The sequence below is a fragment of the Emydura macquarii genome, unplaced genomic scaffold, assembly GCF_026122565.2.
Source record: "Emydura macquarii macquarii isolate MOO-44397 ecotype Brisbane River unplaced genomic scaffold, CSIRO-AGI_Emac_v2 contig_295, whole genome shotgun sequence".
Lineage (NCBI taxonomy): Eukaryota > Metazoa > Chordata > Testudines > Chelidae > Emydura > Emydura macquarii.
This window is the reverse complement of record NW_027130432.1, coordinates 8,134,313-8,275,782: the sequence shown is the minus strand read 5'-3', so window position 1 is coordinate 8,275,782 and position 141,470 is coordinate 8,134,313. Positions and strand designations below refer to the sequence as shown.

Sequence of the window (141,470 nt, the reverse complement as noted above, 5' to 3'; positions counted from 1 at the left end):
CGCAAGTGTTTGAGTGGACAGAATTAAGCTGTCATTTGGTTTGTGTATACAGCAATATCTTGCTTTGAATCCTATCTCCAGATCGTTGCTTTGAGCTAGGGAACCCTAAATAACTGTGCAATCCGTTATGGGTCCCATCGAGTCCTGCATTCCTCTAGTCTCCCAAGCCCAGCATTATTTATGATCATGACATCTATTGTTGCATGTCTTCCCAACACCTAGATGCATTTCTTCTAACCAGCACTATGAGCTAAATTCAGCCTGGAGTAAGCTGGCATAACTCCTTTGACTTCAATGGGAGTTGTGCCACGTTTCTGCAGGGATCTATTTCAGGACAACAAGGGCTGGATATCTGACTCTTTTATAGAAACATAGGTCTCTTCTAACTATGTAAAAATCAAAAACCTACCCTCTACTCCAAGAACTTCAGTGGTCCTATCCTAACTTTTTCCCTTTGGTAGTAAACTTTATTTACCCAGTTCCTATTTTTATCTTTGCAGATGTTAGTAATTGAACTTCTTTTGAGTTCTCTTGGGTAATAAAGCTGCCAGGGCTGACCCACACTGCATGGGCTCCCCCCTCCCGCTCTGGTCCAGCGCGCAGCTGAGAGGCAAGCTGTAGCTCCGTCCTGGTTTCTGCTCCCATGTGGGAGGTGGGCTGCAGCCTCCTGCCTGGTCCCAGCAGGAAGCCAGGACCCTGGCGGCAGCCACCCAGCTCCCACCCAATCTGGCATGAGAGCCCCCAAAGTGCGGGGCGTGGGGTGGTTGCACTGGTTTGCCCTACCCTAGGGATGGCTCTGAAAGCTGCCACATGCCATCTTGAACTTCTCCATGCTGTGACTATGAAGAACAGCTGGAAAGCAAAGAGCATTCCTGCAGGAGATAATTATTGGGATTGGATGAAAACTGTCTTGTGAAATTGCATTTGATATTTTTGCCAGTTAATTTCATGTGGTTTCAATTTGTCAATGTTCTTTTCTTGTGAAAATTTCAATGCAGTTCAGCTTTTAAGACCCACTTCTAGCACAGAATTACCATAGCAGCCATCATTAGCTGTTTTGCCTTGTGGTTGTGCTAACGGGTTAAACTTCAGCAGAAAATTTGAAATTGCCCCAACCTGCTGGGCACCATGCAGTGTCACACCTAGGGTGACCAGATAGCAAGTGTGAAAAATTGGGACCCTTTTTTTTCCGGAGGGAGGAGAGGATAGAGTTGCGTATATACGACAAAGCCCTTAATATCAGGACATCTAATCATCCTAGTCACATTTCTTGTTACCACTGACAAACAGACAAGAGCCAGGTGCAGAGATTAAGCTAAAATACACAAGAGGTAGATTTTTCAGCAGCATCAATACTGTGATTACTTTGGAAGTTAGGTCTTGTTAAATAAATTACCAAAAATATGCCTTGGTTGTCAGTGAACACTGCAGTTATGAAAGGACCAGGAAAGGTGGGTGCCACAGACTGACTGTCAGAGATCAGGTGGGCATGGAAATGGCCAGGGACATGTCAACTCAGGTTCCACTTCCATAGGGAGCTGTATTGCATAAACTGAGCAGGGCATAGGGCAGCTGAGGTACTTGAAGTGAGCTTTGGGACTATTGCCCCTCAGCAGGATTGTGTTTTGAGGCAACATGGAGTGGGCCATGCTCAACTAAGGACCCTGGCTGCTCAGTGGGGGAGACAGACAATATATTTTCTGTTATACTAATAGAAAATAGTGTTTGCACTAAATTTTGCTGTAAATTTCCAAAACTTGGGGAAAAAAATGGAGAATTTAAAATTCAAGAAAAGTTCCTGAAACAGGCAAATTAAAAACATTACACTACACATATTTCACCCAGCTCTAACTCACAGTATTGCCAACCTCAGCATTAAAAATCAAGGGATTAGCTTACCAATCATGAAATTTTAAAATGTGGGTTCTTTTTATTTGCCTTCTGGTGTTTGAGTCTTTACGTTCAAGGTTTTCTTTTCCACAGTCATGAAGTTGGAAACTTTTTTTTTTTAAAGAGAGCAGAGATTCATACATAATCACATGACTCCAGAAGCTCAGACTTTAATAAACACCAAATTTTGCAAAATGCACAATAAAATTTGCAACACTAACTTTGTAAAGACTGCTTTGATTACCTGCAGGATCCTAGAAATCTCTTTACTACTTGCTTTTATTATGGCTTTTTTACACAGTTGCTGTATAACAATAAAATTTATTGTAGCATCAAGCAAAGGCCTATTGCTGGACTAAGAAAGATCTTTGTAAAAAAAAAATCAAAATATCTTCAACAGTAACAAGGAGAATGCTGATAATTTCTGGAATACAAACAGCAAATCAAATCTTTTCCTAAGGGGTGTCAGTCTGAAAGCTCCTTTATCGCACATCCAGGAATAGACTGCTGGAACAAGCCTAAGCTCATTATAGTGGCTCTGAAGGAAGAACACATCACCTTTAACATTCCTTAATCTAGATATAGCCCCAACCTGGTCCTGATCCACCTTCTGCCTAACACACTTCTCGTTGTTATTGTTGATATTATTATTGTAGAGCCTAGGAGCCCCAGTCATGGACCAAGACCGCTTAGGGTAGGTCAGTACAGTATTTAGGAGTGAGAATTCCAGCCCAAGTCACCAGACTTGGGCTAGCGGGCCTTGTGTTAGTACTCTAAAAATCACTGTATTGAGAGCACTTTGAAATTGCGGCTCGGGTTTTGAACCCCACCCTTTTCCCTCAACTTCAGAGCTTAACCACTATCGACTCAGGCTGGGAGGGATCCCTCCAACACGTGTAGAGACGCTCTTGACCCCTGCTCAGCATCACTCAGTGGGGCCAAGTGGGGTATGCCCGCACAGCAGCTAGACACCTGCAGCTGGCCTGTGCCAGCAGCCGTGGGCTGTGGGGCTGTTCCACTGCTGTGTAGACGTCTGGGCTCAGGCTCTAGGACCCTGTGAAGGGAGAGGGTCCCAGCATTTGGGCTCCAACTGGGGCCCATAAGTCTCCACAGCAATGAAACAGCCCTGAAGCTCAAGCCCCGTGAGCCTGACAGCTGGCATGGACCAGCTGCAGGCTTTTCTTTGTCGTGTAAACATACGCTCGGTGTCCTGACTGAAATTCTGGCTTTGATGGGGCTTCAAAGGGTGTGAATCAGCACAGAAACTGGGCCTAGAGGGGTTAAAGTGGTGAGGCCAATTAACTGCCCAGCTGCACCTGATGGAGGAGACAGGGAGCAGGCCACTAACTGGAAATGGGCTCAGCTGGGCAGGAACAGGCGGGGTCTGTATAAAGCCCAGGAATTGCAGGCAGCAAGGGGCTGCTGTAAGGAAGCAGTCTACAGTCACTCTCGCTTGGGCTGGCAAACCCAGAAAGAGGGAAGGCACATAAGTAGGAAGAAGTCCAGGAAAACAGCAGCAAGGAGTAGGACTATACAGACTGTGGCTATGATGTTCTACGTAGCTTGCATATCTTAGGTCGACTTCCTAAAATCCGTTCTGTGCGCTGTGTCCACTATGCTGCATCAACAGGAAATGCATACCCCTCGACGCAGCATTACTCTTTTTCTGGAGGTGGTTTTATTAAATCAACTTCTGGATCGATTGAGCGGGTCTTCACTTCTGCTCATTCGAATCAGATAAATTGATCTGACGGTGGCGAATTTTGCCTCCGTCAGTGTAAATGTAGCCTGAATCCTGCTCTGGTTTTTAAGCCTAATCATGTTGAGTAAGTTAGAAAATTTGAGTCATATTTTCTAAGAACTGTTTTGTCAATGTTGGCTTCCAGCATAGATTTACAACCGGAGTTAAAATAGTCCTGGTCTTCCTGATGTTACTTAGCTTGCACGATTAAATGTCTCTGAGGAGCATAATGCTGAAATCATTAAAAGAACTGAGCGGAGCAAACTCCTGTATTTTAAATCCAGCTTTGTTATTAACTCAAAGGGCCTATGGGCAAGTCACCTCGTCTCTCTGCCATTTTCTCAAAGTATAAAATTAAGTGTGACCATTTGTTTGTATAAAACTAGAGTGTAAAATGTTTAGTAGTATTCCCTCCTTTTTCTCCTCCCGACCACACAAATAATAAATCCCTCCATTTACGTGTGTGTCCAGTGATGCCTAAGTAAGACATGATTCCATTTCCATACTTCTACCACGTCTGCGGTTTACTGTCTTGCTTTAGCCACGTTATTTCGCACTTAGATGCTGATACTCTGTGCAACTGATAATTTGTACATTAGACGCAAAATATGTGGTGAAAATGTAAATAGAACACATGATTAAAAATTGTCTGGGTGGTGTAATCGTGCCGAACAAATGCAATGTTTCAGGCTGCAGAAGGCCCTGAGAGTAGTAGATTAGGCAAACTCTGCTGCACGGGGAAGGGCAGGGTTTAGAGAGAGACTGCACGGAGGGCCTCAGCATGCCCTGTGCACTAGAGCACAGCTGTAGGGGAGGATCTAAAGAAGGGCTTAGATGGGTTAGAGTAGAGGGATGTGGCTACTCAATAGGCCTAAGCCCTGTTGTAAGGCCCTGCTGCTACAGCAGTCTGCTGCTAAGGCTGTTGATTGGGGAGGATTCTGACCACCCTGAGTAAGTGGGACTTGTGCAAGGAGCAGGGCTGGCCTGAAGTCATTGGCGTGACTCCATGACAGCACTGACACTCAGAGTGAATTGTGTGGGCAAGCATAGGGGAATGTAGAATGCACATTTTTCACAAATGGGTGTAACTGGATTTATTGACACTCTCCCTTTCAAGGGAGTCGATGACTGAGTATTGAAAAGGCAGCTATAAGAATATTTTCCAGGGGATAAATGCCTTGTTCTATGAATCTGAGATCTTACTGGAAAAAGTGACCACTAGCTTGTTTTATATCAAAGATGATCCGCAGTTCACCTTTCCTTGCCACCATTATAATCTGGATTGAGGATGGTGTACTATTTAATTATAATGAACATAAAACTGGATAAAACTCTAGAATAAAAGCTGTAGGAAATAATTCTGCCTATCTGAGAGATCAGATGAGCTTAATAGGCCTTTCCCATCTCTACTTTTTATGGTTAATGTACTCAAGGCCTGTCTCCAGCATGTGGCTCCAAGTGGCAAATGATTGATAGTAGTGCTGTTAATAGTTCTTTCCCAGAGGCCTAAAGCAAAAATTATTGGTTTTTACTGAATTGCTGTCCCTGCTGCTCTGATTCAATCTGTCCCCTAGTAGTTCCTCTGGTTGTTTAAGGTTTACATTAGCACATACTTTTTCTGTAGAGTGAGCTCTTCAGTGCAGGGGCTATCCTTCAGTGTTTGGAAATTGCCTAGTGCATAGTGGATGCTCCCATAAATAAAAAAATACTATTTAGAAAGAAAGTCCTTTAAACCAAATGGAAAGTTGCTATCTGTAAATAACACTGTTTCCAGTGACTTGTTTTGAAACTTATTTAACTCTGGCCTGCTGAAATAAACATGAGCTGTATTAAGCATTTTGGCCAAGCCTGGCCTGAGTTTTGTGCCGAAAGCAGGTTTAATTTGGTACTGGTTTTGGTATGAAAGTTTCATGGCAGCTCTGATTTTAATCTTTTGAACTCACTAAGTTTTCTTATTTCACTTCTATCCTAGGAGATGACCTCTAGTGCAAAGGTTTTCAAACTGTGGCGCACACCTCCCTCGAGAGGAGTGAAGGAACATTCGGGGGGGAGACTGCCAGGCAGCTTGTGTTAGCCCCTCCTGGTGAGGCCCTGGCCAGCCCCCACGGTGGGTGGAGAGGGAGCACCACCTCCAGCCCATGACTCACCTCAGCCGGCCATACAGCCTGTGGGTCAGTGTCAACGTCTGCTGCAACCGGGCCAATTTCTGATCCCGGAAGCCTCCATGCCCAGAGCTGGCTCCACCCCCAGAGTCAGAGACCGTCACACATGCCTTTCCCTACCCTGAAAATTTGAGGGGCACAAAGGCAGGTATTGGCCCTGCCCTAGCAATGCTACAGCCTGCTGATGAGGAAGTCTTGGCTGTGCCAGTGGTAGCTGTGTATTTGAAATGTACAGATGTCAGTAATTTAATTAAAGTTGTGTTAAGGTCTCTGTTAGGTTTATGAGCAAGCTATCAAGCATACTTTTGCATGTGTCTATTTTTGGTCTGGGTTTGGTTGGGGGGGAGGGGTGTGGTGCAACCAAAAATTGTAACTCAAAGTGGGGGCTCAGCTCAAAAAGTTTGCAAACTGCTGCTATAGTGTGGGGGAAAAAAGGAGGGAGGGTGTGTGAGGTGAAATTTCTATTTCCTGAACAGTTGCTTACATTTGTTTCAACAGGCAGAGCTGGAGCATCCTCTGCTGGTCATCACTTCATGGAATTAAGTGTTCGGAGAGCTTTGTGAAATGTAACTGGAGTTTGCACACACAAGTTGACAGTTTGCTTTTTGCATCCCCTCAATTTTTTATTTACTTGCAGTCTTGACATTGGCAATGTGCAAAAAGGTGAGTTTGTGATTTTTTCAAAGCAAACCTCCTGCATGCTAGAAAATAGGCCCATAATAATTGGGCTCATGTTTTAAAAAATGCATACCATCTTGAAACTTTTGTGAGAATTGACTGATGTGCTACTGTCCTTGCGGAAGGGTTTGGTTTTTTTTATGTGGAATATACAAACCAAGACCTCCAGGGGGAAGGTAGAGATAGATGGGCCAGCCGTGAGTGCAGTGTAGCCACCCTAAGGCACCCCAAGTAGGAAAAAATTTCTCTTTTAAGTTTTCCTTACCAAATGGGAGCACAGTGGATGATTACAGCCTGCACCAATTAGTAAACACAATTGTATTTGGAATTGGCTGTGTCTGGACTCTGCTTTAAAGCATCTAGGCCTGGCACATTTCACTACAGTGAATGGAGTTAAAGAAGTGGTGCTAGACAGTCAGAAGGCAATCAAATAGGGTAATATGCCCTATCAACTGCTTTATGGAGATATGCAAACACTCCGTGGTAAAGACTGGGTTACACTGATGTCTGTGTTCGGGGAATATCGATTCCTCCTGCTACATAAACTAGTGCGTAAAGATTGAGCTGGTTTACTGATCAGCTGTCAAATACTTCAATTCAGTTTTGCAAATAAGAGCACCTCCAACCTTTTAAAAATGTGTTTCACCCAGATAGCTCATGGTGTCACATGTGTGATATCCACGCTGACAAGCTACAAACAAAATATTGATGTGACCCTGACCCTGTGGCTTCCTTTGTGTAAGTATTCTTGGTTTTCAAAGCAACTGGCTGCGGGGTCCATTGAAATAAATGCCATCCTCAGCTGCCTCATCTGAGTAACTGATCATGCCACAGATCAGTCTTAAAAGCTACAGCTACGCAGAGCTGAACTATCACATGAAGTTCAGCTAGTGTATTTTACTTCCACTCATTGGGTTGGGGAGTACAGGCTGTGACAGGAATTTCAATTTCCTGAAATGAACCTTATTGAATTAAGTTAAACCTTATTACAATTAAGTATTTTAAGAGTTCATTGTATTAAAATGCAAACGTTGACGTTTTAGTAGGGGGGTTGTGTATGATGCCTATAGGTGGAGACGTGACTAATGTCAACCCCAGGAAGTGTTATGAGCTCACAGGACTATTTGAAACAATGGGCCAGCCAAGAATAAACTTTTAAAGTGAAATGGGTTTCCCACGAAATTTTTAGGGGGAGGTGTATGCAAAAGTACTTTCCTTCTAACTATGTGAGATATTTGATCAAAGTTTTAAAGTTGTGTTTTGCATGTCACAGAAGACACTGCAAGCCAGTGATGTGATAGTCTGTCTTTTCAGGAGGCATGGGTCGGCTGCTGCTGTTCTTGGCGTATTTTCCCTGTATGACTCAGATCTATTAAAATATTAGTGAAAAAGGACAAGCCCTGTTTGCTACAGTGAAGAAACAAATAAATACCTGAATGCTTGTTTTTTAAAAAGTGTAGTCCCCCGGGGTAGATCTGTATGTTGATTGAAACCCCACCATCTACTGCTGAGTTACTGGCTAGAGGGTTTGAGTCTGTTCCCATTAAAGTTAATAACAAAACTTCCCTTGACTTGAGAGCAGTGTCAGACCCTTAATTTTGTGATGATCATTGTTAAACAGTCAAGGATGGCAACAGAGGCGATGTACCACTTTCCTTAGTCAAATCCAGTTACATAGCCTAAAGCTCAAACAACTAATTTTGAGGTGCTGGAAATTAGCGTCCCTGTAGCGTGCCTGAACTTACGATAGGTGGCACTGAAAACACTTCCTTTAAAAATCATGAGGACAGCAAATGAAGTCATACAGGGATAGTCAATTATTTTTTGTCAAGGTCCAAATTTCTTGGTCAAGGTATAGTCAAGGTCCAGACTCCAGAGAAAATATAAATAACCCAAATCCAATTATGGTAATAATAAGAAAATAAAAATATTTTGGAGTCTATTCAAAAGCGTCTGGCGGTCTGGATTTGGCCTGCAATCCTCTGATATAGGAAGTGGTGGATTTTGTTTATGTGTCTCCTAGTTTAAAATTGTACTTACTCTTCCATAAGGAAGATAATATATTGAAACTTGGCACTTAACCACTTAGCTATAGTGTAGTTGATTTTTTTTAAGTTAAATGGAGTGCAAGCTCCTAAAAAGACAGTTTTTCAAAGCCATTCTAATAAAATAGTATTTATAAAATACTAATAACTTAACCTTGTAAAAGACACATTGAAAATAGTTTCCACCCTCAGTAGCATTCAGTTTTAGGGGCCTCATCCTGCAAGCCCTTTGTCACCTGTATAATGTTACCTACATGAGTACTGTAGTTTCACAAATCATATATACATGCTTAACTTTACTTACATGTGTTTGCTGGGTCAGAATCAAACTGAGATTACTAACTTGTATTCCTTAAGGCATGAAAATCAACACCTTACTTCTTTTACTGCCTTAAAGTGAATAAAAAACTGACAGGTGTGTTTTTGTAATGGTAGTCTTATGCGTCTGTCATGCAGCATGGGTGTTTAGAGTGCTATGTACAGAAATAATATGTACCCTATATACAGATACAGTACTTGGAATTAATTTTACCATCTGAGTGCAGACACTTTGTTCCTGCTACAGACATGGATCATTGGTATTTGTTTACTTACAATTGTATTGGTTCAAAAACTATTAAATGTGCTTGATGATAACCAATGTACTCACTGAATTACTTGTTATAGCCTAGGTTCAGCTAAATGTAAAAAACCCATTCAGCTCTGGGTAGCCTAGTGTTTATTTTGGTACATTCTTAATTAAATTAATCTTGAAACTATTAATTCAGAGCAGAGGACTGCAGCTGCAGGTCCTGTGAATTATTGTTTCCACCTGATTTTAGGTTGGTCTATGCTGCAAGCTATGGAATGTCGTGAGTGGCTCAGAACAATAGAATGGAAACACTCATTAAAATCCCAAATGAAAGGGATTTGGGACAGTAGGAGATGGGAAGAGAAAGAAGAAAGCAGTAACCCATCTAAGTCAATAGGGAAAAATGGACAAAAAGTAAGACTGCAGCTGCTCTCTCTCTGATCCTGCTCCCCAGTACTTCAGGAGAAGGCCAAATCAATTACTTAATATACTATGGAAAATTCCCAAATAATGAAGAGCAATTGCTTAAGGATCTTTCATTTACTCTGTGAAAGCTACACAGGCACCTTCAAAGGATAAGGTTTAATGCTGCTACAGAAGAGGAAGTCACCAGCTTTTCTTAAAAGCCTCAGGTGGCTTTGCAAGTTGCAGATTGCCAGCCTCTGCACAGAAACAATTCTGCAACTAGGTGAGAAATGAGTAAGAGGGCTGTGGCTAATGTTGTTATGGGTTTAGACCTTTGTAATGAAATACAGCCTCATACGGTACTTGGAGGGGAAAAAAAAAAAAAAAAAAAGCAATGACTTTTGCTGCAGCAATGTACAGGTGTCTGCACACCTACCTGTTAGAACAATTTGTATCAAGTCAAATGAATGACTAAATACAGACAAATGAATAACTGAAAACACACAGATGTTTCGCACTTTTAAATCTGACCTAATATTGTCCATAATACACTGTACAGAGATTATTGCTGCAAAAAGTGGCAGAAAAATATTACACACACTACAATGCTGTATGGAATCCTATATTTGGTATAGCCATGAAAATGAAGTATACAGTGCCATGGCCTTAAAAGGCTAATGGTGCAATTTTCAAAAATGCCTAAGTCCCATTTTTTAAAAGTGATTTCACCTCCTAAAGTCCTAAGTCACTTTTGAAAATGAGACTTATGCATCTAAGTCACTTGCAAGTTACAGCCCATGAAACCTTATGCCTGCAGAAATTAAATGTGTTAGTCTTTAAAGTGCTATAGAACTCTCGTTGCTTTTGCTGTATACAGACTAACACGGCTACCCCTCTGGAACTAAGTCACTTGGTTATTTTAAAAACATTTGCCATTTGGCCTGATTTATGCAGACCATAAATTTGCGAAAAACCTTCTAAATTTTTCATCTACCTGGAGTGTATATTTCTTTTCTGCTGCCCTTGGTTATAAATTGATGATGCAGGACATCACAGAAATCATTATAGTATCACATCTGCCAGAGATTTTCCATAACAGCAAGCTGAGGATTGGTGTTGTGTTTTACAGACTATGACAAAGTCGAGCCTGACAACTAGAACAGGGTGGTCCTATTGGGTTCTGGGATGTGGGTGGGCACGAGCCTGCCCACAGCTGAAGGCTCCTCCCTCAGCCTAAGGGGAAGAGCTATTGAGCTCGGGACTCAATTAATTATGAGGGGACAACAAATGAAAAAAAAAAACCAGGAACATGCATGAAGGTGGGCAGGTATATCAGCCCTAGAATGGTGAATGCTCCTCCCCCACAGTTGAAATGAGGTTACTTAATTAGGGACACAGAGTCCAATTAAAGGTTGCCTGTGACTTTAAAAATCCCTCTTTTGGAGGGAGAGAGAGAGAGAAAGAGAGAGAGAGAGAGAGAGAGAGGAGGGATGAGAAACAAGCTGCAGCAGGGAGAAAAGGCTTTGCCTGGGTGGAAGGCTGCTGCCCTTCCTGTAAAAGAAACAGCCTAGTTAACTGTCCTTTGGGAAAGGACTGGCAACTAGAAGCCAGTGTAATAAGACAAAATCCTGGCAAAGGGGCTGGGAAAAGACTTTTTTGTGTTATAAGTTGGTTTGTTTTGTGCTCTCTCTCTCACACGTCTGGCATCTGCAGATCAACATTCTACAGATGCGGTTGTAGGTCCATAAGCCATTTCAAGGCCTCCTCTGTGCCATTGTGGATACCATCCAATTCACCTCTGAATCCATATTTGGGGCACTGCGCTATGATGTATTTGATGGTTTGGATGTTCTCACAGTTGCATGAAGGGTGGTGGGATGGTCTGTGATTATCCACTTATGCATGAAGTAGCTGCATCTTCCATGGTTTGTTTGGATACGGTTCAGTGTGGTCCAAAGTCTGCGTGGCAGATCGAAACCAGAAGGGTGGCTTGTTGGGTCAATAATAATGTGCTTGTTTGGAATGATAGATGAGGGCCAGACACTTTGCCATTCACTGGCCAGATCCAGAGACACGATCTGGTCACGTGTGGACGTGATCCATCATTTTCATAATTTCAGGCAGTGTGGAGGTATGTATCCATATCCTGCTGGATGGGAAGTTCTGGGTATTTTTTTGGCACATTTAAGTTCTTGCACTGTGGCTTTATCTCGATGGGTAGCTGGACGTTCAGTGTTGCTCATACAGAATGCCATGGTAGAGGTGTTGATTTTAAAGTTCCCATGATGATTTGCCTGGTCTGATTCAGCTGCCTAGCCACAAGTTGGGTATGGCAGCTTCTTGTCCACACCGATGTATAGTACTCTGCAACTGAGTACACAGGGCCAAGGCCACAATGTTCACAGCACTGAGCCAGTTGTTCCCCAGCTTTTTGCCACTAAATTTTGAATAGTGTTGATATAAATCTTTGATTTAGAGGCTACTTTCTTCAGGTGGTTATGAAAACTCAGTGTGCAGTCAAGAATGATAATGGGATATGTTGGCTTGGGGTCGTAATGTGCAGTTTCACCACAAAACTCTACAGTTAGAGTGTTTTGGGCAATTTTGTCGTCACAGTGGAAAGCAGAAAATATGGATTTGCTCAGATTTAGTCTCAGCTGCTACTTTTGGAAGCATTCCTCCATGAACTTAAGGTCAGATGTAAGGGTCACTTCAAGTTCTTTAAAGCTACAGGCCTGAGTTGTGACTGCCAAATCATCAGCATATGCAAAATTCTGTGCTCTTTTTTCAGGCATACCACTAGTGTAGTCTCTGGAGAGTGTTGGAGCAAGTGCAGACCCTTGTGGTAGCCCATGTAGTCAAAACCTGCGGGTTGCTGGTTCGACATCTGAGGTATAGGCTCATCCATTGGCTGCTAAGCATGGTGCTCAGCAGCCTGAGTATTCGCACATGGGGGATCACTTTGGCCAGTTTCACTAGAAGACCATCCTTCCAGACTGTGTCATATGCCGCTGACAGGTCGATGAAAGCAGAGCCGGCCTTGAGTTTTCATTGAAATCCAGCCTCAATATTTGTAGTAAGGGCCAGGACCTGGCCACAGCAATTTCTGTGCAATTGAAAACCAGCTTGCTGCTTGGGTAGACTGGCATCCAGAGTGGGTCTGATTTGGTTCAGAATCATATGCTCCATCATCTTGTTGTTGGAGCTCAAGAGGGAGATTGGCCTATAATGAGAAGGGAGATCTGCAGACTTTCCAGGCTTTAGGAGTTCAATGACCTTGGCTTCTCCCCACACATGCAGGCGGGGGGTGGGGGGGGAGGTTGCTCCAGTCTCCAAGATGTTGGTAAAAAGCTGCATCATTATTCCTGGGCCAGTGGACCCAGGTAATATAGGAACTCAGGATAGATACCATCTTTTCCTGCTGCTTTTCCCAATTTAGTGGCTGCAATGGCTTCATCGAACTCTTTACTTGTGAATGGCTCTAGAGTAATGGGATGATGGAGCTCATGTAGCTATCACCTGCCGGAGCTGCTGCTGGACTTGTCTGTGATACTGTTTGTCCATTGGCTGTTTTGAAGTCTGCAAAAGTTTAGTCAAGAGAGTGTGAAGTTTAGCCTTCCTTTTTTGCTTAAGAACGCTACTTGGGCCAACTTTGAGGCCCACTTTGTAAATATTGAAAAATAAATTAGAGTAAAGAATTAAAAAACCTCTGGATTAGGACTGAGGGAGAAATGCTGAGACCAATGAGGCGAAGGAGGTGGCTTGCCATAAAGCAAAAAGATTAGATGGAAGTCTTAAGCCTGCAATTTATTTTAATGGATGCACACGTTGTGATTATTATCCAAGGCATTTGCAATATATGTATCCCATGCAATTTAGGGCTTTGTATTTTGCATAAACACAGCCATGGAGGTCATCTTTCAATATCCTTGACCAATACTTTCAGTAGACATGCCATCAACCACACTAAATGTATTTTGCCTTAACCAGATCCCCAGGGACACAGATAGTACTGCTGACTATCTGTGGTTGCGGGCTGTATAAGTGCTGCAGTTTCGTACAGTAGTATCTTTGTATATTTCAAATCAATCAGTGGAAAACTCATTTAAATATTGTACAAAGTTTTTTATATTAATCAACATCTCATTTTATTTTTATTAAACAGCAACCCAACCAGAATGTCAAAGCTAACTCAGTTTCATAAGTGTGCACTCTGTGAATCTTAATTCATTTTCCATAATCTGAGCTTTCAGTAAAATTTCTCTTCTGCTTCTAAGCATAATCTTTGATGCACCCTCATTTAGTTGTCTGAGCTAGAAAAACTGAAACGTGTATCTACAGCTTGTGATTTTCTCTGTTAAATTCTGTGGGGATGTAAAATTAAAAAGCTATGGCCTAATCTAATCTCAGATACTGGGTGTGCATAACTCCAAACCTACTGTAATAACTTTTTATTTCAAGGAAAATAGGACCCAAGGTGCTGCCTGTTGTTCAACTGAGATTAACATCAGAAGATAAGTTTTGGAATGAACCCACAACATTTAAATAAGTAAAGCCACCAAAAAATGCTAAACTGACATTCACTCAAAATATACAGACAAGCGTAATTTAGGAGATGGGGAAACATCCTGCCTAGGCCTTACTGTGCAGTTCTACTCTGAAAGTGATCTCTAACAGTGGCATCATATAGTTTCGTGTCCATCTGTTCTGTCTCAGGTGCCTGGCAAGGATGCTGATATTAACATCTTAGAAATACCTATAAATTAATGATTGTCTTTCAATAACTGGATATAATTCGATGAATGTGTAAGTAAAAATGTGTTTTATAACTGCCAGCAGGCTCTGTGTCACCAACTCATGGTGGTCTTTAAAAGTCATGCTGGCTTCGTTTGCATATTATTACCTGTAACAAAGATTGTGCAGGATAAACTTTGTCAGTGATTACACCTGTTTGCCTAAGTTTTACATGGGGCTCATCAGCAGGATATATGAACATCTTACAGCATTCATTTACTGAGCTTTCCAAGAGGCTCTGTGGTGTTTGTGTAACCCATTGCTTTGAAGTGAATTGCATAGGTGAAATTGAGATATTGGCTCTGTCATTGGAAGTTTGGGCCCAAGCTACTGCTCACTGAAGGAAAGTTGGATCCATGCCCTTACTTACTTAGTTTATAGATGACGCAGAATTCAGCTCCTTCTGACTGTGAATTCACAGAAGAAGCAGATCTGTAAAGGAGGAAGTGGGCACCTTTACAGTGACTTTTCTGACCATATTTGCTCTTTAACTTTGTTCGATACGGGAATGTAGCACAGGGTCTGACCTGGCCCCGCGATTGTGGCCCTTCTTCGGGCCCTGGCTCGGAGGAAGGCCACTGCACGTTCCTACCAAGGGGAACGTTAGCATCTGCGAGGTGTCTGGTGCCCCGGCCCTGCGACAGGGCGGGTGAGCAAGCAGTGGATCGCCCCGGCCCTCAGGCAGGGCGGGTGAGCAAGCAGTGTCCTCTAGTCAGGAGAGCAGGGGACGGTACTCACTCTCTGGGTGGCAAGGATAAGGGGGAGGGCAGAGGAGGGGAACGTAGGCCCACCCAACTCCACTGTGTCCTAGCCCAGGGCCCTAGCAGTGGCAAAGACATTGCCACTGATTTGGCGAGGCTCCCGCTACAACACGCCGACGGGGTCTCGCCCCTGTCCCTGGGCCACTTCCTCCCCATACCCCCAGGTACCTGTACCGGTGGGATCCTTGGTGTCACTGGGGTACACAGCCCATGGCAGGCTCGCCAGTCCCTCTGCGTCCATAGGCGGCAAGGCGGGGAGCTCCTCTGCGAGGGGCAGCTCCTCCAGGTCAAAGGGCTTGGGGGATGGCTTGGCCTCAGGCAGCTCCTCCAGGTCAGGTCCAGTCTTGGGGGTGGGGGGAATCTCCCAGCCCTCAGGCTCAGGGGACTCGGTCCAGTTACTGGGGCCCAGGGGCCTGGCCCAGTCCTTGGGGCTGGTAGGCCTTGGCCAGTCTAGGGGGCCCGGAGGCCCTATCCAACCCTTGGGGCTTGGTCGCTTGGACCATCCCCGGGTCCTAGGCTTTGGGAGGCGCTCGCTTGGGATAGCTGCCCAGCTGGGTTCAGGCCTTGGCTGCAGCTGGTGAGATGGCACATCGGCCTCCGGCGGCAGCTTCCTCCCTTCTGAGCTGTGGGGCCTGCTATTTATACTCTCAGTCCTGGCAGAGGCTCCGCCCCTCTGGTGCTGGATTGGGTGGCCGGCAGGACCTATCGCTAGCCGGCCTCCCGGTTGCTGGGTAGACTGGGCTGCCGGCCCTTTTACTGTCCCACCCTGTGGTTGTGGCACTTCTTCGGGCCCCGGCTCAGCAGAAGGCCACAGCACCTTCCTACACCCCCCCCCTCAAGTCCAGCCCCCGGTCTCTGGGGATGGCCTGCTCCAGTGGGTCCATCCAGGATAGGGCATCCGCGTTGGCATAGTGCCGCCGGCGCGGTGTTCAATGGTGAAGGCGAATGGCTGCAGTGCAAGGTACCACCGCATCACCCAGGCATTGGTATCCTTCATCCGCTGGAGCCAGTGGAGGGGGGCATGATCCGTGACCATGGTGAAGTGGCTCCCCAGTAGATAGTACCTCAGAGCTTCCTGGGCCCACTTCACGGCCAGGGCCTCCTTCTCCCCTGTCACATATCGCTCCTCACGGGGAAATAGTCTGTGGCTTAAGTAAAGGACGGGGTGCTCTTCCCTGCCGAATACCTGAGTCAACACCGCCCCTAGTCCCACGGCCAAGGCGTCAGTTTGTACAATGAATGGGCGGGCAAAGTCTGGGCTATGGAGGACGGGTTCATGGCACAGGGCCTCTTTGAGTGCTGTGAAGGCACAGTCTCGCTCCAGGGTCCACTGGACAAGGGTCGGTTGGTCTTTTCGCAGGGCGTCTGTAAGGGGCACAGCAAGGGTGGCGAAGTTCGGTAGGAACCGTCGGTAGTACCCAGCCAACCCTAGGAACTGCCTGACCTGTTTCTTGGTGGTCAGTCGTGTGTATTCTTGTAGGGCCTGCACCTTATCAACCAGGGGTTGCAGGACACCTCGGCCCAGTGGATAGCCTAAGTACATAGTCTCTTGCCACCCTATGCGGCATTTCCGGGAATTAGCGGTCAGGCCCGCGTCCCGGAAGGTCTGTAGCATTGCGGCCACTTGATTGAGGTGGTCGCTCCAGTCCTGACTATAGATGACCACGTCATCTAAGTAGGCGGCGGTGTAGCTTACGTAGGGTGCCAGAAGCTGATCCATCAGTTGCTGGAAGGTCGCAGGGACCCCATAAAGCCTGAAGGGCATTCGGACAAAGTGGAACAGGCTGCTAGGTGTCGAAAAGGCTGTTTTCTCTTGCGAGCGTGCTTCCAGGGAGATCTGCCGATACCCTTTTGTCAGGTCGAGAGTGGAGAAATACTGGGTCTCCCCGAGCCAGTCTAATAACTTGTCAATGCAAGGCATGGGGTAGGGGTCAAACTTTGACAACTCATTGACCCGCCGAAAGTTGATACAGAAGCGGCAGGATCCGTCGGGCTTGGTCACTAGCACCACCGGCCTCCGCCACTCACTTGTTGAGGGCTCGATGACACTGAGGCGTAGCATGGCCTGGACCTCCTCCTCTACCGCTGCCTGGAGGTGGCGGGTGGGGCGGGGGGAGTGCATGCCCGTCCGCATCACCTCCCCGGGTCAAGTCTCTATGGTGTGATACACCTGGTCAGTCTTTCCAGGGGTTGCCGTGAAAGTGGAGGCGAAGGTCTCAATTAGGTGTCGGGTCTGTTGTAATTGGTATTTGGTCAAGGTGTGTCCAAGTTGGGGTCCTCCCGGCTCCTCTTGTTCGGGGAGTAGGGGGCCCAGCTTGGGGTCTGGGGGGTGCGGGTTGATCAACAGCCTCTCTCGCTCCTGCCAGGGCTTTAGCAGGTTAAGGTGGTACACCTGCTTTCTTTTTCACCGTCGGGCTGGTAAACCTCGTAGTTGACGGGGCCGACTGCCTGGAGGACCTCATAGGGTCCCTGCCATCCAGCGAGCAGCAGGACCAGGACCCGGTCCCTGGGTTCGAAGGATCGGGTTCGAGCTCCCTGGTTGTATGACTGGGCCTGGCTCTGCTGGGCTTTAGTTGGTGAGTAGCTCCCGGGGAAGTTCTACTCGGGCGAACACCTTAACAAGTTCGCTGGCCATCGTCCGAGCGGTGGCATTCCTCAGGGGGATGGCCTCTGGGAAGCGGGTCGAGGACCAGGAAGTAGCGGAACCCAGCTACACTCCTTTCCAGGAGTCTCACCAGGTCTACGCCCACCCGTTCGAAGGGCGCCCCAACCATGGGGATGGGAACAAGGGGTGCTCGCGGGATTCCTGCCAGCGCCACTCGTTGGCATTCGGGGCAGGAGGCGCAGTAGTCCCGGACCTCCTGGTGTACACCCGGCCAATAAAATCGGGAGAGGACCTGGGCAAGGGTCTTGTCCACCCCTAAGTGTACTGCTGCCGGGACATCATGGGCCAACCGTAAGATGGCCTTATGGTGGGGTCGGGGCACCACCAGCTGGGTGTGGGGTTCTTGAGTCTGTGGGCTTCTCTTCAGGTGGTACAGCCGCTCCCGCCGCAGCTCGAAGTGAGGCCACTGCTCAGCTCGTCGAGGGTCGGTTGAGACACCATCTACTGCTGTCAGTTCCTCGTACGCCCGGCTAAGGGTGGGGGCCTCCCTCTGGTCCCGGCAGAAGTTGGCCATGGGATTGCCTGAGGGCAGCGGGTCCCCATCAGTCGGGGCGGTTTCGCCTCCCAGCTCCTCCACCTCTGGAGCCGGTTCGATGTTGCGGTCCGGCTTGTCCTCGCCCTCCGGGGGGTTGGGTGTTTCCCCTTTGGGGGCCCTGGCATCAGGGTCCTCAGCATTACCCCCCCATTGGAGGACCCCCACAAAGTCGGGCCAGTCCCATCCGAAGATCACTGGATATGGTAGACGGGGAGCCAGCCCCACGGACAAGACTTGGGTCCGTGGTCCTATAGTTAGCGGGACCTGCATGGTTGGGTAGAACCGTAGGTCCATGTGGATGCAGCGTAGACCCACTTTGCCCAGTGGCCTCCCATCCTCGGGGACCAGGCCCCGTAGGATGAGGGTCTACCCACAACCTGAGTCGACAAGGGCCTCGACCTGCCTCCCGGCCAGGCCCACCATGATTGTGGTCTTTGGGCCCGAGGGTTCCCGGGCCCGCCATTCTCCAGCGTACACCATGCTGTAAGTGCAGCTCAAGGTTGGGTACTGTCGGCGGAGATGGCCCCATTGGCCGCAGGCAAAACAGGGACCTGGGTCCCTGGGTCTCTGTGCCGGTCGGTTCGGGGATTGGCTGTGGCTGGGCTCAGGTGCGGTTTTTCTGGCCCCGGCTAGTCCGGCCCGGCTGGGGCCCAGGGCTGTGGGCCTGATGGGTCTCTCCGCAGCGAGAAAGTCCTCCATCAGCCGGACCGCCCCTGCCAAGGTGGTGGGGTGATGTCTGAGCACCCAGGTCCTCCCCTGGGCAGGTAGGATGTGAAGGAATTGTTCCAGGACCACCTGTTTGGCTACGGTGAGGCCCATTTGCTGCTCCGGTTGTAGCCAGTGCCAGCCGGCGTCCCGGAGCTCCTGAGCCACGGCCTGCGGTCGGGCCCCAGGTGGGGGAAGGTCTTTTCCCTGAAATGTTGTCTTTACGTCTCAGGGCTAATGTCCAGATTGTCAATTATTGTGGCCTTCACCGTCACATAGTCCTGGGCTTCTTCATTACCCAGGGCCCGATAGGCAGCCTGGGGGCCCCCGTCAAGTAGGGAGCCAGGAGGGTAACCCACTGGGCCGGGTCCCAACCTGCGGCCGTGGCCACCCACTCAAAAGTCACCAAGAAGCCTTCAGGGTCGTCCGCGGGTCCCATCTTGGTGAGGCGCGGCTGGAGCCAGGCGATGGGTGGGCCTCGTTATGAGGTCTCTTCCAGCCCAGGGCTTGCCATCCCTGCACAGCCCCCCCGCTGTTGCATGAGCTATCGCTGAAGCTCCTATTGCTGGGCCACCAGGTCCCGCAGGAGTTGTTGCTTCTGCGTGCTGAGTGTCTGCAGGAGCTGCTGTTGCTGCTGCAATTGGGTTGTTTGCTGCTACTGCTGAGTTTCTATCCGCCATTTAATAAGCCTGTTGGCTTCCATGGTCGATTCGGGCAGTGCCTGAACCCCTAGGGAACGTCAATACCGGCAGCCCCCCTTCAGCGTCAGGGGGGTTATGCCTGCATTCTCCACCACATGTAGCATGGGGTCCAATCCGGCCCCACGGTTGTAGCCCTTCTTCGGGCTCCGGCTCAGAGGAAGGCCACCGCACCGTCCTACAAGGGGAACGTTAGCGTCTGCGATGCGTCTGATACCACAGCCCTGTGACAGGGCGGGCGAGCAAGCAAGCAGTCTATTGCCCCGGCCCTCAGGCAGGGCGGGCGAGCAAGCAGTGTCCTCTAGTCAGAAGAGCAGGGGACAGTACTCACTCTCTGGGTGGCAAGGATAAGGGGGAGGGGAAGGGAACGCAGGCCCACCCAACTCCACTGCATCCCAGCCCAGGGCCCTAGCAGTGGCAAAGACGTTGCCACTGAGTCGGCAGGGCTCCCGCCACAACACGCCGACGGGGTCTCGCCCGTCTCAGCCACGGCTATGGCTGTCCCTGGGCCACTTCCTCCCCGTATCCCCAGGTACCTGTACCGGTGGGATCCTCAGTGTCACTGGGGTACACAGCTCGCGGCAGGCTCACCAGTCCCTCTGCGTCCACAGGCAGCAAGGCAGGGAGCTCCTCTGTGACGGGCAGCTCCTCCAGGTCAGGTCCAGTCTTGGGGTTGGGGGGAATCTCCCAGCCCTCAGGCTCAGGGGACTCGGTCCAGTTACTGGGGCCCAGGGGCCTGGCCCAGTCCTTGGGGCTGGTAGGCCTAGGCCAGTCTAGGGGGCCCAAGGGCCCTATCCAACCCTTGGGGCTTGGTCACTTGGGCCGTCCCCGGGTCCTAGGCTTCGGGAGGCGCTCGCTTGGGGTAGTGGCCCGGCTGGGTTCAGGCCTTGGCTGCAGCTGGCAAAGCTGCACATCTGCCTCCGGTGGCAGCTTCCTCCCTTCTGAGTTATGAGGCCTGCTTTTTATACTCTCAGCCCTGGCGGAGGCTCCACCCCTCTGGTGCTGGATTGGGCGGCCAGCAGGAACTATCACTAGCCAGCCTCTCCGTTATCGGGCTGACTGGGCTGCTGGCCCTTTTACTGTCCTACCTAGTGGTTGTGGCCCTTCTTCGGGCCCTGGCTTGGAGGAAGGCCACCGCACCTTCCTACAGGGAATGAGCAAAATTTCAGGCAAATTATTTTGTCCCAATCAATTTTCTCATCCCTATCCTGCATATTTGTCAGATATTTGCTGACTTTGGGCTCATTGACTTCATTAGGATTTTCTAACAGGTAACATCTGCAAGATCAGATTGTTCACCATTAACTAAGAGTTCATTCTGTTAATCTGACCTGTGTGTGACTCCCATTGTAATCAATGAGTATCCTCTGTTTGAGAATTGCAGACTTTTTCTCAGCCTTTGAAAGACAGGAACACAAAGGTGTTGTAGGCCCTGTCCTCTGTCATCATTTCTGCTTTCACTGTCCCATCAGGCATTTACAGATTAACATAAAGATCCAGACCCCTTCTCACTGCCCGTAATGGGTCTTAAAATGAGCAGGCAGGTAATCTACAATTTTCTTGTTCATCCCTTTGATGTGATGAGAGACAATGAGTGATCTTATCTCAGGTAAATGGAAGACACCAGTACAGACAAACTGAGCATCTGGTCCCACAGATAGCTCCTGCCCATCCCAGACAATTGTTTTAACTAGGTATGTAATTGCCATTTTTATCATTCAGAAGTGAGGATTAGTATTTTCAGTGAAGAAAAAAAAATTAAGATGAACAATAAACTGAATTAGTCATTATACCTAATAGCAGTAAGTCCAATTCCCTTCCTCTATGCATAGTATCTGGAGAATCTGCTCAGTCTGTTATTAGATTCCCTAATACCCAGGTTGAAATTCCAGTTCCCTTTCACCCTAGATACTGTAAAACAAAATTGTTATGGACAAGTAAGCTCTTATCTTTTTTCTTAAGGACCAGCCTCTAACCAGTAAACAAAGCCATTGACTTTAGACAAAAGGAATGCATTGTTTCCCAGGGCAAAATTCTCTCTTCAGAGTTGCAGGTGCAATTCCCCTTCAACAAGAAAATGAGAGTTGTGGGCATAAGTGTGAAAGCAAAATCTTTTTCTCAGCTGAAAGAATTTCAGTGCAACCACTTTAATGAATGGAAATCATGCAGTCTTGTTCTTCAAAGCCATGCATTTTCTAAGGCAGCCCAGATGCCTCTGTTTGGTATCTGAAGAAGGGCAAATAATTTCCAGCCAATAACTTCTTAATGCCAATTGGCAAGAGGGTGCAGAAGGGTTATAGAGATACTTTGGGTCTCATATGTGCATTCTAATTTAACGAAGAATGCCACGTGAGATCTTAAATGAAAGTTGGCGTCACACTGCTCATCAGGATCAGTATCATTATGAAATGTATGTACAGATACTATCTGAGGAGTTATCTATATATATATTGAAAATATGTTCTTAAAGTTTATGTGTGGTGGGGAGGGCATGATTATCAGCAAAGGTGAAAAACAGGTTTTCTGTCAAATGAGATGTTTATCCCTCTATCGGTTTACATGCAAATTGAGTATTGGCTCATTCACAATGGGTTTCTTATCACCAGTCTGAACTGAATACCAATGAAGGATCAAGAAATTCAGAAAGGTATTAAGAGGAATCAAAGATATGCTTGACTGTATTTGGGGGGAGAAAAGACACCCAGGGGACCTTTCCCTGAGAAAGTAAACAGATAGCAACTTTGCTTTATGAAAAAGGGGTCTCAACCACAGTTTGTTGAAAATGCTGAGGGAACTTTGGCTGAGAGAAACTTTAGATAGCCTGTTAGTTAAGTTTACTCTTGAGAAAGCATTTCATGGTTTTGTTTTTATATGTAACCATTTCTTTTCAATATTCTTACCACTATCACTTGAATCTCTATTCTTTGACAATAAACATATTCTTTTTTTCACTCCAAATGTATGTAAGTGCTGTGGGGTTTAGCTCAGGAGCATCACTTTGTTTAAGCTTACACATTGGGGTGAGCACTGTTTCTGTGGGAACAGCGGGCCAGGTAATTCGGAGTGTTCTGTGGATAAAGGGCTGGACACTGTCCGGAACACTTTGAGGACATGGGGGTGGATGGGTGGTGTGTGCCTATTGCTACCTGTACAGAGAGAGTGAGGTGGCCTTGCAGAGCTACCAGAGGCTGTTGGTTTCAGCGACCTGTTCACAGCAGGCATAGACAAAACTACCTCACACTAAGGGCAGGTGGTGCTGAGGTACTCCTGGGGGGCATCACATAGACCCAATTCCGCTTCAGAAGAAAGGTGAGAAGAGAAGGAAACTTCTTCTCTGCCTCTCTCTTCTGGCTATATGGGATGTCACAAATATTAATAGGTCTTGTCCTGGAGCACCCCTCACTTTGTCATCAAGAGTTGAGTTGCTACAGTCCCTGTTGCTTTTTCTAGGACAGCACTCTTGTACTTAACACGTCAAGCCTAATGATATTAAATGGAAACCATTCAATAGAAAAATGAGTAAATGCAAACTTGAAGAAAACAGTCATTTCTGATCATCTTCTCCTTTCCCATAATATTCTGCATCAGTGCCCTAGAAATTACTCTGTCTACATCCTTTTAAACTTCTGGGGCTAATCCAGCATCCTACGAAAAATTATAGTTCAAATAACTACATCAATTTCTTGTGAGTGTGTGTGATATAGAGGACAGACATAATTCAACCTCAAATGAAAGGGCTAGGGAAGAAAATTATCCTTTAGTTCAGGTGTCAACTTTGGGATTCTTGCATTTTTGTGTGAAGCAGCTAACGCCTGCCACTGTCCTAGACAGGCTACGGGTTAGATGAAGTATTGGTCTCATCTGATGTGATAATATCTGTGTTTCTGAAATGTACAGTAAAGGCAGATTTTTCAGAAGTGCTCAGACTAACTCTACTTTCATTGAAGAGGCTGGTAAAACTCCAATTGACTTCAACAGGCCCAGTAAATATTCCCCCTTAATATTCTAGATATTCTAAAATTAGAGAACAAAATACACTTATCTGGCCAGAAATAGGGAAGTGAGAAGATGCTTCACAGAAAAACAAAGAAAATGCCCCAAACCAAACACAGCCACATTGTGAAAACATTTATTAACATTGTGAAAAAATGTAAAAATATTTGGATGATAGAAAACTGTTTCCTTTCTTAGAAGTCTTTCCACCTGCCTGATCACTATTAGAGGGTGTAATTGTTCTGGCTTTCCCCAGAGGTAGCCCATCAGTAAATCTGTGTTAAGTGAACTAAGAAACCTGCATCCCTCTTGGCAGCAATTGCTCCACAGCATGGATCCTTTTTATTTACTTCAAAACCCAACTAATTAAAAGTGGAATTATTAATCAGCTCTTGTGAACAAAGAGTTCTCCCTCTTATTTGTCTCCCATTTCTGCTCAATGCCAGTCTCTTCATCTTTTGACAAGTTGGACATTGCTCTGTTTATAACATCAAATCCTGGTCCAGAAGGCAGGATGAGGTGAAAACAAAAAAAAGAACCAGAAATAACCCAAAAATCTATCAAACAAACAAATAAAAAAAACCCATTAAGGGTTGGGTTCTTGTAAGATCAGGAAATCTCTAAAATAGACCTTCTTCCTGCCCGGAGATTAGTGAAAAGTTCCAGAGGGGTAGCCGTGTTACTCTGTATACAGCAAAATCACCGAGAGTCCTGTAGCATTTTAAAGACCAACACATTTAATTTCTGCAGGCATAAGCTTTCGTGGGCTGCAACCCACTTTGTCAAATGTAAGAAACAGAAACCAGAGAGGGGGTATATATATATACATCCAAGGGTAAGGAACAACAATGGGGAGGGTAGGTGTTAGCAAAGTCCATTCAGTTAGAGTAGATGAGGCCTATTCACAACCATTGATTAGAAGATGAGAATGTGTGAACAGTGACAATTACTTCTTCAGTAACTTCTGAACTACTTGTTCTTCTGTAGTTCTTCTGAACTACTTGTTCAGATTCAGCCATATTTACCAGTTCAGCTTTAAAACTATTCATAATAGATATTTTTGAGGAAAGAATATTGAGCAGCTCCAAAGCTATCCAGCAACATCATCCCCAACTATTGCCAATAACCCTCTTGAATTAAGGATCCCCCTTCTCCCTCCAACTAAAGTTACGAGAAATAGGTACAGTAGACACTCATTAGTAGCAACATATCGGTGCCCTTTTGCTATGTTGCTTCCAAGTGGCTGTTGCTGTTATGGGGAGTGTTGCCCATTCACAGTAAGGAAAGTGTTCTCAGGGGAAATGTTGCTCCTAAGTGATGGTTGCTCTTACAAGGTGTTGCTACAAACAAGCTTCACTGTACTGCCAAATGACTATGAGATGCTCTCATTGGCTGTATTAGCACTAGTACCCTCTGCCTGCCTCCCTGCTGGAGCTCAGCTGGGATCCTTGAGCTTCTGCCTCCTTCTGATAGGTTTTATTTGTGGAGGGTTGGGCCGGAGAGAGACAAAGCTCTAAGCCAGGGGACTAGGCCTACACAACCGTAGTGAGAGTCTGATCTTCACAGCAAGAAGAGTTTGTCTGTTCCCTGCTCAGACAGGGAAGCTGTGAGAAGTGCAAACAAATTGGCTCAACTTGCCTGCCTCCTGCTTTCCCCAAACCAGCCCCTTTAAGTTCTAGGGCAATTACTCTACTAATTACTGCTCTGAAAAATGAGCTAAACAGAAAGGTTCATCGTGTTCTCTCTGTCCCAGGAGTCTATTTAGCAGAGGAGACTAATTCGCTCTCTATGACTGTCTCTGGTCTAGATGCCGAAAAGGAAAAATGCTAGGTTTCTAAGGCATCTGATCCTGCCGTAGGGCTGCCCCTTTTCCCCCACTGGGCTACCAGAAGAGGCTTCCCCTAGCTAGAACAATTCCCCTGGCTGCCTTTCCTGCAAGTAACCCAGAGTCTCTAATGCAACAGGGCAAAGGCAGTGAGAGCAGGGTGCTCTTTGACCCTGTAAGTGGGTATCAGGATGGAGGGAGGCTTCTGGCAGAGCAGAGGGCAAGCAGTTGCTTCTAAGTGTTCCCCTGCTTTAAGTGCTCAGTCTCTGGCTTCACTGTGCTTTGCTGTGGCAAGGGGCTTTGCTCTCTCCTGGGGCAGGCAGTGGGGATGGAGAAGGGAAAAGGCCCCATCTTCATCAGTCCTGGCTTAGCTGAGTCCCTTCCCCTGCTACCCTATGGCATTGATGACTTCTCCCTAGGCCTGGTCTCCCCACCTCTGCCCTGACCACCCCTCTTACTGCCCCTTCTCTTGTGCCAAAACCCTGCTTGTATCCCGTAGACTCTCCTCTTTCCACCTCCCTCCCGCTGTAGCACTGCCGAAGGGGGTCCCCGCTCCCAGCCTGGTATGGCTGAACAGGCTCCCCCAGGTCCCCTGCCCCCCCCTCGCTGAGTGGAGTCCCCCCCAGATCCCCTCTCCCCTCCCCCGTCGCTGAGTGGAGTCCCCCCCAGGTCCCCTGTCCCCTCCCCCGTCGCAGGTCCCCCCAGTGCAGAGAAGTGCATCCCCCCCGCGCGCTGCTGGGGGCCGGGCGGGGTGGGGTGGAGGCGCTCGGCTCGGCTCGGCTCCGGCAGCCAGTCCCGCCGAGAGGAAGTGAGCGCACGCGGCTGGAATGCGCAGCTGGCCGGGGAGCGCGTCTCGCCCGGCTGGCAGGAACCCGGGGGGAGCCGCGCAGGGCCAGCCGCAGCAGCGGGCCCCCGCCGAGATGCCGCACTTCACCGTGGTGCCGGTGGAGGACAAGCCGCGCGGCGACTATGACAGCCTGGAAGGGCTGAGCTGGGTGGACTACAGCGAGCCGGGCGGGGCGCGGGGCCCCGCCGACCCCTACGACACGGCCAGCTCGGAGGGTGAGTCGGGCAAAGTTCCCACAACTTCTCCTCCCGCTGCTGGGGTGAGAACCGCGGTTCGGCTGCCGGGGCAGCCGCGACCTGTCTGTGGCGTTGGGCCAAGGACTTACAGCAGCCTCCGCTCGGGCTGGGGGGCCGGAGCTGGGGCTGTGCAGCGGGGCTCGGGGTGCGGCCTCCAGCCCGGCCTGTGCGTCTCTCCTTCCCTTTCTCCCTGTCTGCAAAGGGGGCCGAGGGCTCTGCCCCCCCCCCCCCCGTGCAGCTCAGCGCAGCTCAGCGGTTATGAATGGAGGGGACTGTTGTCAGAATGAATACAACGAAAGCGGGGCGGGCGATGCCTTTCCCAGGCAGACAGAGGGTGGTGCAGCCTGAGGAGAGACCGTGCAAGCAAAGCCCCGTTACTGCTGGCCAGGAAACGTGGCCAGTTACCTCAGCTGATGATGACGCGCTGTATGTTCGAAGTTCTCCTTTAACTATGCGGCGAAAGTGAAATTTACACACAGTTAAAAACACAGCCAACCCAAACAACTCACTCCCACTAGCCCGTGTGGGCGAGTAGGTGGCCTGTGAGCAATTCATTAGGAATCTCTTGTTCAGTTACTTTGAAAGAAAAGTTAACGGAGCTGTGAGTAAAGTTATTTCTTGTCTGAGCGTTGGCAGAGTCATTGTCTCTTTCGGTGGCCGTGCTGTGCCCCGTATAATAGGACCCTGATGATGATTTGGGCCTCTTAATACAAAACATTTTCAAGAAGCTAAGATAACAGTAAAAGATCCATCCTATTATGGAAATGGTTCACAAACTTGTGCATGCTTATTTATTGTTGGTAACTAAAGAGTTATTTGGATGGAATATTTGAATCTGGATTGTCAAACCTTCCCTTGCAATTGTTGGAAAATCCACATGTAATCGTGGGGATTGTGGTGTTACACTACATTGTAAAGATTTACTGTATCACTGTTCTTAGGCAAGTTTTTTCGCAATCTATTTGAGCCTTTTGTAGCCTGAGGATGCAATGTTAGTATGTGAAGATCAATTTAGATGTTGCATTTTTGTGTTTAAAATAGCTGGTTATAGATTATTTTTATTCTGTTTTCTTAGACATGATATGCAATTGTATAATGGGCTATTATCTAGAATGGTTTTTAAAATTAAATAATATGCTGTGGTTAGCCACCAAATAGTAGTTATGGCTAACCTGTCTGTGTTGCACTGACGTGTAGTGGGAGACAAGAAACAATTTTAGTTACATGTTTTTTTTCTGACGCAAAAAGACGTCTGTGCAATTAAACAACTAACTCATCCTTCTGTGCCCACCTCCATCCCCCTCCAACTCAGAACAACTTTTGCTCTCAATCACTTGTTGATGCTTTGTCTTGAAATTTAAGTTTCTTAGTGAGGAAGAGTGTAGAATTTAGGGCCTAATCCTGCACGTGGAAGGATTTTTCACGATTTATGATGGGAGTATTAAAGGCTGACATGAGTAAATATTTAAATGCTCTCAATTAAATAAATTCACAATAGAAACTATAGTTAAACAATCTAATCTCAGGTTGCTGTTTGCTTTTCCTTCTGTGGTTATGTGCTGTCATTCCTTTGGTCTGCAGGTCTGCCAGCTATTTTTAATGTAAAAGCAGTGCTTAAATAATGTGGCAAATACCCTGTGCATTGTCTCTGGGCTGCTTTTACAGCTGCTTCTGTTAGGCATAACTGCATCTCATTAGCAGTTAATTTATTTAAAGAAGGTGATCCCCTAAGAGGGCAGGACCTGGCCTGGGGGCTGATGGTGGGGAAATAGAATTGTAATTAGGCCACTGTTCAGTTGGTTGCTCATGTTACTGTTTAGCCTTTCTGGATGTTTCACTGTGACTTTTAAAACGAAATGGAATTTAAAAGACCCCAGGTGGGTGACCAGCCTGGCTACAACAACACTGTAAACAACAATGGATTTTTAAACAGACACAACAAATAATAATCTAGCTCTATAAGGGCTTGTGTACACTTACCTCGGAGATTAGGCGGCAGTCGACCAGAGTTACGCAAGCTACGCAAAAAACTTGTGTAACTCCTGTCGACTTCTCTGCTTCTGTTCTGCACGCCGTGTTCACTGCACTGCGCCGATGGGAACACAGCACTATGCCACTTGAGAAGGTGGTCTTAATAAGTTGATTTCTGGATCGACTGAACGGGTCTTCACTGACCGCTCAGTCAATCCAGAGAAGTTGATCTGACGGTGGCGACTTTGCCGCCGTCAGTGTAGACATAGTCTAAGTGATCAAAACAGGGAGTCTCTAGCTGCAAGTGACCTTTGCATTCTAATGTGCCAGGGTGTGTTGTAATACCTATGGGCGCCTCTGAGATGCTTAATTAGAAGGCATTTTACAATGGCACACAGGAGTAAAAATCCTTTCACAAGCATAGTAGGGGGATCTCCATTAAAAAACTTCCCATGGTATAGGAAGATGAAGCATGATTCTATTATTTTGTAGTTTTTTAGTTCTTTATAAAATGAACTATAAAGTACACATGCTGATGGGGTTCAAGCTTTTTCCTTTGAGGGGCAATTTCCAAATATTGATCTTGGACCATTGAAAGAACACTCCTGATCCTACTATTGTCAGTGCAAGACCCAAGCCCTAAAGGAAAAGAGAGTCTTTATTTTGTCTTACATATTTATTTTTTAAGACCAGCTCATATTTAGAAGACTTCAAATGCAATGTCCAACTGAACTATTCAAATGAAAGCAGCTGTGGTATAGTAATGTGTGCTTATATTCACATACCCACTGATATCATCCCATTCCTCATGCTAGAAGAGAATTTCTCAGCTTCAAAGAAATGCTTTTATTCATACACATCCTTCTTATCTGCAATATAATCTACATTTCTCTTGTGAACACACTACATTTTCTGCTTCTGCCTCTGGAATTCCAAACCCAAATTCATCTTCCATGGCCATGATGATCTCCACTTGGGCCAAACTGTCCAAGCCCAGGTCTTTCATGAAGTGGGCAGTTACCATGAGCTTTTCTGGATCTATTTTATCATACTGCTTCAGCATATATAGAACAGATTCCTTGATATTCTCAAAAATAAGAGGTGATGACACAACTGTAACATACCAGAGATCTGTGGAACCGGCAAGGCCAGCGCTTCCCTACCTGCTATCCAGCTGCTACAGAGGGCACTAAGTGCAATAGGGCTGGACTTCTGGGCCCCAGGTGGGGGGAGCTGGGCAGGAGGTGATGGACGTGGGCGGAGAGGATACAGGCCACCATGATGTCTTAATAGTCTTGTGGTTAAGGTATTGGTCTGGAATTTGAGGGGTCGTGGTTCAGTTCCAGGCTCAGCTAGAGGCGTACTGTTCAGTCTTGGGCAAGTTACTTTGTGCCTCAGATACCCATCTGTAAAACTTCTTTTCCCTCCTTGATTCCAGTCCATCTTGTCTATTCAGGCTGTTTGCTTCTTTCCTGGCCTTTGGATTTCAGTTTCTCTTGTTGAGCAGCTTGCTAGACAGGTGGGTCGGTGCCTGCTAGACTAGTTCTTAATCCTGAAAATCTTCACTCCTGAAGGCCCTACATGCTTTTTATGGATTATGCCTCACCTGCAAAAATAAGTTTAAGGAACTAGCCTGTAAAGGTTATTAGTCCTTTAGGCCTCGTCTTCAATGGGCAAAAAAGTGTGTTTTTACCTCATGTTAATGAATGTGTGGTAAACATGGGGTAAAATCCAAGTGAGGACAAGGTTGTTGGTAGTTTTAACATGAATGAGTCTTTACCTCAACCAGCTATGCGGGGACAGAGCCTAGCTTGTGTCTTCGCCACATGATGGAGCAATTGATCAGTTGTTGCTCCCCCCCAGGTCGGGGGTGAATAGTGCTGACCTTTGGGACTGCTAGGAGTTGCTGCTGTCTGACCCTTTTGGGTAGAGAGGCTTTTGGCTGAGTCAATCTTGCTCCACTTAGCTACCAGTGAAGTCCTGAAAGCAACTTCATTTCCTATAAAAATACCCAATGGTCTGTCCTTCACTATTGGCAGGCTGACACATTATGGCCCTGTGTGTGTTGCTTTAGATGGTTACAGAAAAATGTGCATAAAGGGCTACAGCTGACTTACATATACTTTGAAGCTGACAAATGTCTGGTAAAAGATAATATATGTTATGCTTCAGCTATATATTTTTTGGTTTTTAGCTGTATCATTTTCCATTTCTGTATTCCCTTTATTGTGTTTTTATCAATTGGTCACATCAGCAGGATATGGGCATAAAGTTGACGAATAGCCTTGTTATCTCTACTGAGATGCTAGATCCTCTTCTCAGGCCCCACAGCATCTTGGAGGCTTGAAGAAGGGGGAAAGTCTTCACTCCCCATCTCTCCGTGATCTGCAGCCTTGTAGTTAAGGCCTGGGAAGTAAAGACCCACTTACTACTACTGTATTCTGGGCCCAGTAAAGGGAAACTCCAGGTCTGGGGAGAAGTCACCTGGCTGTTTTTTCTCCTGCTGGATTTCAACCTTCTGTGATTGCACGGAGGAGACTACAACTCTCTTTGCCTCTTCTCTGCTTCCAAGTGCTTCCCTCCAGCTTAATGTAGAGGTCCAGGGCAGCCTCCAGTGCATAAAGCACATGCTAAGTGAGGGAAACTCCCATGAAAGGTCAGCAGTTCCAGTTGGAAACCTGTGAAAGTGAGCTGAGTGGAATGGAGGATGGGTGTAAGGGAGGGGAGGAAAGGGCCTCCAGTGAGAGTTCCAGGGTGTTCCATGGCAGTTGTGAGTATGGAGTGTGAGTACGATGCTGACAGTTGGTGGGAGCCATGACACCAGATAGGATGTTACACTTCTTTGTAACTGGGATGTGTAACTTGACAATTTTAGTTTGTGATTCTACCCAAAGGGCATGTGTGGTTATATGGGCAGTCCATGAATATGTGCAGGGGTTGCCTGGCAATAAGTGTTCTGGCATGTTGTCCACGTCCTCCGTGTGGTCTGGTGACATGACGCCTGCCATCATGGCTAGTGTGGTGAACTAAGTGCAGTTATTTTTGTGAACCTCTTTGCAGCTTGCTAGTAAGAGCCATATTTAAACGCTGCTCTGTTTTATTGATCGTGTGGATGGCCTAAAATGACAGTTATGGTATGATCCCTCAGATATAGATTTTTATCATGGTAATGTTGACTCCCAACTATAGCAATGTTGGAATAATGGGGAAGAACCACTGGTTTGTTTTTCAGAATGTTTCTCACTCTGTCTTTTTAAACACCTGTCTCATGCTATAACACAGCTGTGTCCTTTTCCTCTCTGGTTCTGGGAAAACTTAATTTGACTCCTCCCCTCTCTGAGCCCCTACCTATTTGCTTCATGGGAGTTTTTGGTTTTGAATGTTTTATTTTGTTTCATACGAGATATCAAGTGATGCATTGCCATCTTACAATGGCATAACATTTGAGCATTGCAATATCTTGTCAACACGAGTTATGAGGAAGTAAACCAAATGCAGCATGGCACATTTTAACAAAAATATTTAACATGTAATTGTTTAATCTTATCAATTGGCTGAAGTACTCACTTGTAAATAAAACAAATCCCTTCTTGATGAGCAGGTGCTTCTTACTTTCACTGTTTATGACTTAACACGTTCCTTCATTTGGAGGAGGGATGCAAATACATGAGCTCTGCTTTGTGTATCAGCAGCAGTAAGAATTCACACCTTACATCCCTCCCCCTTGAGATAAAACTGGTGACATGAGAGGGTGTGCATTTAAAAAGGGGCAAAGAAATGGTTTGAAAGAGAAAACTTGCTTTATCTTAAAACTCATCTTTCATAAAGATTATTACTCTTCTCGATCCTCAGAAGGGTAGGCTGTTCACCTTTGTGATGTGCTTGACCTCTGCCAACACAAATATGATAATCTCAGATATGTGCCCTGTGGGAAGTTGTTTATCTTCCAGTGATGTTTGTGGAATTGAGACTAAGAAGCATGGTGTCACTGACCTAGTTTTGGCAATGGCCACCCCTGGTTTTGCCAATGCACTTCCACGCTTATTTGCCAGTTGTATTACAGCTTTTGTTGAATCCATGGAACTCACTGAAACAGTGCTCTAACCAGCCTCAAGCCCTCTTCTCCAGAGATGGCAGGTGGGCATATATTTACAAGCTGTATTGATGTGTGGGGTTTCTTTTTGGTAGTAATAGTTTATGGTATTCTATACAATACAAATAGCTTTGTTGCAAGCTGTTTTGTTTTTAATGGTTGAGGGAACAAGAGAGGGAAATCATGATACCAAGATCATATTTTTTTTCATTTTAATCTTCTCCCCAAAATAGGTGTTTTTTAAATAGCTGATGACAATATTTGCTGATAAATTATTAAATTTACAGTTCTTAAAACTTGGAACACAGCTCATGTAAAATGTGTATGAAAAAAAATTCTTTTAGGTTATGTAACATCTTTTTCATTCCAAAAGATTCCAGAGCACTTGAGATTTTGGCAAAGTTCAGTGACAGGAGAAAAAGTTGGCCTTTTTAATGAAATTAGACAGCTTAACCAGTGAGTAGCCACAGAGTCTTTCTTATATGCACACATAAAAGCACCTTGCTGAAATTCAGGTATTTCTGGAGTTGAGGGTAGCAGCCATGTGGATAAACAGTGCCCAACCCGCTACACGAAAATGAGGGTCAGCAATTTTTGGCTAGATGAAGAGACAAACCTATACTCATACATTACCCTTGGCATTCTTCATGTTACTTGAAAAATGTAGAATGAAGCCAAGCAAGAGGGCGTTGGGGAAGTTTCTAGGAAGCAGCTCTACAGGGAAGCAGAGTGTTACTGTGGAATGTGGTGCACAATGTTCTCCCTAAAGTTACTTTCAATAATGGAGGAACTGACTCCTATGTGATTTCTTTCCCGTTGTCCTGTGATAAATGCCATGGGGCCTTTGTCTTAATTTATTTACTTTTCAAAGATAAAGGGCTGAGTAGCTCTGCCAAGGAAGTCACTTCAGCCCACTTTCTCGGTGTTTCCATTTGTGAAGTGGATAGTGATGCCATGTGAGGGGCTTTAAAAGCCTTAGATGAAAAATACAATGTGAGTTCTATGTAATGTTTATTATGTAAATCCTTGGATCAAGGAAGCTGAGATATTTCCAGCCTGATGCTTTGATCTGACTCATCCTCTTAAAGTACCACATGAATGTGATGCAGAGCCACGTTGTGGTTAGGTACCGGAGTGAGAAATACTGTTGAAACACCTTGTGAACATCCATCCAGGATATAAAATAACCTGTAATGGAAATTGGAGAGTCTGAAACTAGGTTGTATCAGGTTGAGCTAAAAATCTCTCCCATCTTTATGAAGTCAAATGTGTGGTCCAGTTTATATGCAGATGGCAGTTACTGTAGCAGTGGCAAACTTCAGGACGCAGTCTTCAGGATCCAGGTGCATAGATGCGCAGACTTACTCTGCTGATAAAGATAGGATTGTGGTATGTGGAAAATGGAAAGAGTGGAGAAGGACGTTAGGACTTACCCAAAAATTAAACATGACTGAATACGGTGCAGGAAAAGGTGTATTCGTACTTCCCGGGGTTCAGACAATCTCAAAGCAAAGGTACTGCTCTGAGAGTCTCATGAGCATCTTATTTAGTGTTGCCCAAGGAGATTCATCAGGTTTCTGAAACTTTTCAGTAGTCTGCATTTTGTCATGCTTACTCTATTCGTATAGCTGCTTACTTTAAAAAGCCGTGGTCTTGTATAGCCTTTTTATACGCCTCTTTCGTATGGCTTCTGATTTCAGAGGCACAATAGCTGAGGTAGCTGCAGCTGTTGTGCACTGAAGGACTCCCATTGCCGGCTGCTAGCAGACTCCTTAGCTAAATTTAGACGAAGCTGTGCCTTTTTCTGGATTCTCTGGAACTGAAATAATTTGGAAGAGTCTGGGAGAGGTTTCTCTGATGTGTCAGTAATAGTTAAAAACAACCCTCTGAAATATCCATTGGGATGTGTATGGTGTAAAACAAAAATCCCACTGCTCAGTTTTTATAACTGAGAGCGCTTGTGTTTAGAAATCTTAGCAATGAAATGCAGAGAAATGGATTTTCTAGATTATTTTTATCCACAAATCATGATTTTCAGTGATTTGCTGACTAATGAATGTTTCAAATCAGAAAGGTCAGAAGCAGTGGGAAATTTACATCGAATAGAATTCTTTTTCAGGGAACCCAACTCAGCTACCAGTATCCCCATCTTGTCTTTTCCCATTTAATCTCTGCTTCACAGAAAACTTTATTCTGTGTTTTCTCCCCCCACCTCCCCTCCCATCCCTGGCTTGCTTACCAGTGTTTGGCTTCATTAAAGCAAATAGTAGCATCCTTTCTCCTTTTCCCCACCCCAACAACAAAGTTTTATTGATCTTTTTAAACTTGGCTTTTGTGGTGAAGCCCCATGCTAAGAGGAGATTAAGACACTTCGCAGCCCTATTGGCCAGCAAATGCAGCCAGGCATAAACACCATTCACTCAAGTTTAAAAAAAAAAAAAACCCCTAGTGCTCATTATTTCATTTTATGTGTGTGTAACGGAATGGGGGACTCTCAGTGCCACAGAGAGATAAAAGCACTTTGTGGTAAGTTCTTTTTATGCAGAAAACTCCAGGAACAAGCTAAAAACTTAAATTTCTCTTGACAAAGCCATTCAAGATAGCTTTTCCAAATTTAATAAGCAGAATTTTTTTGTAATGAAGTAAAACAGTTATCAGCACTTCTGTCAGTGCAACAGATTTATTTGATCAATGGCTTTGTTTCTGTATTTCTGTGATTTTGTGATTTGGCAGGCAAAACCTTTATTTCTTAATTGTTCCTTTGAAGGTGAATAGTCCCTTTGATTATGGATGAAATTAGTTTGTTTTCCTTATGACAGACTAGAGAAAGTTATCAGTGCTATTGTTGTATTATAGCTTTTCCCCTCTGGATATTTTTCAGGAAATATGTATTTTGCCATGTAAGTAGAGAACTTTGTACAGTTAGTTCTGCCAGCTGTGGTAGATATTATTTGAATGTTTATGGCACATTAAGAGCAACAAGATGGATGAGATAATATCTTTTATCGTACCAACTTCTGTTGGTGACAGAGACAAGCTTTTGAGCTAACAGCGCTCTTCTTTAGGTCTGCTTATGGCACATGCGATCAAGTAAGTTCTTACAGAGCTAATGCTTTTGAGGCAGGCAGCAAAAGAGAATGTTGTATTTGAGTATTGTAAGTCTCTTAACTAAATCAGGTTCTTAATTTATGAATGTCTTTTCTCTCTCCTATTTTTAATGTGTTGGAGTTTTCTAATATTCACTTACATTCTTGTCTGACACTGAGCCATAATAATGTATTTTAACCTTGTAGCTTGCAATGTCAAGTTTTCTCTGTAAAATAATTTGCCTTTGCAAATATTTACAGTATAGAAGTCTTGATGTGTGAGCCTTTTCTTTAGCTATCAAAATAATGGTAATAAACAAAAAAATCCTCTTAATTGGTATCTTATAATTTGTATATTTGTATATTCTACATACCTGTGCACTTGTCCTCACTATAAAAAACAATTGGGGAAGTTTTCTAAAGATGTTGTTCCTATGACTGTTACATCACCTATAAATGACCTATCAATCACACTCTTACCTGTATATGTTTTCTGGTTATATATAATTTTCATTATAATGCAAGTACTGCTGGCAGCTGTTGAGGATGAGATTCAGCTTCCTTGTTGAAGAGAATAAGGAAGCTTCATAGTAGCCCAAACAGACATATATATTTATTTATTCTGTAAATGCTTTATTGGCTATATTGAGCAGTCCTCAAGTGCTTTTTGTATGCAAAATAGCAGCAACACTACAAAAGCCTGCGTGCTATCGGGAGAGATTTGTTATACAGAATATCATGAATAAGGGAATCTCTCACCAGGTGTGTGAAACTGCTTCCAATAACTAACCTATGTATACAAATCTATCCAACTATCCTTTATAAATATGTGTAAAATACAGTGTTCAGTTGGGCGTAAGACTTTTTTTTAGTTTTTATCTTGCATATTTTAGAAACTTTTTTTATACATCTTGTTAATCTTTCTACCTCGCAATTAATCCCAGTTGTTATGGAATTAAACCACTAAAAGAGCAACAACAGGAAGAACAAAAGCTTCAGTTTCTTAGAGATAGGCAGCTATTTAACATCCAACCAACAAACTTTGCACTTTGCAGTAGTCTCTCAGATGGACTATGGTTTTGATGCCTTTCAAGCCAAAAATGAAGTCTACAGTATTTAGAGCTCTCTGCTGCAATGTTGTTGCTAATGGTAGGTGTACCTTGGAAAAAAATGTTGTAATGTTTCTCCTCCCCCACAGATGAAAAGATTATTCGGTTGATCCTACATTCTTCCAGGGTAAATATTGTATTACTTTAAGTATTTTGTCCCAAGCTCCTCACAGATATTGTTCTTTATCAGGTTTGTCACATATAAGTGGAGTTGGTGGATAGTACTGTCACAGTTCAGGACAACTGCACTTGTATTTCCCCTCAGTGGCTCAGCAAGGGCACTCACACTCAGGCTTCCAGCTCCCCAGCTGTTGGCTTTCTTAGGTGGAGAGTTTCGTCTTACCTCCTTCTGACCAGGCTACTTCCAAGCTGCACAGTTCCCTGTCTTCACTGTGTTATTCCCAGCAGAGAGTGGCTATTCAATCACACCTGCTTATTTTCTCTTCAGAGATGGTTGACAGGTGTAATTGCTCCAGTTATGAGTTACCACACAGCTCTTTCTATGCAAGCCTCTTCTATTCTTCCGGTAAAACCACTACAGAGAAAACATGTTAAAAACAATAAAAGAATCTACCTGCATGCTCATAAGCTTACTAGACACCATCTCAACATTCGCTCTGAAAGGAGCAGTCCTTCAACACCCCAACCACACGGTTTTCTTTGTAGTCACAAGTTCATCACAACTTCAACTCAGAACAAGCACCCAGTCTTTGGGGCCTCAGTAGGCCCAGTCTTTTCAACCCTACTCTAAGGATTGGGATGCTCCATAGACCAGGGATACTGTCCATTGCTGGGTCAGGAAGAAGGCACTGAACCAGTTTAAAACTAGGCTATTTATCCAAAAATCCTTTTATTCTCTTGGTCTCTTGAGAATCCAATTTGAACTGCCTACCTCTCCAGGGGGTGGCTTCAAAGCACTGATAATAAAGGAAGTATATTAGCATCCCTTTCTTTCTAGAGAAGGGACATATAATTCCACAATAACACATGCACAGTTTTAATACAATGGATCCCCTAATTCAGTAAGGTTTAACATTGTTGAATTAAGTTTATACAGGATATTGCAGGAAATCATGTGTCTGTCACACTGTTGCTTCTGGATGTAAATCTGTAAGAGGCAGAATGATAATCTACTCCTGTCTCGTGAACTTCAAGTCATGTACCCTGATCTCCATATTGGAAGTTTATCTATATTTTATGGATATTCATATTGGCTTATTTTGTAGGGTTTTTTACTAACAGCCACCAAATTCAGTGGATTCTGGCCCCTGCTGTGTGGTAAGGGTTTAACTTTAATAATCATGACCAGTCTTGGGCTTTGAAATGCCAATCAACCTCTTCCCTGCACTTCTGTGCGTCCCACCCTTATCACACTATACACCTTCCTTGAAGGACAGATGCCTAGAACAGTATGAGGAATCCATTTCTGTTGAAATATTTGCCATTACAAAATGTCATGCTGAGTTTTCTGATGATCTTTTAATCATTGTTCTGCTCTGTACGCCTACAGGCATACATTTGCTTGGCAGGCACAGTGGAAAATTAAATGGTAACAGCCTTAAGAGTTAAAGGCTAAATTATTAGTTTTTGCATGGATGTATGGTAAAGGATTTTCTTTTTGGTACCACTTGCAGGATTCTGATGTCTTTGCTTTATTTAAAAGCTATTGCTACAGTTGCATTTGTCTCCAGACAGTTCCAAAGTTGTTTTGACAGATATCCGTGCTAACTTGTACACGTATCTCAAGGAGCTCAATGTGTTCATTACTACATGATGTCTGAACTAGTGGTCAGCATTTTTCACCACTGCCACACTTATGTACTATTATAGGAATGAGGAGAAATACTGTTGTAGCCATTTGACAAATGCTGAATTTTTACCATTAATGGCTGTACTAAGACGGATGTGACAAGGATGGTCTGGTGATTAGGGCATTAATTTGGGACTCCAGAGACCCTGCTCTACCACAGACTTCCTGTGTATCCTTGAGCAAGTCACTTAATCTGCTTGGCCATGTCCACACTAATTAAAAAGAGGTTCAACATGCTAACACATGGTAGGACTAAAGTTGCCTTGATCTACACGAAGGTCTGTTCTACGCTACAAAGTTAAGTCACTGTATGTCGACTTGCATCAAAATAGTTGTGCATGTGTCTACACCAACATTAGTTTCCTGCTGATTTAAGCATCTTGTTACAGTGGCACAATAACACCACTTCCCCGAGTAATGCAGAGCCACTGTTGACCTACTTCTGTTGATGCCATGCAAATGAAGACTCTGCATTGCGTGTGTCAATTCTAACAGCCCTCCAGCTGTTGTTCCACAATGCCCCTGTCCCTGTGACAGTGCCTGCTCCATCACAATTTTGACCTCCATTGCCCAGAAGTAACACACCAGAAGCCCTTTAGAGCTCCCTGTGGGGTTTTTTAAATACCTTTTCCTCATTGCCCGCCTTGGCAAGCACACCTACCAGCTCACCTTTGTTGTGTTTATTCAACCATGCGAGCTCCACGTTCCGAGAGCTATTGGATGTGATCCTGCCTGGAACAGACAAGAAGTCTTGGAACTGCTTAGTCTCTGTGGCAAAGGGGTCCTGCAAGCACAGTTATGGACCAGCTGTAGAAATGTCAACATCTGTGTGCAAATTGCACAGAGGAGACTGAAACGAGGCCACAATGGGGATGAGCAGCGGTGCTGCATGAAAGTGAAGGAACTTTGCCAGGGATACCTGAAGGTGAGGGAGGGCAACAAAAAATCTGGTACTGCCCCACAAACTTTCTGCTTTTACAGGAAACTTCATGTCATACTTGTAAGTGACCCCACTAGCAACTTGTTCACTCTCTGCAAGTACTGGAGAATCAGACATCCTATATTAGCAATGCTCATGTGAATTGTGCTGAGCTGTGCAGGGACTATGCTTCTGTCAAAAGAGATGGTGGAGACCAAAAAGTGGTACCTGGAACTGAGAGAATTTTAAAAACATGCGGAAATTATGGGATGTGGAAAGCATTATGGGATGGGGAAAGTGGTGTGGTCAGGACTTGAATCATAGCTCCCAGAAATCCTCAGGCGAACCACTGGTATCCCACAAAGCACTGCGAAAATGTCCCAAAAGGCATTGAGCTGGACAGCAGTGTGGGTCACACTGGAATGCTTACCTGTGATGTCTTGCATTTTACATAAATCCAAGCACTCATGGTGAGCAAGTGTGATGCCAGTGCAAGCACCTAAGTATGCACATGCACCAGTAGTATACAAAGGTCAGCGGCTGAACACTGACGTAACTTGTGTTGATAGAACTTTGTACTGTTGCCATGGCCTAAGACGTTAACACAGCTTAGCAAGATGTGTTTTAAATACAACTATTTTCCTAATGAAGACAAGGCCCTTAGGCCTCAGTTCCTCATTTCTGAAATGGGGTAATAAAGCTTTTCTAACATTTAGAGGTATTGAAGATAAATTCTTTAACAAAAGATAGAATCCAGAAGTCTCAGTTTTATGGTTTTGTACTGCTGCCCATCACCACAGTATCAGAGCACCTTCAGTGTAAATTCAGTAGTATTAGTGAAGTGGATTTTATGTCATCTCCAGCACTTGTCCTATTTTAAGGGGAAAAATCTCTGCTTGGGGGTAGAGTTTGTGTTTTTGATCTTATTCCTTTTTTTCTGTTGGTAGCAGTTTTCCAGGGCTTAAAAGGGAGTATCAGTGTTGAGTGCTATTCTTATGGCAGACTCTGTATTTGCAGCGTTTTGTAAACATGGTCTGACTCTGGATTTGCCTGATCTGCTCTAGAAATTTGTTCTGTAGCTGGGTTCCCATCCACTGAGAGTGCTTTATTCCCAGCTCTCTTGTACTTTGTCCTGGGCTTGGTTATTTGCATTTTCCCAGACCCAGAGGAATGTATTGTATTGTATTGGTTCACAGATCAAAATTTGGTCTTCAATATAACTGGGGCTTGATTAATTAATTGCTTTGAAAACTAGGACTGAAGTTGACAGTGAGAAATACTGTGGTAGTGGGGGCCATTAAAATACATGTGATACATAGATGAAGCAGATATATGTTTAAATAATACAGCATATTCATTCTGATAGCTTTAGCTTCCTTGTAATCACGTTTGAAAGAGATTGCACTTCCCCCCCTACAAACTAGTTGCCATTCTCCATCATTTTGAGGCCCCTGTTTATAGCTCAGTGCTTTGTCTTATTCATTTTTTATTGAGCAGGTCCTGTATATGAGAAGTTACCTACTTAGGTCATCAGACACTGTCTGAGAAAGTATATCTTTAAGGGAGTTGGAGCACTGCTATTTTGCCTTTCATTTCCATTTCAAAGGCAAAAAGATTCTTATTGCATGCCATTTGAAGTTTGTTTTGCTGAGTTAGGTCTGAGAAGGCAGACTTGTTGAGGCATGCTATTGCATACTTTAGATAGCTGATTGCCACAGTAAGGAACAAATTTTGTACCTAGGAGCACACACTTTCATAAAACCATTTATAGCAGCACCACCTTGTGCTGAGATCTTGTCTGTGCTCCCAAGCTGAATAGCCTTGAGCTTGGTCCGTGTATGGAAAGACCATCTCCATGGAAACGCAAGGTGCTGCTCAGGTAATCAGTGGATCCTCACTCAGCCAGGCCTCAGAATAGTGTGCTCTGTTGCTGTTGGTACCATCTTTCAGAGAGACACAATGCCTATGTGCGTTAATGATGCCACTGTACTTTTTGTCTTTTATGAGGCACACCATCATCCTCATCAAATTCCAAATCTGGTAATTGCCTTTCTGTCTTTCAAATCCCTCCTTCAGCTTCTGTTCGATTAACTTTCTGGCCTAAATTGTCACTTCATGTTGATGTGTGCTAAATAGCTGCTGTTCAAGTCCAGCTTGGCCTTCATTTAACATGGTATGTGAAATAATCTCTGTATAGCTTGTATATGAGTTTAAATTTGAAAAGAGCTTTGGGATGAATACTGATCCATTAATAAAAAGCCCCACCCCAAACATAAAGTTATGCCACCCTAGCCATAAGAATGCATTGCCAAAGGGGTGCAGCTTCTTCTTGAGAGCCAGGAGCTCCTCTGAAGTTAGAAGAGCTGTGAGGGCCTGAAATGACCAGCCTTGTGGTAGAAACCTCAGTGTTTAAAGTGATACTTGCCATATGCACAGACAGAAAGCTAATAGTAATAGATCATGAGTGTGCATACAGTTGGAACAGTATCCATTCCACTTGTCGTCTGTAGGGCTCATATATATTGAGCAGTCAATCTGGTAGCTTAATTAAAAAAACAACAAAAAGAAACCTTCCCTCAATGGTCCCGCCTGGATGCAGCTTATTCAAAACAAGCTGTTGTTTATCCTACAGTGGGGTGCTTCACTGGTTGTTTTTGTGAAATGATTTGGGATTAGAGCCACAACATAAATGTGAAATGATGTTTGAGTGCTGTGTGTGCGCTTAAGACTGTACAGAACAGAGAGGAAGATATGATCCCTGCCCCAAAGAATTTACCATCTGAATTTGCTTTCTGTGGCACATACGAAGTATGGTGTTCTTCCCTCTGAACCTCTTTGCTAATTATGGAGCACACCCTGCAGTTTCTCTTTAGCTTGGCTGGCTACAGTGAACAATCTCTTCTAGATGTTAATTGGCACAAAATGTAACAAGGATTAGCTAAAACAATTTTTTCCCCTTTGGAGGAATAGTGGTGAGCAGCTACTCCATTGTCCAGTTTATATAGCTGGATTGCAAATCTCAGGTTATTTGTGAATTTTTTTGCGGGGTCATATAAAAGGGAAAAAATAGAAAGCTTGGAGAAAGAGTGAAACAATTTTATTTAAAACTTTCCAACATCTGACACCACTATGATGGAGAATACAGTTTTCTGATTGGAAATCTTCCTTTATTCCTCTCACTGTTAAACATTTCTATCTTCAACGTCTAGGCATAGGATGTTATAAATTATCCTGCTGAACCATCCCTGAAAAATAAGGAAATACATTGGAGTACAACTGATGGTGCTACTGGCTTCATGGCAGTCCATATTACAAGGTGTGAGACTGATGGCTGGAGTGGAGAATCTGTGAATCAAGTATGAGGAGGGATTTATGTGATGAAACAGAGGTGGTACTAAAATGTACCACTTTCCTATGCATACTGACTAGAGCTTGAATTATTCATATGTGTATTGCTTAAGGCTTGACTTTTGTCTTGTCTTTAATGGTTCTCTATTAGGATTTCCCAGGAAAAGAGACTTCTCCAGTATTTGTAAGGTCATCATGGACTCCGGGGTGCTTTTTTGCCAGGAGATGAAATAAAAATGTTAAGGGTATTTATCAGAAAGTGCTTCTTAATCAGTGCAAATACAGTGTGGTACTGTGCCATGAGGGTTTCAAGGCCCCCCAAAATACAGTTCCTTCACAATAGTAATTTGCATCAAAGTTACCTAACCCAAGTAAATGTGACTAAATGGCGCATTGTCAGGTGGCACCTGGTAGAAGCTATTCCGTGTATTGGAGGGTAGGAGGGGAGCTACCTGAGTCCCTTTGGTATGGCTTTATGCTCCAGTAAAAGTAGCTTCACTGTCATGCTTTCTGGAAGAGTGAGCCAGCTGGGGGATATAGAGTTTAGCTTATACTTGTTATATGTGCCCAGTGCCATGTAGTCTGATAGGTGGGGTTATTCAGCCAACATTGTTGAGGCTGCTGTAATATTCACAGTTCACATTCCAGGAGCATTAAAGCTATGATTCAAGACAGCACATGCAAAGAAATTTTATGTTGATGCTTTTCCGTTAGACACATCCTCCCTCCCACACTTGCTATCTGGTCACCCTAGGTGTGACACCACATAGTGCCCAGCAGGTTGGGGCAATTTCACATTTTCTGCTGAAGTTTAATGCTTTAGCACAACCACAAGACAAAACAGCTAATGATGGCTGGTATGGTAATTCTGTCCTAAAAGTGGGTCTTAAAAGCTGAACTGGCAAAAATATCAAATGCAATTTCACAAGACATTTTTCATCCAACCCTAATAATCATTTCCTGCAGGAATGCTCTTTGCTTTCCAGCTGTTCTTCGTAGTCCCAGCATGGAGAAGTTCAAGATGGCATGTGGCAACTTTCAGAGCTGTCCGTAGGGTAGGGTGAATCGGGGCCTACAGAGATTATGCTGGAATAACTCCACAGTATAGACACAGCCTACACCAATGGAAGGGGTTTTTCCATTGATGAAGGCACACCGCCTCCCTGAATGAAGTTAGCTATGTTGGTGGAAACATTCTTCTGTTGACATAGCTGCATCTACATTGGGGGTTAGGTCAGCATAACTGTGTTAGTAACAGGTGCTTCACCTCCCCGCCACCCCACTGACCTACTTAGCTATGGCAACCTAACTTTTCAGTGTCAACAAAGCCTCAGACTCTCTGCTCCAGTACTGGTTGATGGGATTGCTAATATTCTCAAGCCCATGGGTCATCTGAGTGAGCAGGCAGTAAGTGGCTGGTGGGCAAAAGTTTAGGGCTCTGCTAGAGTAAAATAGACAACACACCAAGATAATTTGTTTCAGGCGATGTCGTCACTAGAAACGCTGCAGCATTTCAGTGTAGATACTCACTACAGCAATAGGAGGGTTCTCCTGTCAGTGTAGTTAATCTACCTTGCTGTCACCTAGCACTGTCTACACTGGGGGTGAGGTCGTCTTAACTACATCACTTGGGAGTGGATGTTTCATATCCCTGAGTGACGTAGCTGAGTTGACCTAACTTTTTAGTGTGACTTCAGATAACTTTCAACCAAAGTCTCACACACAACTCTACCCAACTGTAAATAGAATCTTCTGAGTTTGAGAAGTCTCTCAATTTCATAGTGTGGGCCATATCCTCTTCCAGTAATGATTATACAGATTGCTGCGTCTCCCATTCATGACCACATAACGTCCTTGTGATAACTTCAGCAATTGCTTACATTTGAAGGCAGGGTATTTTCTTTAGTTTTTCTGGTGCTGGAAATAAGGAACCAAGACAATCTGCTTGGCCAGCTCTCTGCAGACAATGAGGACACAACTGGAGAACCTCTGCTATGGATGATACTGGTGAACAAAGATATTGAGACATAAACAGACAATGTGTAATCTCAAGTGATTAAGTAAAAGGCCCATTTCAAATTCAGCTCTCCACCACTCTACATACAGTTTTCTCAGTTGTAAATAATGATGGGGTGAGTTGAGGAAAGACCACTAAGCCATCCTCCTAGATATTAAAAAATAAGCTTTGGGTTTGAAATAGCTAGACTCCCTGGAACCACATGTTCAAATGCAGCAGAAGTAAGTAGATTAAGTTGCATGCACTATACTGTGCTGGTCTCGTATAGGACATGAACACAAATTTAGTGTCTGCTCTGAATGGGTATTAGAAAGTCTGTGGCACTTCCCATAAGAGAAAATGCTTGCTAAGTGCTTCCTGCTTCCCTCTGGTAGAGGGGGCTGTGCACTAGATAGCTGTGCAGCTCTTTCCCTGAGGTGGCTCAGTTTCACTGAGATGAGTAGAGGGTGTGGTAAGGTCCACACTACAGAGATCGATTTGTAAAGTGTAGTCCTTCAGGATGAAACTCTGAAAATGGAAAGTGTTGTTACAGTGGAGTCTGAAGACTGCTTTTATAGGATCCCTGTTAGCTGACAATAGATATAATTTTCAAAAATGCATAAGAGCCCAAGTCCCACTTTTCAAAACAGACTTGGGCATTTAGGAGCCTACGGGTACATCTGCACTCCAATGAAACACCTGCGGCTGGCCTGTGTCAGCTGTCTCAGGCTTGCAGGGCTTATAAAATTGGAGCATAGATGTTTGGGAGGGTCCCAGAGTCCAGACTGTGGACTGGAACATCTACACTGCAATTTTGTAGCCCTGCAGCCCGAGTCAGTTGATGCCGGTCAGCTGTGGGTGTTTTATTGCAGTGTAGATGTACCCTAAGTCCCTCAGGCTGTTTTATTTAATCTATATTGCAGGATTTCTAGAGGCAGTGCTTGACTTACTGTTTGCCACAAAACGAGCCTGGGTAGAATGGGGATAGCATCAATTCAATTCTGAACTCTTTAAATTCACGTTTGTATGTTTTCTATAAACCTTGTTTCTTTCTCACACTGACACTTTTCTGTAATCTTCGCTTTCATATGTCTCATCCATTCATTGGTAACTTCAGTAAAACATATCGAAGATGGAAAAATGCATCACTGTGATCACCCTGAAGCTGAAACGCCTGGAGGGTGAATGTCACAGAGCTATGCTTCTGATGGCATTAGTGAGTTTGATGCACTGTAGGCTTCTAAAACAAGTAGCAGATTTTTGGCATGCATGCCTCTGGAGAGGGGTGCAGACAGTAGGCAGCGTGTCGTCTGAGTATAACTAGCTATGGATTTTAGCAATAGCTTTTTGAGGAAGTTACTGACATTTATATAGTTTGTCTCTGTTGAAAGGATTATAGTTTCAGGACTGTATCAATGTCTGCTTGGTCTTCCTGTGAGAAACCATATTGCTTTATGAGCCAAATCAATTCTGTGCAGTACAATAGCCAGTGTGTCAGAGGCAGTAGCGAAGAGTTCCTTTGGAAGTGCATTATTACTTGTTTGAGTTGTTCTGGTCCTTCAGGGCTGCACAAAAAAGCATGTGCTAAATGTTGTCTGCAGAGTAGAGAAGAATGGTAAGCCAAATTACAGAAAATGGCAAAGAATTGCTGCTAAGGGGTAAGTATTTCATGTTGATTAATACCTATACAGGGGTGCAGTGCTCCGAAGGTATCAGTGTGGATAATTTATGAATAGGAAAATAGGGGGACTTGTTGAATCTCTAACCAGAAACACTTAAATTGCTAAATCATTTGAGCTGTGCATTGCTAATTGTCAGTGCTATGGCTGTGACGGGATTATCATAGTCTGCAAAGTACTGGGAAACTAGATTCTGTGATTTAATATATCTGGTCTTGCACCTGCATACTAACTAAACCATAAAAAATAAAATCTTAAAGATATTGAATTGGAAATTGCGCTTTATATATTTCAAAGCACATTAGTGACTTGTATTTAAACAATATGTCATTTGTAAATCTCTGGTTTACTTGTACTAAATCCTTTTCAGATGCAAAAGCTGTTGTTTCTGGCCATACATTATTTTTGCATGTTTCATCTGCTGTGTCATGTGCAAACTACTTAATCAACCTTTATTTTGCCAGGTAAAATCCATTAAACACAAAATCTTGGTTATAGTAGTGACCCAGGATTGGGATAGATAATATTATATTGTAGGCTAAAAGTTGGTGGTGAACAATTTTGTCTTTTTAAAATATTTATAAATGTTAATAGCTTGGTTTTCCTACTTGGTTTTAAGCTGTCGTGGCTGATGGAGTCACATCTGTGGTAATGATGTACAAGAGTAAATGCTGTGTATAACCTCTGGAATTCGATTCTGTGTTTAAAGTACAATGTGATTTTTGCATGCTTAAAAGCAGCCCAGGTAGAGCTCAGAGATCCCAGGCCGAAGTCTACCCTATTTTATGCCCTGTACAGCCCCCTTGTCGCAGAGGGTGTAATCCAGGGCCGATTTGGCATCTCCCTGTGATCATGTCTTAAAATAGAGGATAAATCTGGAGTAGCAATCAGCATTTCTTCAACCTCTCCTCCCTCAACCATCTCATTCTGTGAAAGGGTTTTAAAGTCCAAGATAGTGAGTGAGCCATTGCTGAACTCAGAGTGGCTGCTTTTCCCCCCTGCAGTCACTTCACTGTCAGTACTTACCTCAGCGTGTATATAAAATAAAGTTGTATTCTGTCAGATGAAATGTCGGTTTTTTTCTTTGATGTTCACAATTTGAGATGTGTTTAATGTAGTGCTTTTTTTTTTTTTTTTTAACTTGTTAAACCCTTCATTCTTTTTAGTATGTTAGACTTCAGTTAGACTTTGATCTGTGGAGCCTATAGAGATGCATCGCCAAAAGGTTGACTGCTTTAAGTTGTAACTTGTTTCACATTTTTTCAATTCTGAAAAAATATAAAGAGGTTAAAAATCTGATCTCACAGCCATGGTAACTGTATTTACATGTTTAAAGAAAAAATACCTCTGACAATTTAATTATTGATTAAAATGCAGTTGAAGCAAAAATAAATCAATATTCCTCATTAGATTCATGACTTAAGCTGCTTATGGAGATGGTATAAATGTGTTACAGACAGAAACTTGCATTCTGTAAAAACATTTTGATGGAAACACTATTAGACTGTTGTCTAGAGTGAACTAATCATATTTTTCTAATAGGTTCTAAATTCTATTGTTTTATAGGTTAATCACTTTGGAATCTTATTTAAATAATTGGATTATGATTTCTCTTGCCTTCTTAAGCAGCTTAAAGCCAATAAACTCAAAAATAAACAGAACATTATTTTCAGTTTTGTAGTTTTACATTTGGAAATCTCTGAAGAAAATAGAACAATTGCTAATTGAATAGTTTGCTGTGGAACTTTACCAAGGCTTTGGGAAATATGTTTATTCAATAGAAGCTTTGTAGTAATGGAACTAGAAGAAGTTTTGTAAACAAGAGCAAGCAATTAAAGGACAGTTCCATTTCCAGTTATACCTCATAGTACCATGACGTGTGACTAGTGTAAGTATATTCCTCAAATAGAATATGTCATCACATTTAGTGTGTGTGAAGTACTGTATCTTTCTAAATAGGCGTGAGGTTATCATAACATTGTGGTGAACTGGTATTTTTAAAAAATAGGCTTGAATGGTTTTGTAGCGTCAAAATATTCCATAGTATGAAGACCAAGACTTTTGACATACATATTGGCAAAGATTCAGGGTCAGATTCTGCCATCTTAATAGTATTGACCAGTCAGTGAAGCTGTTAATTGAGCACATACTACTTCCTGTGAGTATGAGAGCAAAATCTGGTCTTCAGATAAAGATTTTTAGGACAGTGACTCTATCTTCCTTCATGTTCGCAAAGTACCTGATACAGGGCTGGGGCTAAAATAATCATAAATACCAACATCCTTTCGTAACTAGAAGGGGACAAAGAAGACAGAGATAATCTGTTTTATGCCTTTATCCTTTCACTTTAAACAAAACTTGGAAAAAAATCAAGAAACGATCAGCAATCTAGTTTGAGATGGGTGGAAAGAAACCATAACTATATGTCAAAGCTAAATTACTGAACTCTGCTTATGACTCTCAACACTGCTGTAATTTTTGCATTTGAATAATATCTAACTGGATTGCATTCATTTGCTCCCATACTCTTTTATAAACATGAATATGAGGGTACAAGGCAGAGTTCTATAGCTTTTTCCATATTTCCCAGACAAAAGAGATTTTAAAAAATTCAGTTACACATTATCACTTCAAACAAAGTTTTTGGAGAATTTTGTAGTTTTCTCAAAAGCAAATAACATGTTGGGAGTTTGCTTCTAAGTTTCCACTTTGTATCAAAAAACACAGAATCCTGGCTGTTAGATCACCCAACCAAAATTAACTCTCTCTAAAGGTTTGACATTCTAATCTTAAATTTGCAATGTACTTGTACTCTCTGCAGGTGTAGTATTGAAACCACAAAGCTTTAGTTTTATAACTGCTTTCACATACACATATGTTTGAGACTAATGTTCCTGTCTAGAAAAAACAAGGAGAGTCCTGTAGCACTTTAAAGACTAGCAAATTTAATTTCTGCAGGCATAAGCTTTTGTGAGCTGCATCTGATGAAGTGGGTTACAGCCCACGAAAGCTTATGCCTGCAGAAATTAAATTTGTTAGTCTTTAAAGTGCTACAGGACTCTCCTTGTTTTTGCTGTATACAGACTAACATGGCTACCCCTCTGGATCTTTGCTTCTGTCTAGGTTTGTATATGTAGATAGTCCAGCTCTGTGTCTAAAGGCTCAGGTATAACTGATATAACTCTGACCAGTAGGGCATGCTGGTCCCTGATACTCAGTCTGTCTTATGAATATGTCTTTCAGCAGACAGTGTGCAGACATCAGTAAGGGGATCTGCACAAGCAAAATATAATCACAAATAAGGCATTTAGTTTTGTATTTCTAGAGAGGTGAATTTGGATTGGATTTGGATGGATAGGCTACCACTGATTTTCTGACTGTCTAGTCAGTTGTCTCCTTTACAGTCACCAAGATCTAAATAAAAATATTGGTAAAACTTTATACAAGATTGCCACTTGTGTTGTAAAAACATAATTATCTCCAAAAGTCTTCAGTTTACCCCCAAATTTTAAAATACATTCTATTGTGAACTAAGACAGGGCATGTGAAATTTGAGGTGGAACTGTTTTATGTTCCTCATGTTGGGCAGGAGAAGGCTAAAATGAGGCCTAAAATTAGTGGAAGCTAGCTTCTCTATTGTCTCTCCTTTTTGAAGCTATTGCTGCTGGCTATGTCAAGCTTTGTTGAGCGTGTGTATCTGAGCTTGTCTACACTACAGAGCCTTTGCTGCTATATCTATGCGAGCAGAGGCCCATAATGGAGATGCTGTAGAAGCTGACAGGAGGAGGTCTGCCAGCATAGCTACACCACCTCCACAATGACAGAAGCACTCTGCTGTCAGCATACTTGTATCTCCACCAGGAATATAGCTATGTCAGCTAGGGTACACTGGTATAGCTGTCAGCTAGGAGTCTGTGGCATCTAGAGACCTCTTGCTGCCAACTGGCAGAGGTCACAGGAAGTGTATAGAGTTTTACAGGGATCCCCTGGGTCAGATAGATGCATTGTAGTTCACCCAAGGGTGGTATGTGAGGTCTGTACTGAGAGCCAGTAGCCCACTGTTGTCATAATTGTGACATGTCTGTAAGGCTAATATTTAAGAATCTATGTACATTAGAACCTCAGAGTTATGAACACCAGAGTTATGAACTGACCAGTCAACCACACACCTCATTTGGAACCAGAAGTACACAATCAGGCAGCTGCAGAGGAAGAAAAAAAAAAAAAAGCAAATACAGTACAGTACTGTGCTAAACTTAAACTACTAAAAAATAAAGGGAGAGCAGCATTTTTCTTCTGCATAGTAGTGTTTCAAAGCTGTATTAAGTTAATGTTCAGTTGTAAAACTTTTGAAAGAACAACCATAAAGTTTTGTTCAGAGTTACGAACATTTCAGAGTTACGTGCAGCCTCCATTCCTGAGGTGTTCATATCTCTGAGGTTCTACTGCATATATACTGAAAACTGTGTTCTTAAAGAAAGGCAGATTATCACCAGGTGACATGCTTTGGACTGGTTTCTTTCAGGCAGTGGATAACAGATGCTTATTTCCCTGTGTGGCCATCGTTATTGTCTCCTTCACAGTGGTGATCTATTTGCATATTGAGTCTGATGCTAATCAAAAGATTGTGAAATTGACAAAAGAAGGGGGCCCCAGGGAAAAAAACAAAACAATCAGCAGTGTGTCCCGTTTATGAAAATGTACAAAGGACTGTGTTGATGTATCTGAGGATACCAACAGACATGCTGCATCTTCCAGTGACAGGGCAAGCTGACAGCATGACTTGTTTACTGAACAGAAGATCACAGCCAAGCCTGGCTGTAAAATGCTAGAAGGACTTTGGATGAGCATTACTCTGTAAGACAGGGAAGCATCTAGGTATGTAAATCTAGGTTCTAGAATGCGTGTAATGATTTTATTTTACATGCATCCATTTGTTTCCATCATTTTTAATTGCTATTACTTGAATCCCTATACTTTGTTAAATAAGCTTTTACTCATCTTCACTATGAATATATCTAACCATTATGTGTTAAGCGGAGCGGTGAGCTGAGGTGTATCAAGTAAGCTGGCATGTACTGCTCCTTTGGGAGAAGAAAATCTGTAAATACTGTGACTGTCCAGTAGATCAGGACCTCCAGGGAGATGCTCAGAGACTGGAGTGTGCCTGTCACTAACCTGTAGAAAGAGAGTGGGGCCCATGTAGGTTGTGTTGTCTGTGCCCAGTGGAGTTGGGGAGCTGATCCCCTGGCAGGCGCAGACAAGGTTTCCTCATGCTAAGGGCAGTGAGGTGCCTCACAATCCTGGCATTGAGGTGCCTCACAATCCTGGGTGCCTCGGGAAGTGTCACAGTGTGATTCTCCCTACTCCCCCCTACTCCTAGCTGACATAGCTATGCTAGCAAAACTTTGTAGTTTAGAATAAGCCTGAGGGTATCTGTTCCTTTTGATGGGAATTGAGTGAGTGTCTGGGTCAGATGTTCACATTCAAATCATAAGATTTTTCAGGGACTTACGCAGGCAGAAATTGGCAAACAGAGTCTGGTGTAACAAACTCTTACCGCACAATATATCTTCCCAAGACTGAACACTTGCTCATGCCCTTTTAAAAAAAAAAAAAAAAAAAAAAAAATTCCATGTGTGGTGATGCCTGCCTTAATTTTCATTCTTCAGAATGTGAAATGATCACATGCGGAGCTGAGGAAGTTGTTTCTCTGAACTGCTTTCCTATCCTATAGGTACAGTGTTGTTTTTTTTGAAGTATCAGGTATAACCCATTAACCGAGGTAAGGTAATGGACTCGGGGAATGTCTTTACTGCTGACTCCACGGTGATCAATGCAGCAGGATCGATTGAGCGAGACCCGCTCAGTTGAACCCAGATGGGCTCTCTGGTCAACGCCGGTAATCCACCTCCCTGAGAGGCCGTGGTACAGCGATGTAAGTATGTCGATGGCAGATACGCAAGCTGCGTTATGTAGCTTGCGTGTCTCCCATCGACCGCCAGCGGCAGTGTAGACCAGGCCTAATGCTCTATCCTGGTATGGCAAATCCTGTGAAAATTACTTTGCGTTGTACATTAGAAAATTAATCTAAAAATTGATTTGATTCTTGTTTCATTGAGGAAATGGAGTCACTTTATATGGTCTTACTCATGACATTGGAAGCAAACACAAACCAGATAAAATGAGATCATCTTGGTGCTGTGGGTTAGAACACATCTGAAATGTGCAGATTGCTCAGGAAGAGTTGTTTTACTGAAGGTGATTTTGGTCAACTGATGTATCTAACAGAGCAATGCAGTACTCCCAGTGAGAGTATTACAAATACATCAAACTGTCTCTCTGCAGCAGCCAAATCTAAATATTGATGGAGGCTAAAATCGGATGTCCTTGCAGTGAACTTGACTATAAATCTCTAAGCTTTTGGTTATTGTGGGGAAGTGTGCAGTATTTGAAAGGGCGCTGAAGTGGGACCAAAAATGTGGCTCATTGGACGAGTGGAAGCATATAGTTCAGAGGCCCATTTATAACTTGTATGATAAGTAATTTGTGACTTCTGCATGATCTTTCAAGTTGATATAGCAAATGCTATATACATGAAGAAGATCCAGGTGTGATCCAGTGTGTTTTTGTTATACCCTTCAAATTTTGAGGAGGCAGGCATCATGTGCTGTTTATGATATTTATGATATTTTTGATGACATCGGAAGTGTAGCCACCCCAAACGCTAATATTATGATGAAACTTAAACTTTCAGCCCAACTTTCAGGTTCAAGGAGAAAGGGAGAATGATTTTTCCACTTTATGTTGGAGAAACTCAGGTTGGGGTAAGAGCGTTGGAAAAGAGTGATAGAAGTGATGAGGGGCCCGAGGGGCTGAAGAGAGCAAAAGGGTTCATCACTTGTTGAGTTCAAACTTAACTTAATTTACATAAAATCACATGACTTTTATAGATTAAAAAGTGCCCAGGCATTTCTACAAAAAGCATTACAAATATTCCCAGAGGTACTAAAAATGAACCCATATCACATTAAATAGATATTTCTGACAGTAGCATGGTGTAGCTACAAGGTTTCAAGCAGCAAAGGTACATTAATAAATGACCTAGTAACTTGTTTTTAAAACTTTCAATCTACCCAGAGAAACTCTAGAAGATAAGTAACAAAACTATTTAAGTACTGCCTGAGACAAAGCTATAACAAATGCCTGAGTGAACAATAACCTCTTACAGTGTGCTCCAAAATCTTGAGGAACTAGGTGGGGCAATATTTTTATTACAATTATCATTCACCACTGCAGACTGTCTGAAAACGGGAGTAAATAACATGTGGTGAGTGGGTGGTTCTCTGAGTCTAGTCTCCAGTAGACACTTGACTATATTTAAAAAGTCAGAGAACATCTGGTTTCAGCTTGACACATTGTTGCTAACCCGGTGATTTTACAAATCTTGTGATGTTTTGTCTTCTCTTAAAGCCCAGCACCTGGAGATTATGTGAGAACCTTTCATTGTTTTTTAAAAAAATGAACATTTCTAGCCCTCACAGTGGTGGTAGAAGTCTTTTTTAATTGTAGACCTTTCAAGGGGGATTTAAAAGCTGAAACCCAGAAGGCAAATAAAACTGATTCTGAAGCCAGAGATTTAAAAAAAATAATCTCATACAATTTTTTTTCAGGCATGACCTATAAGATTTGAATGGTAGGGGTTTGCAATAATGTAGTCTTCTGAGGAGAGCCCAGCTGAGGGAGTCCAAAAGCTATTGCTGGTTAAGATTTTAGTATATTGGCAGAACCATAAAAAGGAAGATGCAAAGCTCCCTTGCTTGCTTCAAAATCACTATAATTAAACTAGCCCATTTAAAAGATGATTTGGGGAAAGCTGTATGCTAACAAATTACAGAAAACCTACCTGGCATTACTATCTACTTTTAGGAGAACTCTAAAATGACTTATTCAACCATTCTGACTTAAATTATTAAACTCCACCAACTCCCCCAGCTGGTGGTTTACTTGTGGTTTTGGTTGTGTACATCATAGACTATGTCTACACTTGCCGCGAAATTTGGCGGCAGTCGACAAGAGGTACGCATACTATGTAGAGTAGCTTGCGTATCTCCCATCGACTTCTAACTTCTACTTACCATGGTGTCTTCAGTTCACTGCGCTGACTTGAAATGCCCTCCTGGTGGAGGTGGATTAGTAGTGTCGATTTCCGAGTCGATTGAGCGGGTCTCCACTTCTGCTCAATCGATCTGGATAAATCAATCTGATGGCAGCGAATTTGCTGCTGTCAGTGTAGACATAGCCTTAGAAATTAGGAGGCCCTGTTAAATGGGCTAGCTCCATTGACTACACCAGCTTCTCGGGTTCTGAGAATCCTGGGGTCTTGAAGCACAGTTCCAATTTAATGAACCCCTGACAACTAATAGTTAAAGTACAGCTTTTAAAGTATGCATTTGGAGAACTGGCTACACTTCAGCTACAACAGAACTAAATTATTTTACCTCCAAAAACTGGGGGCTTCAATGACCCTAGTCCTTGATGGTTTTTATCCAAGGCTTATTTAAATTCATGCAGGCTCAATAGTCTGAATCTTTTGCATTTTCAGTGGTAGCAAGCAGAGTGCTGCTCCTTCATGGATACCTACCAGTTAAAATGTTGCCATTCAAACCGTTCTAAACAGATAATGCAGTAGAACTTTCAGCCAAAACAGTTGAGCTGTTTGTGAGAATGAGGTGAGTGACAAAATGTTTTGCCCATATTAAAAAATTCAGATGACATTTTCTTTGAAAAGTCTCTAGTGCCCTAAAGCTTTGGAGCAGGGATTTGAAATTGACAGGGTGGCTTTTGTGGCAGGAATGTGACTTGTGCCATGTCCATGAAAATCTACCCAAATTTGCTTAAACTTTTGGAAAATCTGACTGCACCGTAGAGACTTCTTAGATTTTTAGCAGCTGAATTATCTGAAGAGTCTGTCTCCATTGTGCATACCTTGAGCTAAGCAGTTGTTGCTCTGTGTTGTTGGAGACTGTACTGGGTCTGGGCATCTGAACAGACAGCAGAGAGGCTCTCTCCTGTGCTCTCAATGGAGGAGGAAACGGCCTGATTTGAATGCAAAACAAACAAATTAGATCTAGGTGGATGGGAGTAGATTGGAGTGGAAACTATCACTGTAGGGTGGTGGGTTAAGAGAGGGAAATTGGATGGAGAGTGGGTTTGTGGGGAGAAGGACTGAGAGCCAATGAGGTGGGAGGGAAGATAGCTCTGTCGAGAAATTGAATTAGAAGGGGAAAGCTGGGAGTGGCTGGGCACAGAGAGTGGGATAAGGACTAGGGATAATGGGAGATTAGGGCTAGGAGCCAGGGCACACCCGTTTATGTGTGGTGACTGGAGACGAGTTGTGGGGAGAGATGGATAGTGTGAGGAGTTAGATGGATAGTGTGAAGAGCTGGGAATGGTGGTGGTGGGGAAACTCGGAATAGCTGGGCAAGGGGACTGGGATGAGAAGCCAAGGGTTGGGAAGAGACAGGACTGGCACAGGTTGAAGGGCATGAGGTAGAAAGAGGTCATGGGGGGTGTGGAATGGGCAGGAGAGTTTGTGTCTACTAGTTCCAGAGGGGTAGCCGTGTTAGTCTGTATACGGCAAAAACAACGAGAGTCCTGTAGCACTTTAAAGACTAACACATTTAATTTTTGTAGGCATAAGCTTTCGTGGGCTGTAACCCACTTCTTCAGATGCAAGAAATAGGAATCAAAAGGCAGGTATATATATACATCCAAGTTTAAAGAACAACAATGGGGAAGTAGTTGAGGCCTATTCACAGCCATTGATTAGGAGGTGAGAATTACTTCTTGTAATGAGAGAGCCATTCCAAATCCCTGTTTAAATCCAGTCTACTAGAGTGCATCCCCCCCCCCCCTCTCAAGATTCCAGACAGCAAATTTGTGAAACCAACTGGAAAAGTCTCCCATCAACTTTTAGTGCTGATTCACATAGAGGATGACAACTACTGCTACTAGTTACTCCATTAGCTCAAGAGGCAAAGATCTCTGTGCTGGATCTGGAGGTTCCAGTCTTCCTGATTAACCATGTGGGTATTGATGTCACCAGTTGACGTCTAGACTTAATTCCAGCACAGAAGGGTTTTTCAGAGGATAAAACAAACTGCTTTGCCTAGATGTGAATATCTTTTTGCTAGCTGCTTTTACTAAACCAAAACAAGAGGATGCGAAATGTTTCTAATTTCCAGCAAACAGCTGTGCTTTTTTTACACACCCTTCTCCTGATGAGAATAGTGCTGAAATAACAAGACATAAACTGAGTCTTTTAGCTATAACAATTATCCAACTAAACATGTTTAAACTCCCTTGAAAGCATTTGATGCTGCACACAAATAGAAGCCTTCTATTTAGCTTGTCAACCACGTATCCAATTGGGTTTATTTTTGTAATTTTGTGAAACTGGTCCAGGTTTCATAATATCAAAACAGATACCTCCACTTATGTAGTGCTAATAATTCAACAGAGCTTAACCCAGTTGATTTAAATTCTTTAACCACTGTTGAATTAGTTGTCAGATTTAATTTTGAAAAAACGTTTTCAACTTCTCAATCTTCTGTCTTTTCTTACCAATTCAACATACAATTCCCTCTTTTATCTTATAGTATGTGTTCCTGTTAAGATGGTCAATGATATTATTTCACTCTCTTTAGTAGTTTAGTTTTTTTAAATTAATGACTAGAATTTCTTTTAGTTTATATTTGTTTTCCTTTATGGAGATGATCCTGTAAACAACTGTGCCTGGTGTATTGGACGTGGGAAACACAAGAATGCAGTTTGGAGTTCTAAAGAAAAGATGTGAATTTAAACCTCTCTCTCCACTGGGAGCTGCAGATGCTGAGAATTTCTGAAAACTTGAACCATGGCTCTTTTGTGCAGAATATCGGATCATTTTATGCTGCAGTGCCCTTAAAAAGTTGTGATATTGAAACTATTATAAAACTTTCTATAGGTCTTCTGTTGTGTGCTAAATTTCCTTTCACATTGAACGGTACACAAAAGCTTTGAATTGTTGTTTGTACAGCACCCAAATGTGCTAGACACTCTAGTTTAGACTTATAAGAAAATTATTTATCCTCAAAAGCTCGTAATTTTAAATGAACAAAAAATATATGAGAGAAAATGGATTAGTGTACTGAGAAAGTGCATATTGGCTGACAGAATTTAGCGTTTGCCATAAAATAGAAGAAAAATACTCTTCATTTGACTTGGTATTATCTTAACTAGCCTGCAGCAATACTTACCAAATATTTTTTGAATCAGTCTAATTAGATCTAGCTAATTTGTTTGTGTACTTATTGCTTAAACAGAAAATTGTGTTACAAATCAGCAATATTCTCCACCTATGAGTGTTCTCAGGAACTGTCTTTTCTGATTTGTCATAGTACTCTACTAAAAGAACTTAAAAAGGAAACTGTCAAGGTTATTAGGCCCAAGACATCATCTTGGCAGTGGTTCCATCTGTAAACTTCTCCTTGAGGCAGTTTTGTGTTACTCCTTTTTTTTTTCCCCCCAGAAGATTACTTTCAACACTGAAAGCAATATCAATGGCTGTTTCAATTTCTCTGTGTCATGGTAAATCAAATATAACTAACATAGTTGTGCTGTTTTAAAAGCATATGCTGAACAAAAACTGGGCTTTTAAAAACTGAATAAAATAGCTTATTCCTGTCTTCCTTGGAGAATGGAGAGGCTCCTCAGATTCTACCTCCATTCCACACATACCAAAAACTGCTTCTTTATTCTCTCTGCAGGTCATGGCAACCATAAAGAAAACAGTCCTTTTCTCAACAGTTCTGAAGCTGGCAAGGGAAGCGATTATTATGACAGAAACTTGGCCTTGTTTGAGGTAAACTTTAACTTTGCTTTCCAGACCACTGGGTGTGAGCATCCTTGATCTTGAGTAATGGAGAATAAGATATGAGGTTTTTGTCTCTTTCACCTGTGTAAGGAAGGGATGGAGATTTTCAAAGCTACAACTGGCAGCTAGGTGCCTAACTCCCAAGTCAAGGAGTCAGACACCTAAATGCCATTTGTGCCATTTTAAAATCTCCCCTATCTGAACTGTATTGGGTGGCCTTTGGGTGGGTCACACCTGTTAACAGCCACTTAGCCACTTAATGACACTCTCCCAGGCAGTGTCTGTGGGTGGTTGCCCTGCCAGCGATGAGTGGAGTAGTGAACAAGAGGAACAGGTGGCATCTCAGATTATTGCCGTGCATTCATGTGTAACTGTCATGCGTCAGCCTCTCTCTGCTGTCAGGACCAAGTGTCAGAAGGCTAACGATTGGGAATGTGGGTTCCAGAGATTGGGACAAGGAGGGACATGAGCTACTGATTAGGAAAGGGTGGGGAAAACAGCATGTGTGGGCTCTAAAGCCTCCTGGGCATCAAAGAGCCTCAGAAGATCAGGTTCAATACAGCAGCATCACACTGACCCAATCTACCAGCATCTGACATTATTAGCTTTTGTCAGCTATTTGGGTGGTGGCATCTCCCATGCTCATCTCCTTTTCTCGGCCTGAGGTTAGTTTTTACATCGTACTATGTATAACGAAACCAGCTAGTGAGCTACAGCATCAGAAATGGGCAATACTGATAAATAGGCCCGGGCAAAACCTCAGGCACACTGTGAAACCCTTTCCTGACCAGCCACTGCTTGTATCATGTGTCTGGTTGAGGAATGGGCCTCTTCACCCTTTAGCAAGTTTGACATGTATGTTTTGAGGTTCACACTGAATGACAGAGGGGTAACATCATACCAGTACCGCTGTTTTTTGTCTGCAGATTGGTTGTTCAAGATTGGTTTTGTTTTGTTTTGCAAGGCTGGGTTAGCAGGGCATCAACTTACATGGGGAAGGCCATATTTTTGTAATGGAAAGATCTTTAAATGGAGGCCAGTATTTGTAGATTTAAGTGCTTAAATTTGGTTACATAGGAGTCTTACTTTTCACTGGTCCTGAGCACCTGCAATTCCTATCAACTCCAATTATAAGTATGGATATTCAGTGCCTCTGAATCAGGCTACACAGGTGGCTAACTTTAGGTAGTAATCTTTGCACACATGGTGTGTGGGTGTATGTATTTTGTTTAAAGAAAAAGGTAGTAATTCCAGGGATCTGATATAATTGTAACTAAAGAATCCCTCAATCTTCCCATTTGCTTCCAGTTTTCTCCTGTCACAGTATGTTTGTGCCACTCCCATAAAATCCAAAGAAACAAGAATCCTCAACTTTTTCCCAAAGGGAGATTTATCAGCCTCTATTCATATGCTTCAGTTCATGGCAAAGCATATTTTCATCTTTCTTAAGCACTCCCTTTCCCAACAGGCCATTTAGATTAGCTGCTGCTGAGCAGCTGCTCCACAGGTCACAAAAGCTCTGTGTTAGCACAAGCGGTTTCCACGGTTATGACCAGTCACATTGAGGCTTGTGCTGAGGAAGTCTAGTGCCTGTAAGATAGAACCGCTCCTAATGCACACCTCCAATTCTTGCCACTCTCCCTCCAAGCAAAACCTTAACTCAGACGGCATGCTAGTTCATGGACAGAGAACAGATGGTAGCCTATTACAAATGTATATCTGCCAGAAAAGATATCGTAGTCTGGTTGAGGCTGGAGTTTTGTTTTTGAGCGGGATTGGGCACGTTGTGCATGGCTGTGTTAGAACGAAGGGCATTTGTATATTTGCAGGGCCTGTGAGTCTGTGGGGCTGATAAATTATGATTGCTGAGGTTGGTGTCGGTGAGAATGTTGGCTTAACTGGTGACTTCCCTGATTTTTAGGTATTGCAGTAGTAGGATATGCATTTGAGGAAATTTAAGCCTGACAGGTGTGCTCTGTGTGGTGGGGCTCAAGAGGAGGTGCAGGACAACAGAACTATCTCAAGGATCTTTAAGGAGACAATGCAGAACAGAATAGAGACAGAAGGCAGAGAGGAGAGGCTGTAAGAGTGAGAGTAATCAAAGTACTCTATAAATGCTTCGCAAAAGAGCCCAGCTGGTATCAAAATGAGGCAAGCAGCTCCCTTCTGCCATACTCCCCCAGAAGGGAGGATGAAGCTGCAATGTGGGAATGTGCCTGCTTGCCTCTCACCAAGCGCATCTGTGGAAAGTACCAACACACTGGCTCTCCCCACTTTCAGAGACAACCACAAGGTAAGAGGGATCCTGCTGGATGTGGGGAATTGAGAGAGCGGATTGTCAGACATCAATTAATTCAAACGAACATACAGATTTTGGAAGACTTATCTAACCTCAAATCTCTCTGAGGCCCTGAATTAGGATATTGATACTAAATCTACTAGAATGTACACACAACACTGCGGTGGCTGGGACTCTCTGGCTTACTTGAAGAATTGTCCCTGAAAATGTTTTTTTAATGTTAACCCAAGATATGCACATTATCCAGCTTGCAAATGGTTCACTTTCCTGCAGTCCTGGAGTTCAAGGTTCTTTTTTCCTTGCACTTCATTGCCAATGCCTGAGAAGTGGAAGTTGAGTCCCTGTTGCCTTTGACTCCAAGTGACTGTAAACCTTTCCTAGGACAGCTTCCAAAACCCAAACATCCTCTAGTCAAATCAGACAAAATTAGTATTTCGTTTCTCTCCTGCAGCCTCTTTCCGTGAGTTTTCTAGTAGCTCTAGCCCTGCTGAGGAGCTATATGACCCACGCTGTTTTTTCTGAGCGTTTTGGCTTACATAAATTGTTTTCCTCCACAGGAGGAATTGGATATACGACCAAAGGTATCTTCCCTGCTTGGTAAGTTGGTCAACTACACAAATCTCACTCAGGGAGCCAAGGAACATGAGGAGGCGGAAAGTGCTGAAGGTTCAAGGAGGAAAATATCAAAAGTAAGAACTTCTCTCACTGGCCCGCTTGTAAATGAGATAGCTTTTACGTGCAATTGGAGGGTTTGTAAATTCCTTGTGCGTCGTCATTTTTGAATAAGGATCTAATCCAACCCCTACTGAAGCCATGATATGACATGACTTCAGGGGGGAGCAGGACTGGGTCCGAAATGAACACAATGAGTTGCTTGTAATTTCTTGCTTCTAGACTGTGATTGTTGCCCTCAGAAAATCAGAGGTGAAGTAATGCTTATGCACTATAGTCATTCCAGTGCACTTTGATCATCTTAGTAGGTATTATTCTCAGGAGCTTTGATTAAATAGGTCCGTCTTCCCACAGTGTCCTAAAATTCATGCATTTAAATCTTACAACCTGTTTCTGCCACCCTTATTCAGCTTAAATAGAAATTTAATCTGTGAGTCATCACATTGATTTCAAAGCCATTGTTAGAAGTGGAAATGTGTATGTTTAGGCTTCCTGTTTGAGGCCCATCTCTAAACACGACTGTAGCTGATGAGGTTTAGTGGCCTGATCTGAGAGTGCTGTGCACCAGCAGCTCCCTTTATCCTCTGTAGAGGCTGCAGTTGTCCTGTTTCTCTGAAAATCAGGCCATATGCTTTAACAGGTACTAAAAATCAGCACATCAAGGCTAAACTTACTCCTATGGCACTTAAAGGTCTTGCAGCTTTGCTTGCAGGTTTTCAAGCAAAGGTTCAGGAAAAGATTTTCAAGTAAACTGCTGTGAAACTTAAACACTACAGATTTATTGTTATCCTGTATTGTCATACATACAGAAATCAGTAACACTCTCTCTCTCTCTCTCTCTCTGTATATATACACTTAACTGTTAAAGTAGTTATAACAGTTTGTTTGTCTGGGAATAACTACTGAAATCAAGCAAGAACTGTTGTCTTGTCCCGTTAATTTAAGGCATTGCCTAAACTCAGTTGATTAGTCAGTCAGTTCTTCCTAAAAAATTGGGAGAGATTACCTTAATAAAGAATGTAGGGAAACAGGGTAGATAAAAATCCTTAACTCTTTGAAATGACACCTTTCTTGGCCATTGTTAGTGTTATTTAATTACTATTAACGTTTAAATGACACCTCACTGTGGTCTTTTAGACTGGCCACCTGGAAGCTAGCCATTTCATTTCCCTTTGGAAAAGAATGCAGGGAATTTGGTAGCTGGTTCCAGCCTCACTCAGGAAGAATTATCAGTCCTTAGCGGAGTAATTCGTGGCATTGTAACATATTCTGTATTTAGATACTGCATATGTATTGTAACCCACTTAGGCTTGGTCTACACTACCAATTTATGTCAGTATAACTATGACACTTGGGATGTGGAAAAATCCCCATAGCTATGCAGCTGTACTGACCTAATCCCTGGTGTAGACAGCGCTATGATGGGAGGGCATCTTCTGTCACCATAGCTACCGCCTCTCAGAGAGGTAAAGTACCTATGTTGATGGGAGGAGCTCTCCCATTGGCGTAGGTAGCATCTTTGCTAAGTGCTACAGCGGCACAGCTGCTGTGCAGTAAGTGTAGACAAGCCCTTAAAATGAACTTATATATAGTGAAATTCCATCTGTGCTATAACAATAAGTCTCAATTGTCCCATTTTAAGCTATACTGTTGTGGTTTGTGGTCCTGCCACAGTAGAACTTGACATGGTTAAAGCATATTTTGTTCTCAATGTATGGGTAGGACTTAACTTTTTTTTTTTTGAAAAGCTGTTCCTGCATTAGCATTCAGCACATCTGTCTGCACTGAGAGAGATGTGTGTTAACCACGTTGGTTACTACCATGTTGTAGATCCTGCAGTGTTAACTCTTTGTAGTGCAGTCTCTGGGTAACATGGTCAGAGCTTTTGAAAACATTACCCTGTACTAGTGTTCCAGTACACTGTGTACGCTGAAACTCCAGTTAATGAATTTCTGTCTTTTGTGAAGGATGCTACAGTAAAGGTCCCACTGTGTGTAATCTAAATTAATTGTAGTTGGCATGGGGAGGAGGAATTCAAATAGCACTAAAGCTGTGAGAATGTCAGACATCACTTGGAATATAAAACTAGGAAGTTGAATACAGACTGCAGTGAAATACCAATTCAAGTGACAAAAACAGAATGCAAAGTCATGTGCAGAGACAGTGCAAGTCCCCTGCAATGAGAGAGCCTCCAGAAGGTCAGGGAATGAGATTTTAGTACAGGCTTCTGATTTTTATTTTAGAAAGTTTCTAGTTCTCCTTTTGAAGTGTAAGCACTGACATAGGAAAACACTGCAAAACACTGCACTGAGGCATGAAATCCCCCCTTGATGGGGAGTTAAACTTTGACACTCTGCTATTAAGTGTTAGCATTGTTACCTGATTCGTTGCTGGTTGATACACCAGCCACAGCCAGCAAATGTACTTACCTATTGAAAGTAAATTGTGTGTCCTGACATGTCAATCATTTGAATTATGCGGTGTTGTTGTAGCTGCGTTAGTCCTAGGATCTTAGAGAAACAACTTATTGGTCCAATAAAAGATATTATCTCACCCATCTTGTCTTGTCAGTCATTTGAATCAACATTCCATAGGGAAATGCTGGAACAGGAATATGAGTTTTCCTTGATTTGGACTCTGTGAATCTCTGTTGCCCTACTCCTTAAAATCATGCATGTATATATGCATGTTACTGGACTGAATTTTTAATGGTCTGGCTTTTCCACCACCTCATATAATATGCCCAAATTGATCATTGCATGTGGTATGCTTACCTACATGAATAATGCAAACTTTTCCATAAATAAAAATTATATCTTCACAAATTGCCAATGGAAGACAAATCTCTCAGTGATTTCTGCTTCCTGCCATGTTTGTCAGTATCAGCCTATTTCACCAGAGTCATATTAACACAGGCAGATTCTCCTTTCCAAAATCGCTGTCACTTAAAATCAGAAAACCCATTTATATGCAAGTGCAAAGTATTAAGGCCCGTGAGTGGCAGACATGGAAAGGCAATCATATGCTTAATCTGCTAGATCGTATGATGCTTTAGATTTGGAGACAATTTTTGCATCCTGTTAGTCTTACTAAAATCACATGATTCAAGGAGATTAGAAAATTTTTCACAAAATCTGAAATGTGGAAAATACGTTATGGAATTTCTGCCAAAAAATCCAAAAAGCTACCCTTTAGAAAACTTGCTTGGTTTGTAAAAGCCTCAAGAACAGACAGACTTAAATGGAATGTGGCTCAATTTAACTATTTCACCTTGCTTCAATATTATGATACATTTTAGTATGCAGTTTTATGTTGTTTTGTGTCAAGATAGATTACCAGTTATCCTTTCTCTGTTTAAGAGAGCAGCAGAGGTTTTGGTTTGCTTTTTAGGTTAGTGAATCCTCTCTGTAGTAAAGCACTGTTACAGTTATGGTGCTTCATTAATAATAAAAATCCCACTTCCTACGCTGGAAATCAGATTAACTACTTCAGCTCCTACAATTTACGTGGACAGTTCAGCTGTATGCAGATGTCTGTTGTTATGCCTTTTAGGGCATCATTAGTTACATAGATTGGGCAGCTGGTAATGGCAGTTGTCAATTTCCTTGCACCCTGCAGCCAGTTGTTTTGAAAACCAATCATGCTGGCACAAGGGAAGGGATGTCCTTCAAACTCAGATCAATAGCTTGCATCAGTTACATGACTGAAGCTGATCAGAGTGGATACCACACATGTGGAAGCATGGGCTGCTGGGCTGAAACAGATAATTTTCAAAGAAGATTTAGGTTGTTTACCACTTGTCAGTATATCTGCTTGAAATATTTTACTAGCTCAGTGCAATCTTTAGAGGAATATTTAAATTTTTCCACTTGGTACTGACAAGAATGTTTGGTATAATACTGCCTTTGTTGTTTCTGATTGCCTTCTATTGACTAATTTCATATAACCATTTACTGTGGTGGCATCTGCTGATATAAGATGCTCTAAAGAAGGGCCCAGTCATAGAAAATCACTGATAGAAATGTTTTTGCTGGTGCAAACTGTTCTCATGCTTCATTTCTTTGTTTGCAGTATTTTTATCTATTGGGTTTAAAAAAAAAAAAAAAAGCAAAACAAAAGAAACAACCCAGTGACTTCTTATGCCTGAGGTGCACAGAGTAATGCTGTGATTTGGGCTTTGTCTACTAGTAGACTTGGCAGCATCTCCTAAACTGTACTGCTTTGCAATTCTCAAAGCATAGAATGAATGCACAATATTTTCCCCCTGTGATTGAACTTGTAACTTGGTGCAGAAGAAGTTGCAGAGGGAGAGGGACCAGAGCAAGAGAGTTGAGATGCCAGTCAGAGAAGAGGAAGTGGAAGAGCTGAGTTGTTAGTCAGAGGGAAAGAGATGGCCCAAGCTGATGTCAAGCTCACAAATGATGCTTTGTGTGAAGGGGCTGGAACCATGGAGAAGTGCAGTACTGAGCCTCAATTTGATTGTATTAGTGCTATGAGTGACAGGGAAGGGAGAGAGAGTCAAGTAATCCAAAGGCAATTTTGCTCACTATTCTGTCATTTATAATTTTAATTTTCCAGACAAAGGAGGGTAGACCGTGTAGCAGCTTTAGAGCTTTGCAAATTTAATTGCAACCCCATGCATTCAAAAACTGAGATTCAGGCACTCCAGAAGTGAGATTTTCTAAAATAATAAATTTTTGGTCTTTATTTGCTGGGGCTGCAAGAAAAACATCCCACATGCCGGAAGGTAACAGCACTGCTGCTGCTGCAGTGCAGGCATGATTTGACTGTAGGACTGAAAATTTCAATGTTCTCTGTTAAAAACCTTACATAAACTTAGCTCCTGCTGCCATGGCCGGGCAGTCTAGTATGCAAAACAATCCTTGAGTTATACACTACAATTCAAACACATTCAAATGCAAACTATATGCACGCAGATTTGATTGAATTTTTAAATAACTTGAAAAATGTCAAGCATCTCAAACCATCCTGTCTTTTGGAGGGAAAGGGGACTAAGTATTTAAAACAAAAGCCAGAATAATCAGAGATAATGGTGAAGGCCTTGGGGCAAGTAAACAAAAGTAGTATGCTAGGGAATTAATAATGTGCAAATTCCCAGAACGTTAGATCTCTGGGTTTCATGTCAAAGACTAAATGTTTTGTGTAATTTGCACACAGCATAAGAAACTTCCTAGACATCCTAATTAGATGCTTTCTAATACATTCCTCTTGTTAGTGGGTGTAAGACTTTTAAAATAAAGTATCTAATAGACATAAAAAACTTTATCCAGATTGACAGCCTGAGTGGGGATACTAAAATGAGAGTGTAATGTACTAGATTATGCATCAGAACATACAAGGGCCGTTCATTTTAAATCAGAGATATTAGTATGACAACTGGAAGTCTTTCGGGCTTTGCAAATTCTGCCCAATGAATAGAGACAACCTTACATAGCATCCTCCTAGATTTAATATCTACACAATTTAAGATAAAACTGTGCATCAGCCAGAGATGTTTGTATTGGAGGAGTACGTAATCTTCTCATCACTGTGAAGTAAGGGAGTTTCTAAGAATATTCTCACAATTTTCCCCCCTGATTGCCTTGTAATAAATAATTGAAACAGTTCTTCCAATGAGTGTTGAGCTTTTTTGAAATTTGAAGTAGGGCACAAGCACAGCTTCCATTAACATCATGGGATAATGATCTCGTGCTGCTTCATATATGCCAAGGAAAAGCCAAAACATTTATTTTGAAAACGGGCCACGCTGATTCCATTATGGGTGCAATGCAATAACTATTTGCTACCCAGATAATAGCTTTTTTGTATGATGGACCTTGGTGCAGCACAGTAACAATTATTGACTGTATCATTAATCAGCCACATTCTGGCAGGCTAATAGAACAAAACTATTGTCTACTCTGCACAAGTGGCTACCCCTCCTCCCCACGCTGCTCCAAATAGTCCACACACGTTGCAATGGCTAAAAAATTACTTGAATTGGCTCGAGTTATAGAAAGAACTCAGAATAAAGATCACCAGTCCAGTCTGGGATTCAGTGGACTTGGTCCCCTCTCTGCCTCCGAGTGCCTCCCTGAATACTGCTTACTCATGCTCTAAGGCCTTGTCTTCACTAGGAAAAGAGGTGTGGTGCTAGGGTTGCCAACTTTCTAATAGCTGAAAACTGATCACCTCTGCCCCACCCTTTCCCCTGAGGTCCCACCTCCTCCCCCCTGTCACTCGCTGTCCACCCCGTCCCCATCACTTTCTCCTCCATCCCCCAAGACTCACCTGCCACCTACAGAACTGGGTTGGGAGGAGGTGATGTGGAATCTGCCTGCCTGCCCACTCAATTGGGACATAGCAAGGATCAGTCCCTGGAGGGGGGAAATCGGGGCACAGTGGCGTTGGAGGGGTGGTCCCTGGATGAAGGGGCTGGGGTGGGGGGTTGGTCCACCTAGCAAGGGGCTGGGGTAGGGAAGTCAGGTCACAGTGGGATAGGGTGGGGTCCATCCCTGGAGTGAGGGGCAGGGGTGGGGAAATTGGGGCACAGCGGGGGCGAGTGTGGCAGTTACTGATTTTAGCCAATTGCTGATCCATGAAAGGACCTTCCCTCTTATCCCATGATTTGCTTATGAGCCTTTAGTGATGGACCTTGTCAAAGACTTTCTGAATGTCCAAGTATGCTGTATCAACTGAATAACCCGTGTCCACATGCTTCTTGACTGCCTCAAAGAACTCTTGTGCACTGCATAAGACCCTGAACTCAGGGAGTGTAACATTAGCATCAGCCAGATGGTGCTATTATATTCACCTCTTTTAGAGCTTCAAAGAAAGTGAATGAAACATGAAATCGTTAGGCCTTGTGGGATTGCGGCCAGTGCATGGAGTGCAGATATCTGTTGCCAAGGAGAACTGTGATAACAGCAGGGCTCAAATCATACCGGAATGCAAAACTTTTGGGGAGAAGAGTGATAGTTCCAGAAATGTGTTTTTTTAGTACTTACACATCGGATACCGCTCTGTATGCCCATGCTCTGGAGAAAAAGGAGAAAAATTAATTCCAGACAAATGCATCTTGTATTTCAGCTACATACACGCAGCCAAGGGCTCAGCCTTAGCTTAAAGAGGCTTCAGTTACTGAGATAAGGGCACCTGAAAATAACAATGAGCTTGGAAAAAAGACCAGAGGCATCTACTTACCATGCCATGTTTAGATCATGCCTTGCAGAATTTTGGCCACACTGAGAAACCTTCCAGAGATACTCCATGTTCACTCCGTCCCTGGACGGCAGCAGTAATCGGTACCTACTTTGCAGTCCCATCTGGGAGCCAGCCAGTTCTGTCTGCCAGGCTGGGGGGCCGGGAAGAGCAGCAGCTGCTAAGCAGAGCCATTCCTCCACACTCCAGCAGCAGCTGCTGATCTTCCCACTCCCCAGTGGCAGAGAGTAACTGGACTTTTAGCGTCCGGTCAGCACAGCTAACTGGACATTCCGGTCAAAAACCAGACACCGGGCAACCCTATACCCCATGTTAGCTAATGCGATATAAAATCCTATTGAAAACAAGACAGTTGGTAGTTTTAACTCATTAGCAGGATGAAGTAAACATGAGGCCTTCCTGCCACAATGAAGTCATGTTGCCCAAAATATTAGTTTTTAAACAAATTGGTATTTGAACCATAAAACTAGGAGCACTGGTACTACCAAAATTAACGCAAATTGTCCTGGGATTACACTTCAGTGCTTAATGCCAAACATCACTTAAACATGATAGGACAGGTGAACCAACTAACTTCATATATAAATGGAATATGTAAAGATATGGAAAATATGTAGCACTTTTCTCTAAGCTGTTTCCAAATCTTTTGGTAGTTCTAACTGGAAACACACTATTCTTTACTTAGATTGTAAGTTCTTTGGACAGGGACTGTATTCTTGTTCTTTGTTTGTACAGCACCAAGCACAGCAGAGCTCAGCTCCTTGCTAGGTGCTCATAGATACTACCACAATACTAATAAAAAATAATACAAATATGTTCAGTGGTAACTGCTGGAGACGTGGGGCTGACATGAATAGCTGGCATCCTGATCCAAATTTTGTTGCCAGTCTACCAGTGGTTTGGTTTAAACCATTCTCTTGAGGTTTTTTGGAAGTATAGCATTGCAACATTTGTGTATCTTTTTATAATAATCTGTCATAACATGATATCATTTAAATAGCTGGATCAATTTTCCTCATCTGTGTTCTAAACCCTTGTTTTGAGTTATCCAGTTAACGAAAGTTGCTGTATGTGCTTATTTGCAGTCACCCAGCATGGGCACCATGATGGGAGTGTACCTACCATGCATGCAGAATATCTTTGGGGTTATTCTCTTTCTTCGTTTGACATGGATGGTAGGAACAGCAGGAGTTCTACAGTCTCTCCTGATTGTCTTAATCTGCTGCTGTTGTGTGAGTACATGATCAAATTAAAACATTTCTCATACTAGATGTGTATCTCTTGCTATGCTTTTACAGTTCCCCTCCAAGAGGCTTTGTTCTACCTGTGTGCATGACTAAGATCAGGACTACACCAGAAACATTTGGCAGTATAGTAATGTCAGTTAGGGGTATGACTTTTTTTTTGGGGGGGTGGGGATGGTAAACATTTTACTATATTGCCAAAGTCCTGATGTAGATGCAGTTATAATGGCATAAAAGTGCTTTTGCCAGTGTTGCTTAGGCTATATCTGCTCTAGAATTCTGCCAGTATAGCTATGTTGGTGAGGATATGAAGAGGTCTGTGGTTGGCAGAATCTTCAGCTATATCAGTGAATCTGAACTTCACAGATATTTTCATTTTGCTTATGGGGGTTGGTTTTACTCTATGTTCAAAGTGCAGCTTTGCTGGTATACCTGTGTCCCAAGTAGGAGCTCTTTGCCAGGATAGCACACTGGCACTCCTATTCTGGTAAAGTGCTGCTAGTATAGATGTAGCCTTATTTGGCTTAGGGAAACACTGCTGTACCACAAAACAGTGCGGTACCACAAAAGCACTTTTTTGCTGGTATAAACTGTGACTAAACTAGAAGGATTAGCTGGTATAGCTATTGGATTCCAGCAAAGTTTTTCACCATATGCTTTCAGAAGTCTTACTGACCAAACCCTCTAGGTCAGGACCCTTTCTCCTAGAATCCAATGAGTGCTTCTTTTGTCACTTCAGGTGCCCTGAATGTGATGGGCAGGGAGAGAGAGAGTTTCGTCCTTCTTTGTTATCATATGAGTTCCCTCCTTGAAAAACATTTCCAGTTGGGTAGCAGGAGACAAAAAGTCTATGTGGAATGATGTTCCCTGCTGCATTTTCCTCATCTATTTGAGCTTCCTTTGTTTCCCTTCCTGATTGATGACTCTATTTACTGCTTAAATGCAATTAAACAGAGCACACATTCTGTTGTATGGTGTTATTAACACATGGCCTAACCGGAGATTGGCAAACACGTTCTCTTATTTTACAGGGAAAGAATTGTATTTTTGAGACTGTTACTTAGGTAAATATATCTATTGTTTTGTTCTCCACAGACTATGCTGACAGCCATATCAATGAGTGCAATAGCAACAAATGGTGTTGTTCCAGGTAATTGTAATTAGCAAATTCTTCACTTCAATCAGAGAAGTATATTCGTAATTCATTTTTGACTCACATTTCCTCATTGTAAGTACAACTGTAGACGTGCAAATCTTTATGCTAACTAGAAGATTGTGGTTTAATAAATGTAGATTTTTTGTTGCTTTCCATTGAAATGTGGAGAATTAGATGAGAAGGTAAACTAACATCCTGACATGTTAAGTGAAGAACTGTATTATACCTTCTCCAGAATTGCCAACCCCAAATGTTAAAAAATCATGAGCCCCCCACTCCCTGCAACCCATCAGATTGGCTTAAAATGAGTTTGTTTGTTTTTTTAGCAAAAAAACCCAAACAAATACTTGTAGTTTTTTTGACTTTCTTTAAGGTACATTTGGGTCACATTTGCACACTTTTATCTGCTACCTGAGGATTAGTAACTATTTTACACGAAAGCTGAGATTCTCCCCATATTCCATGCGTTCCAGATCTAGGGCCTTAAGAAACACCGTGACTTGCTAAAATCATGAATTGGTGACACAGTTTCTTACCTATTTGAGAAACAGGTTCTGTACTGAAATGTCCATCACGGCTACAGTCTCATTACTATTTTTCTAAGGTTTTTTGCTTCAGATCCCATAAAGGTGACCTTCACAGCAGAGTGGGGGAATGTTCTTACTTAAAGAGTAAGAAAAGTAGCTTCGTGTAAACAAAAGGTGAAATCCAGAATTTAAAACATAGTTCACTCTTCAGAGTGGTGATACTAGCTAATTCTTCATTGGACACTATGCAGATTTGCATTGCATGTAACTTAGTTCAGGTGTGGTTTTTTTATTGGAAAGTCCTCCATTTACCCAGTTTGTCTGTGCATATAACTGTTTCTCTTATTTGAAAAGGGGGAGGATATGATTTGTTTTTGAGTAGAACAGAATGAGAAATTGCAAAATAGAATAAGAATACATTAAATAACATAAGCACCCTCACAATTTCTCACAGCCAATTACTAGCACACACCTCTTTAGTTGTCCCCAGTGTAAAAAGTTTAAAAGTTTAATATCGTGAAGCATTAGTTGACAAAAACTAGTAAGTACATTTCTGAGGAAAATTGAGCCAAAATACAAGACTTGATTTAATAACCTGTATTTCTGTTGAATGCAAATGAGAGCTATATTTGTTTAGTTTGCTATTGTGTAAACAAAGGTATTTCTGGTAAAGATCAGAAAAAAATTTAGATAGGCAATTTATAACTTTGTATACATGTTCTTGATTTTTTAAAATGTTGAATTCATCATATAAAAATATTCTGGAAAATAGCACCTCCCTTTCCTGTCTTGTAGCTGGTGGCTCCTACTTCATGATATCAAGATCATTAGGTCCAGAGTTTGGTGGAGCTGTGGGACTGTGCTTTTACTTGGGAACAACATTTGCAGGAGCTATGTACATACTTGGTGCCATTGAGATTTTATTGGTGAGTAGTTATGTTTATGTGGAAATTCACATGTAGAAATTACTGTAAAATTCATGCCTCATAGAAATAGATATTATTCTCATTTTGAAGGAGTGTAGAGGACGAAGACGTACATTTTTCAAAAGTGATTACTGGGTGCTACTTTTTATTCTTTTCTACTGACCTGACTTTTCAGAAAGTGCTCAGTGTCTACCCTCTGGAAGTCAGGCCCCTTGAAGGTGTCCCATTTTGGGTATCAAGAAATAGAGATTTGCAAAATTTCTATTGACTTTGAAAATGTAGGTTGAAGTGTGACTTATTCCAAGTCATGCAGTGAGTCAGTGGCATAGCTAAGATTAGTTAATTGTATTCGTAGAAGTAAAACTACAAAACTGCCCATATTGATTGACTGTTCCTACAACGTGAAGAATCCTAGTTCAATCTATTTTGCAAATAGAGAATTGATTTACATTGAAATGAATGTACTGTATATATAACTCTTATTTAAAATTGAAGTAAATTGAAGTAAGTGAAAGTATATTTGAAACTCTTGTTGTTTTACTGTAGCTGTTTAGCGAATTTTTTTTTTTTCTATTTCAGACATACATTGCTCCACAAGCAGCAATTTTTCATCCCACTGGTGCCCATGATACATCTAGTGCTACGCTGAACAACATGCGAGTTTATGGAACCATATTCCTCACCTTTATGGCGGTGGTGGTTTTTGTAGGAGTGAAATATGTTAACAAATTTGCTTCTCTCTTCCTGGCCTGTGTAATAATATCCATATTGTCAATTTATGCTGGAGCTATCAAGTCCATCTTTGATCCTCCTGCATTTCCGTAAGTAATCTTGCTGGCTGGACATGTCAACCTGTGAGTCAGAAATATTTTCAGTTGCAATTTGGAAGCACTGATTCAGGGGAAGTTATTTTAAAGTTACCCAGCAAATATGGCAGCACATACATGTTATAAAAATATTTATTTTATGAATGATACATTTTCTGTTGCAGTGAGCTTCATTCAATGACAATGTTTTCTGGTTTCTGTATGCAGACGCCCATGAAACAAAGCTCCTTAGCCTAAAATAAACACATTGTTATCGTTTACCATCTTTAGTAAGTTCCACTTGGATGCGGTCTGCTGCACAGGTAGAGAAAGATGGATGAAAGCTGACACTTTTCAACTTGTTCCCACTCATGCAGAAAAAGAGAGCCAGATACTGTAGACACAACATACACTTTCTTCACATGGCACCAGTTTATTTTGTGTTGCAGAGTTGTGTTAGTTCTGAGTCGGAATACAGTTGACTTAGTCCTTTTCGTTTTAAGCTCAATGCAAGCCAGGCTTATGCTGTACAAGGTGATGCACAGCACAGGCAATGGTAGCTAGGGATAGCTTAACCTGACAAATTATTCACTTGCCACTGGTTATCTAGGCTTGGTCAGCCTGTAGCTCAGATGGCCCATTACTTTAGTATCTGAGCACTTCACAGTTTTTCATGTATTTATCCATAGCACATCCCAGTGAGATAGGGAAGTGCTATTGTGCCCGTTTCATAGAGAACTGAGGCACAGAAACACTAAGAGACTTGCCCAAGGACACACAGGGAGTCTATGTCAGAGGAGGAAATTGAACCCAGGTATCACAAGTCCAAGGCTTGTGCCTTATAGTCCTTTTCCTCTCTTTGTTTTAGATTTCCCTCATGGAGAAGGGGGCACTAAGTGGCACATGCCCTTCAGATGCAGCTGATCTTCAGAACTGCCATCCCCACTTGTAGGCAAACAGTCCAAGCTGTAGCCTGGAAGTGGGGTCGCCTAGGGGAAAGGGAGAGAGAAATAAGTAACGAAGTAACCATTTTCACTTTGAATATTAAAACAAAACAACATAAAAATGTACACTCCTGGTTCTGCTGCTCAAGAGCTTCTTGAATCTGGAAAAAAATGTTTAGGGAGCAGAACCACTTTAAAATCCCACTGTATGAAAAGGGAAAAGCTTCACTTTCCAAGTAGCATGCGATGTGAATAACCATCTTTGCTTAGTATGTGGTTCTAAATGACTCTCTCATCCCCTTCCAGGATTTGCATGCTGGGCAATAGGACCCTGACGAGAGATCATTTTGATGTTTGTGCCAAAACAACAATTGTGGGCAATACCACTGTGGCCACTAAACTCTGGGAACTCTTCTGCCATAGCTCTAACTTAACCACTGGTAACTGTGATGAATATTTTCTGCTCAACAATGTTACAGAGATAGCAGGTATTCCTGGAGCTGCAAGCGGCATTTTAAAAGGTATGATAGAAAGTACTGTTGGATCAAAGGAAATCAATCCTCTTGTTAATAGGCATTCAGAGCAGTTGAGGTAGATTGAGTTGCTCTATGCTAGTAGAGAAAAAGCACTGAAGAAATCTAATTACAGTTAAGAAAACTTTTTTGAAGAAAAGTGTTAAAGTACTTTAAGGTGTAGATGGTGTTAATCACTTTTCTAGATAAAATGCTTAGTCTCAGTTCTACAAAATAGGCTGAATTAGATCAACACATCTGATATTTGCAATAGAAACTCAACTATATTAATAGAGTAAGGTGCATTAACCTGGGCATACTATGTAACTCTTCAAAACCAGATTAAAATACCTACATTGAATGTTACATACTCAGATTTATAACATATTAGATTCTAGCTGGAAGGATAGAAGTGTGTGTATGAAGGTGATTTATCTGCATCCTTACTCTCTACAAACTTACTGCAAAGCTACAGTATGTAATGCTACAAAATGCTCCCTATAGAGAAGAATTAAAGGGAATATTTGCTGTGTTCAGGTGATGTGTATGTGTTCACAAAATTCCTGTTTACCAAGGAAGGTTAGCATAGTTCTTAAGGCATATGCACTTCTTATTCCATGCAGTGTCGAAGCATTAATTAAATGCAAATCAATGCAGTGTTGAAATAATTTATTCTTTAGGAAATGGAAGTAACTTCCATCCAGAAATCTGGTCAGTGTTACCTCTTTAGGTTCCCTCAGTTACTATGTATATGTATGCTCTTTCATTTAATATGCCTAATTTGCATGGCAATGCTAAATTTATATTGCTTTGGTTAGATCAAGTGTACTTAAGTGGTAAGTTAGAATGATATAACATCAGTTCATTAACTTTATAGAATCAAAAATGAATGTTGAATAGATCCTTGTAGGCAGTTGATTTGTATGGTGATAATCCAGACATGTTCATTGCTCTTGTGAAAAGTTTGCATGAAAATACAATGGAAACATTTTCTGTTTTGGAATTTTTATGTGTCTAGTTTTGTAACTGTAGTAACTCACTAAGTTTCACTCTAGCACTGTTATTGCTTGGAGTAGATCATTAAGAGTTCAGTAAGTTAGGTTGAGGTTGACTTTTGTTTGCTACTATTTTCTTGTGGTGATAACTCCCTTTTCCTGCCCTCCAGATAACCTGTGGAGCAATTATATGGAGAAAGGAGAAATACTGGAAAAAGCTGACCATCCATCAGTTGATGTACTAGGGCTGAAAAGCAACCTTCACCTTTATGTGTTTGCGGATATAGCCACTTCGTTCACAGTACTAGTTGGCATCTTTTTCCCTTCAGTGACTGGTGAATACTGGGAAAGGGTTCGTGGGATTATTAATCATCTTTCTTTAATCTCTTGTGGTGTTCCCAAAAACATTTTCTTAAACTGATATGTATATTTAGGTATCATGGCTGGTTCAAACAGATCAGGAGACCTCAAAGATGCACAAAAATCTATTCCTATTGGAACAATTCTTGCTATTGTCACCACGTCACTCGTCTGTATCCTTTTAAAGCTAGAATTGAATTCCAGCACATTGTGACTCAGTTGAACGTTTATTATTATTTGTGTTACAGGTTCATTGCACTGATTATAAATACCACTGTATGAGAGTTCTAGGCAAGAACAGTTGAGTCGGCACTCTGGTCATGGCAGCTCCAGCAAGGCAGAATGGAGCTGCATAAACAGAGCTGTGCCTAATTTGTGAGTGAAGCAGAGCTGGATTGCTAATTAAGCCATTAGGCTACAAATAGGCACCGGAGGAAGTAGAAGGAGGGGAAAGCAGGCACCAGGGGAAGGAGAGAGGTTCCTCTTCCCTGCTTGATAGAGGAGCTGCGGGCTCCCTAGGACTGTTGGAGCAGACATGTAGATAGCATGAAGGTGATGGGAACCCACATTGTAAATAAATTACATAAGGTGTTTGACCAGCACAAGGGGCTCTGAGCAGTTTGTGGACTAGAGCAGAGGCAGGAGCAGAGGGCCCTGTCACATACTGCAGATGTTACCTGTCAGTGAAAAACCATAAACACTGGTTAAATTGAGAGTATATGTAACATCCTCCCCTTTCTACCTCTTTGCTTTCTGGATGCTGTTCTTTGCTACTTTAATAAAGCTGACTAGCAGTCTATGGTATCTTGGGCTGGAAGAATCCAGAGATCCATTAAAAACATTGCCAACTGGTAAGATGGGGGAAGGCCTTAAATGCAAGAATGTCTAGATCACCGAACCTTTTAAAGTAAATAGGTTTTTAATTTTGTGTAAAGGGAGGGCAATATGTGCTGTCTAATATTTTGAAAGTGAATGTCTGTGTAAAAGGGCAAGTAAGGAGCATCAAGGTAGCCAGAGCTGGCAAGATGTAATAGCTACATTGTTAAATAAGAAGTAGAGCTGTGGAGGGGATGGAGAGTTGGAATGAAAGGAGTCGTCATAGACCAGATGCACTCTAAAGCTCACTGCTGATATCCTGCTAACAAACTCTTCTGCAAATTACACGTGAACCAGGAGGGCTCATGAACTGTAGCTTGCATTGGAAATGAACCTGTCTTCTGCAGACTTCTGCCAAGTTGCAGATCAGGACAGAGCCCTTTGTCATCAAAGGGTGTTGTACCCCATGTCATACTCCTATCTTCCAGACAGCTCCTATGTGGTACTTCTGAAACTGACCTTTTTGTGCCAGAAATTGTTGTTTGTATGTTGAGGTAATGGGATAGTCTGATGACCAGCTGGTCTAGTGGTCAGGCAGTGGCCTTACAGTTTCTGATGGCCTAGTCATCCTGGAGGGCATTCCAGCCAAATTGTATGCAGTGGGCCTCAACCTCTCTTCGGTTCTCTTGTTACAGAGGAGCATGGAGGCAAGGTAGGGTAACCCATCCTCACTCCACCCGGGGCTCATCCAGGATCCTAGGGGTTTGTCTGAGTGTCCAGATCAGTTATTGATCTACTCCAAGTTACTTTCCCCAGGTCACTTTCTACCAGACTGGAGCTCTTCTGTTTGGGGCATGGTTTTTGGTTTAGACTCCACTGGGTCTATGAATGTCCTCTTCAAAGCAGAAATACCTGCAGAAATTTGTTAGTCTTTAAAGTGCTACAGGACTCTTGTTGTTTTTGCTGTATACAGACTAACACGGCTACCCCTCTGGAACTCTTCAAAACAGAGGGCTCTCAGCGCTTTCTGCTCCCACCGGGGTGTTTTGAAGTGTAAAACTAATTTTATTAGAAACATTAACCATGTCTCTTTAATCCAGTCTTTCTTCAATTGAATTTTGAAACAACAATTTAATTATATATGTCCCTTTAATTATTAAAGATACAGACGTACATTGGGTGGTATTAACAACTCACTGCTCCACGTCCCTCGAGTGACCATGGTATCTGATTATCCACGTCATAGAGAATATCACAGTATCATAATAGTTTGCACAGGGACAAACATTGAACTTGAACGATGTTCAATATAATTGCATTGATCTACCATGTTTAAATAAAATTACCTTCCTTAATGTACTGTGTACTCAAGACTTCAGCAGTGTATTACTATTTGGAGCCTGCATAGAGGGTGTTGTTCTTAGAGATAAGTAAGTAATGATGAAATATTTTCCCTATAACATGGTAGGGGAGGTTGTGCCTTGCTTTTGGCCAAGGAATGTTTTATTCTTTGCCTTCACCTTTACCCCTGGCTAGATCTGCCTCTTAGCCATATCTGCATTAAATGTGAAGGATCCTGTGGTGGAATGGGTTCTGCATCCCCTCTGCTTTGTGTGACTGCTCCCTCCAATCTCTAGCAGAGTAGTGTCTTCAGAGGAACGTTTTACTAATTTTGCCTTGCATCACGTGTTGCCTTTTGAGTTCCAAGGGGTAGTAGGTTCAAAGATCAATTTCTTGCCATTACAGGTGACTTTCTAAAAAATCAAAAACCCACTGATGTTCTTTGAACACTTAACTTCCCCTTTGCTCCCTTGTTCTCCCATTCTATCTCCTTACTAGACCTGGTGAAAATTTTTCCTTACAAATAAATTATCTGATGAATTCAGCCCCTTTTTCTCCTGAAAAACTATTTTTATTGCTGCAAATGTACTGACTATTTGTGAGAATTTGTCTAATAGTCTAGACAATCTTTGGCCAATGTGATTTTAGCAGAATCTAGTTGTTAAAATGAATAGTTTTGCTCTCTGTTACTCACGGGGAGTGTGGGCACAAGTTGGAGCACAATATTTTTTCTTCTTTGAGTGAATGGCTGAAACTTTTAATGCAGAATAACTGCTTATTAAGATAGTGTATGATTGTGTCTGCTCACATGTGTTCTTATGTACATATGGGTATTCATATGAAGGATTGCTGTTTCCCTTAAATGCTTTTGACAAAAATCCCACTTGTGAATTAAGAATAAAAAGGGGACACGAACATGGTTAAACCCAAGCAACCATTTATAATTAGAAAAATGTTGCCATGTTTGATGACCACGTTTCTTACCCCCAGGTTCTTAACCCTGTTAATCAAGTAATTATAGTTATCCTAACGTTGTAATCTATGAAAGGATTTCTGAAAGCTCCCATAACAAGAGGGCCTTCTCTCAGTGGACAAGTAGAGAGAAGTGCTTGTTAATAAAGTTGGGCATGAGGCTACAGTCTGATTGAAAAGGTGTATCATCACTGAAGTTCTCAGTACGAGTCTGATATTGGGGATTGTACAGCCAATTGGTTATTGTATGCTAAAAGTCTTAGGGAGGAAAAATGTAGGTGTCACTGCTTGTTTAAATAAACAATAGAGCTTGGTTAATAAGGCAATAAAAGTGTTATAAATATCTTAAGACGGAAGTGAGTTTTCAAATGGCTGTACTTGGAAAATGGGTTCAGCCTTTTTTCTAGTAGTTGCCTAAAGTTTTTCAAGAAGTTGCCTAAAATTTTGGTTTAAAGAAAACCTGACAACATATTTTTTGTTTGCTTACATTTGGGAAGGATGGACTCTGTCAAAATGAAATATGAAACTGCCTGACCTTTCTTTCTCCTGCAGGTATGGTGATGCAGTGAACAAGAACTTAGTGGTGGGCACACTCTCTTGGCCCTCACCTTGGGTCATTGTGATAGGCTCATTCTTCTCCACCTGTGGAGCTGGCCTACAGAGTCTTACTGGAGCCCCACGGCTACTGCAAGCGATAGCCAAGGACAACATTATTCCTTTTCTATGGGTTAGTAAATATTAAAGAACGTTCATTGTGCTGTATGCAGCATACACAAACCCCCTTGCCTAGCCAGCTGGGTAAGGTTATGTTCCTGGAGACTGGCAGAAGGAAATTGGAATATGTAGATGTAGTTTGCAGATATCATAAACCTGTTCACTGTGTTGCGGGCTGGTTATGCTGAAATCAGGACAGTAAATTTCAGGCTCCCATTCCCTGCTTGCAAGCCCACCAGCCCCGCTACTGACCATGCCTACTCTTTGAGCTGGTGCAAGAAGGAGTTGGGCAAATGCAGCTGCTGAGATTCCTCCAGCCACTATCGTGATGGGGTAATTGGACCCTGAAGAGTTGAGGGTCATCTCATCCCTTCTTCAGTATTTCTGCCAGAGTAGGGAGGAGGAATTCCCCTTTGTCTCAGTTAGGGTCGATGTGTTGATGAAGCAGCTTCAGTGACTCTTTAGTTGCTGTATACTGGTTGCAGACCACTACTGCCTCTTCTCTGACTAATCTTGCTTAATCTTGTCAAAAGCACAGGAAGGCTCTTCTAGAAATGGGAAGAAAGGGAGATTCCCCACTCTAAACTGTTTTCTATTTAGTATTTAAAAAGCACCAAGATTTTTCTCAGTCTGCCCCTTTTTTAAGTGAAGGTCAGTGTAAAAAAAAGGCAGGTGTTTGTTGAAAGGAGGCTTTGGATGAATATTGTTTGTATCATTAAGGAGTCTGACATTGAATTCAATGGAATAGAGAGAGAGATTAGAGGCTAGCTGGGCTCCTGTCCTGGTCCTTCAATGAAAGATATGAACCCCTCCCACTATTTTTGAAGTGGAAAATAAATTGTATTTTTGAACGTTACTGAATGTATGTGTAAGCAATGTCAAGCTGAGCTATGAATCAAGTCTGATAGTACAAATAAACAATGTTCCTTTTCTTTTTTTTGTTCAGGTTTTTGGCCATGGAAAAGCAAATGGCGAACCAACGTGGGCGCTTCTGCTAACAGCATTAATTGCTGAACTTGGAATTCTTATAGCTTCCCTTGACATGGTGGCTCCCATTCTCTCCATGTAAGGAGCAAAGTCACTGTTGCAAGAGAGACATGGCATGCTTTTGAACTCAGTTAACTTTCTTACCTTTTAGAATCTCTGTTTTAGATTAATAACACAGTTACTGGAACAGATGTTCCATTTTTTTAGGACTACAAATGACATGACATTCATCCTAATTAACATGTAAACTGTTTGCCTCTGAAATATATCATGAGTGAACATTCTTTCTGCCAAAGCTGGATTGGTCTTTCCTTTAGAAAACTGTATTGTGTTTGATGCTCAGCAATTGGACAGAAGGAATTTGGTTAGATTCATTTGTAAAGAGTCTCTTACCTTTCCATCTAATTTGTATTAACAGTTTAGACCCATCTTAGTATCAAATCAGAGGTTTAGCTTCTTGTGGCAAAACACATATTGATTTTGGTGTTATGTGAGTGACCGTCAGACCTTTCCATTATTACAATTTGTGTCAAAAACTAATGTGTACTAAAAATTGTTCCTTCTCTACAGGTTTTTCTTGATGTGTTATTTATTTGTTAATCTGGCATGTGCAGTACAAACACTTCTAAGAACTCCCAATTGGCGGCCTCGATTTAAATACTATCATTGGTAAGCAAATCACTCAATGTATTCTTTCTAGCCCATATTCTGTGGTCTACTGAGGGGATTTGTAAGGATGTTGTTAACCCTTCATATGAAGGGAACAGCTTCCTAATAGAAGGGATGTTAGAATGTTTTCTTCTGCTAATCACAGGTATGGAGTGTTTCTATAGGTGGCTTTTTGCAGCTAGCCATGAAAGACCTTACTCAGGCACCTAGCTTCTGAATTTGTTCCTTGGCCACCTTTGGGTGGCTGGGAAGATGGAATGATTCTGCTGGGCACTGGGGCTATCAGAAAGGACTCAGTTGAATCTGCTTGATTTCTTCCATCCATCTGGTAGCAGTCAGGGATGCAGGAAGGAACTCTTCTGTTGAGTAGGGACCAGAATTGTGATGTTTAATGTAGTAATAGCGTCGTCCCCACAATAAAATATTACAACAGTGGTGACAGAGGGCATTGGTTGCTTTTTAGCACCATCTGTTCAGAAAAGACCAGGAGAGAGGATACGGAAGGTGAGAATCTTTAGGGGGGAAAGTAGTTAAAATAATCAATGGGTTTATAGCAGATACTTAAAGCTTTTATCTCTTTTTCCCCGGGTACTTGCTAATACTTATTTTTTTCCACTCCCAGGGCCTTATCATTTTTAGGCATGAGTATTTGTCTTGCATTGATGTTCATTTCATCCTGGTATTATGCTCTGGTGGCTATGCTTATTGCGGGCATGATTTACAAGTACATTGAATACCAAGGGTAAGTATTTTCAGAAGGAGCAGGGCAAGGGGAGGCTTGGACTCACTTACCATTTAATGGTTTGGAACATAAATGGTCACTGTCTTGTGTCTGTGGTATGAGTTTCCTACATTAAAGGACTTTTGCAACTGCTTCATGGTGGTGATTTCAAAAAGAAGTTCTGATTAGGTCAGGATGTGTTTCTTGGGCAAGCATCTGCAAGATGTTTCTTGAAATCTGTGTGACAGTAGGAATTGGAGGCCTATTTTGGGGATCTAGTTTTCTGCTCCCTTTTACCTTCTTGACCTTTGACTACTTCCAGCCAAAGAGGCCTGAATGCAGCCCTCTCTTGAGCCTTTCCACTTGGCTCATGAGTTGGCCGAGTGGTAAGGGTTTTTAGACATGAGGGAGTGCTCTCTTGGGTAGAGAGAACCAGCACCCACACTCAGCCTTGCTTGGGGTGCATTAGACTGCTATTCTCAGTCTGTTACACTGTTAGTTTGGTGGCATAACTCCATCTTCACAAATCATATTGTGAAGCATAGGGTGTGGTTTATGCATGATGAAGGAAATCTCAGCCACAGTCAGGAGTGATTTATAAATTAGGCCTAGAATGCTGCATACATCTTGCGTTTCAGCCCCATGAGTACATTATGTTGGGAAGCATATCCATAAATTGATTGTAAAATAATTGTGGCTTCAGTGCAGAAGCAAGGAATTTAAACACAGCTGAAATAATACTACCTAGCTCTTATATATCACTTTCCATCAGTAGATCTCAAATCATGTATCCACTAAAATATGTGATTCTTTGCAGTGCAGAGAAGGAATGGGGTGATGGTATTCGGGGTCTGTCACTCAGTGCGGCCAGATATGCTTTGCTAAGACTGGAAGAAGGTCCTCCCCACACCAAGAACTGGAGGTAGGCATTTTGGATGTGCAAAATGCAGATTTTGCTGAGCCTTTGATTGCACATGCAGGGTTCAAAACAATGCCCACAATTTACATGCAAGTAATTACCTTGATCCTGGACAGGAGTTTTGCTATCTTAAAACACAAAAGAAATTTAAGAGCTCAATCTTCTAAGGGAAGTGAATGCATGTAAGTAAATTCCTGCACACTTAGTGTGAAATGCATGCAGCCAGTGTAAGATATTCCATGCTACATTAACCACACTGTAGGGGCCCTGCAGAGGCAGAGCAATACTTCATCTTGCCTTGGATGTGAATGGAGTCGTGGTTGTGGCTCTGTATAGGCTAATTCAGAAAATGGAGTTGGGGGATGACTCTCAAGATCTGTGATCCCAGGGATGCAGCACCCTTAATATCCTGCTATATTGGCACAGAGGTTGCTGCTGTGGCTCCAGCTTTAAGACTGGAATAGTGGTCAAAGACTTCTCCCTCTGACCCCTGCACTTCAGTTGCACAGAGCCAGATTACATGGGCAAAATGAATTTTGAGTAAGGTTCTACATGCAGGAGCCAGAAAACACCAAGATTTAGGGGGGCAGAGAAATCCTCATTAACTGAAAGGTAAACGTGTACTCTTCCATGACTTTCATTTCTGCAATGGGTAGCTCAATCTAGCATATATTATGCTGCTAACTAGCACTACTGTATATGGATATCAAGCACTCCTCCACCTATCCAGAGGCATAGAAGTCTGCCTTAAATAATACACACAAAATCCTATAAATCATGGTATTATGTTACTCATAGCTGCATGTTGGGAAAAGAATATCCAAATGTTGGCAACGTCAGACTGAAGTTGCATATATCTCACGTCAGAAGAAGGTGAAATTCATTTGTTTATTTGGAATGTAATCTTAATTCCCACATATTTGGTACATAGTATCCATATAGACCTAGAATGTTGCCTTTATCACACAAACAAATGTCATATGCAACATTCTTTGTATAGGGCAGATCCTTGAAAATAATCTCCTGTAAGTAAAATGCTAATGCAGACCCCATATATTTGTCAAATCCTTTCTTCAAAACCACATGGAAGAATCTCTAGACAGTATTCCAAATCTGCTTTGTCTAAAGAAATAAAATGTCAATTACTGCACTGTTAGTGCATATGGTACAGAGATATACTTCACTGTTACTGGTATCAGTGTTAGTGTTAAAGCATAATTAAGATAACTAGTGAGAACAATTTTGAAAAGGTTTTATAAGAATAACCCTGACTGCTTTTTCTTTTACTGTAGGCCTCAGTTGCTGGTGCTTCTGAAATTAGATGAAGATTTGCATGTGAAGTATCCGAGGCTGTTAACATTTGCTTCTCAGCTGAAAGCTGGCAAAGGTTTGACTATCATAGGGACAGTGATCCAAGGAAATTTTCTGGAGAGTTATGGAGAGGCCCAAGCTGCTGAACAAGTAAGTGCTTTAAATACTGAAAAATAATAAAAACGATTTTACAAAATTTTAGTGAATGTTTATTAAACTTTGTGGAACGTAAAGCAGGCTCCAGTAGAGCAAAGCTCTTAAACACATGTGTAGTCTAGGTCTGTTGACCAAAGTGCTTAAGGACATGCTTACGTGCTCTGCTGAATTGGGGTCTGAAGATCTAAAAACCACATCAAGGTTGCTACATTAAGTTCTAGATCTTATGTATATACATCTCTAACTTATTTAACAGGATGAATTGTCACCAAAATGTCCAATTAATGTTTCATGATGTAGACTGATTCACTTAAGAGATGTGTTCTGTAATTTCTGAACTGATCTAGAAACATCACAATAGCTAACAGTTACTCTGAACCTAACACATTTGCTGTATTTTGCTTATTCTATGTAGCGGTAAAAGACCTGTAGAATCCATTGCACCCTTCCTAATGCTTAAATTTGACATTTACATCTGCTTAGTCATACCATAACGTAACATTCACCACTACCCCATGTGGAGACAAAATTGCATAGTGGCGTCTGCAGCGCCACGTGCACCGCCCTCCCCCCCCCACACGGATAAAGAGGCAGCCTAGGGAGGGTTGACTCAGCAGCATGAGCCGCACGTACCTGTCTCCTTATAAGGAAATGAAGTGACCTCACCTGCTGGTGTGTGGTCAGCAACTGCCCGGGAAAATTGTAATCACCTGGTTGGCTGGTCCATACCTGTCTGGGAAATCAGGAGCACCTGGTTGGCTAAACTCCAAGCCATGACCTTCGAAGGTCATGCAGCAAATAGCAACCAATGGGGCTTAGCCTCTGCTGACCGCGGGAAACTATAAAAGTTCAAACCCAGGTAGCAGAGGGCAGAGAGGAATTGAATCTACTCAGCACCCCGTGTATCTCCTGGTCGTGTCGGTTCGGCGGGCTGATGCATCTTCCCCAGCCCGCTTCGCTGTGAACTGATCACTCACAGTGGCTCTATCCCCTCTGCAGTATCTAAAGCAAACGGCAACTGAATTTGGCCAACATGGTATACATGTATATAATGTTTGTGAGTATGGATTAACTGTTTTCTGTTGTGTTTGTCTTGTAACTTCTTTGGGGAACTCCAAAATCGGGCACCCTAGTGTCACACGCTGGCAGCCATGCGTTGATCCGGAGAGATCACAAAACGCTAAATCTTGGGTGGCGCATTTTGTCCTTTCGTGCATGGAGTTCTCCTGCCCTTTGCTATCACTATTTGCTGTGCAATTGTTTGCTGTGAAACTGTTTATTATAGAAATAGAACTGTTTATTATAAGGATATAATTGTTTGTTATAAAATAAAAGGTTTATTGATTAAGCAAACCCCCAGAATCATCACTATCTCGCCGACCCCCCGTATCCCAAACCGAACCTATCTGAGAGTTTTTCTCTCCGTTTCCACATCCCAAAGCTCTTGAAGAGGTGGGAGACAGTACTTTAAAAATGGAAAGCTAATTCGTATATTTGTGGGATAACATCTTGCTAAAGATGACATTATTGTTCTATTTATTTCTTACAGCCTTGTTATAGAACCTTATAGTGTATGAAGCTGTATACTACATACGATTTTTCTCCTGTCTTTCATTATTCAAAATAAGGCAGTAAACTTTTGCTCTTGATGAGTATATGCAGATTACAATGTGAAGATGCATCAAAAATATATTAATCAGTTGATATAGAGGACCTGAGTTCATTTTAATTGAGAACATTTTTCCCTTGCCTGTCTTCCAGACTATTAAGAACATGATTGAAATTGAAAAAGTGAAAGGATTTTGTCAAGTAGTTGTAGCCACTAAGGTTCGAGAAGGAATTGCCCACTTGATACAGTCCTGTGGACTAGGTGGCATGAAACATAACACTGTGGTTTTGGGATGGCCATATGGCTGGAGACAAAGTGAAGATGCAAGAGCCTGGAAAACATTTATAGGTTAGTTTTAATGTGCCATGTGGTTAGACACCCAGAACCAAGTTCTCTGTACTACTACACCTGCTATACTTTTCATTATACAGATTTATTTTGTAAGTTCAGCATTGCTTTCCCACTGATTAGCATAAGTGTTAACAAAAAAAAGCACCGATTAACAGATATATGTCTATATACCATTGCAAATGGTTTTAATAAACACTATAATCTTTTCAGTTAAACAACCTTTACAGTTGCACAGTTACACAAAAGGAGTAAATGCATATATTTAATGTGAGCAGTGACTTTATGAATAAGTGGCACTTGCTCATGTAATAGCCTTTTCCACTATAATTTTCCCTTACAGTACCATAGGAAGGTGACAGTTTGCTTTCTTCCCCTTCGCTCCAGATACTGTGCGTTGTACAACTGCTGCCCATCTGGCTCTGTTGGTGCCCAAAAACGTGTCTTTCTATCCCAGCAACCATGAACGTTACAGTGAAGGCAACATTGATGTGTGGTGGATTGTGCATGATGGAGGCATGTTGATGTTGCTTCCTTTTCTACTGAAACAGCATAAAGTAAGGATGAAAAGAGCTAGATAATCCGTTTGTCTGCCTACTACTTTTTATGCATCTGTCTATGGTGTAAAGTAGTCAGCCAACAATAAGTGAAGATTCCTATTTCAACCTATGTAGGCTAGATTTCTGTGGTTGAGAATCAGTCGTCATGCTTCTTCTCCCGGAATGTTTTTTCTTGTATTATATATTCATAAAAAAAAGACTGTGGACGTTAGAATGGTTTTTTTGACCCACATGCGCATTCTACTTATGTACAAAAATGTTTACATTACCAGAGTGTATTTTTTCCTACATGACCATAGCAGTAATGGTCATACAAGTGCACCCTTTTTACCTTTTAAAAAAAGAAAGGATTCTATAAAGCTTGCACTGCATTGTAGCTTTAACTGTTGAAAAGGCAGAACCCCCATAACTGTGTTTGAGACTTGCTCAGTCTTCTCTTGATAGCTAGGTACATTTAATAAGAAATGTACCATAAAGGACTCAGCATAACTGTTTATGGATACCATTTCACAAGAGCTATAGGATCCAACGAGTGTCTTAATTTTAGACTCTTGATATATTTCATTGCAATGTAATTGGGTTATATGTATACAAAAGGGGAACTGTCAGGTTATGTAGCAAGTGTTAATTAAGAAGAGACTATACTATTTACTAAAGAAAGAATTCATTTGTTCTATTGTAGTACCAGAAATTAAACTGAATTTAATAAAATCAATGTGATTATGAAGATGAGGGACTACAATAGAGTTGGTAGCATGGCTAGTTGAGAAATTAACCCCAATTTTGAAAACTATAGACTTTTTTATCAAATTTGATTATTCTGAGACATTTTTCCTACTCAAACTGGTTGAAAAGATTTTCACAAATTAATTGGAACTTGAAAAATTTGAAAACTTTCTATAAGGTTGGCAGATGCAAAGAAAGTTGTTCCTCTCTCTACCACATACTACCAATCAGTACCTCTCTCCTGAGCTGCCTTGCATCATCCTTGCTGCTCCATCTTTTGCCCTCCCTTGCCCATTATTCTAAAGTGTGGTGGTTATCTCTTAAAGACCAAGAAGAGTCCACTCCCCCTGTCACCAGGAGAGATGCTTACAGCAATTAGATATAAAAAGTCTTTAAATACAACAGTATCTTTTAAAAATAAGGCAGTATTTATGCCCTTAGTGTCCAAAATGTTGTGATTGTAAAATACAGTGCCCTGGGGATATCTGGGTGGTAAGGGAGCCTTGCATTTTTGGTGACTTTTCCCCACTTTGTTCTACACAGGTAAATTGCAGGTCCCCAGATCATGGCTTTAGGCTGGATGGGAACATATTAAGCCTGCTAAAGCCACTTCTGCTTTAACCAGTGGGGTCACTTGCCAGGGCCAGGAAACGTATCAGCTAATGTAATGGCTATGATTTGTTTTGTCATCTCCAGAATGCAAGAAAAAAAATTCATCTTCTCCGTCACCCACAAACCCTGGCATATAACACATCAATGTTTACATTTATTTTCTGTTAAAGTTTAAAAGAATGTAAAGATCATAATCACCCCAGAAGAATGAAAGGTGTCAAGATTTTGTGGCAGTCTGAGCAGCGGGTAGACCAGGGTGAAAGAATAATGTTTTATGAGGTATACCCTCCCCCCTGCCTCAAAAAAAAATAGGTCATGGGTTTTGTCAAGGGAAGCTAGCAGTTGAAAAATGTGCAGTCTCACTAGTGAGAAATCTAACTGGAATTTTTCTCATGCTGTAGTTCATAGGACCATAGGACTGGCCTCATACAGCTTTTCTTTGTTATCTTTATGCCAAAAGAGAGGCCACATACAAATCTGGGCCCTGCCTTACATTAATGGCTCATTAACCATGTTTGTTAAAAGCCATGCTTGATAATCATCTCAGTTTGTCAACACAATGCTTCAACAGTGTTCCTAAACTATGCTTGATTTCTGTGATGGGAAAGTCAATATAATGGATGTGTTTAAAAAAACATCCATAGAGCGCAGTGCAATACCTATGTTGGAAAACAACAGTGCTATATTTATTACAGCTCTCTTTTGTATAGAAAAGAAGTTGTTGGTTCAAATGTTTTGAGAACTTGTATTTTCCCCCATAGGTCTGGAGAAAGTGCAAAATGAGAATTTTCACAGTAGCCCAGATGGATGACAACAGCATTCAGATGAAGAAGGACTTGGCTACTTTCCTCTATCACCTACGAATAGAGGCAGAGGTAGAAGTGGTAGAAATGGTAAGGGATCAATCGTAGTTCTCATTAAGGTTTGAATGCTAGTAGGTTTTTTGATTACAAAGAGGAATATTTTTCTTATTTCTGCAGCAAAACAGTGACATTTCAGCTTATACTTACGAGCGGACTCTAATGATGGAGCAGAGATCTCAGATGCTGAGGCAAATGAGACTGACCAAAACAGAAAGGGAAAGGGAGGTATGTCATTCACTATAGAAAGAGCTAAGATGGATGAATCCAAACACTGTTACTATACAATATGAAGGATTGGAAATGTACTAGGAAGTCCTTCAAGATATGAGAGGTATCTGGGTACTAATTCATGAAGAAAACAAATGTTTAGTGTAGCTTTTTCAGTTGCTGTATCTGAAAACTAGGTTATTCCTGTCAGTTAACATCTTGTCTGCACTTATGAAGCTGTACTAGAAATGCTTTATCATAAGAAAGAATGCACGGTGGTCATGTAAGCAGTAAAAAAGCCTTTTGTGCCTTTTCCTGTATGAGTATGTGATGTCCAGTTAGTTCAGAACATAAGTCGCAGGAGGTTTCTTGTAAATTTCAAGAGTTTCTGGTACATGCAGTATCCTGGGTTTGTCTCAGTTCATGATGCATCCTGTTTGGCTAGTGCAGGTTTATGTCCTATCTTGGATTCTGGTAGAACAAGGCAACTAGCTCACTTGGCCACCAAAGCTGTTCAGTTTGTATAATCCTATTCCATCTGAGCAGAACAGTTTTCATCAGCGTGGGGTTGATCTGGGCTGCCAGGTTCCATACCATTTTACAGTGGCAAGTTCTCTATTTCTCTATATAAACAAATCCCTATTGGTCCAAATTCTGGTTGAATCATATACACCAGAATCCCATTTCCTCTTTATGTCAGTGAACTGCTCTGGCTCCTTTCCTGAACACAGGTGAAGGGTACAATGAAATGAGAGCTTTTTTTTTAAAATTGGTAAAAGGGATTCAGAAAAGATAAAATTAATCTGTGAAGTAGAACTAAACTTGCTATTTAAACACTTCTCAGGCTCAGCTGGTAAAGGACAGACACTCTATAATACGGCTGGAAAGCCTGTACTCAGATGAAGAAGATGAAGGGGAGACAGTACCTGAGAAAATTCAGATGACATGGACAAAAGAAAAATTAGACTCTGAAAAACGGAACCGGAACAATGCAATGGAAAACTTTAGAGAACTGATCAGTATTAAACCGTGAGTCTCATTGGCCGATATCTCAGACCACTTTGAGTTAAAGTCTGGTTATGCTGCTGTCCATTGTACCCCATCCCTAACCACAAAACAACTTGACTTCCTTTTAAAAAAAATGTTTTAGTACTGCACAGGTCTCTGTTGCATTTAAACTTTTGGGGCCTTAACAGTGAAAAGTCAGCAGAGTTAGTCACTCTAATGCAGAACTAAGATTAAAGGTAGGATGTGGCTATGAATACTAAAAAAAATTCCCAAGTTCTAGAAGTGGCACTTTAGTTGTGGCTTCATATAAAATGGAAGAATGGTTTGTAATCTCTTATGTAATATATGTGTATTAGAGACCATCCCAGCACCAGTTTATTGGCAGATGAACATATAACTTACTGCTAAGTAACTCAGTGAAAATTCCTGAGTGTTTGAAATTCCTATTTGTTAGTATACGTAATTCAAACATATTTTACAGTTTAAAAATCAGTAGAAATTCTGTGTTTATGTGTTTAAATTTAAACTGATGTACTCTTACCTCCCTTTCATGCTTTCAGAGAGTGGGAAAACCTGTAAGTTTATTTGCTACTTGTTTAAAAAAATGTTTTTCTGCGGATGGGAGTGAGAAGATCTGAAATTCTCCCTAGATTAAAAGGAATGACATTATTAACCTACATGTAACTCTGTGCAATGGGCCTGATCCCGCATGCCTGAAATCGTGGGGAGACTTACCATTGTCTTTAAAGAGTGCAAGATTGGGTCCTTACTTCTTAGGGTGATACTTTAGAAATAGCGTAAAGCAAAGTCTGCAAGAGTTACCCTGTCTAACCAGGACTAAATCAGGGAAGAACATCTTCAGGTTTGAGCATTTAATTGTGTTTTCAAGAATGGCATACTCCCATTTTGGATGTTTGTTATCAAAGAACGTTTGTTGTCATTGGAGCACAATATCAGACACTGGCCAAGCCAAAGTTCAGGTTGTTGTATTGAACAGAAATTCAGGACAGTGCTGACTTGAACTTTCCTAGCTCTTTCTAGTTTTCTCACAATTTTAAATATAATACTCAAAGGACATGGTCAAATTACTTTTGCACACAGGAAGTAAAAACATTCAAATTATTGTTTGCAATAGCTTGCATAGCTGCTTGAAATGAGATTCTTTTCAGGTCCAGTTCTGTCTGCATGTGCCCCCAGTCCTGTCACCAAAGGAACATCAGGTCCACCAGGGCTTCCTGCACAATGGGGCACAAATAGGGGGATTTTGTAGCAGGCTGTGCTGGACTGAAAGAACTGCAGCTCAGTGGATTCTCCAGTTCTCCCATCTGCTGAGAGGACACTCAGGTCATAGTAGGCTGCAGTAGCAGACTCCGGGGTGGTTCAGTAACTTGGGGGAACAGGGAGATTCCTTGTCCCTTCCTTCCCTCCACACAGATTGCTAGTACCCAGCTGGGGAGAGTAGTTATCCATAAGGATATGTCTACGGCTATGACTCGGGCTTGCAGGGGTTGGGCTGCAGGGCTAAAAATTGCTGTGAAGACACACAGGGTTCCAGAGCTAGGGCTCCAGCCTGAGCCTGACTATCTGCACACAGTTAAAGGGTGAGGTGTCAACACACACACAAGCTTTATATCCTCAGAACAAACGCTCATTGGCTGATCATACAAGAGAGGAATCCCACTGTTTCTAGCCACTCCTGGAGGCTGGGTGAACCATTCCTTACATGCCTATGCCACAGTTACTGGCATTTTCTCAGCTCACTGGATAGAGGCCAGTTTTAAGGGTCACCTTGGAAAAAAATGTGGCTCTTTGGATTTCTGTAGCTTTTCTTCCAAAAGGTTAATTGCAAAAATAACAATTCCTTCCTCATCTCCCATAGTAATAGTACAATAATATCCTGCCTTTCTTGTCTGTGACCTTTCTGCTCCTGACATGGACGAGGCAGAAAATGTGCTCACTTTTTCAATACAATATGTGGACGTAGCCTGATATCACAAGGAAAGTGTTCCAAACTGGGCAAGTTATATCCTGTTGTAATTCTTGCTCCTAAATGGTTTTGTGCAGCAGCACCTTGTCTTGTTAATGGTAGTGCATATGGGTCACCTCAGTGTATCTGCCACTTCCTGAATGTTTTGGGAAGTTTATTCCCTTAGAAAATGACACAGATATGCAACCCTATAAATCACTAGAAGATGAAAGCTAAAATTAAACTGACTTAAAAACAAAAACAAAAGAGCCCCCAGAAAAGACATAAGTTCATGAAGGCCTGTTACCATAATTTGTAGCATGTAAAATGGGGTCTTATCTAACCCCCTTCCCTAAAATATCTGGTTTTGATTTAAAAACATCAATAGAAACAAGTCAGAAATCCTCATCAAGTTGCAAATGCAAATAGATTTTCCCTTTAGGTTGATCTGCCTGTCTCTTTTGTTTTCTTCTCCCTTGTTAACCACTACTGTGGTTAATTTCCTATTGGAAAGAGAGCTCTTCTGGCTAAAAATGACTCCCTGACTCTCTACTACTTATTCTGTATGAATTGGTGTGATGTGATTCTATTTTTAATGTAATAAAACTTGGACACTTTTTGGGAGGATATAACTGTTTTGCAGCTCAAAATCAGAAAACACACTTCTTAAAACTGTGGGCTGGTGTTGCTGCCACCAATTTGAGTCATCTATGAGACATGGAGTTTTCAGAGTTGAGGGTTTTTTCTGTACTTTCGTATTTTGAGTGGGGATATTCGGACAGTGTGGCCTAGATTGTTGTTTTGCAATTTGCCCTGAGGAAGAGGCAGCATATAGTTATGTTGCTAAGGACCAGATTGTGACTCAGAGGAAGTAAACTGTGACAGGCTTAAATTCAGCACAATTTACACTCAGCACTGACCCATAACTGGCATGCTGTGTACACTGACAGGAGCATAACCTGTGCAGGGGAGCAGTAATGGCTCTGTAGAGTCTGTTTTCCTTTCTGTACTGACAGGCCCATGCAAGAGAATAAGCGTGTGGGGCCTTATGCCCCTTGTGCGGATGTATAGGGCTAGTGATTTATCCCTCTCTGTAGGAGCATAGGTTCTTCTCACATAACACCCAGCTTGAAAGCTCTTGCAGGTTTGGTGGAACACTCCTTAGGTTGTTACAAGTTGCAGACTGTGACACTCACTTCAAGAATTCCAGCTCAACTCTAATCTGAGGTCACAGTGGATGACCTTGGTATTCTCCACTTTTTAATAGTGGATAACCATCCACTCTAGACCAGTGTCTGATCCCAAACCCTTGAAGTCAGTGACACGCACTAAAGCCAATGGAAAGAGTAAATAGATGAGGCCCTTAGGACAATTGAGTTTGGTGATCTTACAGATGTCACTTAAGGTGAATTTCTTATCTCATGCAGTCTGGCAATAGCTGCTTAGGAGAGACCAAAGGGAGCAGTGGAATGGAAAATAAGTTAAGCGATGCCTTTAGAACACAGATCACAAACACAGGTGGAATAATATTAGCTCTAAACACATGGAGCAAATAACTCTAACACCTTATGTACCTCGAGAAACTGGAAGAAATTGTGCATGTTTGATTAGATAACATTTTAAATAGTATTTAGTAGATATGGGCATTATAAGGTATGTTTGTAATGATTTTTTTTCCAATACAGTTTTACAAGGGTTTTTCCTGATAGTATATATGTGATTCTTCAACAGGAACCAATCAAATGTCAGAAGAATGCACACAGCAGTGAAGTTAAATGAAGTAATTGTAAATAGGTCCCATGATGCCAGACTTGTTCTTCTCAACATGCCTGGCCCTCCAAAGAACGTAGATGGTGACGAAAACTGTATCCTTTGAAGGCAAGCCAAGATTATACACAAAATATCTCTCTCTGTCTAACCAGGTTCTTATACTTTGCCTATCAAATATATTTATTTAAACCAAAATAAGTGTAATTTACTGTTCCAGTGGTATGAAAGTAGTAAATCATGGCTGTTGCGACTTTCCCTTACAGATATTTACTGTATCTCATCTGCCCTGGCCGCTCACCTGTTTTGTATCCAAGATGCTTTGCTAACTTCACCTGTGAAAGGTGTCTTGTCTACACTTCTTTCTTAGTTTCATTTTCTCTAATGGGCCTGCCTTCTTAAGCTTTGGCAACAGTAAGTAGCAGGAGCTTTGCTTCCTACAGAATAAGGCTAAACAATCTGACATTCCTTAACATGGAAATTATGTTTGCTCTTTCAAGGAAGCAGTAGCTGCCTTTGTCTTATTGTACTTTGAAGCAGTTAATAAGAGTGAAATCCTTTACATAAAAATCAACACGGAGAGTGCGGGAAAGGAGTTAACTCTTACTGACTGGATTCTAAAGATGCACTTAGTTTAATTATACTAACAAAAGATCTACTTCTGACATAGTAACTTCAAATCTATCATCTGTTTGGCCCTATATTTGGAATTTCACTATAACTGAAATCTAGCCAGTCTGACATTTACAACTGTGAATCTGTAGGGTGAGTAACATGCACTTCCAGGGAGGTTCACATTTCCAGGGAGGTTGAGAGCATGTTTTTAGGAGGCAGTAGGGACATCATCCCCAGGAAGTGGCTTTAGAATATATATCATTTTGTGTAATCAGATGTGCTTCTAAAGCAGGACAAATGTTGAGTTTTTGTGTTACACTGAAATGATGTACTAGTTTCTTTAGCTTCCTATGGCCCAAAACTTAAGGAATAGCTACAGCATGGGAGAAAATTGTGGGTAGTATGAACCCGCTGTCCCTCTACTTTCCCTAGCTCCCCCTACAATTTGGCTTGGATTAAAATCTCCAGGTGGACAACTGTCCACTCCTGCCCTGTTATAGGCCCAGTGTACACTCTGAAGGGAGCAATGTTTGAAAAAAGTTTAGGGTGTGGTTGAATCATGACTCAAAATATGGCTGAAGTGTCCCATATATCTTGCGCTTGATGTTATATTAGTCCACAAAGACAACACACATCTGTCAGATGTAGTCGAGTTGCAATAAATTAATTTACTGCCAAAATGTAATTGGGCCTTTCATTCAGTTTCAAAGCACAAACGTTTACAAAGTATATTCAGCCATGAATATGAAACATTAATATCAATTTAAGAAACATTAACTCTACCAGTTCTTTAAAAGTTTGCCCATACTATTTAGAAGAACTCAATCTCCCAAAGTTGCAATTGACATACTAGTAAATTCATTTGAGAGAAATTAAATTAGAGAAATTGCTCAAGATTTTTAGTTACACTCAGTATATTAGAAGGCTTCTTGCTATTGTATTACTATTCAGTAAAAAGGATGCCAGTCACTCTGTGTTTGCGTTTGTTATAAAATGTCTTTTGTCCTTGACTTTACTGATACAGATATGGAATTCCTGGAGGTCTTGACAGAGGGCTTGGAGAGAGTATTACTTGTTAGAGGAGGTGGTCGTGAAGTCATCACAATTTACTCTTGATTTAATATAGGTTTCTGCACCAACCCCACATTTACCTTCTTGATGACAAAGGACATTCCAGTTTTAAATGGAGAAGAAAATAGGTTTTTTTCTCTCTCTCGCTCTCTCTCTCTCTCTCTCTCTCTCTCTCTCTCCCTCTCTCTCGTCCCCCTTCCCCCAAAGAAACACACACTTTCCATCTCCTCTCCTGAATGATTATTAGGCTTTTATCACAAACCTTTACAGTGTACTGCAGATCTTAGTACTGCTTCCATTGGTTTTCTGTCAAGTGACATTCCAGTTGTTACATACATATCTTTTGTATTGCATTACTACACCATCCAACTGGCAACACAAGTGAATCATGAATCTATAGTATTACTCAGCTTCTGCTTTGATACTTGGTATTTGTGAATGTAGTTTTAACACTAAACCTATTTTTAGAGAACAGTGCTAACATGCAGTGTTTTTAGTAACTATGTATAAAGTTAGGATTCAAAAGTCAGTGACTGTAACAGGATTTTAAAAGCTTTTATATTAGTTTATGGGGATAGAGCTCCTATATATATAGCAGCTAGTTTCTGCTGAAGTTCAGCTATAATGCATTTTCTAAACAAAACACTAAATTGTAAGAACTGACTGACAAAGCTACAGTTTTATGGGTTCATTTCCAGAACTACAGTTTGAGTATTGGATAAGAATTTATACTTTAATACATTTATAGATTGAAATAAATTATGTTGATATAGTTGATTATGTATGTAGCTTGCTACAAACAATGTGTAACTTTTGAGACTTATGGTTCTATGATGGAGGCAGATCCCTATTTATTTTTATATTTATTTGTTAGAAACATTGGAAACACGGATGCAAACAGTCTAGACGTTTCAAAGAGAGGTTTCTTAAATAAATTTCAAACTATCAGTGGATCGAAGATCAGTCCCGTGTAGTTCTTCCCCGTTTGATGGGCTGCAGGAATTTTATTCTATGATTCTAAGTATATTGAGACTCGAGTACATGGAAACAGAGGTACTGCACTGCACACACAGTGATGAATTGCACTTGCACAAGCACAGAAGCTGTTTTTTTTTTGTAGGCTTGTCTTTAAAAAACAACAACAAAACCCCTTTTATTAATGAATAAGTCTCCGAAGATTTTACCAAGCCTACTAAATTCCACTTACTATACAGAAGGATCATATTTTTTCAATAAAATGTTGCATACACTTAAATATTAAACAATGTGGAGTTCTGTATGCTGTAATGCAATGGGTAGCGTGCACACAGCACTGCCTCTGCTGTATGGAATTGGAATTGTTCAATTACATCTGCATAGACTGCTAACTGTATTGCACCCCGGCCAATGTCTTGTCTGACATTGCCCAGCACATAATGCCACATAACAGATAATTGTGCTCTAATGTATTTATGGGAGGAACAGGAGGGACTTTCTGTTCATCTTAATTATTAGTGGCTGGCAAATACTGAAGCATAGAGGTTGATACACTTGATAATTTTTTTTATTCTATCTTGGATACCAATTGATAGTCATATAAATGTTTCAGTTTCTAGTAGCAGTGAGTTCCATGGACTGATGATACGTCATATTAAAAACTTACCAGTTTCCAAATGTGTGACCCTCTAACTTCTTTCCTTCCCCACTTCTTCTGTTGTAGAAAGATAATATGCCACTTCACTTTATGCAGATGTTTCTTTCACCTAGTCATAATGAAACCTAGGTGTTTTTACTGGATGGTTACAATTAATACTGTACAAAAGTCTCCTTTACTGAAATGTCAGGGACTGTGTTTTTTTTTGGTTTTTTTTTTTTAAATTAGGGGATGCTGAGCTCTGTCCCTGTGGATATTGCTATAGTGTGGAACACAGTGTGAGACTTGTGTAACTTGGTGTGGATAGAAATATCTTATTCTTTGTGGACACATTTCTGATATCCTGTTCCTTTGCAAGCACTCCTTCTCTCTCTACTGCTAGCAGTGTGCCCTGAATGTAATGGGTGTGTATATGCCAGAACCCTGGCAAAACAATCCAGCATGTCAGGACGGGTGGTTACTACCTTGAACTGCTCTTCACATTTCCATGCTTCTTCCCTCTCCCTTCTCAACCCTGTAAGGAGTAATCTCCACTAAGACTTATTCACAGCCTCGTTTAAGGAACTGCTTCCTGACAGGAAAAGGGACACTGGTCTCTCCCAGTGATATGTGTTTGTTGTGGGATGGAGTTTTGAATAGCACTGGTGCAGTTAAGTTCCCTGCAAGCAAATATTCATGAAAAAGCCCTGGCGCTTGCTCAGTACTGGTTTTCTGATTTTTTGTTTAAAAACTAGCTGTAATGAAGCCCAGGCTCTGGTAGCATGCGTCATTTCTACTCTTTGTTTTAGAACAAGTTGAAAGGTCGAGAGTGCTTAATATTTGTCAAGTGTACGGTAACATTTATAAAGAGATCCTCCAATGAATGAAAGATGCTGTGGAAGAGCAAAACATTATATAAATGTAAGCAAGCCCTCATTTGCAAGCACCATGACAGAGGAGTACTATTCTTGCTGGTTTATTTCTTAGACTTTATTAGAACAGCTGCAGGGAATTACCTTTTTCGTCCTTACCTCAGCTCACCATATTTAAACGTTTCAGAGCTATACCACACTTCATCATGGAAAATCAAGTTCCTGTGGCATTTGGCTGGATGCAACTCCACCTTATTAATGGGTTTTAGTGCCATTTACTGCATGTTCAAGTAAACTGTGGGACTTTATCCTTAATTTTTAAAGTGTGTTGCTTGTGCTATTGAGCACATTGCATTAAGTCGTGTTAGAATGTATACAGGAAGCGTGCAATGTAGGTTGTTTAAAAAAAAAAAGACTTCAAAGGAGTATACAGATAGCAGAAACAAAATTGGGTCTGGTCATTAGCATTTAGTAAATGTTATGCATAATTGATCATTTTTAATGTGGTGGGTTCAAAAGTGTTTACTCTAAATTTTTTTAGTTTACATCCAGCAGGAGAGGCTGAGAGATTGTGGGGGTGGGAAGGGAGGAGGAAGTCCAGTGCAAATGGTGGGAGAGATGGAGTAGTACAGGCAGAATAGGAAAAAATTCAAAGCAAAAAAATAGTATCTAGTTGAATCAACTTAGCTTCTGTTTGTTTGGGGAACTAAGTGGATATTTCCATTCCCTTCCTAAACTACACCAGACTTCTCTTTCAAGAAGAGAGCTTGTGCTTATTCATGTTTCCTCCATGTGTTGTGTTTTAACTTTAGTCTAATGGGTTTGTAAACATGAACTGATGTTCAATAGTGGGGTCAATTCACAGAACCTGTTCACACTGGAAATGATCCAGTTTATAATAAGTTGACAAACATTTAGCATAAGTCTGGGGGCAAGAACAAGCTCACAAGTGAAATTTCTTCTTTGAGCAAACTGTGTATTGTTTATCAAAAAATGCAAATATTATAGGCCAAGATGACATTTTAAATCACAAATGCCAATCTTTACTGTCACTTGAAAGAAAAGATACCAGTATCTGTCTACACATCCTCCCCCTGCCTGGGACAGCAGAGATGTTAATGAAATACAAGCATCAGAATCTGTGCTGTCACTTGTTATCACGATTTTTAGGAAATTCACAACTGAGCAGTATTTTCCATGAAGACCACTGTGTTAGTCTGCTGTTGAAACTTAGCTTTTATAGCAGGTGAGATGCTGCAAATATGTTCAAGTTTAGACACTAAAATCCACAAGAGGGAACTAGAGTGCCAGTCATTCGGGAGTTTTGTTCACTTGAAGAAACACTCAGGTTTTTGGATTGTTTATAAACCACTGCTGAGGGGCAATTCTTACTGAATTTTTCATATTATTTAGTTACAAAGGTGTCCATGTGAGTACTGTAGATACCTGGCATGTAATTAGATAAAGAAACAAAACTCCCACTCATTCATACAAAAATAAAGCTCCTCATTTCCCCTATGCATCATCCTAGCAATGTTGTTTAGCATTGCTTTGCGGTGTGCACTGAAAGTAAATAGATTAAAATGACTCTGGAATAATTATACAGTCATAATATAGCTCTGGTTTGTATGAACTTTACTGCCAAGGCTAGCTGTTTGTTTGGTAAAATGCAGAGCTGTACTTTCCACAAGGGGAGTGGTTGGTTTTCTGTATTCAAGAAGCACAGCACTTGCAAACCCATAACAAACTCCAGAACAATCCTCTTCCTAAGAACTGGGCACAAACTTACTGCAGGCCTGTGAGGTAGCTGAGAAGGTGTCTATTAAAGCTCAGTAATTTTAGAGGAAACAATGCCTGCTGCCTTATTCCAAATACAAGGTGCCCCCCCTAGAGTGAGTGTCAATCACGGCAAGCCGCAGCAGTTGCTACAACACAACACGGCAGGTGACGGGCTTGAAGACTGTCTCCCACTAGCCACTCACATCCCAGGCTCTAGCAACTCGTGAGGTGGAGCCCTTGGACATTCACCACGAAGTGTAATAAATGATATCTGCTTTCTGGAATCAGCACTGCATTCTAAAACTAGGAAATAGGTCAGTCCTGTCTCATCTAAGTCTGCTTCCACTTCTAGCAGCCAGGGAGAGGGCGTCAGTTACCTGCGCAGATCCCTGCTTGATCACAGTGGTTCAGGTAACCTGCACGCCTGCTCTTCGCTGAAGCTGCACTAGATGCTGTGTTCCATTTGCTCAGCACAATGTGCAAAGAGAGCTGGCCCGTTTACTTTTAGGGTTAGGCTGTTCTCTGACATCAATTTCATGCCTCCCTTTTTTTTGTTGGACCCACAGGATGGCAGTCAAAGTCTGACACACCCTAGAAGCAATGGGTGTGAGGTTTGCAGTTAGGAGTTGGCCTGCCGTTATCCGTAACCTGGTGTTTTTGCAACAAATGTCAGTGTGGATTAGTGTTAATGCTGCAAGCTGTCCATCCCGTTGCTAATGGAGTGATGGCATGTTAATGACTGGGTCAAGTATATGGCTCAAATTTGGTTAGGAAAGTATGTTGTGCAAGTACACCCCTGACATTTTATATGGTAGTGATTTTGTGAAGTGTCTATATTCATTGCGAGTGGATGGGCAAACTGACGCTTTGGGAGCTTGGACTAAATAAATTCATTTGGCAGAATCTAGAGGTTTAGATAAAAATCCAGACGTGCAGGAAATCACACAAAATCCAGCGCCCTCGTAAAATATCTCGTATTTCTTGCTTTTCAGCTGGGCTGACTGTGCTCCAGGAATGGGCTTTCTCAATATCCACATTTAGGTATTTCTTTTCCATACCAGCCAGAAGCAGAAACTATATCTGGGAGCGGGGAAGTGAACAATGTAATAAATAAATCAATAAAGCTTGAGCACCAGAAGGTAGCTTTGGGTGAGGGTGTCGTCATTTGTACATGCTCAGCTGCTTTGCCTATTCCTTAGAACTTGTATGACTGAGAACAAAATGGGCCCCTAGTCTGGCTGGGACTTCAAAAGGCTACTGGATGACTACCTGACTACCTTAAGGCAGGCCAATGACCTACCCTTTCCAGAAGGTTTGACAGAGAGCAAGAGAATATATTGTTAGGCCGTAAGAACTATTTGTCCTGGAAACAGTTTTACCAACTTTAATTTAAAAACTTAATGTGGGTAATAAGTGAGGTAAATGTAGCACGTTGCAAAAATGACACAGCCTTCTTTATGTAATTGAATACAGAGGATAGCTGTCAAATGTCTCCTGATATGAAACAATTTTCTTAATTTATAAAAAAAATGCATGCTTTGCTTTGTTTCCTACTTTGCTAGTTAAAGTCTCAATTTGGTTCTCATTAGATAAAACACAGCAGTTGTTAGAGCTCAAAAAAAAAAAAAAAAAGGCAGAGAAACATTAAAGAGCTAAATGAAATATGTAAATACACCGCATTGTAAAATAAGATGGCAATATTCAATACTGAATATATTTTTACATGGATTCCTTTCATCTGCTTTTACCGAATAATCCACAGAAGCATTTCCCATAATAAAACGCTTTGTGGGCCAGTCTGCTTTTCTCTTTCAAGGACAAGCACAAGGCACTTCCTTAGAAGCCAGCTGTACCAGAGGTGAAGCACAGCCCTGTTTATTGTCTGGAGTCTTTAAACCAGCACAACTCTTGTCTTGCTGGAGTGGCTTTACCTCTATCTTTCATAAAGGGTGCATAAGACGTTGTTCCATTCATTACCATTCTTGACAACTTGTCTGCTTTAAGGGGGAGAATTTCACAACTTTAAGGAGTGCATCAAAGTAGGCAGCTGAGCTAGCAAATTAAAAAGAATATTTAAAATACAAATCAAATGAGCACTTTTTTCCACCCTTCCTCTGTCCCTATGGTATGTTGTTGTAATTAGATCTTCATATTTACCTTAATTGCTAGCTCAACTGTGACAAAGTTTATAAAGTGTCATCATAACGTACAACAAGTATTGAAGGGAAAAGGTACAAGTGGAGACAGATTGAATTAGTCTAAACAGAAAAGCCTGGTAATGTAATTCAGGGAATGTATTAACATAATGCATGATAAACAAGAGAAGTGTGGGACCGGAAATGGATTAATCAAAATGGGCGTGTCAGAAATTAGGTTTATGTGGTGGACAAAATAACATGAAATGGACTATTCTGCCCATCACTCCCTTTGCAGGACAAGCACAACAATTACTGAGTGAAAGAAGTGAAAGGAGCAAACTTCTTAGCTGCCATCCTAACCATTTGCTGGGACCCTGGGATTCACTGTAACGCCGCTGGGTCTTTGCCATCCCAATCCTGAGCACTATCCTGACAGAGGGCTAGAAAGAGGGACTCCTATGACATTGTCACCTCCATTGTTCTGTCTGACTCCCAAACACCAGCTGGGATGTGGGACTTTGTCACCCTCCTCCCCCATATCTCTCCTTTTCCCTTCAGTTAATGGGGATCTGGCTTAGCTGGTCAAAACTGTATATTTTACAGCACTGCTGTAAACCCGTGACCAGAAAGGCAGCTAAAGGCAATGCCCTCAACAGCCCAATCCTGGTACGTGTTGGCTGATGAGGGTGTGTGCTGGGCCTGTGTATTCCCAGAAGTGAGGATGCAAGTGAGAATTACTGCCAAAGACAGAAGTTGCATTTTCTATCTTTGCTGTTCTCTTCTTTCCCCTCGTGTGTGTGTTTTGTCTTATTTGGTCTTCTCAAAAACAGGATCGGACTTCAACAGCAAAAATGACAGCTCCAGCCCATCTCAATTAACTTCTTCTTTTCCCCAAGAAGGACAGTTATTATTATGTTAATACCATCTAAAAGACTGTCAAACAAGGGCTTTTGCCATATAAAAACACCATCCCCTAGCTGGAGAGAAAGGTAACAAAGGTTATTTGCCACCTTTTCTGTGGCTGTAGTAAAAGGTTAAACAGGTGTGTTCACCATGGCACTAAGCAGCCTGAAGTCTCTGTATTCCAAACCCTGAACCTTGTTTAAAACGATTTAATGGTGGACAGTGACTGGGTTATATTAACACCTTTGACTCTTTGGGCCCATCAAAATTAGTACAAGAGGTAGATTTATGTAAGTCCCATGCCTTTGTTCTTCTGTATGCTGAGGTCCAGATCCTCAAAGGTTTTTAGGCTCCTAACTTCCATTAAATATATGATTTCAATGGACGTTAGGAACTTGAATTCCCCCTGGGCCTGAGTCTTTAAATCGGTAAGAACACGGCTGTGGCTACAATTCAGAGTTCTCAGAGTTGCTCCTGGACACTTACTTACCCAGTCTGGTTTTGTCCTTAAGCTAAAATACAATTTTAGATTTTAAAGGCTTTGTGTTTCTCCTTGTGCCTAGCACTCCTTTCACTCACCCTTTCTTCCTGTAGGCCTATAGTCATGTATTTGCATGGAAGGAAATAGGTCTAAACCACCCACAAATCACATAAAATAACATAAATCACATAAAATCACCAGGCTGACTTTCAGAAGTGCTGAGGAACTCCACCTGCCCTTGCAGGCAATAGGAGCTACATGTACTCAGCATCTCTGAACCTCAGGCCAGAGATCATTAGGAGGCATAATAGAAATGCGAAAGCTGTGCTGGAGTTGTATGAATACTACTGCTTTCTAAATGCACTAACTCTGTTTACAGTGTCTGTATCTTCTGCTATTTAATATACATCAGTCATTGGGCCATCACAGGAAGAATTTAAGGCTTGGCACGATGGTAGCATGGAGTGATGGCCTTGGAGGAGTTTATTGTGGGGCAGTGGGTAATCCTTTTTCCACTATCTTAGTTCTACATGGTATCTTTCACCTGCAAGGGTCCCTAACACTGCAGAGATGTAAACCTCTATGCAACTATAGAATAGAATACTTCATTCATCTGCTTCTGCACTGTTGACACAGGGCAATTGTTTAATGGTTTAGGAACTGTCATAATTTATACTGCAGAGGACAACTACCAAAACCTGGCTAGTCAGATTTAGTGCCTTTACTCTTGGAAGGGGAGTTGGGGGGCAGTGCCATGTCATCTTTTCTGACCACATGTCCTCAGAGCCAGGGCATATGTCCACAGCACCAGGGTGTTTGTTTCCCTACCACTCTGCTTTTGCATGAGCTGGAAGCAAAAGTGCTGCAATAGTGAGAGACAGGCTCTTTCGCTGTTGTCTTTGGGCTAAACAGGAGCAGAAAGTCATGGAAATCTCAGAAAATAGCTTCTGCTGAGAGTACTCCTCATTTCTTTACCCACTCACCTCTATAGCTGAGGTCACAGCCCGGTTAGAAGTGAGAGTGCTTGTTTAATTGGACAATTCTGAGAACACCTAGAATTGGATAATTCTGAGTTTATTCTAATTGTATTAGGAGAAAGGGGCACAAGCCAGTGCCCACAGCTGCTCTTTCGATATTGCAATTCAGTACAGTGACTTTACGAAAATTAAAAATGATCGATGGTGATTCCAGACTTTAGAGAACACCATAATGTACCCAAACTTGATCTACATAGATTTATAGTTACATTACATTTAAAGGGGACCTAAAGCTGGCTTCTAATGCATGTCTGCAATGTGTACTGCAAGGGGGAAAAGTGTCATTCTCATAATCTCTTTAAAACCTAAGAAGATCAGAGGACTGACCCTGACCATACCAGGCTGAAGTATCAAAATCTAATTAGTCTCATTACTAACCATGTTTCCAAAATGTAATCCTGCCTAATACATCTTGCTTGACCTCGTAGTTGAGGGAAATTCAATGGTGTCTCCAAACTGGGGGGCGCTGTGGATATTTTCTAAATCAAAACAAAACAAAACAAAAAAATTCCCCTTGAAGATCACAGTCCTGCCAGTATCAAAGCAAAAGGAAAAACAAGAAATTTAGACTTTTGACAGCTTGAAGCCTCCAAAATAGTTTTTTATATGTTTGAAATCCTCGTGTGTTAAGAAAAAAGGATTTTCACAGTATCAGAGTGTTGAAACTGGCAATGGAAATATGTTTTTTGAATGTTGTAACTGATTCTTTTGACTTTTAGTCCCTCGTGCAGGCTTGTTCAGTTGTCTGATTTAGTGGTACCACCAAAGAGAGCTGAATAAAATATTTGTAGTAAGATCTCAAAGCAGCTAAAACAGTGCACGGGGCTTCACGTGTCTTTACAGCCCTGAGACTTAGCAAGGATCCTAGAGACTGGTGGAGCTTTCAGCAAACCCGAGCTATGTGTCAAGCAAAGGGAAGGATCTATGATGATTACATTCATTAGGGCTTGTTTTCAGTTTGATTTTTTGGGTTGGGATGAACTTGAAATTCAGTGCAAAACCAGAGATGGGCCTCAACCCAAGGGTCTGAAGCATTGCTGAAATGTAGACCTGGATGCAAGTTGTAGTGTGTAAGACCATCCCGACCGGTAACTCAGAGAGTATGAACAGAACTGACCTGAACCAGAAAAAGGGTGTACAAATCCATTTGATCAGCTTACTTGCTTCTCAACTGCTAAAAGATCTGCTGGGACCTTCTTGATCCCAGAATAGCATTTGGGTATTTGAATCTCCAATTCAGTGGAACAAAGTCTTGGGTCTTCATGGTTGCTGTTTTACTATGGCAAAGCACACAAATGATGACAATGTAAAAGTCCAGCTCCCGTTTCAGTCAGTAGCAATGTATCAGATGAGGTTGTGCTAATGTTCCAATAGTCATTATGTTTCAAAGGAGAGAGTGACGTTCCAGGTTTAATTGAGTCATTGTTGCTTTAACAGGAAGGTGGGATATAAAACATCTCCAGTTCTGCCCCATAAACAGGGTCTGCCCCTAGTGAAAAGCTGGTATTTCTAAAGATGGCACTTAAAAAAAGGCAACTATCTTACAACCCTGCATAAATGCTGCAATGGTCACCACCCATGCATAAATTAAATGGGGAGGAGCACAATTAAATACTAATAAAAGGAGAGAACCCTTTGCTACAGCAGAGTTCAGCAATGAGGAAAACCAGACAAGACCCTTATCCCGCACTCTTTATAAAAATAAACTTTGCAGCACCAAATTCAACATGGGTGTGAATGGGCACAATTTCCATTGATTCTCTTGACTCTGGAAAGAGCTGTTTTGGTAATAAAAAGACCAAAAATCTTGCAACACATATTACAGATGATTCAGCAGCTAATAATTGACTAATCCTTGTGTTCATTGATTATATTCTAGACAACGGAGCTGAGATAGAAGAATCCAGAAACAAAATGGCCAAGACATCTCAGTCACAAAGCAGAATAGGAAAAAGCTGATTACTGCTGTTTAAACATGACCTCAAATTAATAGCTAGTGCTTTGCTCTTCTCTAGCATATATTAGCTATAGCTCCCAAAGCGTTTTACAAACGTTAATTATTTCTCTAACCTCCACTCTCAAGGACTCATAGACATTAAGGTCAGAAGGGACCACTATGATCATCTTGTCTGACCACTTGCATAGTGCAGGCCCTAGAACCTCAGCCACCCACTCCTGTAATAGACCCCTAACTTATGACTGAGTTACTGAAGTCCTCAAATAATCATTTAAAGACTTCTAGGTACAGAGAATCCACCAGCATGTGACCCGTGCCCCATGCTACAGAGGAAGCCCTAGGCTATCTGCCAATCTGCCCTGGGGGAAAATTCCTTCCCAACCCCAAATATGGCAAACACCTAAACCTTGAGCATATGGGCAAGACTCATCAGTCAGACACCCAGAAAGAATTCTCTGTAGTAACTCAGAACCCACCCCATCTAACATCCCATCTCATCACAGGCCACTGCGGATATTTATCGGTAGTATTCAAGGATCAGTTAATTGCCAAAGGAGATAATATAGAAATTGTACTGAGCATTAGATGAGGCATACAGAGATTAAGTGAGGTGTCCAATGATTAAGAGAAAGAACTTCAGTGCTTTAGCTCAAAACATCTATACAAACTGCAGCATTAGATTTTTCAAATGATGGCATGGATTGACACTGTATGGTTGAGATTATATTCCATCCCAATGCCGTTTTTTGTCTTTGCACTGAGCTTTGGGTAAGATGATATCATCCTTCGTTCTCTATACTGCCTCAACAATCTATCTACACATGTCCCTATCGTACTATCTGAGCATTTCATAGGCACTAATGAATTTTATCTTCTCCATAATGCTGAGCGGGAGGGAGGAATCATCCTATTTTACAGACAGAGAACTGTGAGACAGAATAGATTAAATGACTTTCCCAAGATCACAAGGATGTCGTAAGTGAATCAGGAAATGAACCTCAGTCTCTTGAATTCTAGTTTGCTTTCCTGTCTGCTGGACTATCCTTTCTGTAAAAGCAATATGTTTTAAGGCAGCCCCTTTATTAAGTTTTAAAATGACCATCGACAGAGACATCAACTAAAGATGATGATAGCAGATTAATGAGTACAGCTCCCAATAAAGTACACACTGTGATACCATAACTATAGGTGTATTGGGAAAACCTGAGAGTGATTAGATAGCTAGTCCATCCATTTAGCTCAAACAGAAGAATTCAGTGCCCTGCATGTAGACTGTCATGATTTCTAAAATAATTAAATTGTATTACCTTATTTTATTTTTGTATCTTACTCATTTATTCACTGTTCTGCCATTTTTAGTTGCATCATGCAAGCTCAGTGAGAACAATATACACATTTGTAACCAGTCAGTCCAATAAAGTGAGCAAGGGCAGACTTTGCCTTCAATGTATTATGCATTCAGCCCCAGTTCTTGCAATGTTTCAGGGTTATCAAGGTGAGGAAAACAGAAAGGAAGCCATAGAACACTGCTGAACATAACTAAAGTCATATTATCCAGCCCTCTTTCTATCTAAGATACTTATATGGCTATTATTACTATAGTATCTGAGCACTTCACAATCTTTTAATCCTCATAACATTCCCCTCAGGCGGGAAAGTATACAATTCCCTTTTTACAGAAGGCACAGAAAGACTAAGTGACTTACTCATGGAAGCCTATAGCAGAGCAGGGAATTGAACCTAGGTCAATGGAACCCATAATAGAAAATTATAACATAAAACTGCTCATAAATGAGTCTCCTTCCTTCCTCTATAATTTAAGACAAAATCTGAAGCAGTTGCCTGATATCAATAGGAGCTACACTTCTGAAAGTCAGGCCCCACTTAGGCAGTGAAAAATTGAAGTTTTTGATATCTGCCATCAACTCTAACTTTTAACCTTGCTGGTTCACGCACTAAGGCATGAGGGGTCAGCTCCCTTATTTAACAATGTTTTTTGATCTAATGAAACTGTGTACATTCTCAGTCATGTACATGTTTAATATCTTGAATAAAATCCTTTTAAGTTCTTGCCTTCAATCCTATATCTTCTGGCAGTGAGATCCACAGGATATATATGCACTGTGCACAGAAACATTTCCTTTTATCCATTTTAAATATCTCTCATTTTATTTGATATTCCCTTGTTCTTTTCTAATGATGAACCAGCACTCAATTTAACATCTCCATACATTCTTTATTTTATACGTTTTACTCATATCCCATCTTTTTCATCTCTTCCCCAGACTGAATAGTTCCAGTATATCTTTAAATGATAGGGCCTCCATGTCTTTAATAACATTTTCATCAGTTGTCTTAGAGCCTTCTGAATACCGGAAGAAAATGACCAGAGTTCCCCAGGTTTAATATGTTGGAGAAACACTGACCTAGAGACACCATGGGAAGGGATATGCAATAAAGCCTTCCACTTACCACCTTCTCTGCACCCAAGGGTTTGTGAGGAACTAGATTAATTTGGTGAATACTCCTAATTTTCACCCAATAACAAACTGTTAATCTCCCTCATTGCTCAAGGGGTACCATGGCAACAAGGGTTGTCCTACTGCTGAGTCATGCCATCACCTGTGGATACTGTGGTAGGTTCCAGCCTTCAAAGGTGACTGGTGCTGTATGGAAGAAGGACATTTCTATTGGATGGCAGCAGCTGTCAATAACAACCATATCCTGTTCTGGACAGCATTAATGCCACCTGTGAGGAGGCTAGTAGCTGTTGTTTCTCTGGGCTCTGTGCTTGTTTAATAGCATTTGGTCTCTCCAGAATTTCTTTGAGACCCTTTCTAGCTAAATCTTCTAAATAGAGGAATGGAGTCCCAGGTGTGCCAGAACTTCCATGCTGAATGTGAGGCTGCTGTCAATGGCATAGTAAACCTGGAACTGTTTGCTAGCTATGTATACTTGTCCATGGTGAGTATAGTATGAGACCTATGCTGTTAAAAAAAAAAAACAAAAATCACTTAAGAGATTTTTTTTTATCAATTCATTTTAGTTCAAGTGAGTGCTGGCTTGTCTGCTATTGCATGTTATAAAAGAGTACTGTAGCTGTCTGCTGCACCTTTGCCATGGGCTAGTAAACAATATTGGAAAGTAGCAAGGGGCTAAGATTACTTCTGACACACGGGGGTTTTGTGGCTTGTGAGTGGGGAAGCCTGTAAGGCTGAATCTTCTCAGCCATTCCTGAGCCTCTTTGTGGGAGGGTGGGAAGATTTGTTAATATGAGCAGACAGCTTCCTTGTTAGCATAGTGAAGATATACACAGTCATCAGCTTGAGGCTGTGTTGCCTTCAGTGATCTCCTCTTCTCCTTCCCAGTCCTACTACTTTGACCGTGATGATGTGGCCCTGAGGCACGTGGCCCACTTCCTGAAGAAGCAGTCCCATGAGCAGAGGGAGCATGCAGAGAAGTTTCTGACCTACCAGAACAAGCGAGGGGGGCGCATTGTCCTGCAGGACATCAAGGTGAGCAACAAATGAATGTGTCCTCTGCCCCTGGAAGGGCTAGGAAGTGGACTCTGGACTGACAGTTAATTGCCATGTGTGGGGTTGGAGCTAGAGCTTCCTTTTCTAAGAGAAAGAGAAGGGCCTTCCATGGGCTGGCTTCTCTGATCATCTCTAGTGGTGTTATTCCTGCAGTAAACTAGAAAGAGCAGCAAGAGTATCAGCCTTTGGCCCTCTGGTAAAGGATGCATGAAGGCAAGGGCTGGCATGGTGGATCTCAGATTAGACTAAAAGCATGGACTAAGTTTGCTTATCTGTGACCAGGCCATTGACTCCATCACTTCACAAGCAATGACTTCAGTTCATAATTATAGACATCTAAAGTACAGGGATGAACAGTGCTTGTATTGGTGGGGTAGAAAGCTCACTTGGATACCAAGCTGTAATTTTGCAATAAACAGACGGAGGTGTCTAGTTCTCTTCCATGGCTTGCCTCCTACACAGAAGCCAGAGCGGGATGAGTGGGGGAACAGCCTGGAGGCCCTGCAATATGCCCTGCAGCTGGAGAAGACTCTGAACCAGGCCCTGCTGGACCTGCACAAGCTGGCTATGGAGAAGAATGACCCTCATGTGAGTTAATTATTTTGTCAGTTGAAAAAGTTCTTCAGCCAGCTATTTGAATGCATGGGGGAGGATAAGGATGGGAAGGGAAATGCAATGCAAGGGATTATTCTGCAGCTAATTTTTCTGCTCTCTGGTGTGTACCAGGTGGGCAAACATCTGAATATTCTCAGATTCCCTGGGGGCGATATCTATGTTGCTTGCTGTATTGGCACCAGAGCAGGCTGCTTCCATATGGACATCCTGTGCTGTGTGGCCACTGACCAAGTTGCCCCCTGTAAAAGCAATGCTTTTTTACTTGCAATGCTGGGGAGAGGAGGGGTGGGAAAGAAGGAATTTTCTCACTGCTACTTGCAGAAATGCTTATTCTGACCCTTCAGATATGCCATAGCTCAGGGATGTGTATCTTTCTGGAGCTCCTGTGAGAGCTGGCCCTAATGCTTTCTTCTGATGTAGAAGGCTGCTTGAACAGTGACTGAGCCACTGAATGTCCTCAAAAAAGCCCCAAATGGGTGACCCAGGGACTTGATGCACTTATGAAATGAGGGCCAGTTAACAAATGGGTGAAATCTTGCCTTAAACACATGGTTCTCAGGTCTACGTACGTTGGTCACTGTTTGTTTAGCTATTTAAGTTTTGGCAGCAATGCCTATAAGAAGTGGAGTGAATAGCTTTCCTCTTGCAGCTGTGTGACTTCCTGGAGTCTGACTACCTGGAGGAGCAGGTGAAGGCCATCAAGCAGCTGGGAGACCACCTCACCAACCTGAAGCACCTGGGAGTGCCCCAGAGTGGCATGGGAGAGTACCTGTTTGACAAGCACACCCTGGGTCAGAGCAGCTGAACTCTTCACTGGGGACCTGACCTGTGGTGTGGCTCATGATGTCCTAGTGCTGTTCTGGGTTTAGCTCAGAAGATATGTCTTGTCTCCCCTAACACGGAGAATAAAGTCTCTGCTTTCTGGTGTTACCTGGCTCATGTTGTATTACTCTAACTGGGATGCCAGTTGGCTTCTACACATGTGCTGTAGTGGGTGATACTAATATGTACGCTCAGTGAAAGGAGCAGGCATCTTGTCAAGTGGAGAGGAGAAATTACTGGAGCATAGTCCTCAACTAGTGTTGTGCATTTGAGACTAAACTTATGGTCGGAGGATGCTGATGGAGGAGTCTCTATGGGACAATGGTGCAGGGAAACATTTCCACCTGGATGTGGGGAGAGGGATGTATGCAATTACAGCACAACAACAAATTCCCCTTACATGTATCTGCAGATGGAAGCAGGGTTATGCAGTTAGTTCTGTGCTGTGGTAAAGGAACTTCTAGTCTTCCTTCCATGCCTGTGGGGCTGATACTTGTAAGCCTCTAGTTTTGTGCAGTCAAACTTCTGTTTCCCCCCCCCCCCCTTCCCAATATCTGTCATACATTGACCATGCTGGGAAGCCAAACTGAAAAAAGGAAAATGTACACTGCTGCCTTACAGGAGCCTTTCTGGGGAGACTTTGTCCATTCTCAGCAGGCTATTAACAGGGAGATCTGCAGGGTGGAGGATCTGATGTGGTGATCTTCCTGTTTGAAGGAGGGAGGTTTTGGTATGCTTCTGGTCCCACTCCCCCGTTCTTTCCTCCTCCCCTTCAGCCCTGCCAGTTCAATGGCTCAGGTTCTTCTCTGCATGGGGCCCCTTCTTTCCCCCAGCCCACTTCTCCACAAGATCTTGCAGCCTAATTACAAAGCAACTGCTGTACCACTTGTCTGCAGGGAATGGATGGGCATTTGGTCAGGGGAGCAGGAGCATATCAAACATTTGCCATTTTCAGTATTCTTCACTATCCTCAAACTGTCTACTGCAGCCAGACTGTCACAGGCAGAGGGTGGGCCTGCCTTTATCTCCTGTAGTAACTATATGGTAAGAAGAGTGACTGTCGCTAATTATGACAGTGGAGGGCTGGTTGGGGTCTTTCCTTTTCCTGCAGCTATGTCCTCCTGTAGTCTGATTACTTGGAGGAGCAAGTGAAGGCTACCACACACCTTGAAGACTGCCTCACCAACGTGGCAGTGCCCTGGAATGGCATGGCAGCGTATCTGTTACACAAGCACACCCTGGGGGAGAGCAGCTGAACACTGCTCCTGGCTGCTATCACAGAACTGAATTCTGTTGCTTGACTTCTAGTGTCGGAGAATAAAACCCCATTTTTTTTCAGCTCTACTGTACCTATGTTGTCTTCCATTGTTTTGGTGCTCTAGTGAAGCAAAGCAAGGTCCTACTGGGGTGATAAATAGAGTCATGGTGTGTTTTTAGAGCCTAGGGAAGGAAGAGTGGTATATGATGGAAATGATTTCAGTGGCTCCTGACCTGCCCAACTGCAGCCATCTGTCTTCACAATCTCCTGTGGCAGCACTTCACTACGTCCTAGTGTGTATGGAGGAAGGTGCTGGAGGGAGTAGGGGCCTGAAGAGAAGAAATAATCTTTCACTCTTGTACTAGAGTGAGAGGAAACAGTGCTCTGAGGACCCTTATATATTTAGGACATATGGATAATATCTAAAAACCAGATCCCTGGCTAATAAACACAAATATGCTTTAAATTAGCAGATAATATGCTGCAGTAGTTTCTACAACATAGAAACTTCTGTTAAGCTTCATGCAACACTCTCACTAAACAAGGGGTAGTACATTTACCTCTACATCTCTGGGAAACCTTATGAAGTGAGGTTCTCTAGTGCGTGGTGGACAGGATGTTGGATTACATGATTATAATGCTATACTCTGGCCATAATACATTACCCTTACGCATCAGTGGGTTGGCTCAGTGATCTGATAGCTGCACAATCGGACACTGAATGCAAAATTGAGCTGAGTAAAGTACACTGCTGTCTGCTTCCTCAGATTGGTGGTCTAAATATTGCAGCACACACTGCAATTTGTGGGTGTGCTGCTGAGGGGGAGGAACTTTAAAAAGGCCTGACTTTCAGAAGGTAGGTGTGCACACTTTCTCAGAATCAGGCCTCTTTGCAGTGACCAAAGTTGGAGAGCCAAAACAGTGAGCCGCTTACAATCCCTGTTAAAAAGCATTTAGGGCTTAGTTATCCCCTCCTCACGTGCTGTTTGAGGAACTCTCTACTCACCTGTAACTAATTGTCTGCTGTGCGAATGACTAAAGCACAAACTGGGAATTGGTGAGTGAAACCTAGTTTTGAGCTCTCTTTCCTCATAGGTGGCGAACACAGCTTTTCCTTTTTAAGTGAAAAACATGTACCAGCTCACTGTCCGTGCTTCTCCCAGCAGTCTCATTTTTATGGTGCTCATTGTGGGTACTGTCAAAACCTGGATTAGGAGCTTGTGTGTGAATATGTGTGAAAAGGCTCCACAGCACATGGGCAGCTCCCACTGTTTTTTGGATTTTTAGACAACACCACTCTACTTCGCTTCCATGCCAGGTTCCACTTGCCCAAATCTGACAAGGCCCCTTTCCTTGGGTTCAAGATATCTTCCAGCCTTTCACTTCTATTCACCCCAAGGAGGGTTTATCCACCCTTAGGGAGAGGGGACTTATTACTAACCCATTCAAAGATGATGCTAATGCTAAGACTGTAGTACTGTCTTCCAAAGCAGCAGAGTTTCCACCATTCTGAAGCTCAAAAACACCTAATGGTGAAACAGAGCATAGAGATATGCATGCAGGCTGCTGCTCTGTCAACTGTAGTTCATTGAAAAACTCAGCCCATGTGGTTAATGCAACTTGTTTGTTTTGTGATCTCTTAATGGAGGAATGTGTTTGTTTTTATATATATACACCTATATAAACCCCAAACACAACAATGGTACTGATTTAAATCTGCTCATCACAATATAAACTTATTTTCTTCAAGCAACTGGTATGCATATGCCGCTTTTCCCAATAAGGCCGAATGCAGTAGGATATTCAGCCATCCTAATGCTGCCTTTGTGATAAAAAGAAAAATGTTTCCTTGTTACTATGTAGGAAAACACATGATTACCCTGACTGTGGACTAGAGGATGTTAACTCTAATGCTGCTTTACTGTAGTTATGGTAAAGGAGTTTGAAACTCTGTATAATACACCAAACACAGGGCCAGTTCTGTTGGGCCATTCGAGTGTTTCCAAAACTTACATGCACACATCACCCATCAGAGGCAGCCACTTTTGGCACAACAATTAAAGGAAGGCAGGACATATTTTGTCTATTTATGTAGCATGGGGGCAACTCTGAATTCCAAAATGGTACCTGTGGGGTTTTTTTTAAATATCTAGCAGGGGCTATAAAGTCTTTTTTTAAAAAGCTGCTGGGGCATTCATACAATAGGTCAAAATCTGAGCTCAATTACATCACTCTCAAGCTGAGTAAAATAAATGGCGTAGCTGAGCTTGGAATTTGGTTCAAAATGCCACACATTACATAACAGAGCAAGTAACAATTTGGGGATGAGCAAGGAATTCTGCAAATTAAAGAGTTCTGGAAAGCAAGCATCAGAAATAATTAGCTTGGGTAGAGTAGCCATCCTCTTCTACAAAGATATACCTGTACTCCACAGTAAGGCTCCAAAACACAGGGCTAACAGGAGCGTAAGATGCAGTGTCTTGGATTATTACCACAGTGTGTTTTTAATAAAGACCCTACCATTACAGCTGTCATAAAGGAGATGAGATTGCTTAAAGCTAGGTCAGTCCTACCTCAAGAAGTGGGCAGTGGGCCCTGGGAATCTGGGCAGTGGGTCCTGCTATTGAACTGTTAATGCCAATACAGACCTGTAAGGAACCCTACAGGCAGTGCTGACATGAACCAAATGCCTCAACCGACATTCTTCTCTACATATTGGTCCCATCCTCTGTCTTCATGATGTTATCATTTTCCCTGCCATGCTTTTTGTGTCTGTATCCTGTGATTTTTTGTATTCTCCTGGTCCCTGCAAATCTTTTTTCCTTTCACTCAGATGCCCCTCTTCTGTCCTTGCAGCAGTATTTAATGACATGATTTTGGACTATGTGGACAGATCAGGATGCCACAGAGGGAACTCCAGAGCTCTTGACGTAATAAGCAATAGCAACCCATACTTCCAGAGCTCAGGTAGCTTACATACAAGCTCTGAGATACCAAAGAAAACATTGCAGGAAATGTTTCCTCTGTGGATCTCAGGTAACAGTCTTTCACACTCTCTATTCTGTATCTATCTTCCCAGGTAGGGCAAAGTGGCAAATTGGAGTTGTTGCTGATTCCTATAAATTTAAAGAGCCACATTTTTCTCAGTAAACACACCCACCAACTGGGCTGTTCTGGGAGAGTGTTCAGTGCCCCCTGCTCTTCAAAGGTTGAGGTGGGTCACGTGGCTAATAATCTCCTTCACTTGTAGAAATTCAGTAATAGTCCCACTCACAAAGCTGATTGGATGCTTGGTGAGGAAAGGAAATTCCCATTCGATGGTAGCAGCTGTCAGTCATACTTCTGGCCTTCTCAGAAGAGTATTAATACCAGGTGTGCTGAAATAGGCTTTTATATCCTTGTGTGATTGAGCTCTTTCTTCAAGAGTGGATGTGTAGAATTGCTTTCAGTAGAAAGTTTCTATTAGCATTTTATACCTAGATCTTAGAGGCATGGAAATGGAATCCCAGGTGCGTCAGAACTTCTATGCTGAGTGTGAGGCTGCTGTGAACCGCATGGTGAATATGGAATTGTATGCTAGTTATGTCTACTTGTCTATGGTGAGTAGTTTTGTCTAAAAACAATATAGAAAGCTGCCTCTAATTGCCTTGTCATACCTATAAGGTTACTTATTGGAGAAGCTTGTTTCCTGGTGGGTTGAAATGAGGGTGTATATCTCACAATGGGATCACTTAACCTTAGTGGCAATTTAAATATCAAGGCTACTAACTTCTGATTGCCTAGGCAGCAAAACATATCAAGATATCTAACTTATAATTAACCTTCCTCTTTCATGGATGTGAGAGCGACAATTGTTCCTTATCTGGCATTCTTAATAGCTATTTTCTTTTCCTCCAATTTCTGGATAATTCTAGTATGCTGAAATCAACAGTAAAGAAACCTTGGGTGCAAGTAGTAGAGAAACTGAAGAACATGAGGGAAGGAGGCAACTCCATTGATTCTGTAGACCACCTTGATTAACGAGCTCTTGAAGTCCGATGAGTTTGTTGCAGACTCTAGTTCACAGAGCAAAGTGCTGTATCAAACAGCATGTTATGTGCAGGTGTTAAATCCATGTTTTTTGTACAGTAAATGTTGAAATTCAAAGGTCTGACTCCTTCCTATAGATTGTAGGAACTGGGGGGGGCGGTTCATTGTTATGACAGGTTAACTTAGAATCCTGTAACTATGTTGCTGGGGTGGTGGGTGGTAATGGGGGATTCAGATGGGTACTCCCCTATAACGCCTCATGATGAGTTGAGACTCTGCCAGGAAAATATCCTTTGCATTACTCTTTCTCCCTAGTCCTACTACTTTGACCGTGATGATGTAGCCCTCAGACACATGGCCAAGTTCTTGAAGGAGCAGTCCCATGAGGAGAGGGAGCATGCAGAGAAGTTCCTGACCTACCAGAACAAGCGAGGGGGACGAGTTATCTTGCAGGATATCAAGGTGAATAAATATTTCAATGAGTACCCAGAGGAGCAACTGATGAAACAAAGGCTAGAGCAGGGGGGCTATTCTGCATGTTACTAGTGGCAAATAGGTTTGTGGTCTGAACTTGCTCCTCTACTGGACTGCTAACCTTTATTTGTGCAACCATGTTTCTTCAAAAACATGTGTGTGTGGTTGTTTTCTAAGCTCTTGAGGCTCCCAGTCTCCTGCAGTAGGAGGTTTTTATATTGCAGACCATCGTGATGAAGGCAGAGGTAGGGAATGTCAGAGTACTGGGTAGTAGAGTTGGGGAGATGAACATGCTACAGCAGGGTTAATTTGACCCTCCGTTTGGCTTACCTTCCCCATAATGACCAGCAAAGCCATGGAGTAGCTAACTGAATTAAAAAGCATTAAATAGCTTGCACTTCTTCTGCAAAAGCGCAGTGCCTTGTAAAAGGAGCCTGCTATCTGTAGTACAGAAATGAGACATCCCACCTCTCAATCTCCTTTTTCTTCTGTGGCTGGTTGCCTTGACAGAAACCAGAGCAAGATGAGTGGGGGAACAGCCTAGAGGCCCTGCAGTGTGCCCTGCAGCTGGAAAAGACTGTGAACCAGGCCCTACTGGACTTGCACAAGCTGGCTACTGAGAAGAATGACCCGCATGTGAGTGACTGGGTTAATCTTAAATTTGAGGCCATGAGTGCAGACTCTTATTGGTACAGTGATTCCCTGCCCCTTTATCGTTCGTTGTTGCCACAGTAGAAATAAAGCACTAAGAAACACAGTTGTTTGGGTCAGAGAAGATGAATCTGAGCTGATGACTCTCCTCTCTAGAGTAGAGAAGATAAGGCTGCAGCTGGCTTCCCTCTTACCTTGCCTGGATGCTTAGGTGGGAAAGGCTTGTGCAGTCTTGTGCCATATGGATGAAATGACTTTACAGCCTATTTCCAAACTTGCTGTAGTGATGGCAGCATCTAGCTTAAATCTGGTTAGTCCCTCATTTTGGTGCTTGCCCACTGGGGAACAGGTGCTGCTGAGTGAGCAATACATTGACATTCTGCCTGAAACATGGTGGGAAGAACTAATTTCTTTTGTGCCTTCTTTGGTGACCTTGCTCAAAGCCAAAGTTGGCCCTAGGGAGTGCATGCTGTCTGTCTGATCTGGCACCCAGTGGATCACGAAGTCTTGCAATGTATTGTTGGCGAGACCAAGGTTATAAGGTTGGAAAAATCCACCTCCATGCTACTTCTGTCTTCCTTTTCATCCTAGCTCTGTGACTTCCTGGAGTCTGAATACCTGGAGGAGCAGGTGAAGGCCATCAAGCAGCTGGGAGACCACCTCACCAATCTGAAGCGTCTGGGAGTGCCCCAGAGTGGCATGGGAGAGTACCTGTTTGACAAGCACACCCTGGGGGAGAGCAGCTGAACACCATATAGGTTCTTGTGTTTAGAAGGAATGTGTATTGCTTGAGCTCAAAATAGAGAAATAAAAGCGGTTTTGGCTGTAATTTGGCATTCACTGTTGTCTATAGGCAGCTCTAAATTGTTTGTATGAAGCAAGGGAGGGCATAAGGTGACATGAGGGACCATGAAATTCAACTAATAGTCTATACAGCAACAGATGTGGCCCTCTGAGGAGTTTGTGTAGAGGAAGATTATTCATACTAATCTGGCTAAAATCTAACCTCTCATCAGCTCTCCTTATACCTAGTTCAGGAGGAATCCCTGCAAATGTATTATTGGATCAGCCAGCAATAGGAATCTAACTCCAAAGAAGTTTCCCTAGGAAAACTAGTACTAATCAAACTGTTTCCGGGAAATGAGACATTCTAACATACAGGTGTTTACTTATGATCTCTTAAAAGGAGTGTCAGGAAAAAACAAGCCCAGCTCACCTGGGGGGAGGGAAGACACAAGATTCTTTGCAGATAGCACTTGCTTTAGCTAGTGTCTACCATATAGAACCACAGAATAGTTGGCAGGTTACATGGTGTATCAAGGCTGGATTGGGATAGCACAGTTGGTTATGCCAAAAGTGGCTGATCCCTTCTCCTTCTCCTCCCCCTTCCCTCCTGCAAACATACTCCCTTCTGACTTTTAGATGGAGCACTGTAACAGCCTCCAGTTATCTGAGCAGGACAGGCAGGTGGAAACCTGTTTCCCTGCTCTAGCTATGGAGGAAGTGTCCTGGTATAGGGCTACCTCTATGACAGCTGTATGTCAGGCAAGCGAATCTGCTTCTAGCTGTGGTTTTTTTTCCATGCAGCTCTGCTCCTACCCTAGAAGACAAATGCAGAAAGGGGTGGGTGCTGGAACAATACCTCTAGAAAGCACAGCAACAGCTGGAAGTTGAAGCTAGACAAATTCAAATAGGAAATAAGATGTAAACTTTTTTAATGGTCAGAATGAGTAACCCTGGAGCAACTTAACAAGGATGGTGGTGGATTCTCAATCACTGACCACTTTTAAATCAAGATGGGATCTCTCAGAAAAGATGCTAGGCATTATTTTGGGCAAGTTCTCACCCTGACCTTCTGTAGAAGAAAGGCCGAAGTGATCGCAAGGGTCCCTTCTGGCCTTGGAATATAATTCAAGGGGTGGGGGGGGGCAGACAGACATGTTGCCTCCAAAGGCATTTTGACACTACCTAGAAGGAAACATAGCAGCTGAGGGAGGTGCTGAGCCTCAGTAGCAGAGGATTGTTTTAGGAACCCACAGCAAGATGGGGCTCTAGCCTGAAGTTCAGCAGTGGCAAGGGTTCATCCTTGCTCATGAGGCCTAATAACCCCACCCTCCTGCAGACAGCAGGGAGAGTCTCCTCTAACTGCAGCATAGGGTGGTGGGAGTAGGAATAACAATTCTTGCCCTGGAGTGGTCTCTCACTCCTCTTCCTGGACTCTATGCCCTCACTTTCTTTCTATACTAGGCCTTTATTCTCTCACTGCTGAGTAGGGTGAGAAATATTTTTACCCACTTTTAAATGAACACACACTTTCCTTTTTGGAACAAAAGCTCGCTAATTAACAGTAACATAACATGTGCAAGGTCTGTCTTCAGCTGTAGGCCCAGGATGAGATCAGGAGCCATTCTTCAGGAAGAACTCTGGTTTCTGTAGACTAGATGGTGGGGTCATTTGACTTCACAGAATAAAGCGAGTTTTCTTTTTTTTCATTTCTCAAGGAGAAAATGCTACAGGGCACAATAGCAAGAGGGGTTGTCTTGCCCAGTATAACCCTGGGGAAGTCATGGCTGCAGTGATTATCTTTGGAACCATGCTTTTCGTAGTCATGTAGTATCCCTAGTGTAGTTCTATTTCATTCTCTCAAATGTGATTGCTTCTACTTTCTTGTTACTCCATAGGGTGTGCAGTAGTGCAATTATTACAGGAACTAAACTTACTTCTCACTGGTAGAAGTGAATCCATGTTTTGTAGTCCCAGGTGCTGGGGGCATGGGGTGGAGTGAAGAAGGAAGATGGACTGTAAAAGCTGGAAAATATATAAATTCCCCTTTCACTTAAAATTACTATTGGGTTAATTTAAGGAATAAACTCATTAGCTGGACTGTAAAACTTTACTGAGTCATGCTAGCTTTTCCTACTCACTTCACCTATATATTGAATTATTTCTATCTTATTTACTGAATTTTACAGAATATTTTCTTCCACATCTTAGTGTGTGTGATCTCATAGTAATACATGATTTATTGCCATTAACCTTTAGATCACACTCTGGCTGTTTTGGTTTCATTTACTTTGTTAATATTCTGTATCTTCAAAAGAAATCTTCAAAGGAGAACTTCAATCAAATCAGTTGTGGGTGTTGTCTTCCTGTGTTAAATGTATACCCAGATCCAATACATTGCTGGTAAAAACTGTTTCAGATGATGTGTGCGCACAAAGCAAAATTCCCTCAACAAATATAGTATGACAGTAGCTTCTTACCCAGACCTCTTAATAGAAAGACCAGTACTAGTAATGGCATATGGGAGATTTCCTTATATGATGGAAGTGGGGGAAGTCGAAGCTCAGACTCTGATAGCATAAACTGAAGGGTGATCTGGTTATGTGATCATGCAACCTCAAAACATATGTAAGAGTTGGGGGGGAGGAATGAGGGTTGTGTAGGCAGCTAAAGTTTTCCACCTATGTGTTTACTGTATATGGTGTATAACCTATTGAATGTAAATCTTTATTACATTGTTTATTCACCGAGTTCTGTCCTCCTCCCTACTTCTATTACTCAAACCATGATGATGTGGCTATGAGGCACATGGTTCAGTTCCTGAAGGACCCATCCCTTGAGGAGAGGGAACATGCAGAGAAGTTCCTGACTTACCAGAACAAGCGAGGGAGGTGCACTATCCTGCAGGAAATCCAACTGAACAACAAATCTTACATGGGGATCAAACTGGTATAACGTTTCCAAGCCCAGCGTATAACATTTTGTGGGTCTCTGATATGTGGGATGTAACTAAAGTGGATTAGAATGAGCATGGAGGGAGCTCACACGGGGAAATCACTTTGCAGACTATATAAAGTTGTTCAGTATAGTTAAGTCTGAAGTAGATCTTGAGTGATTACAAGGGGATCTCCCAAAACTGGGTGACTGGGCAACACAATGGCAGGTGACCTTCAATGTTGATAAATGCAAAGTAATGCACATTGTAAAACATAAGCCCAACACTACACACAAAATGATGGCTTCTAAATTAGCTGTTCCCACTCAAGAAAGATCTTAGCGTCATCCTGGATAATTCTCTGAAAACATCCGCTAAATGTGCAGCAGCAGTCAAAAAAGCTAACAGTATTAGGAACCATTAGGAAAAGGATAGCTAAGACAGAAAATATAATACCAATATATAAATCTATTATATGCCCACACCTTGAATACTGCATGTAGTTCTGGTCACCCTATCTCAAAAAAGATATATTGGAATTGGAAAAGGTACAGAGAAAGACAACAAAAATGATGAAAGGTATGTAACAGCTTCCATATGAGGAGAGTTAAAAACTGGCCTACAACCCTTACTAAAGTCCCATCCACCTTCTTACTGTCTGGAATATGTGCTGTTTGAGACCTCACTTCAGGTATAAACAGATTCAACAGCCTATAATATAGCTGCCTTTTACTGATATGCTTTTTCCCTAATATGGTACTCCCCTACTGGGGCTGAAATCTCTAGCAACAAAGAAGGCCTGTAACTCTTGGCTTACTGCAAAAATTACTTAATTCTAATTGCATCTTTCAAGTGTATATAATCCTAGTTCATCATTCGTCAATGATACGCTCTTGTTTTACTCTGCTCCTACTGTAACTTCTCTCCCCCTTCACTCTAGTCTTTTAAATAAAGACTCCAAAAAGCACATTATAGGGAGCTGGGCAGAGAAACAGGGGATCTGGAGTCAGAACCATATTCTAGCAGCATATAGAGTTCTATTAAAATAAAAATGCACAATTAAATCAGATCAATTGTGTAGGGAATTAGTTTTTGGGTTAAAAAAAATAAAGTTCTGACTGTGGAAATAGCACACTGACACTTTTGGAATGAAACATTTTAATTTTTGGTTTGAAATGACTTTCAATTTTTTTAGTTTGCATTATATCATAAAGAATTCAAAATTGAAACAATGAATTACTAGAAATGATTTTTTTTTAAATTACCTTTGTCGAGAACCTTGAAATTTTCAGCTTTTGCTTCAAGATGCAATGAAACCAAATTTTGAAATCCTTTGTGAAATGGAACATCTGTCCTCTGCACAGTTCTAACATATCCACACTTCATCTAATAAGTGCTTTATCCACATGTGCTGTGCATGTAATAAACCTACAGTATGATAAAAGCGAACATCAGAGTAGATTTAACGACTGCAGCACTCTAGAGCAACGACTCCAGTGGTGGGCCTATTTCCATTTCTACAGCATTGGCTATATATCAAAGTTACTGGGATGCACTGCTAGTTTGTGGGCATTACATTCTGATGTCCCTGCTATCACCGCTTTGTGTTCTGTGACAGACACCAGGCCATCTGAATGTACAGAAACTAGAAGTGGCTCTGAACCAAAACCCCTCAGTCAAAGAATACCTGAACACTGAAGATGTTCAGATCTAGGTCTGGACATTGCAGCTGGCGCCACCTTTAGACTGGCCAATCCAAAATTCCAGATCTAGACCCCTGAACTGAGTGTTTCAGGGGAAGAAGGACTTCAGAGCTTTCCATATAAGAGGCAAATTATCAAACAGCTTATCTGGTATGTAGTTAGCCTTCACACCCTTCAAAAGATAGTACTAGAAACTATAAGAGGTGCCATTACAGACATAATTCCCTCAAACTTCCCTTTCTAGCTCTTCTTCACTGGGCAATTGGATGTAATTTCTCAACTGCTTTCTTTGCACTTGGTGTAAGAAAACCAGCCCCTGTCCTTTAATGACTAGGCTGTTCTAAGAAAGTATCAATAAACCCCTAAAGATACATGACAGCAGGTGTGCTGTACTGCTGAATCATCCCCCTCAGCTGGGGCAAGTTTGTTATAAACCATCCTCACAAGGCTGACTGGTTCCTGGATGAGGAGAGAAATTTCAATTGGTGGGAGAGCCCAGGACAAACACACCCATCCTATTTTGAAGAGTATTAATGCCAGATGGGGACATTAAGCCAAAAATCTGGCTTCAGTAGTGTATAAATCATTAGTTTATAGTGAAATTTACATCCAGATATGAGTAGTAGTATAATGGAATCACAGGTGTGTCAAAACTTTCATCGTGAATGCATGGCTGCTATCAATCGGACAGTGAACTTAGAACTGTATGCTAGTTATGTGTATCTCTCTATGGTGAGTGTTGGCTGTATGCTTAATGGCTTAAAACAGAAGCACTTCTAGAAGTAATTTTCCCAAGCAATGCTTTGAACTGTATCTGTTTGGGGCAGAACTTAGAAGCTGTTTGGGGGGGGAAGTAGTGAGGATGGAAAAGACCTGTTGGATCTCTGCTAAAGCAGGATTGTTTCTCATAGTACTTGTCTTATTTTAAATTTGGTGGCTCATTTTGGTAGCTTTAAAAGCCCTAAATCATAGACTTGACAACATTTTTTAGCCTGTGAAAACTTTCTTAATATTCAATCTACTGTGCATAATTCCTAGCTAGCCTCTAAGGCACCAGCCTAAATGTCTTGTCATACTTGGTGTTTATACCTGTCCACTATCTATAGACAGGGCAGACAAATCTGGCAAATCTTGGTTATCTTTTAAGCAAGCTTAAATCCATCATAGGGTACACAAATGCAATATCGGAGAGGGTAAGACCTTTGGATAATCAGCCCTTCTTTATTTCTAATTTAATCTAGTCCCCAAGTATACTTATTGCTTTACACTCCACTCAGGCCAGCTTTCCTATAACATCTGAAAAATATGTTGCCCAAAATTGAGCACCTCTTTCAGGCATAGGGCTCTCCTAGATATAACTGGATTGCATTCCCCTCTATAAGTGTAATTTAGGTTTGAAATGTGTATTGTTACTATCTAGCAGTAGGCAGTTACCAGAGCTGATTTTAAAATTAGAATTTTAGTCTGCTGAGGAGAAACTGATATTTTAATGTTTGGGTTTTTTTGTCTTGAATCAGGATAAAAATTTGAAACTGCAAAATATTTGCAGTTCAAAGTCTCAATTAGGAAACATTTTGAAATATTTTGCTTCAACACTCAAAATGTTTTGGTCACTCAAATGTCAGGTTAGTTTGATAGTGAACTGCATCTGCTTGAGCTGCCATGGTGCCTCTTGGGAGTTGTAGTCCACCCAGGGAGAGTGGAATGGAGGCATGTGGCGACCAAACTCCATCTCCCATGTTATGCTGTGGCCAATCAGCGCTTCCAAGTAAGTGGTTGGATTGAGTGTGGCGCAGCTCTATGTCCTGTGGTGGAAGGGAAGTAGAGCTAAGAGAACTCTAAAGCTGAGATGGCTCCAGAGCAGCGTTAGTAGCAGAGAAGATGCTGTAGCTGTAACTCCCATTGTATCCATGACATAAGAATATATGCTCCTATTGCACTTTCTTTCAGTTGCTTTTAAACATGTGGCTGTGTTTTTTGTGGATAGCTCAATGAAGCGATCTGCTCAATGAGCAGCTTAGTGTGTTCTTGTATGGAAATGGGGGATGTAGTTCAACAAAAGCAAAGGGTAGCAAATGCAAAACTGATAAAAGGCTGTACTTGTTCACTTAATGTGTAATTATACTATGGGATGCATTACCATAGATGTTGTCAAGACCAAGAATTTATTAATATTCAAAGGGGGGTTGGACAGTTACATGGATAGTGAGAATATCTAGAGTTAGAACAGTTAATACAGAAGTATTGGAATAGATAAAAACCTCACACTTCAGCATTTTAGCCAATCTCTTCCTACTAGTTTTTAGGATGAAACATTCATGGGGATGCAGATTACATCACCTGCGCTTAGTGTGGGGTCCTTGGACCTTCCTTCGGAGTAACTGATGCTAGCTACTGTCAGAGACAAGATACTGGATTAGATGGGTCACATGACTTAGAGTTGGCAAATGCGACACTGGTATTCAGACAATGTCTATGGCATATATACCATATTACACATGGTATTAAACAGGTAGTTGGACACTTGACTGACAACTCTTGCCAAACCTGGATCCTTGTCTAATCACAGATATAAATATATCGTCTCTCTTAGGTCTAATTGTCTCCATTGATCTCCTCTCCTTTTTCCCAGTCCTATTACTTTGACCGTGATGATGTGGCCCTGAGGCATATGGCCCAGTTCCTGAGGAAACAGTCCCACAAGGAAAGGGAGCATGCAGAGGAGTTCCTGAAATATCAGAACAGACGAGGGGGACGTATTATCCTCCAGGACATAAAGGTGAGAAACAAAGGTGTAAAGAAAGGAACTCTGGAACTGAGTGCTCAGAGCAGGAGTCTAAATATTTGTTTTAGGTATGCTTTATGGCTGTAATTGACTAGCTCATCTGTCAAAGTAACAGCTCTCTAAATATTTGGCTCACTGACCTGTTTGTCTAGCTCTCTGACCAGCGACGTGGGCTTCAGAAGTAGATGTATTGGTGTCTCCTTGGAGGAGGAGGAGAGGGGGTGGTGATTTGAGGAAAGTATTGGGCCTAGACTACCAAGATAAATATCCTGCCAAGGTTGATAGTCTTACAGCTCTACCAGTGCAAGAAACTTGCAGTGCACCAGCCTGAATAAATATTTAGCTCTAACTGGTGTTTCCACACTCAGATACAGTGTTGAGGCATATTGGTTTTTAAATGAGAATAACTAAGAAAACAACTTAAGCAAAAGCACAGCGAAAGCTTCAGTGAGGGGAATGAACTCTCTGTGCCAGTGAAACATAATCTTGATAAAAAGAGAAGCAGTGGGGCTTGGCTGAACATAGGTACTGTGCATTATAGAAGGCCTAAACTTCAGTAAGTGAAACTAGAAGGCCATTTGCTAAAGGGCACATAACTTTCTGTTTGGGCTTGTACAGAAACCAGAGAGAGAGGAGTGGGGGAACAGCCTGGAGGCCCTGCAATGCACTCTGCAGCTGGAGAAGACTGTGAACCAGGCCCTGCTTGACTTGCACAAGCTGGCTGCAGAGCAGAATGACCCCCATGTGAGTATGTGTGGGAGCTGAGACTGAAGCTGAGATTTATGTGGGGACATATGTTAATTTTCAGGGTGGGCGTGGAAGATTGCTGATAGACCACAATCACTGTTGGCCTACTTACAATATTTCAAACTATAAAACATTTCAGTTTGAGATTCCCTAATTACAATTACATAGTGGAACTGGGAATCTCACAAAATGGAGGGTGTTTCGAGTGCTTGCAGTTAAAACACCCTCCATGACACACTATTGACACAATACCTCTCCCTATGTAGCTGGCCATAAATAGGCTGCTTGGCCTGCAACCCTGCACTGAGAAACAGGACCAGCTAAGGTGGTTTTACAATTGAAGTCAAAAGTGGCTAGCTCTAATTGGATCAGATCCTCATTTAGTGTAAGACAGGAATCTTCTGTCAATGGTGTGGTGTGTGTTTTGCTGGAAAATGTGGTTTCTACAAAATTGAAAATTTTTCCATTGGGGAAATCTTTCTTCCAATATCTTTCAGATTTCTGTTGGGGAAAATCTTAAACAATTTAACTTTTGGGTCCTTTTAACACAATCTCTCATCCTGAGCTGCCAAGGTACTTCATGGGGTTCAGGTGACTCATGTCCCCTTCTCTTCTATTGGCTGGGTTCTCTCTCCAGTCTGCAACTCACATGATGCACCAATTTCCCCTCTGGTTGAACCACAGTGCTGCATCATTCATGGAATGTTGTCTGATTGGGTTCTCCAGCCTATGGAGGAGAATGGGGGCATGTGGCACCAGACTGACAACTCCCACCGGACCCCAGAGCAGCTCAGATACTCTGTTCCACGTCAAACTTAGCTAGAATGTGATTTTTGGAATCCTAGACGTGTAGGGCTGGAAAGGACCTCAAGAAGTCACTTAGTCCAGCCCCCTGTGCAAAGGCAGGACCAAGTAAACCTAGACCATCTCTGACGTGTTTGTCCAACTTTGTTCTTAAAACCTCGAATGGTGGACCACAACCTCCCTTGGATGCCTTTTCCAGGGCTTAACTATCCTTACAGTTAGAAAGCTCTTCCTAATACCTAAGTTAAATCTCCCTTGCTGCAGATTGTTTCTTACTACTTGTCCTACCTTTAGTAGACCACCAACAGTCGATCACCCACCTCTTCATAACGACCCTAAACATATCTGAAGACTATGGATTTTTGTTCTTTCTTTGGGGGCAGGGAGGAGAGACAGATCACACATACCCAGTTTTTTTAACCTTTCCTCATGGGTCAGGTATTCTAAATCTTATCCTATTTGTTGCTCTCCCTGGGACTCTCTCTAATGTAGCCATATCTTAATGTGTGACACCCAAACTCGATACAGTACTCCAGCTGAGGCCTAAAAAGTGCTAAGTAGAGAGGGACAACTATCTCCTAGGTCTCTCACACAACACTCCTGCTAATATGCCTCAGAAAATTGGCTTTTTCCACAACTGCATCACATTATTTACCCATATTCAATTAGCCATCTACTATAACTCCCAATCCTTTTCAGCAGTACAGTACCACTGTCTATCCAGTGACTCCTCATTTTGTATTTGATTTTTCTACTTCTTAAGTGCAAAGTACTTCATTTGTCTCTCTTGAATTTCATCTTGATTTCAGACCAGTGCTCCAATTTGTCAAGGTTGTTTTGAATTCTGAAACTGCCCTTCAAAGAGCTAGTAACCCCTTCTAGCATGGTGTCATTTACAGACCTTAAATGGATACTTTCCACTCCATTATCAAAGTCATTAATGAAAATATTGACCAGCACCTGACCCAGGAACCTCTGTGGAATTCCAGTAGATAAATCTTTCCAGTTTGAGGGCTAACCATTGAAACATACCCTTTGAGTATGTTTTCAGCTTGTTTTGTACTCCAGTTATGGTAATTTAATCTAGACCTCACTTCCCTAGCTTGCTTCTGAGAATGTCCCATGGGCATAGGCGACTGGTGGCTGTTGATGATGGTGAGCACAATGGCAGGTCCTTCTCTGTGCCACCACAGCCATGGTCCACTTTCTAGTGGCTGTCAAGGCACCCCTCCAGCACCACTCCCTTGACCATGGTGATCCCTGACCATGGCGTGCTGGGCGGTCACCACATCATCTGTCAGGGTTGGCCTTAGGGCAAAATGGTGCCTTGGGTGAACTTGTATTTTGGCTCCCTGGTCCCTGCTGCCTCCTCCCGCATTGTCAACTCCCCAAGCTCCCTTTTGCACACCGTAGGCAGGCTAATCCAGACACATATCCTAGCTGGTAATTGCGGCTGCTGGTGAATAGATGGAACTCGGTGGGCTTCCCTGCACCCCTTCTGGCAGAGAGCAGTGCTGCCAGCCTGGTCTCACTTCCTTGCTCTGGGAACCACCTAGTGGGGCTCAGAAGGGGTGCAAGCTGTTGGTGCCTTTCCCAGGTACATCCCTTCAGCCACACTCAGCTCGACTCCCACCCTAGCAGAAATCTGGTGGGAGCAAGTGGCCTCCCCTCCCTGCAAGTGTCACCTATGCATGTGGGACTACCAAAAACCTTGCTAAAAATCACTGCTTCTCCCTACTACCCCATCCTATAGGCCAGTAACCCTGTCAAAGAGGGGAAATTAAGTTGGTTTGGCATGATTCGTTCTTAAGTAAATAACCAACATGGATTTGTCATTAATTTGTTTGTAAACACTTAGAGGATAATAGAGTAATAACTTATTCTAGTATCTTTCCAGGTATCAAAGTTAGGTTGACTGGGCTATAAATCCCTGAGTTCTCTACCAGTTTGGCGTTTGCTTCAGCTAGTTCCTTAAGTACACTAGGATGAATTTCATTAGGCCCTGCTGACTTGAATACATCTAACTTATCTAAATATTCTTTAAAATGTCCTTTCCCTATTATGACCAGATACGTAAAACCATTAACCTTTTCAATGAAGACTGAAGCTAAATATGCATTTTAAAAACCTTAGCCTTCTTGGTATCCTCCATTATTAACTCTCCTGCCCTGCTAAGCAGAGGACCTACACCTTCCCTTCTTTCTCTTGTTCTCTGTGTATTTTTAAAATCTCTTCTTACTGTTCTTTAATCCCTTGCTAGGTACAATTCATTTTCTGCCTTAGCCTTTCATTTTTGTCCCTACATGTATGATATTCTTTTGTACTCCTTAGAAATTTTTTCCATGATTCCATTTTTTGTAGGATTCTTTTTTTTTTTTTTATATATTTTAAGGTCATTAAAGAGCTACCGATAGAGCCATATTGGCCTTTTACTATTCTTCCTATTTTTTCTCCACACTGGGATAGTTTTCTGATAGACCTTTAATATTGTCTCTTTCAGAAACTGCCAGCTCTCCTGAATTCCTTTTTCCCATAAATTTTATTCCCTTGGGATCATGCCTACCGGTTCTGAGATGGGATGAAATGTGGAAGTAGCAAAACTTTTATAGGATTGAAATTCCAATTATTAGTCATCTCTACACATCACTTTTATCTGTTCTTCATAAACTACTCTCTTTCTAGCTGTGTGACCTACTGAAGTCTGGCTACCTGGAGGAGCAGGTGAAGGCCATCAAGCAGCTGGGAGACCACCTCACCAACCTGAAGCGCTTGGGAGTGCCCCAGAGTGGCATGGGAGAGTACCTGTTTGACAAGCACACCCTGGGGGACAGCAGCTGAACTGCACACTGAGATACTGTCTAGCCTGTTGACACCTCTGTGCACAGAAGATGAATTGAAAAAGCTAAATATTGTGAATAAAACATGGCTTTCAGTTGTAACCTGATATATATAATTTTTTTTTTTTTGCCTTACTTTGTGCTGTAGTGAATTGGTTCCATGTAGGGTTTCAGTATACGTGCAGGCAATAGAGCAGTCACAGTATTTTGAGTTCAAACTACATCTGCTTCTTCACCCTGCCTACTTCAGCAGAAAACTGAAATGTAACACCCTCATAGCTGGATCCTCAATGGCTGGCTGTCTTATCCCTCAAGCACTACCCTAGACCCATTCAGAAATTATTGCACATACAAATGAGCTTATCTTCTGATAGAGAGAGGTTGGTTATTAAGTGACTATCTACCACTCAGGTCTGTCATAGGGCTGGCTCCCCAGTCAACATTTCTACACCAGTGCGATTCTCTCTCCCATCACTACAGGGGCTGGGTGGAAATCTCTTACCTCTAAGATTCTGGGGCAGCAGAATGATGCCCTGTACCCACTTGCCCCTGCAAGCATCCTAATGCCTTTCAAACAGAGATTTCCAGGTAATCTCTCACAAGAGGACTGCTCTTTTTGCCCCCATTTTTATAGGCAGTAGTTAACAATTGGCAAATAGGCTGTTTTGGCAGATGCTACCTAGAAAGCTTTAGAGGAGGGGACAGAGGGACCCTTCCTAAGCACTGTAGTATTCCCCCCACTTACAGAGCTATGGCGCTGGATTTAAGAGAACCATCATTACAGAGCTCCTTGTGAGATGAGGTCAGGTACCCATCAAAGCTGACTGTGTTCAAAGGCCATTTTTTCAACTTTCTCTTAATGCTGAGCTCTGCTTTAGAAAAAGACAACAGATAGCTGGTGAAAAGAGCGAGAAATGGGGTAACCAAACTAGACCTAGCCTTTATTGTTTGTGTGTTAAGGCATCATTATGAAAGACTAGTGATTGTGGCTTGTAGCAGTTACCTTTTTCCCTGGCCCCTGTTGACATGGGTTAAATGCCATGGCATCCTCTTATCTCCCTTGGGAAGGAAGAGAGCTAAACTGAATCACATATAGATTCTAACATGAATCCTTAACAAAATTCTTTGTGTTCTATTGTGTAACACCAGGGCTTAGTGCCATCTGATGTTTGGGAAGGCCTAATACTTAGTTGCTGAATACTGGGCTCTAATCCAAAGTTGATAATCAGCTGACCAGCAGGGACAAGTTGCTGCCAGTTTTTGTTCCTTCCCTTCCCTTTTCTATCACTGTCCTTCACAGCAGAGACTAAAACAGCTTGAGTTGCCTAGGAATCTGCTGTGCTGCAGGTGAAAAATAATGGACTGGCAGAAATTTGGTAGCTCAAGTGTATTCAGATATTGTTTTGCAACATTGTGACGCTTGCTCTGGTTGACTTAACTCTGCAAGCTTTGCCCACAATAAAAATGTGGAATGCAGATTTTCAAGATGGCTGAATAGTGGCTAGCTGGACTGTTAGTATTATTGGCTATTAAGGAAATTCATTAATGGATTTACCCACATCTACGGCGCACAAAAGCAGGGAAGGGTTCCATTCATTTTTTACCTTCTGATATTGTAGAAGGAACCAGTATCAGGCTTTAATGAAAGGCACAGAAGAAAAATCAGTATGACATCTCAGAGGGACAATGGCTCCTGCCACAGTGTTTTTAAAAATTCATTCATGCTCAGACAGGCCTCCTGCACTCACAGAGGCCAGGTGCCATCAGTAGATGACATTGAACGTGCAGTCATAAAATGTTTTGAATAAAAAAAAGGTAGCAAGGCATTGCCTTCCATTGGAAAAATATGTGAGAAACCATTGCATATGGGTCATCGGCCTCCTACAGCCCAGGTTAACCTGTTTTTGAAAACACATTTCATCTCCTGGCCCCATCATGACATTTAATAATGGAAGAACACACTGTAATTAGTCATTGATGGCTTCAAGTGCAATAGGATGCATCATGTTTGGTTTTCCCCTTGCCACAAATGCTGCTTGCTGTTCCTGCAACCACCATTGCCAATATTTGTAAGTCTGTGCTGCTGCATCTCATGCTGCTGTTTACTGTCATCAAGCCTTCCTGCTCCACTTAGGCCTCTGGAGTTCCTAGTTTTCCCTGTTCTCCATGTTATATTTTTGTTTATTCATTTCTGGTAGTGCCCACATTGTGCCAGGTGCTTTACATACATAACAGAAAGAACAGGCCCTGCCCCCAAAGTGCTAGGTGCTGTACATACATAACAAAAAGAACAGTCCCTGCCCCCAAAGAGTTAATGCTGAACTGTGTCCCTTCTGCTCTTGACTTTTTCCTGACAGAGTCTCTGCTGTGTCAAACCTCAGGGTCCTTTCCAGGCATCTGAAGAGAGGGGATTTGTAGATTCATAGATCCCAAGGCCAGAATGAACTACAATTATCACTGAGTTTGACTTTCTGTATAACACAAGCCAGGGAACTTCCTCAGACTAATTCCTAGTGCATAACTTTTAGAAAACAATCCAATCTTGATTTAAAAACTATCAGTGAGGAAAATCCACCATGACACTTTGTAAATTGTTCCAATGGTTAATCACTCTGTTAAAAATGTATGCCTTATTTCCAGTCTGAATTTGTCTAGTTTCAACTTCCAGCCATTGGATCATATTGGACTTTTCTCTGCTAGAAGTGTCTAGCCCTTGCTCTGCTACTTATAAACTGTAATCAAGTCACCCCTTAACCTTATCTTTGTAAAGCTAAATCCATTGAGCTCTTTGAGTCTATCACTGTAAGGCAGACTTTTAATGATTCTCATGGCTCGTCGCTGAACCCTTCCCAATTTTCCCAACATCCCTTTTGTCTTGTGGACACCAGAACTGGACACAGCATTCCAGAAGCAGTTGCACCAGTGCCAAATACAGAGATAAAATTATGTCTGTTCCTCCCTGAGCTTTCTCTGTTTATGTCTCCAAGGATCGCAGTTGTCCTTTTGGCCAAAGCACTGCATCGGGAGCTCATGTTCAGTTGATTATCCGCTCTGACCCCAAAATCTTTTTCAGAGTCACTGCTTCCAAGGATAGAGTCTCCAATCCTGTAAGTATGACCTACATTCTTTGTTCCCAGATGTTTAATATTGCATTTAGCCATATTAAAACACATTTTGTTTGCTAGCACCCAGTTTCCCAAGAGATCTTCATTATTCTGTATTAGTGACCTATGTTCTTCATTATTTACTATTCCCACAATTTCTGTGTCTTCTACAAACTTTATCAGTAATGATTTTATGTTTTCTTCCAGGTCATTGATCAAAATGACAAATAGCACAGAGCCAGAACAGCTCCCCTGTGGGACTGCACTAGAGACACACCTGCTTGATGATGAGTCCCCATTTCAATGTTTTCATATAACAACAGCTGTGTTAGGCAACATTTCAGAAATCTAAAGGCGCCTTGCCCCCCTTTGGAGACAGCATATGAAAGTGGGACAGTCCAGAGAGCATTTTATCTAATCTAATCTAATCTAATCTAATCATTTTAGGGTTTTAACCTATTCTCCCATTACTACTCCTTCCCTTCCTCACAAAGCCTTATGGAAAATGAGATTCAGCTGCTGAACTTTGCTCATTCATCTCCCCGTCTGTGTGGAGTACATGAGAGTGTTAAATTATATTACCTGTGGAAACTGAGAAAGAGCCCCACCCACAGTCCTAACTAGTTTCTTAGTAAGGAGGATGTTTCCATAGGGCACCAATAACTGTGAATCACACCCACACCCAGCTTTGAACACTATTAAAGCCAACTGTGACCACAGAGGCTTTGTGTTGTTGGTGAGTTGTGGGATTTCTTATGAGTGTTTGAGCTGACTTTAGTTTAAGATTTAGTTTATTACTGATAGTTTACTGCTAAAGCTTCTAAACAGAGGAATGGAGTCCCAGGTGCGCCAGAACTTCCATGCTGAGTGTGAGGCTGCTGTGAATCACATGGTGAACTTGGAACTGTATGCTAGCTATGTCTATTTGTCTATGGTTAGTGCTTATTTTTCTTTCAGAAATGGGGAAGCAGACAGAAGGTCTCTTGGAAGACCTATGAAGTCATTTCTTTAAAACTTACGTGTGTGTGTGTGTGTGTGTGTGTGTGTGTGTGTGTGTGTGTGTGTGTGTGTGTGTGTATTTTTTAAAAAAAAAAAAACTTATTGGTTTCTACATTGAATAGTAGAGCTACTCAACCAAGTGCTAAATATTTTGTCTTCTTGAAAGTTCTGTTGAAGCCAGGTCCAAAGGTCTTGTGTTAGATTGAAAATAACTTATTGGAATGCTTGATGGGCCTTGTGTTCATTGAAGTTCTCTATTTCTGAAGCTGACTTCACTTACTGGACTTGATGTTAAAATGTGGCCTGCCCTGTCTGTCTCCTTTAACCATTTAAATACTTCAGTTCAAAGGGTTGCTCTGGTAATATTAAATCCTCTTTCAGAGTGGCTTAGTAACTGTGCTGAGTATTGGTGTGCAAAGCTATGTGTGGGAATTTCTCTAGCTCCTAAATAATGGATCAGGGTTATCTCATCATCTTCTTCTATTTAAAAAAAAAAATAATTTGGCTATGAGGGGCATTAACTAACACTAGCAATGTAAAAACTATGCTGCTGTTAAGCTTTTACTTCCCCCACAGAGCCCTAAAGTGTACCTGTTGGGTCTAGAAGATTGTCAAAATCAAGTACTCGAAAGCCTTTCTGTGTGAGGCCTGCAATATCAGAAGTATGATGGGTTAGGTTTTGTGGATTTCATTGGGGATAAATCTCCTTAGATTCCAGTTTTTCCCTTGAGTATTGGAAGGAAATCTTCTGTGGGTCTCTGACATCCACATGAGGCAGGACTTTGTTAATATCTTCGTCTTCCCAGTCCTACTACTTTGACCGTGATGATGTTGCCCTGAGGCATATGGCCCGATTCCTGAAGGAACAATCCCATGAAGAGAGGGAGCACGCAGAGAAGTTCCTGACCTATCAGAACAAGCGAGGGGGACGTGTTGTCCTGCAGGACGTTCAGGTGGGAGAGAATTTCTGTCTCCAAGAATGGGACTGCTTGCCTGAACTCCTCAGGGAAGGGGGCTAAGTAATGTTGGAATAGCCTAGAACATAGTATGCTGGCCCTGCCAGAAAACCTGTCCTCTCCACATAATCTAACTGAGGTCTCTTCCACCACTGAGAGGCCTATGGCTGAAAAAGAAAAGATAACGTAGGACTTCTTATTTTTGAAAGGCAAGTGCTGGAACTGCAACAACTGGTGTAGCACTGGCTATTGTTCAGTGACTAGAGCAGGGGTGGCCAACCAGTCAGAGATGAAGAGCCAAAAATACCCTATAGATACCACAAAGCCACACTTACCTTATCCTCCCCTGAAAAGTCATGCTGATCCATCAATTTCAGCGGTAGCTTGTCAATTTCACTTTGGCGCCCCATACAATGCACAGAGCAAAGAGCTGCATGCGGCTTGTGGTCCAGGGGTGGCCAACCTGTGGCTTAGAGCTTCAAATGACTAATATCGGCAGGTGTACATCAGCACTGACAGAACTTGTGCGGGGAAGGAGAAACTTTTTTTATCTTTTTGCTATCTTCTGCATCTACCTGCATTATCTTCACCTGTACTGAGGGAAGCAAGCTGCAATAAATGCAGGTTCCAGGGAGTGAGGACTTGTGCTTTGTAAATGAGAATGCTATTACTGACAAGCAAGAATAGAGTGTTTCACTACAGGATGTGAATCTCTTTTCTTGCACAGAAGCCAGAGCGGGATGAGTGGGGAAACAGCGTGGAGGCCCTGCAGTGTGCCCTGCAGCTGGAGAAGACTGTGAATCAGGCCCTACTGGACCTGCACAAACTGGCTTCAGAAAAGAATGACCCCCATGTAAGTGAACTGGAATGAAGAAGGGGAAAATACCTGCTGCCTCCTTCGAGTGATTGCTCATGTCCATTCCATTATAAGTGAGTGCATGCCACTGTGCATGGTTCCCGGAACTTTTTTCCCTTTAGCAGACCCCGTAGGGCTGGCTCTGGTGCCCCCTGGAGTCCCGCATGCATGCTGCGGTATATGAGGCACTGCTGGCCCTACGCCCCCTCAGTTCCTTCTTTCCGCCTGTGACGGTTGCTGGAACTAGCCTTGCTCTCTGCAAGTGCCATTCCCCTTGTTTGAACTCTTTGTTATTCAAAGTACTTTAGTTAGTTTTAAGTTGTGTTAAGTGTAGTTAGATAGGAAGTCCCTGAGGGACTTAGGGTGGGCAGGCCATGCCCCGGTCACCTGGGTTTAAGCCATGTGTCTCCTGCAGGAAGGCTTTCCTGCTCAGTGACCCCCACGATTGGTGCCTTTAAGTGCCTGGGGGAAGAGCACAGGAAGGATAAATGTAAGATCTTCAGGGCTTTTAAACCGTGGACCCAGAAGGACCGAGAGATCTGGTTAAAAGCCCTGCTCATGGAGGCAGTGCTCCGCCCGGCTTCCAAGTCGTCTCGCTCCACGACACCGAGCGTCACCTCGTTGCAGAGTGCACTGCTGGCAGCGGGATCGACTCTAAACTGAGCAACGTCCCTGGTGCCAAAGAAGAAGAGGCAGTGCACAGAGCGCAGATGCTCCCCTGCACTGTCAGTACGGGCAGGGTTGAGTGCGGAGATGCACCGGCCACGGCCTGTCGAGTCTTCTCTGGTGCCTGCATCTCCAAGCAGGGAGCGTCCCCCGACTCCTGGGAATGGGAGAGTGCCCCTGCTGATGCCATTGACACTGGAGGCATTTCAGGCGGCAAGAGCCTTGTTGTCCTTGCCCACACCACCTCTGCCCCCCCTCCGCCAAGGAAGAAGAGGCCAGTGTCCTGGAGCAAGCCTGCATTGGGTCCCCCTGAAGGGAGGTGGAGATCCCCAGTATGGGCACCAGAGCCAGCCCTACAGGGTCTGCTAAAGGGACAAAAGTTCCAGGAACAGTGCAGGGTGGCGTGCACTCACCTATAATGGAATGGACATGAGCAACACATCTCGAAGAACATCAGTTACTGGTAAGTAACCTTGTTTGTCCCTACAGTAGGACAATTGGGTGGCTTTGGGAAACAGCATAGATCATTTGGGGGGTGAGAGGGAGCTGTGTAGGACAGCCCTCCCAAGAGGCTAGTGTTAGAGCATATTTCCTAAGCCTCCTTTCTCAAGAAGAGGTGGAGGGGTGCATATACTATCTCAAAGATGGAAGAAGAGGAGGAGTCCAGTCTCCTTTATTATAGTATCACCTGCACTACACCACACCATATGTCATCCCCTCTGCTGCAGTTTTGTTAGGAAACTGGACAGCTTCTCAGGCACTGATGGAGCACCTGCCAAAATGCATACAGCCTCCATTGCTAGGGACATGATCCAGACTGGCTTCTTTAGACAGACGGAGATCCCTAATGACTAACTCTTGTCTGACAGTTGAGGTTCCCTCAAGAGAATGCCATCTAATGAGTAACTGCAATTGCTAAAAATCTGCACTTGTAACTCCTGGTTGTAATCTTCCTGCAGCTGTGTGACTTCCTGGAGTCTGACTACCTGGAGGAGCAGGTGAAGGCCATCAAGCAGTTAGGAGACCACCTCACCAACTTGAAGCGCCTGGGAGTGCCCCAGAGTGGCATGGGAGAGTACCTGTTTGACAAGCACACCCTGGAGGAGAGCAGCTGAACTGCATGGTGCAGAACCATTCCACTGTGCTGGCTTGCCAGTGAATAGCTGTATTGCCTTTATTCTCGTACATAGCAAATAAAAATATGGTGCTCAGCTGTGGCTTGTCTGACTTTACTTAGAGTGTTCTAATTGAAGTCCTCTGGGTTGAGACAGTGGCAATAGGGGTGGACATAGAAATGATTGTGTGCAACATAATATATGGATGATTGTTGGCCATGCCTGGTTCACTGCAAACTAAAACTCTAATTAAACTCTACAATCCACTTTCTTGGTCACTGCTGAATTGTGCAGCTGCTATGAATAATATCACAATCCTGTTGAAATGCACAAAGGGCACCTGTACCCACACAATAGCCAACTGTGCCATTTAACTTGTAGTTTCAGGCCATTATTGCCCCACAAATAAGGATAAGGAACATCCCTGTTCAGGATCTTCACCTGCTGGCATATAAGTGTTTCCTCCAGCCATGTCCTTTATAGCTAGAAGTATGGTGCTTTTGAAAGTCAATGCATTTGAACAAAGCTATGCAGCTGTGGTCATGAGGACTGGGCTGGGTTCCTCACTTCTTAGTTGGGATAGCAGGGGCTAATACCCACATACTGTTCTGATCTTCTATGTAGGAAGGAAGAGTAAGGCAAAATACCCTCTCTTCTTCTGAGGAGCTGCATTGTGAATGAGGGGGATAGCGGCTCCAGTCAAGCATGAATGATGCAAGAACACTGACATCAATAATTGGCTGTAATTGTGTGGGTCGGGAGGTGAGCTTCCCAACAGCTGAGCAACTGTACTGCCACTGTGACCAGGTTTAGAAATATGTGGTCCTAGGAGCACCCATGACAAAGATAGTTTTTGCTGTTGGAGGCTAGAGCCACTCAGTACTGCATATACTTGCTACTCCAACTCAAGGAGGAAATTTCTATGCATGTGGGTGGCTTCCTGAGATCTCTCCTGCATAGACCATGCTCCTATAATATCCAATCAGCTATGGCTGCAATCTACCCACCTACTTCAGGCTAGTAGTGTAAATGCATGGTAGAAGGCAGACATGCAATCTTTTTGTTTTGTTCTGTCGCAGAAGGATCACAGAAAACTCCTTGGCAGGATAAATAAAATAATATTGGGGATGGGGAGCCCTCAAACATTAAGAAGGCATGTGTTCTCCAAAGTGGAGGGGGGAGCAAGAAAACTTATTTTCCTTCTTTAGGGTCTCTTTCCCCCTCCCCCTTTTTTGGGGGCTTAGTAGATAGTCTGGTGATAGGTGCCTTTGGAATGGCCTTTTTCTACCATACCATGTCCATGGTTATTGATCATGCCTGCTTCACTGGAAACAAAATGTAATTACACTCTAAAATCAACTTTCTTGATCACAGCTGATGGTGTGTTCCACAGCTATTGGATCCTGCTACTAATATCCCCATCCATGTGGGAAGCTATTAAGTGCATAAATAACTCTTCTCACCCCTCTCCCTCTAAGATCACTATTGTGGGTACAGATAACAAGTGTACTACTTAGTTTGTGGTTGCAGGCTATTCTCACCACTGGGATGGGGGGTAATGCTCCACAGCATTCTCCCTGTAACCACCTCTTACACTGCATTCTGGCTATAAGCCTGGTGCTATTATAAAAATCAATGGGTTTAAACATAGATCGCTAGCAGGGTAACTCCTTTTCTTGCTCTGGGGGCAGCATGAAGAAGGGTCCAATCACTGCTCTGCTCTTGGCTATGGTGAGGAAAACCCCTGATTTGTCTCAGAGGGTGCAGTGCAAATGAGTGGTGTAGGGGCTTGTACTCAAGAGTGCAACACCAAAACACTACACGACTGACCCATGATATTACAATGGAATTCCATGGCTTGGGATAAGACTTTCTGCTCAAACAAAATATCTGTGCAAATGTTCCTGGCAGATCAGATCAGTCAAGAGAACCCCACACACTTGAATGGCTTGGTGAGATGTCTGCTTCTGACTCCCTGCCTCCAACCACTGTTAAACTGGGTAGTGCCACCCCATGGCTTTCTGGAACTGAGCCCTGACAAAACTCAGCAGCAGCAGCATCATTCACAGCGCTCCATCCAGGGGCAATCCGATAAAAGAGCTTTTCTTCTTTTTCTTTTAAAAACAAATCTAATAAGGGACTAGTAAGGGAGTATGGAAAGGAGCAAGGAAACCACCTCTCAATAACTGTTGGACTTAGTTATGTTACATCACGTCACAGTTTTTACCTAAGCAGGTTTCTCACCTATAGTCAGTGCCCAGAGACTTCAGCACTCTTGGATGATGAATCCATTGTTCTGTGTGTTCAAGAGCTTTGGCCCTGTCGGTCCCTCAAGCGATGAATACCAAAATGCCTTTTTGTCTCTACTTATTTCTTCCCAAAGTTCATTAACCTTGCTTCACAAGGCAGGAAGGCTTCCTGGGGGTGCAGTCCATTTCTTGTCATGATTGCTAAGTGGTCCTGTTTTCCCACATGCTCTCCTGATGCCTATGTTTACCTTGCATGTAAATGAGTTTTTCTGTGTCTTTGGTCACACTTGGCTTAATTTATACCAGAGACACATTTAAGTAGAGAGAGAACCACATTTCTTTGCCTGAAACAGGATGTGGCTTAGGCACTGCTTGCTGACTATATTTTAAGACCGTATCTCCACTATGTGGCCATTAAGTCCTTTGTGGATTTACTGTACATACATCACAGAAGACTATTAGTGATCCATGGGCTATTAGTTTCCCAAGGATATATTACATGCCACCTTTTGGGTTCATATGAGAACAGTGTGCCAAATGGTAGAGTGGGGTGCTCTGAAGGTCACATGGGGGCAAATATGGGTGAGTTATAGACCTTCCAAATGAAGGTTTAGAGAAGCTGATATTTGGCACCTGGCTGTCTCCACTGCTGCCAAATAGCCTGTGAG

General features: G+C 42.3%; 5 protein-coding genes across 6 annotated transcripts; all 5 read left to right on the top strand.

Annotated features, from left to right (window-relative positions):
* Positions 1 to 26,262: 26,262 nt before the first annotated feature.
* On the top strand, positions 26,263 to 96,874 carry SLC12A4 (solute carrier family 12 member 4). Its single transcript, XM_067551516.1, has 24 exons — positions 26,263 to 26,530; positions 58,373 to 58,467; positions 61,336 to 61,467; positions 69,757 to 69,903; positions 71,011 to 71,065; positions 72,394 to 72,524; positions 73,104 to 73,345; positions 74,581 to 74,795; positions 75,952 to 76,116; positions 76,216 to 76,314; positions 78,330 to 78,387; positions 79,823 to 79,997; positions 80,931 to 81,049; positions 81,542 to 81,640; positions 82,263 to 82,382; positions 83,179 to 83,283; positions 84,573 to 84,741; positions 86,509 to 86,704; positions 87,092 to 87,261; positions 89,364 to 89,495; positions 89,583 to 89,690; positions 90,517 to 90,701; positions 94,378 to 94,511; positions 96,053 to 96,874. The coding sequence occupies exons 1-24, from the start codon at positions 26,296 to 26,298 to the stop codon at positions 96,142 to 96,144; spliced, it is 3,378 nt and encodes a 1,125-aa protein (XP_067407617.1). The 5' UTR covers positions 26,263 to 26,295; the 3' UTR covers positions 96,145 to 96,874.
* Positions 96,875 to 109,660: 12,786 nt separating this feature from the next.
* LOC137155317 (ferritin heavy chain A-like) lies at positions 109,661 to 111,959 on the top strand. Its single transcript, XM_067551508.1, has 4 exons — positions 109,661 to 109,842; positions 110,247 to 110,393; positions 110,877 to 111,002; positions 111,679 to 111,959. The coding sequence occupies exons 1-4, from the start codon at positions 109,741 to 109,743 to the stop codon at positions 111,832 to 111,834; spliced, it is 531 nt and encodes a 176-aa protein (XP_067407609.1). The 5' UTR covers positions 109,661 to 109,740; the 3' UTR covers positions 111,835 to 111,959.
* A 4,557-nt stretch (positions 111,960 to 116,516) lies between these two features.
* LOC137155303 (ferritin heavy chain A) lies at positions 116,517 to 119,092 on the top strand. The gene is made up of 4 exons (XM_067551503.1): positions 116,517 to 116,708; positions 117,454 to 117,600; positions 118,123 to 118,248; positions 118,855 to 119,092. Exons 1-4 carry the CDS (start codon positions 116,601 to 116,603, stop codon positions 119,008 to 119,010), a joined length of 537 nt encoding a protein of 178 aa, XP_067407604.1. The 5' UTR covers positions 116,517 to 116,600; the 3' UTR covers positions 119,011 to 119,092.
* Positions 119,093 to 124,214: 5,122 nt separating this feature from the next.
* Positions 124,215 to 131,880, top strand: LOC137155292 (ferritin heavy chain A-like). The gene is made up of 4 exons (XM_067551496.1): positions 124,215 to 124,416; positions 126,317 to 126,463; positions 127,088 to 127,213; positions 130,703 to 131,880. Exons 1-4 carry the CDS (start codon positions 124,300 to 124,302, stop codon positions 130,856 to 130,858), a joined length of 546 nt encoding a protein of 181 aa, XP_067407597.1. The 5' UTR covers positions 124,215 to 124,299; the 3' UTR covers positions 130,859 to 131,880.
* Positions 131,881 to 134,703: 2,823 nt separating this feature from the next.
* LOC137155261 (ferritin heavy chain A-like) lies at positions 134,704 to 138,649 on the top strand. 2 transcript variants are annotated; one of them, XM_067551469.1, is made up of 4 exons: positions 134,704 to 134,895; positions 135,767 to 135,913; positions 136,644 to 136,769; positions 138,398 to 138,649. In XM_067551469.1, exons 1-4 carry the CDS (start codon positions 134,794 to 134,796, stop codon positions 138,551 to 138,553), a joined length of 531 nt encoding a protein of 176 aa, XP_067407570.1. In that variant the 5' UTR covers positions 134,704 to 134,793; the 3' UTR covers positions 138,554 to 138,649. The 2 variants fall into 2 exon arrangements, with proteins under 2 accessions (XP_067407570.1, XP_067407577.1); XM_067551476.1 differs by having other exon boundaries at positions 134,779 to 134,805.
* The last annotated feature ends 2,821 nt before the right edge of the window (positions 138,650 to 141,470 follow it).

Excerpts from the sequence above, each read along its gene's own strand:
- LOC137155303 (XM_067551503.1), top strand. The coding sequence starts at position 116,601 with ATGGAAATGGAATCCCAGGTGCGTCAGAACTTCTATGCTGAGTGTGAG. Across the intron at positions 116,709-117,453 it reads GTTATGTCTACTTGTCTATG|TCCTACTACTTTGACCGTGA; the intron begins GTGAGTAGTTTT and ends CTTTCTCCCTAG. Across the intron at positions 118,249-118,854 it reads CTGAGAAGAATGACCCGCAT|CTCTGTGACTTCCTGGAGTC; the intron begins GTGAGTGACTGG and ends TTTTCATCCTAG.
- LOC137155292 (XM_067551496.1), top strand. The coding sequence starts at position 124,300 with ATGAGTAGTAGTATAATGGAATCACAGGTGTGTCAAAACTTTCATCGT. Across the intron at positions 126,464-127,087 it reads TTATCCTCCAGGACATAAAG|AAACCAGAGAGAGAGGAGTG; the intron begins GTGAGAAACAAA and ends GGGCTTGTACAG. Across the intron at positions 127,214-130,702 it reads CAGAGCAGAATGACCCCCAT|CTGTGTGACCTACTGAAGTC; the intron begins GTGAGTATGTGT and ends CTCTCTTTCTAG.
- LOC137155317 (XM_067551508.1), top strand. The coding sequence starts at position 109,741 with ATGGAGTCCCAGGTGTGCCAGAACTTCCATGCTGAATGTGAGGCTGCT. Across the intron at positions 109,843-110,246 it reads GCTATGTATACTTGTCCATG|TCCTACTACTTTGACCGTGA; the intron begins GTGAGTATAGTA and ends TCTCCTTCCCAG. Across the intron at positions 110,394-110,876 it reads TTGTCCTGCAGGACATCAAG|AAGCCAGAGCGGGATGAGTG; the intron begins GTGAGCAACAAA and ends CCTCCTACACAG.
- LOC137155261 (XM_067551469.1), top strand. The coding sequence starts at position 134,794 with ATGGAGTCCCAGGTGCGCCAGAACTTCCATGCTGAGTGTGAGGCTGCT. Across the intron at positions 134,896-135,766 it reads GCTATGTCTATTTGTCTATG|TCCTACTACTTTGACCGTGA; the intron begins GTTAGTGCTTAT and ends TCGTCTTCCCAG. Across the intron at positions 135,914-136,643 it reads TTGTCCTGCAGGACGTTCAG|AAGCCAGAGCGGGATGAGTG; the intron begins GTGGGAGAGAAT and ends TTTCTTGCACAG.
- SLC12A4 (XM_067551516.1), top strand. The coding sequence starts at position 26,296 with ATGCGCAGCTGGCCGGGGAGCGCGTCTCGCCCGGCTGGCAGGAACCCG. Across the intron at positions 83,284-84,572 it reads CCCCACACCAAGAACTGGAG|GCCTCAGTTGCTGGTGCTTC; the intron begins GTAGGCATTTTG and ends CTTTTACTGTAG. Across the intron at positions 94,512-96,052 it reads CGTAGATGGTGACGAAAACT|ATATGGAATTCCTGGAGGTC; the intron begins GTATCCTTTGAA and ends TTACTGATACAG.